The 100,981-nt window shown below is 49.3% G+C and overlaps 5 protein-coding genes, 3 long non-coding RNA genes and 5 other non-coding genes across 14 annotated transcripts in view; 9 read left to right on the top strand and 4 right to left on the bottom strand.

Annotated features, from left to right (window-relative positions):
* Positions 1-4,446: 4,446 nt before the first annotated feature.
* LOC125323021 (gallinacin-13-like) lies at positions 4,447-6,624 on the bottom strand. The gene is made up of 2 exons (XM_048297541.1): positions 6,483-6,624; positions 4,447-4,721 (listed from the first exon to the last, which is right to left on the bottom strand). The coding sequence occupies exons 1-2, from the start codon at positions 6,541-6,543 to the stop codon at positions 4,600-4,602; spliced, it is 183 nt and encodes a 60-aa protein (XP_048153498.1). The 5' UTR covers positions 6,544-6,624; the 3' UTR covers positions 4,447-4,599.
* Positions 6,625-15,881: 9,257 nt separating this feature from the next.
* Positions 15,882-18,191, bottom strand: LOC125323017 (gallinacin-11-like). The gene is made up of 3 exons (XM_048297537.1): positions 18,134-18,191; positions 17,082-17,210; positions 15,882-16,009 (listed from the first exon to the last, which is right to left on the bottom strand). Exons 1-3 carry the CDS (start codon positions 18,189-18,191, stop codon positions 15,882-15,884), a joined length of 315 nt encoding a protein of 104 aa, XP_048153494.1.
* A 3,728-nt stretch (positions 18,192-21,919) lies between these two features.
* TRNAW-CCA lies at positions 21,920-21,991 on the top strand. Its single transcript has one exon. It is a non-coding gene; the product is annotated as a tRNA-Trp (tRNA).
* Positions 21,992-22,890: 899 nt separating this feature from the next.
* Positions 22,891-22,963, top strand: TRNAR-ACG. The gene has a single exon. It is a non-coding gene; the product is annotated as a tRNA-Arg (tRNA).
* A 550-nt stretch (positions 22,964-23,513) lies between these two features.
* On the top strand, positions 23,514-23,586 carry TRNAR-ACG. The gene has a single exon. It is a non-coding gene; the product is annotated as a tRNA-Arg (tRNA).
* Positions 23,587-25,020: 1,434 nt separating this feature from the next.
* TRNAR-ACG lies at positions 25,021-25,093 on the bottom strand. Its single transcript has one exon. It is a non-coding gene; the product is annotated as a tRNA-Arg (tRNA).
* A 1,120-nt stretch (positions 25,094-26,213) lies between these two features.
* On the top strand, positions 26,214-26,285 carry TRNAW-CCA. The gene has a single exon. It is a non-coding gene; the product is annotated as a tRNA-Trp (tRNA).
* Positions 26,286-38,338: 12,053 nt separating this feature from the next.
* LOC125323020 (gallinacin-10-like) lies at positions 38,339-41,308 on the top strand. 2 transcript variants are annotated; one of them, XR_007202332.1, is made up of 3 exons: positions 38,461-38,482; positions 38,735-38,867; positions 40,930-41,308. XR_007202332.1 is itself a non-coding variant. In XM_048297540.1 (2 exons), the coding sequence occupies exons 1-2, from the start codon at positions 38,425-38,427 to the stop codon at positions 38,869-38,871; spliced, it is 195 nt and encodes a 64-aa protein (XP_048153497.1). In that variant the 5' UTR covers positions 38,339-38,424. The 2 variants fall into 2 exon arrangements, 1 of the variants encoding a protein (XP_048153497.1); XM_048297540.1 differs by lacking the exon at positions 40,930-41,308 and having other exon boundaries at positions 38,339-38,482; positions 38,735-38,871.
* An 11,096-nt stretch (positions 41,309-52,404) lies between these two features.
* LOC125323019 (gallinacin-9-like) lies at positions 52,405-55,936 on the top strand. The gene is made up of 3 exons (XM_048297539.1): positions 52,405-52,561; positions 54,931-55,060; positions 55,707-55,936. Exons 1-3 carry the CDS (start codon positions 52,504-52,506, stop codon positions 55,720-55,722), a joined length of 204 nt encoding a protein of 67 aa, XP_048153496.1. The 5' UTR covers positions 52,405-52,503; the 3' UTR covers positions 55,723-55,936.
* Positions 55,937-59,507: 3,571 nt separating this feature from the next.
* LOC125323033 lies at positions 59,508-63,830 on the bottom strand. Its single transcript, XR_007202340.1, has 3 exons — positions 63,719-63,830; positions 60,681-60,746; positions 59,508-59,539 (listed from the first exon to the last, which is right to left on the bottom strand). It is a non-coding gene; the product is annotated as an uncharacterized LOC125323033 (long non-coding RNA).
* Positions 63,831-70,303: 6,473 nt separating this feature from the next.
* Positions 70,304-73,411, top strand: LOC125323018 (gallinacin-2-like). Its single transcript, XM_048297538.1, has 4 exons — positions 70,304-70,391; positions 71,861-71,942; positions 72,230-72,350; positions 73,190-73,411. Exons 2-4 carry the CDS (start codon positions 71,885-71,887, stop codon positions 73,236-73,238), a joined length of 228 nt encoding a protein of 75 aa, XP_048153495.1. The 5' UTR covers positions 70,304-70,391; positions 71,861-71,884; the 3' UTR covers positions 73,239-73,411.
* A 20,192-nt stretch (positions 73,412-93,603) lies between these two features.
* Positions 93,604-96,198, top strand: LOC125323028. The gene is made up of 4 exons (XR_007202334.1): positions 93,604-93,692; positions 94,696-94,783; positions 95,369-95,477; positions 95,954-96,198. It is a non-coding gene; the product is annotated as an uncharacterized LOC125323028 (long non-coding RNA).
* A 2,215-nt stretch (positions 96,199-98,413) lies between these two features.
* The window catches only part of LOC125323027, a 2,585-nt gene continuing 17 nt past the window's right edge, over positions 98,414-100,981 (top strand). The window contains exons 1-4 of the long non-coding RNA XR_007202333.1: positions 98,414-98,502; positions 99,506-99,593; positions 100,177-100,285; positions 100,762-100,981. The exon at positions 100,762-100,981 is cut by the window's right edge and continues 17 nt beyond it. This is a non-coding gene — a long non-coding RNA (uncharacterized LOC125323027). The remainder of the gene's footprint in view (positions 98,503-99,505; positions 99,594-100,176; positions 100,286-100,761) is intronic.

The raw sequence follows: 100,981 nt of genomic DNA on the forward strand, positions 1-100,981 counted from the left end.
ACCTGGGTTGTGGGCCCAGAGCTTGAGAAAAGTGGCAACAGCAAAAACCCAGCGAGATGCAGCTCACAGTTCACAACCACAGATGCAGTGCTGGAGTCCCAGTAGCTCTGTTGTGGTCTGACACAGCTGAGATTTTTTCCACATTAATGTCTTTCCTGCTGGCTGGAGTTTCCCCCAGCCCTGGGAAGGATCTGACTGACACCAAGGAGGGGTCAGACCCCCTGAGGTCCTGCTAGCCCAGCCAACATCCTTGCAGAAGGTCTCCTCATTTGTACGTACACCCATATGAATTAAGAGATGCTTTTGCAGGAAGGGTGTTTTCGGATCTTACCCGAGGAATTTAGGACTGGCTCGACTGGGTCAGGAGGTCTTAGGTCTGACACAACTGCTTTGACAACACATTCCTCCAAAACCCTGTTTTTCCTCTCCTTCTTCCATAGGTGTGGGATCATGGATGGGTGGAGGATGGGCTGGGTGGGCGTTCATGCCCATGCACCTCCCCTCCTTCCCTCCTCCTCCTCCCCATCACCCTCCCCAGCCCCTTCCCTTCTTCTCAGCCATGATAAGCTCTCTGATGGAAAAAATGTTGTCACACATATCTCACTTCCAGTGTGTGGGAGTCACTGATAACGATGCGAAGATCTGGACAATAAAGATTCCTGACAGCTTTCGTGTCCATCCCAGGCACGGGGGGATAGTCCTGGAAGACAACCTGAGTGCTTGTGGAATCTGGGGAAGGATCCTGCAAGCTGTGGTCTGGGAAGGAGGCTGGAGAGGGAAAAGGGTGCATCCACCCTCCTCATTTGGGGTGCAAAGCCATTCCCCTGCACATTCCCCAAATTCCACACCGCCTTGGGGCGTCCCCAAACTGAGAGCCACAAACTGAGATTTTGGCTTCAGGTGGCTTTGCTGTCGAGCTGGGGAGCAGCCCAGCAGCTGCTCACCACAGTGTTTGTTTTGGAGCTTCCCCACCAGCCAGCGCTCCCTCTGTGGCGAGAGGGGCTGTGCTGCTCCAGCGCTGCCTTTCTTCCATGTGGAGCTGCTGAAAGAGCCTGGAGCAGCTTGCCAGAAGGGTGAAGTCATTTATTTATGCCTAGACGAAAAGTGTACTTCATTGCACAGCCTCTGAGGTGCTGGGGCTGAGCTAATGCCAGGCTTTCTTGCTGATGTGGGGAGCTGAGGTCAGCACGGGGCGGTGCCAGTGGCTGCGTTTCTTCCCAGTCCCCTTGTCGGGATGTACACACAGGGCATCAATTTCTTCATGGAAAAAAATGTGCCAGGGTTTGGTTGGCAGAGGCGCATTTGACACAAATCACACAATCATTTAGGTTGGAAAAGACTTCCAAGACCATTGAGTCCAACCTGTGACCGATCCCCACCTTGTCACCATGTCCAGACGTTCCTTGGACACCACCAGGGATGGAGACTCCAACACCTTCCTGGGCAGCTCCTTCCAATGCCTGAGCACCCTTTCCATGAAGAAATTCCTCCTGATGTCCAACCTGAACCTCACCTGGCACAGCTTGAGGCCACTCCCTCTGATTTTACAGCACTCCTAGTTTGTCAGTTTCTATTTTCTCACTCTAGTTACAACAGCTGGGATTAACTTTCACAGAAAACCTTATTTATTCCAAGCAAACGATAATCAATTTTATAAATTTTCCAGCTGGAAGGAGACCTACCAGTTGTTTAGATTTCTGTTCCAAACTTCAGGGGCTGCAGATGCTCTCCCCAAAATCTCCCTTTCCCTGTAGAGCACTGGTCCCCAAAGTGAGCATGATGTTCCATCAGAACGGGGGAAAAAATATTCTTTCTAACATTAAGAAAGAATACAAAATTAAATATGTTTTAAGATGGTTGCTGTAGGGAACTGTCTCTCTCCTTGGGCTCTCATGTCCCAAAAGACTTTTCCCTTCTGAGGCTGTGTTGTAGGAGATAGGAAGCCAGCTTTCCCTGGATTTAGCCAAAAATATTTCACACTTTTCTGATCACACCATGTTTCTGGGGGAGAGAAGAAAAGAGGGGGTGGTGTTAGCATTATCACTGTTTTATGGAGGACGAAGGTTTTCTGTCCCACCTTGGAAAAAAGTTGCCAAAACAAGAAAAGGACACACTGGTCCATCCCAAAACCATTTCTGTGGTAAATTTGTACCCAGCTCTGCTTGAGATCACTCCAAACCCTGAGCTTTGGGTATGGGACAGACGAATTTGTCTCCCTCCCTCTGCCTTGACTTTCTCCTTTGATGGCAAGGGGCGTCTTCTAACCTTTTTCAGGTGGATTTTCCAGGTTGTCTGCCTGGATCCGAGAGGTTAAACCCTCCCAGGAGCAGAGCTGGGTGACAGCATCACCCTTGACTTGTCTGGACTTTGGCACAGAGGCACTTTCCCCTTCTCCGGAGGCTGATAGCCGGCTCCATCCTGCTGGGAACGATTTCCCTGCGGCCAGCGAGCTCACACACACACAAACACATCCCTGTGCACACCCAGGCTCTCACAGGGTTCACATTCAGGGGCTCCCCACCTCCTTTCCCTCGCAGCTCCGGCATCCCGGCCCCGGGATGTCATCCTGCCCCTGATAAGGCGCAGAGGCGGCTGCCAGAGGAAGGCTCCCAGTTGCTCCCGGCGCCAGCCTGGGTAGAGGCAGACGTGCCTAACCCTTGCTCCTCTGAAGGGCCAAAAACAGATGACATCACCCCCTCATCATGTTCATCCTCCCCCCCAGAATCCCTATCAGCCCCATGGAGAGGCTGCGCTTGGAGGAGTGAGGAGGAAGAGGGAAGGCAAGGGGGAGGAGGCCGGGGAAAAGGAGGGAAGGCAAAGGCTGGAGCTGGAAGTTGGTTACTTTGGCAAAAAGACAAAGTTCTGCAAAACTTCACCGGCCAGACTTCAAAAAGGTGGAAAAACGGAAGGCTCAGTTCTGGCAGGTCCTGTTATCAAGGGGAGCCTTATCTCTCGATGGGGCTGATGGCTCATGTGAGCCGCAGTGGCTGCTAACCTCTGGCTGAGCTTTCCAAGGTCCCCAAGGAGCCAGACTGTCACTCAATGGAGAGGAGAAGCATCCAAGAGAGGGGACTGCCTGGAGGCATTGCCACTGTGTTTGCAGCCTGCAGAGCCACAGGAGCAGGGATGGGATATGCCAGCACGGAGCCCAGCAGTTCCTCGCTGCTTCAGTTCATGGTGGTAGGAGGAGTGAGGGGATCTTTCCCGGCTCACAGTCCAGAGATGGGTCAGATCTCCACTGGGTGTCAACTGGCACAGTTAGGTCACTGGATTTACTGGTTTCCTCCAGGGCAGGACTGGTCCCTCTGGGGTTGACAGCAGAGTGGGCTTAGGTTGAAGCCAGGTGTGTAGCTGGGGGTTTTAGGGTGGGAATTTTGCCCACCTCATTGCTTTCACATCCTAGATATCACACTTGGTGTTTTCCAGAGATGAATCTTCCAGCTTTCCTCTTGAGGAGCCTTTCATACCCTTCCAAGCCATCTCTCTACTCACAGCTCCAAGACATCTCTATTCCTACTCATCCTACACCACCTCCTTTCCACCTCACCACCTCTGAGGTGAGGACTTGCTGCTGGGGTCCTGCTCCAGAGCACACTGTGGTGGGCAGTTCCCCTTCCTTCAGTCAACAATAGTCCACAGCCCACAACATTTACACCTTGGTGAGGAGCTGCTGGAAGTGAGCTTAGCCTTGGCTCATTGCCATTCAATAAATCAGCATACACAGGAAAAGAGGCAGTGATACCCCTCGGGTGACGTTGGGATAGAGTCTGGGAGCCCTTGCATTTTGGAAGTAAGATTTCACCTGGGAATTGCTCCATGCAGGAGCAGGGCAGATGCAGAACCCACCACACTCTCTGTGAGAGTGGGTGAGTTTTTTGAATTGTTTTGCCCACAGGGATTTCTCAGCCACACCCACCTTTACCTCCTCACAGAGGTGGAACACAGAATCATGGAATGGTTTGGGTTGGAAGGGAGTTTTAAGGGTCATCTAGTCCAGCACCCCTACAATGAGCAGGGACATCTTCAACGAGATCAGGTTGGACAACCTGAGCCACCCACCCAGGTTGACCTTGTTGCTGTGGGAGAGGAAGAGGCATTTCTGGAGGGAAAATCATACCTCTGTCTTGGATCCATCCACTTGAAGAGGATGAATCCTGCCATGACCTCTTCTGAACAGAGCAAGAAATTGAGGCTGTTAAAGGCAGTGACTGAGACAGAGGCAGAGGAATGGGCTCGAAGAGAGGCTTCATAACTGCTTGGACCAGCCCAGCAGATCCCTCTCTTGCTGCCACTCTGGGAAGGACACCCCTTGCTCCTATACCACATCTCCCACCTTTGCTCAGATGTTTTGGATCCCCCAGTGCACCTCCAGCAGCACCAACCCCCAAGTGTCAGGCAGGGTGGTCCATGTGAGGGGGAAACACGGCTGCACTCCGGACCCAGCAGGACATAGAAAGCCAACAGGTTTATTGGTGACAGACAAACCGAGCTACAAGTGGAGGCACGGAGGTGTCCGAGGACAGGTCCTATGTACAGTTCTGGCTGCAGGGTCACTGGTCGCTGTGCTGGGACTGTCACACTGCCCTGGAGTGGCCACTGTCACCGGCAGCAGCGCAGGCGGCCATTGCTGCAGCTCCCTTCCCAGCGCTCCACGTGGAAGCAGAGCCTCCGGCAGTGGCCGCGGTTGCTTCTGCACTGCTGGCTGTCTGAAAGGCCTCTGGCTGCTGGGTAAAGAGGACAGGAGACCTGGTTAGGAGAGCTGGAACCTACTCAGAACCACAGAATCTACTGGGAACCCCTCTGGTGTTGGTGGCTGAGCAATGGGATGCTTTCAGTCTGCAGCAGGGAAATTCAGCTGGTTCCATGGTGAGGATCAGACGTGCTTGGGAGGAGCTTTTCCATCCAGCAAGCACTGGGAGTCTCCTAACGACTGGCCTGGGTGAGACAGGGAGGTTTGGGCTGGCTATGTTAGCTTAGATGAGTTAGGTGAGGTTGGACAGCATCAGAAGACAGAGAAGTGCCTTTTGGAACAGGTGTTTTATCTATTGGTTTGTTTGGAGGGTTTTTTGGATTCTTGGTGTTTTAGGATTTTAGTTTGCTTGGGTTTTTCAAATCTTTTGCTGTTTTGATAAAAAGGGATGTGCTGCTTCTCTCTAGACACAGCAGAAACATCAGTTTTGGGAGTTCTGGAGGGTCCACCACCAGTGGAGTGGGCAAACCCTTCTCTCTCCCCTCGTTATCCCCAGGAGTTCAGTTAAATAAATGAGAGCATACACAGGCTAAGCAAGTACATCTCCTCTTCTTGGTTATCAGATTTGCCTTCTGTGACTGTGATATCAACAAAATTCTGTCATAATGATCTTACACCTGAATGAAACATGAATTCCTGACCTGCGTATACAAGCAGCCAGTAAAAATACCAAGCCAAGGAATATTTTTCTATCAAACCAGAATCCCAGAAGAAAACAGACAGACAAAAAAAAGTAAATTATCTGCCTTTACCCCTGCTTTTTCCCCCTGAAAGATGGTTTTGATTTTATAGAATCAAAGAAACACAGAATGATTTGAATTGGAAGGGACATTAAAGATCATTTACTTCCAGCCTCCTGCCATGGGCAGAGGCACCTTCCTCTATCCCAGGTTGATCCAAGCCTCACCCAACCTTGCCTTGAACATTTCCAGGGATGGAGAGCCCCTAGCCTTTTTGGGCAGCCTGTGCCAGGGCCTCACCACCCTCACAGCCGAGAATTCCTTCCTAATCTCTAATTTACACCTACCCTGCTTCAGCTTAAGACCATTCCCCCTTGTCCTGTCCCTCCATGCCTTGTCCCAAGTCCCTCTCCAGCTCTCCTGGAGCCCCTTTAGGCACTGGAAGGGGCTCTGAGGTCTCCCTGGAGCTTTCTCTTCTCCAGGTGAACACCCCCAGCTCTCCCAGCCTGGCTCCAGAGCAGAGGAGCTCCAGCTCTTGAAGCATCTCTGTGGCCTCCTCTGGACTTGCTCCATCAGCTTCTGATGTTGGGGATCTCAAAGCTGGAAACAGCTCTTCAGGTGGGATCTCACCAGAGCAGATCAGAGGGCAAAAATCACCTCCCTCAACCTTCTGGTCACACTTGCATCTTCCTGCATTTGCCACATCTGTATTCCACTCATGTAGAATTTAGTGGGATTCTCCTTGTTTTGTGCAGGATAAGGCTTTTATCCTGGTCAGAAGCAAAGCTCAGGCTCCTGGCTTAGGCTCATCATTTCTGGGTGAGTTTTGAGGGCACAGAGAGGAGGGGATGCACAGCCTATGGACCTGGGACAGCTGCAGCCAGGAATTTCATGGAGACCATCTCAGGAGAAATTTTTTCCTTGGAAGCAAGAGTTAGGTCAGCCTTGACTTGAAGGCTCTGTCTTGTCCTCTTCTACCTCAGGTCAGTAACCTGCCTTTTCTCTCTCCACAGTCCTGCAGAAGCCAACCCCTGTGAGAATTTTGTCCTTACCCGGAATGCCCTGGAGGAGGAGAATGACAACGACTGCAAAGAGCAGCTGGAGAACCCGCATGGCTCGGCGTGGGTGGAGGTTCCACCCCGAGGAGGAGTGAAGGGCCCTAAAGAGAGGAAGAAGAGGGGAAATCCTGGATTTATAGTGGCCAGGGGGGTTGTGTAATTCTCCTGGAGTGGAGGGATCTTTGTCAATCTCAGGTGCATTTCAACACGACAGCAAACAGTAGCACTGGCTGTGCCTGCTCTCAGTCACACCGTGTTACAGACAAAAAGTGTAAAGGGGAAAACAAGGAAAAAAAAAAGAAGAAAAAAAAAAGAAGGAAAAAGACCAAAAAGGGGCGGAAAAATCAGGGTTTTATTGACAAACAGCGCTGAGCACTAGGGAGTCTGCTACTGCTTGCTGCTGGAGACAGGATGTTGGGACTGACCCAATCTGGCTCTGTGTTTGTAGGCTCGAGCATGTGATGTTAAAATCCAATCCAAGTATCAAAATGCTGGGTTTTGTTTTGTTTTGGTTTTTTTTCATTTCCAGCTCTCACTCTCTTTGTTTAGCACTGACACAGTCAAGCGTGAAAAAATCCAGAGTCTCCTCCTCAGCATTCTCCAACACACAAAGTTGGCTTGAAAATAATGGGATCCTTAAAAAAATCATGGGTCTGTGTCAATTTCCCAACTTCCAGGCTGCAGAGAGGATGTTTGCCAAGGTTTTATTTACAACTGTCCAGAAAAAAAGGGCAATTTAAGATTTTATCCATTTATGTACTTATTCAGTGGGAAAGCTGGGATACCTCCCTGCAGTATTCCATGGTGTTAGGAAAGCTTGTGGATTACAGCTCTCCCAGGGGTCCTGGCAGGCTCTCAGGTTTGTACCAGTTCTCCAGGTCAGTTCCAGGAAATCAGTAGAGATGAGACCTGCGTTTCAACTTGGGAAAACAACACAAAGCAAACAACGAGCAGAAATGTCCCCCAACCAACAACAAATGGAGGAAGAGGAAATAGAAACTTTATAAAGGCTTTTTTTACAGCAATGACGCAGTGGAGACCATCACCAAGTCTTCCCTTTTCCCTTCAGAAGTCACCTCGATGGCTTTTTCTTTGTGGGCTGGATGCCAGGGAGTGTTGGAAAATGCAAACCTCATGTCCTTCAGGCTGCTTGAACAGAGCAAGGATCACCTTCATCAAACAGTGAAGATAAAGGGGCCTTCACCAGTTGGACTTTGGAGCAAGGGACACTGAGCTCTTAACCAAGGTGTCCTGCAAACTGGCCACACACAGCCTGGGAAGGGGAATGGGTCTGGAAACCCACCTGGGGGAGGGCTGGATGCAAGGAGGTGTGTAGAGCCTCTGGAAGAGTGTTGGTGCTCTGCCAGTCTGGTGGCACTGCTTGGGTAGAAGGCCATAACCCACCCTGTACCTCTGAGGATTGGCATCTCCAGCATGAGAGATGGTGCAGCAGGATCTCGTGGAATTATGGAATCATTAAATTCTTTGGGTTGGAAGGAACCTCAAAGATCATCCTGTCACACCCCCTGCCACAGGCAGGGAGACCTACCACTATCCCAGGTTGCTCCAAGCTCTGTCCAACCTGGCCTTGGACACTTCCAGGGATCCAGGGGCAGCCACAGCTTCTCTGGGCAACCTGTGCCAAGGCTGGAAGCTCACAGGGAAGAGCTTCCAAGGCAAAGAATTTGGGCAGCATTTATCCAGCAGAAAGGAGATGGCTGTTCCTGAGCTTCAGCCCAAGCAGGGAGGAGTGTGTGGATGCTCCTCTGAGGGTCCTGCTCTGAGTGTGCGACCTGAAGTGTCTGAACATGTGTGTGCAGATGGCTTGGTGTGCTCCAGAGAGGATGGGGAGCACAGAGCCAGGGTACCACGTGGCCACAGTGTTCCCAACGATGGATGGCAAAATTCCAGGTGTTTGTCTCCAGCTCAGCTGCTCTCCCCTGGTGGGAGCAGCACCATTGCAGAGGGTGAGTTGTGCCTGGAGCTGTTTGGATGCTGCAGGCTCCACGGGGACCAGGATGCATCCCCACACCACCACAAGCCCCTGCTCTGCAGCTATGGTACACGGGTTGAGTCGCAGAACATGCCTTGGGAAAGAAAGCCAGGACTAGACAGTACCAACAAAAAGCAGATTTCCTCCAGAAATCAGGGGCAGGAAATCTCTGTCCCTTGGGCAACTGCTTGAACAACAGCTGGTCTTGCTCCCTTTGGCGTGGTCCCGCTGCCGTGTTGGCCTCAGCCTCTGATGAGCCTATTGGGGCTGGCCCAGCAGCCTCCCCCCCTCCCCTGCTTCCCAACCTGCCAGCAGATGTCTTTTTTCAGAGCTCACCATGCACAAAGGCTGATCTGTGCTCAGACACATGGCACAAGAATCGGCTCCTGGATGCTTGAGAGGTTTTGGGTCTGGGAGGAGTCAAATCAATCTATATCTGCTCTCTGGCCCCAAACAGGAGGGATGTTTCCACTGACTTCATTGCCTTCAGGCCAGGACCTGAGCAGCCCGATTTTTAAATGCATTCTGGGATAAGTTTTTGCCAGCAGGAGCAATTCCTTGGGTGAAGGAACCCTTTGGCCAGCTTGTGATGCCACCTCCTACTGCCAATCCCACAGATGGCTTTTTACCACACCAAGCAAGCACTGACAGAGCCCTGCAATTCAGCCTGTGAAGAAATGATCATGGGCTCAGCTCTGGGCTCAGCCCTAGCCCAGAAACCCCCCATGGCTCTCATTCCAGACCACTTTTTATGGCCTCCTCAGAATTCACTCCAACAAGTCCACGTCTGTCTTATGTTGAGGATCCCAGAGCTGGACACAGCAGGAAATGATGGTTTTGCCTCACAGAAAATGGTCAGAGCACACCTTGTGCAATTAAATTCTCCTTTCCAGTGCAGGGCCTCATCCAGATGTCAATTATGGATCATTCCTGGCATTGCCCACTCCCAAACTGTGCCAAGGAACAGCGTGGCAAAGGGTTCATTTTCTGACAGCACTTGTGAGTATCCACTGATTTCTGAGGCTCAGCTTCATGTGATTTGGTTTACTCATGTAGATACAGCCTCTGAATCCTGACCTATTTTATCTCCCCAGCATGCCCTGGAGCTGGGCTGTGGTTGATGTCTTAAAAGGCCACCTAAAAACAGAGGCTAGACAGGAGTAAGGGAATAAAGGTAGGTATTTATTTGAAAGGCCTGCAAAGGTACCCCTGGGGAGCCAGAGGCCACTGCCAAGATGGATCCCAAGATGGACAACAGGTCACGAGTTCTTCACACTTTTACAGGTTTGGTTCATTTGCATATCAGGGTTAATTCTCCAATTAAAGCTTCAGTTTAATGATGTAATTTCTCGTCGGCTTGCCACCCTCTCAAAGGGTTTTGGTTTATACTTTTTGGGCCTAGGACGGTCTGGGTGTCCTTGGAGAGCAGGCCCGGAGAGGCTTCGTAGAGACCTAGCATGAGAGAGCAGAAGTGAACAGGCTGCAAGAAACTTCAGAGTTACACACTGGGCAGTACAGGATTTGAAAAATATAAAAGTTAAAACCTAAGGCATCAGGGTGAGGGGATTTCTTTCACCCCACAGGAGGTGGAAGAGCTCCACGTGAGCAGGTGGAATGTTGGAATGTGACCCCTTTCTCCTGTGTGGGGGTGAAGGAAGATCCAGGCATCCAGATGGTTGCCTTGGTTTGCGTGGGATTGCCAGGGATGTCAGAGACAATCTGGATCTAAGGGGCTGCCCACGGCTGTGGCACCTCAGGTTCCCCAAGCAGGAGCCCATCCAACACCATCCTGCTCCTGATTGCGCATCTCCTCTCACAGTTATGTTTTTAGGGTAGAAGAGGAGGATTTGGCTCTCTCTGCTACACAAACACTGGCCTGTTGCCTGGGAACAGCAAACAAATCCCGACAAGGGAATTCATGCCATGCTTTGAGGGACTAAAACCCCCAGTTATCCAGGAGGCTTGTGCTGGTTGACGGAGCTGGCTTGAGGGTAGGGCTCTATGCTGGCTGTCTGTATGGCTGCAGAGATCCCAAATATACATCCCAAGAGGTCTGGATGATTTTTGCATCTCATTTAGGTGTAGATCTGCTAAGGTAATACTAAAAAAACCCTATTTTGTACCCTTCTGAGCTCTATCAGGTACAGACAGCTGGAGTTCAAAGCTCAGTCAAGCATTTCCCACAAAAATCCTTTCTCATTTGGCTTTCACCTGTGAGGACAAACCCTTAATGTCTTCTCTGGCCTGGTTTAAACTCTCCCCAGCCTGCATCTCTCAAGGGATGGGAGATTTCACTTTTTCATTAAGTCCCCCCTTATCCTCACTGTCCCTTCTACTCCTACATGCAGCCTGCAGGGAAAGGGTTGGATTCAGCTGAGCTTTGCTGACTGCAAGAGGGTCTGCACTCTGGGAAATGGTCCCAGCTGGGCAGGACTGGTGGTCATGGGGGGAAATCCTCTGGCAAAGGGTCACAGTGGAAATGGCTTTTACTGAGTGCCTCAAACAGTGGGTGTTTTTTGGCTTTTGGGTTTAAAGGGTTGGAGAATGGTGTTTGAGTGTGGTCTCATGAGAAGCTCTGTGCTGAGTGGATGAACAAGGATGGCCACTCAGGGGAGTTCAGCACTTCTCTGGCCATGGCAGGGGGTTGGAACTGGATGATCTTTAAGGTCCCCAAACCATTCTGTGATTCTATGATGATTTTATGGTTCCTCCTCCTCCCCAGGGTTACAGGATACTCCAACTAGGGATTAATTAATTTGAGCAGCATTCCTTATCATACTCTTACACCAAAGCAGCTCATGCTGCTGTTCCAGCAGCTTCCCATGAGCTGAGCTGGGTGCTTTGCCGCAGGTGAGCTCAGGAGTCAAGAAACCGCATCAAGAAACAGTTTTGTGAAGTCTGTAAGTGCCGTTCTCTACCATCCACCATGTCCTTGGTGCTTTCTCTCTCCTCCCTCTGAGTGAGACTGGAAGAGAATTCAGTTCATCTTATTAATCAGGCAGAAATGACGATGGATTTTTGTTTATTTTTTTGGTTGTTGTTGGGTTGTGCTTTGGGGATTTTTGGGGTTATTTCTACCCAGATCAGAAAACAAGGGACACACAGCTGTGGGACAGCAGGAACATGCCTGTTAGCATCAGGCTGCATGCACACTACTGCCAGAGGGACAATATTCCTTATAAACTGAGCATTTTCACCTTTCCTGATTGAAATCTGGCTGGCTAGCAGGTCCAAAACTGTCTGGGAGATGTGCAAGGTGAGCATTATGAACCCACTCTTCGCTTTCCTAGGAGACCAGGCTGTGACCACTATGGCTGAGCATCCCCAGATGAGGGGCACGAATAATGAACCCTGGGGGTGAATGTGAGAAACAAACTGTTTGATTTGGAGAGGTGCCTCGATTCAAACCCCTCCCCGTGCTGTCCTCGTGCCTCAGCGTGCGTCAGAGGGATGGGCTGGACATGGGCAGGAATTTGGCTCCGGTCCCTGTTTTAAGTATCAGTTCCCAAGCCAACAGCCAGCTCTGGCTAATCTGGCTCTCCTGAGGGTTCATCCAACTGCAGGGATCTCCAGGGGAGAGCTGGCATCTCCCTGTGTGTGCTGGAGTGCCAGTGATGACCCGAGGAGAGTAGCTGGGCTGCTCCTCAGTGAATGGAGATGCTTGGATGAATGAATTGTCAGCCCTCTGGCAGTGGGGCCTGACCCTGGTGAGGTCAGTGGGAATTTTCCCACTTGATTCATCAGAACAAGAATTTCATCTCCCAGCGAGGACTTTTCCCTGGCTCTGTCTGAGCAGCGCCTCAGCTGGTTGGCATAGCTCTCTCATTACATCATTGTTTCCTTGCTTCCACAGAAATGATTGACCCGGAGAGAAATATTTTACCTGGAAAGGGAGACCAGGAGCTGACAAAGGCAGGGGAGTGCCAAAATTTTATGTTGAAAAGACACAGAAGGGCTGAGAGTGAATTTGGACAGATAATTAATTTAGGCTGAGGGAACTCATAGGAAGAAAGCTGCTAGGGACAAAGAGACTGATTTCCTTGGGGCTGGGTGAGCAAAAGGGAAAGGAAGTGCACCAGGAACGGAGTCCCTGGATGGAGAGGGCAGCCTGTCAGGAGCAGTAGGACACAGCTTTCAGATCCCTTCCCCACCATGTCTAAAAATAAATAAACCTGGGGTCCTAGGAAAAAAAGTCCTTCCCTGTGAGTGTGGAGAGGACCTGGCACAGGGTGCCCAGAGAAGCTGGGGCTGCCCCTGGATCCCTGGAAATGCCCAACACCAGGTTGGACAGGGCTTGGAGCAATCTGGGGTAGTGGAAGGTGTCCCTACCATGGCAGGGGGTGGAACTGGATGATCTTTAAGGTCCCTTCAACCCAAACCATTCTTGGATTTCGTGATTGCCTTGAGAACCTGACACAACCTGGAAAGGAGGATGGTGGGGTGGATCTTGCCTGAGAAGCACAGACCACACTCACCTTTACATCAAACCTGGTGATTTTTTCACCAAAAGTGATGCCAAAAAGGCTTCCCCCATTGCAGCTCTTTTCTCTGGGAAGGGAAATAAAGGGACAGAGCCACCCTGGTGTTCTCAGGAGGTGAGGGCTCCTATGGTCAGTCCTGGTCAGTGGCATCCCACCACTGGCAGCATTGCTGACTCACAGGTGGGCGCTTGCTGCTGTGTTAAACCTCAGGTTTATTGCTCTTAGGGAAGGAGAAAGACAAGTTTTCACCTGTGAATGTCAGATAACAATCAGAGTCCCAAAGGGGTGACAAATAGTTTGGGTGTCCCCAGTTTCTTGTCACAGTGTTTCCTAAAAAGTCACAGAGGCTTCTGTGCAAAAGCAAATTGTTTAGGAGTTCATGAGTGAATCCACAGCCGTGTCCTCCTGGGGATGCAACAGTCACAGAAGCCACAAAATCTCCTTCCCAGCAGCTGCTCCTGTTGTGCCAGTGGAGCCTGCAGCTCTCCAAGTGCTGCAGCTGGCTCCTTTGGAAACCTTCAGCTCTCTGTGGTGGCAGGTGACAAATTTTTGCAGCAGAGAATGATGGGTTCAAAGCAGTACTGAGCCAGGTATTCACCAGAGACACAGGTTCCCACTCGGCACAAGCCTCCTCTGTGGTTACAGCTGTCTGGTCCATGAGCATCTCCTGGACAAGGAACCAGCAAATTCATGGATAAAATTAATGGGATTCCTTCTGGCACCATGTTTCCAGCCAGCTAAGCCACTGGGAGCACACAGGGAGCCTGGGCACCTCGAGCACACCCGGGGTCCCCATCCCACAGGAGAGGTTCAGACATCCATGTTAAAAATCCCAAGTTGCCAAGCCAACCTCCCTCAAGGAATGTTTGATCATGGAGCTGTTTTTTCAGGATGTTGGCAAAGACCGTGCATGGGAGGTCAGAGGGGTGGTCCTCCCCCTGCCAAGGAGGCAACTGCAGCCTGAGAAAAGGCAGGAACATTTTCCTAGAGCACAGGACATCTCCTTTAGGGCTTCTCCTAACTCAGTGATGCGCCCCATTTTCACAGCTTCCTCCCTGCTCATTATTTGTATTCCCCAAAGGATTAAATCACAAATTTTCTCAAAGTATCTCACCCATTCTCTCACCTAGAAAACACCTTTCCTCAGCACCTGCAATATCACACAGTGAAGAAAGGTTATCCCAGAAATCCTGTTCACCACCCCAGGCCTTCCTGGTCTTACCGTGCTGGGTCAGGGAGATGAATATGAAAACGAGCACGAGGATCCCCATTCCTTTGGCTCTGCTGGAAAATCTCAGGGCTGGGAGTGAGATTTTGCAGAAGTCTCTGCGTGCTGCTGGCATGCTGGATGGCATCCGGGAAGAGGGAAGGAGTAGGCAGGAGTTAATTATATTCCAGTCCCCGGAGCAACATTTGCTGCTGAGAAACCCTTACGTGTCGTTCTGACCCAGCGCTGCTGCTCCAAACAATGTTGACTTTTTTCATGTTCACTGGTTACTGGCTTCCCTCATTCCTCTCCTTGGCAGCTGGTGTTTTGGGCTGGTAGAGTTCCAGCTGGAAAAAAGAGGCTCAGAGGGATCCTCTGCCCTTCACCTGCAGCCAGCAAAATTCACAGGAAGTGACAGGTAGGAGGGAAGCAACCTGCAAGAGAAGACTCCCGAGGAGCTGCAGGGAGGAGGAGGGTGCAGGCTGGGAGTGATTCGTTTTTAATCTGAGCTCGTGTGAATATTTTCTCCAGCTGAAACCTGGGTGTGAGTTTTTTCCCAGCTTTGGCTTCTGAGGAATTTGGGAGGCTTCATTCCTGAGCGTGATGAGCACACAGCACTGGTGGAAGAGCTGTTAGTTCAGCAATGCACCCCGTGGTGGTAAATCTGTGGTGAACGTGCAGCTCTGGCTGTAAAATGTGATGTTCCAGCTGCCCTGCCTGGCCCTGCTGTTTGCTGTCCCTTCAGCTGTGGGAATAAAACTACTCTGGGAACACATCTTAAACTGCCAGGTGAAAGAGCAAGGTTAGAAGTTCCTTTCTCCCTGAAAAAAAAAGCCCCAAACAGAACAACATAACTAGAATCACTAAGTTAGAAAAGCCCTCTAAGGTAATTGCGTCCAACCATCCCCCAAGCCACCACTAAATCATGTCCCCAGGTGCCTCATCTATCTGTCTTTTTAATCCCTCAGAGATGGGAACTCCACCACTGCCCTGGGCACCCTGTTTTAATGCTTAACCACCCCTTCCATGGAGAAATTCCTCTGATGTCCAACCTGACCCTCCCCTGGCACAGCTTGAGGCCATTCCCTCTCATCCTGTCCCTGTTCCCTGGGAGCAGAGCCCGACCCCCCTGGCTGCCCCCTCTTGTCAGGGAGTTGTGCAGAACCAGAAGGTCCCCTCTGAGCCTCCTTTTCTCCAGGCTGAGCCCCTTTCCCAGCTCCCTTAGCAGCTCCCTGAAATGTTCAAGGAATGATTGTGTGTGGCACTCAGTGCTCTGGTCTGAGTGACAAGGTGGGGATTGGTCACAGGTTGGACTCGATGACTTTGGAGATCTTTTCCAACCTTAAAGATTCTGTGATTAATTGTCCTCAATCCTGCAAAGCATCCAAGCATAAAGTCAACGTGGTAAATAAGATTAGGCTGGTAAGGAGGATTAGGGGATGGGGTTTCCAAGGATGCAACAGCAAATTTTTGTGGTTTTTGCATGTAGGTGTAATAGAGACACATTCTGCCTCTTTCCATAAATAAATGACTGTTGTATCTGCTTATTTAGCATTTATTGACTTTTTAATATAAAGAAACACGTCACCTCTGGTTAATTACACACTTTGCATGTTGAGAACACCAGGCCCCTCTGAAACACTTGGAATAAAACTTGTTTGATTTCTTGACCATGCATTTCTCTGGTTTTCTGCAATCCCACGAGGTCTTTGTCACACTTCTGTGCAGCACTTCCATCCTCTGCGAGGGCAGAGTCCCTCTTGCTCTTGCAGACAATTGATTTCTGGGGGCACACAATGACCCCCCTCATCCTGGCAGATGTGGAAGTTGGATGTGGTGTCTGCAATTCAGAGGGTTTAAGTCAAACCAGAAAATCTGACACCGACATCCAAACCAGCTCGTGCACAAAAACTGTTGGGAAGTTGTGGTTACTGTGTCTCCAAAAGCGAAGATACAAAGATGGACTTTGGGGCTTATCACAGCACTTCTGTAAAATAAGGAATTTGTGACCCAGCAGCTTGGGAAGGAATTAATGGAAGGAGGGATATTGTACAGGTGTGAAGAAGATAAATGCAGAATGACTGCATTTCGAGTAGGTGGCACTGAATAAAATTGTGAGGGATGAGGTTTTAAAACAAAGGGAAGGAATTCCTAATCTGTGGGGAAAAAATCCAGTGAGGACTTTTAAGCACAAGGATGGCTAAATCTAAAAACCCTGAGCTGCAAATTCATGAAACAGGAGAATATGTAAGGAAACGTAATGATATGGTTGTGGTCACTTTCCACATACAGAGTAACTGTGAGGAAATATCCACTTCTGGTCACAGACAGATCCAGAACGCTGGATCAGAGGAACCTTAGGATTAGTGCAGTTGGCTCTAAAGTGATTAATCATTCATGATATATGTTAACTATTGAGGACCACCAAAAACAAGCAAGTCTGGGAAGATTTAGATAAACTAACAGGGAAGAGGGCAGCTGGCACCTATTACGCACAGCAGGGTGGGTGCTGCCAGCAGTCCCCCAACAGATGATTACAAGCAAATTTACCGAGATTTTTGTGGGCCAAAACTTTTATTTCCCCAGCTGGAGATAGAGCTTTGGGTTATTTTGGCCAGCCTCAAATGTTCCACACTGATGTCAGGTCCATCTTTGTACATGGAAAGAGATGGCCCAGACCCCACCCCTGGAAGTGTCCAAGGCCAGGTTGGACAGGGTTTGGAGCAACCTGGGATAGTGGAAGGTGTCCCTGCCCATGGCAGGTGGTTGGAACTGGAAGAGCTTTAAATTCCCTTCTGACCCAAACCGTTCCAGGATTCCATGATTTGGAGAGAAAGAGAACAAGCTTGTTTCTCCAAGTTTCACCATTTCCCCCCACATTTTGCCCGCCTGGGCGGGGTTCCCACACATACCAACGCAGCAGGTCCTCCGGCGCCTATAGCAAGTTCCAAAGGCAGCAAATGGCTCTGGGCAGGACTTCAGATGGAAGCAGTAGCCGTGGTATTCCAGACAACGCAAGGTGTCTCTGGGCAAGCCGAGACCTACAGGGAGAATGGGATTCCCAGTTGTGCTGCAGGATCAGTCCATTCTCATGGTCTTCCTCCTGCTGAAACCCCACAGACCCCAGTTAGGGATCTGACACAAATGCCCCCAAAACCCTAAAGTTTTGAGGAACTCATGGGGCGTCGGAGCACTGCAAGGAACGTTTTTGTACAACTGGAGTGAAACATAGAGGTTGATGGAATTTTCTGAACATATCCTGGCCATTCATGCTATAATGGGAAAGGACAGCCCAGTCTTGGATGCTTCTAAGTTCTGGGGCTGCAATGCTGCAGGGACATGCAAGGGACAGCATGGTCATCACATGCCCTGAAGATAAAATTATGACTTAAAAAAGCCCCCAAAAGCAGAATCTGGGTCAATTAACAGGAACAAGCAGTTTGCCCAGTTCCTTCTTTCTCTGGAAGCCTTTCTCCAAGGTGAGGATTTTCATTAAGGATGAAGAATAGGTAGGATAAAAACACAATCAGAAAATGAATCAATGCAGCAGAAGGGCTGAGGAAAGGGAACCAGAATATCCAGGGAGCTGAAGTCACTGGTGCAGTTCAACCTGAGCAACACCAGGAAACACCTCTGCTCTCTTTTACTGTACACAGAGGGGACAATTTTTAACCCTGGAGTTAGAAGAGGCAGATGATTTCCATGGTGCCACCATCCAGTAGGGCCAGAAAGTGGCATAAAGAGGCTTCAAAGAGTCACAAGGAGCCAACGCCTGGCAGAGGCTTCTGTGGGGAGGTTCTGGTGTGACACCTGCTCACCGTAGGTTAACTTTTTCCTTCTGCTTCTAGTCTGAGAAATAGGGAACTGCTCTAATGAAAGGAGCTGAGGGGAATGTTCTGCACCACCACATGAGTGAGCTCTACCTCCTACACAGGCAGACCCCAGCGTGGGTCTTGCCCCTTACCTGGAACGGCCTGGAGGAGGGCAAGCAGGAGAGCCATGAGGCAGGAGAAGAGCTTCATGGTGGAAGATCTCAGCTGCAGCGTGGAGACAGGGCCACAGTGCCAGAACCTTTGAGCAGGGGAGGAGGGAGCACTCTGGCATTTATAGGGCAGTGGGAATAGCTGTGGATGTCCAGGGAACCTTGGCAGGGGTGACAGGGGAAGGCAGCAGGTACAGCCTGACCGCTGCACACGGCTAAACCTGAACAATGCCTCGGGGGCACAAAAGCAAGGGGATAAATAGCTGTGCCTCCCTGCCTGACCACTGGGAAGGCTGCTGGGAGGGCCCCTTATCAATATGGATCCACCCAGAGAGTGCTGTTAACTTGAAATATCAATGTGGCTGGTAATGGATTGCCTGGAGGAAATTGGCCATCGTTTGGTGGGAGAGAAGGCAGCTGGAATATCATAGGATCATCATGGAATCATAGAATAGTTTGGGTTGGAAGGGACACTAGAGATCATCCTGTTCCACACCCTGACATGGGCAGGGACACCTCCCACTATCCCAGGGTACTCCAAGCCCTGTCCAACCTGGCCTTGGACACTTCCAGGGATTCAGGGGCAGCCACAGCTTCTGTGGGCAACAGAGGATGCATGATCCTCCTGTGATGCACCAGTTGTTCCCAAGAGAAAGAAATAAAGGACAATGATCATTCCATCCACAAACATACCAAAGAGTCGTATTTTGTTCTGTGAAAGTTCTGCAAAGAAAAAAAACCTCTGGTCTAGTGGAAGGTGTCCCTGTCCATGGCAGGGGGTTGGAACTGAGATGATTTTTCAGGTCCCTTCCATCCCAAACCCTTCACGATTCTATGATTCTTGAGGTGCAGATTATGGGTTTGCAGGTGTCACCAGCAGCACCTTCAGCTTTGCAGGTGCACAAAGAGCACAGGACAAGTGAAATCCATGAGTTTTCCTCAGGATTTGTCCGTACAGAGTTTGAACAATATCAACTGACATGCAAGTGGCAGCTGACAGCTCAGGTTCTCCCTCAGTCAGTTGCTTCAGTCTCTTTCTATACAAGATATTTATTGATGTTGTTCTGACCCAGCGGTTTTGATACGAGCAGTACAAACCTCCCCCTCAGTCATGGGCATTGTTTTCTGCCTCCCTGATTTCTTTGTTTGCTTTCCACTGCAAATTTGCAGGCGCCGTCCCGTCGTGAAGGAGAGGTGCTTGTGTCTCCATTTCCAGGTTCTTCAGGGACAGGGGTGAAACAAAGGCTGTAATAGGAACCCTTCGGTTGGCTCGGGTTCCCACGGAATCCAAGGGGATCCTAGCTGAGACATTCATCTCAGCTCTCAGAAAGGATCTGTCGTTGTAATTTGTCAGACCGGAGCAGAAACTCAGCTTTATCAATGATTTTTTTCTTTAAATTGCAAAAAATGGCTCTGTTCTGTAGTGATGAACTGGAAATGTTTGCCTTTTAAAATTTTATTTCCATGGGAAGTGAAGCACAAATTCAAAACCTCAGGTGTGTTAAAAACCTGGTGGAAGAGGAGTGATTGCCCAGTAATCTTACATTCAATATCCTTCTCCATCTTTTCCAGAATGTCCTCACTATCAGATCACAAGTGCTTATACAATCACAACCCCCTTCAAACTAGGATCAGAAATTATCCCAGAAGAAAAACAAAACAAAACAAAACAAAACAAAACAAAACAAAAAAACCCAAAAAACCCAAACCTTTGAAATTCAAGTTCCATCTCAGTCTGCCTTGACGCCTCTGCACTTTATTTACTCTCTTTTGTTCTCCTTTTCCAGGTTATTCTGGGTCAGAGACATGTTTTATATGGATCACAAAAGAAGTGCTTACACACAGTGGAAGTTCTGCTCCTTGTCTAAGGATCTCTTCTGAGGAGCTGCTGAGGGAGCTGGGAAAGGGGCTCAGCCTGGAGAAAAGGAGGCTCAGGGGGGACCTTGTGGCTCTGCACAACTCCCTGACAGGAGGGGGCAGCCAGGTGGGAGTTGGGATCTTCTCTCAAGTAACAAGTGACAGGACAAGAGGAATCACCTCAAAATGCACCAGGGGAGGTTTACATTGGATATTAGGAATTCCTTCATAGAAAGCTCTGTCCATCCCTGACAGAGCTGTCCAGGGCAGTGGTGAAGCCCCCATCCCTGAAGGGTTTTGCTGATCTGGCCTGGGACTCACATCCTTTTGAGGGAGAGAGTGCTTATGAATGGAACTCCTTCATAAGGGAAGACTTCTCTTTTGAAGTCTTCAGCCATGGGACAGCTCTGAAAATAATACCTGGGGCACTAAAATGGTGGGGAACATCTGCTTTTCCTGTGCACTTATCCAGATTTGCATTATGGCAATCTAAATCTGCAGGATTTGACTGCAGTTGGGGTGAAGTTGTCCTGGAACTGGCTGAAAATCTGTCCTTGTTTACATCACTGTAAGGAGCAAGTAACAGAGTGAGATGGATGAGGAGAGGTGCCACAGGGGGTGGTCAGCAGGGAAAAATGGGGGGGGGGGGGGAAGTCTAATAGCAATCATTGGGACTGAATAGACAAAAAATTTGAGCTGTGGAGGAAAAGAACCTGTATTTCCAAGAAGGAAACAAGCTGAATTTCCAGTCTGGCCTAGGGATGGAGGATCCTTCACTGAGCAAAATTCATCTCCAGCCTGATATACAGCTCGTGGAGCCTGTGAGCTGGCTCCAGGCTCCCTCTTGTGGGAAAAGGTGCTGGAGGAGGAAGGGACCTCAGGGTGCAGGATTTGCTCCAGTGGAAAGGTAAAAGCAAGAGGAAATGCCACTTTGCTCCATTCTCAGCACTGGCAATTCACAGAGTAAATGCGTGGTGATTATCAATATGTTTGGAGAGCGGGGATGGGATTTGGTTTCAGCCATCAAATTTTATGGAGGAATCGAATTTTTGGAGGGTGTCACTCACATTTGGGGTAAGTGTTTAACTAGAAAGCTAACTTTTTCCTAACTTCATATAATTTTGTAACATTTTTATAACTTTATGAAACTGCTCTGAAATTATACTAACACTGAGAGCTCTGCTCGGGCCAGGCTGTGGGCAGGATTAGGCTGAGCCAGGGAGGAGTTTCCTGGTGCTTTGTCCATTGCCCTACTGGCTGCAGCCACCACCTGTACTGTCCTTCTCCAGACACCCTGGTACCCAGCAGACTCTCTCCAGCATGCTGGGATGGAAATGAAGCTGGGAATGGAGTTGGAGAGGTGGGAGGAAGGCTTCACCTCCTTACTGACACTCTTATCCATGGCAGCCTTGCTCTAAGCACCCATGAGGAAAGGACTGGGCAGCCAGAGGTGGTGGTGGACCTTGCCTGCACTGGTGGGACATCCTGCCCTCCTTGGAGGAGGTCCAGCTGCCACTCCCAGGCAGCACAGGGTTGTGGCTGGGGCAGAACATCGGGAGCTGTGACTGGGCTGAGCCCATGGATGTTCTACTCTACCAAAACCTTTTCTGGGTCCACACCCAAAGCCCACCTCGGGCTCTCCTGTGTTCCCCCCTTGGCCACCATCTTCCCTCGGAGCATCCCTGAGCCCGGTTCCTGCCTTCACTGAGCCTCTACATCCCCTGATCCCACCCTGTACCTTCATCTCGCAGCCTGGGCTGGTCTCTGCAGCCAGGCCTTGGCCACCCTCCCCTCAGGTTGCTGCTCCATAGCCACAGCCTTGCTCCTGAGGGCACAGGGACACCCCGGGATGGTCCCCATGGAAAGGACATTCCCAGCAGCCAACCCAAGGCCCCTGGTCCCCTCCACCCTGACCTCGTGGCGCAAGGGCAGCGCGTCTGACTCCAGATCAGAAGGTTGTGTGTTCGAATCACACCGGGGTCAGTCTGGGGCACCTCTGGCACCCCTCTGCTTTTCTGGGGGGCTGTACTGTGGCAGAGGCAGGGCTCAGGGAGGCTCTGGGCAGATATAGGGGCATGGACTATGTGGGGAATATGATGCCCAGAGCTCTCCTCTGAGCTGGATGGAAGTTACAGCGTGTCTGTACCACAATTTACCTCAGGAAGGAGGTGAAGTCTTCCTCAAGAAAAGGCAGGAAACTTTTTAACTACAGGCTCAGTCACTCCTGGAGGACCTGGATGTGCTTGCCTGGCAGGATAACGTAGGGTGGTATGATCAGTCCAGGGGATTTCTGGAGGGGGATCAAGAATAATTACTCAATGTAGGATTATGGAAAAAGGGACAAGTTTCTGATAAACAACATGAGATTTTTTTTTCAAGAAGAATAAGAAAGACTGTCTAAAAAGCTCCAGCCTGGGCAATCACAGCTCAGAGGCCACATGAAGACTATGGAAACAATCCTTCTGAAAGCCATGCCCAGAGGGAGGAAGGATGTAAAAATGACTGGAAGGCCAAGGATTTACCAAGGCCAGACTGCCCTTGACCAAAAGAATAGATTTCTTTGAAGATGATTTCTTGGTAGTCAAGAGGACACTGAGGAACACAATTTCTCTTGACTTTGGTTTCACCTCTGACAGGGTCTCCCAGACGTGTCCCTGCAGCAGGACACACACACAGAGCAGCTGAGCTCGATCCAAAGGCAAAGCAAAGGGCCAGGACGAGGCACTGAGGGGGTTGGGGTCAGTGTTGGCAGCCCAGGTGACCCTCCACTGCTTGATGCCGAGCTGGCTGTGGTTTGGGGTCTCTGTGGTGGGTGCACAGGATGTTCCACAGAAGGAAGGACACGGGCAGCCCGACAGGGACAGGGCAATAGTGAGGGGACAGGGCCAGTGGCGCAATGGACAACGCGCCTGACTACGGATCAGGAGATTGCAGGTTCGACTCCTGCCTGGCTCAACACTTTTAGCCCAGGGAAATTCCTCCTGCTCCCTTCGTGAGTGCCTTCCTTCTCCTGCCCAGCATCCATCCTCCCTCAAGCTCCCAATGTCCTGTCCCAACACTCCAAAAGGGATGGAGCTGGGGCCCACACCAGAGCCAGGGGCACCACAGCAAATCCCACAGCAGAACACAGGTGCCTCCTGAACTGCTGTCCTGCAGCCAGGACAGAGCCAGCACTCCCAGCATGTCCTGGCACCTCGTGTGCTCTGGTCCCCAGCCCCCTCCAAGGCTCCCATTGGTCCTGCTGCCCTTTGTCAGTGCCCTGCCAAGTTCTGCATGTGACATCGATGGTCTCAGAGTAGGACACGGTCCCAGAGAAGCTTTGGAGTTTCCATCCTTGGAGTTTCGACTAACAAAACAACCTCATGCCAAAGACTGCTGTGCTCTGAGCAGGGATTACATCACCTGCTTCCTAAGGATCTCCTGAAATCTGTTTTTTTCTATACTTAATTAATTCTCTCACAAAGCTCATCCAGCGATGGGAACCCCCCAGAGCTCCAGGAAGGCCGGGCCAGTGGCGCAATGGACAACGCGCCTGACTACGGATCAGGAGATTGCAGGTTCGACTCCTGCCTGGCTCGCAATTTTCCTGCCCACAGCCTGGCTGTCATATTGGTGGTGACAGGGGACATCTTTCTCCATGGAACCCTGCCTCTGCGTGGTGTTTGTCCCTTCTTGGTGGGCTTCCTGCACAGCAAAACTTCCCCCGCATCAGAGGAGGCTCTGAGTGGACATACTGGCAAAAAACACTCCCCATGAGATGGTAAATCACTAAGAGAGGAGCCCAGAGAGGCTGTGGCCTCTACATCCTTGGAGATATCCAGAGTCTGAGCACACAGTCCTGACCTGCATGTCATAAATTGAGCCGAAATCTGGACTAGAGACCTCCATGTGTCTTTTCCAACATGTTATTTCATGTAAAATTCCAGTTTCCATGTTCTTTTGCTGCTTCATCCCACATTTGCGTGCTCATGGAGCTGTCACCACTGGTTTGCACCTTCACTGTGTCTGTGGCTTGGGCCAGGAAGGTCGAAGGTGTCCACATGCAGGGTAGCCCAGACCAATTGGCCATCAAGCAAGATCTTGCTACAACTCACCTGTCCGTCTCTCTGTCACCAGGCAGGAGCAAGTGGTGGACAAAACAGGTGGCCTTGGGCTGAGCTTTCCCCTCCACCAGGCACCACAGGTCCAGAGAGTTCTGTATTGGCTGGGAAATTTAACTACACATCCCACGAGGAAGGCAAGATGTGCCCTCCAACCCACCAGAGCAGCTGAGCTGAGCCTGGAGCTCAGTACAGACATCTCCTCTGCTGGGTGGTGGATCCAGTGGGACCACAGGTGAGGAGGGCAAGGCCGGCATGGGTGGGGCAGGTGGGGGGAGCAAGGTGAGATCCTGCCACTTCCCTTTAACCACCAACAAATCCAGGTGGTCCTGAAGTGGGGGCAGCAGGTGGGATCAGAGGCTGGGGCCAGTTGCTCAATGGACTATGAACACCCCTGACTATAGATCAGGGGGCCACAGGTTCAACTCCTGCCTGGATCACCCTAAAACTGCCTGGCTGTAGTGGAGGTGACAAGGGACAGTTGTCTTCCTGAGGTCCTTACCCTTCCAGGCTTTTTGTCCATCTCTCAAGCATCGGCATCACAGGAACATCATTTTGTGACACCAAAGCCGTGAGCAGGGCACTGATTCCAGAGCAGAACTTGGCAGGGCACTGACAAAGGGCAGCAGGACCAATGGGAGCCTTGGAGGGGGCTGGGGACCAGAGCACACGAGGTGCCAGGACATGCTGGGAGTGCTGGCTCTGTCCTGGCTGCAGGACAGCAGTTCAGGAGGCACCTGTGTTCTGCTGTGGGATTTGCTGTGGTGCCCCTGGCTCTGGTGTGGGCCCCAGCTCCATCCCTTTTGGAGTGTTGGGACAGGACATTGGGAGCTTGAGGGAGGATGGATGCTGGGCAGGAGAAGGAAGGCACTCACGAAGGGAGCAGGAGGAATTTCCCTGGGCTAAAAGTGTTGAGCCAGGCAGGAGTCGAACCTGCAATCTCCTGATCCGTAGTCAGGCGCGTTGTCCATTGCGCCACTGGCCCTGTCCCCTCACTATTGCCCTGTCCCTGTCGGGCTGCCCGTGTCCTTCCTTCTGTGGAACATCCTGTGCACCCACCACAGAGACCCCAAACCACAGCCAGCTCGGCATCAAGCAGTGGAGGGTCACCTGGGCTGCCAACACTGACCCCAACCCCCTCAGTGCCTCGTCCTGGCCCTTTGCTTTGCCTTTGGATCGAGCTCAGCTGCTCTGTGTGTGTGTCCTGCTGCAGGGACACGTCTGGGAGACCCTGTCAGAGGTGAAACCAAAGTCAAGAGAAATTGTGTTCCTCAGTGTCCATTTGGCCATAAAGGAAGAAATTGTATTGTCCTAGAGTGTTCTGCCCTTGGGAAGTCCATGGTCCCTGTCTCAAGTCATCATCACATTAGTCCTTCATTTCAGGAACATTCCTTTCATAGTCTTCCTGTGGGCTCTGAGGTGGGATGGACCAGACTCTTTTTTTTTAGTCTCTTTTTGAAAAAAAGTCTTTTCTTCTCATGTTGTTCCTCAGGAACCTCTCCCTATTTCCATCGTCTTACACTGATTCATTGTCCCTAATCACTCCAGAAGTCCCCTGGACTGACTGTGCCATCCCACACTGGCCTTCCAGGGATATATCACATGGACATAAGTCCAGGTCCCCCAGGAGTGACTGAGCCTGCAGTTGTGAAGCTTCTTCCACTTTTCAGAAAAAGTCTTCACTCCCTTCAGCTTCCTCACGAGGCAAAGTGCAGCAGGCACCCACCACACCTCCCTGCTTTGTCCTGCTCTTTGGTCGTGACCTCTGACCTGTCAATCATGGTCTTGACATCCGTGTATCTTCCAGGTCAATGGGGCCTCTGTCCCTAGGGAGGGGCTGGGCCACCACCTCTCCTGCCCCTCTGGAGACACCACATCCAGGAGCCTGTTTCCCCTGGGAGGGACTCTGCAGGGCTGCTCTGGCCAGTGGTACTTTTTGGCCTTCTTCCCCTCTGAAGTATCTCATTTAGAGCCCTCTTTGTTTAGCAAGGCAACAGGCAAATCCTGTTGGTGCCACTCCTCTGTCAGGTGAAACAAAATTCCCATTCCCTCAAAGAATGGCCCAAATTCCGGGATGACATTTGGGCAGAGGACCCCCCATCCCTGACCTCGTGGCGCAATGGCAGCGCGTCTGACTCCAGATCAGAAGGCTGTGTGTTCAAATCACACCGGGGTCAGGATGCCCCCTCTGGGGGATGTAAGATGGGCATCTCCTGGACATTTTCCTTTTGCCCTCCCACTCTGTAACTCTGCACCCCAAATCCCTGCTGAAGGGCAGTGGATGAGCCATGGCAGAGTGGTCTTTCCTTGATGGATGAGGGTTCAAAGTGTCTGGATAACCTCAGCCTGCTCTTATCCTATGTTTGCAAAGCTGACAGGATTAGTGGATACTCCAGATGTGGCTTCGTGTCTGGGTATCAATTCCTCTGATCCTAACCCTCATTTGGAAGTGCAAGGACCTGTTAGGGGGGATGTTGAGCTTTTGATGGGATACCCTTCCTTCTTGGACCAGGGTAAGAGAGCAGAGGAGACTGCTGTTCTGCTAAGTTCTGTATTTCTTTGTCTCATAGCTTTCTTGAAGGCAGAGTTCAAAGGGGGTTACATGATAAGGCCAAGCAGCAACAGCAAACAGCAGGCAGAAAACAGCTGCTTCTTCTAATTCTATATGTTCCATATATTTTTTCTTACAGAAGTGTGGATTATATTTGCTAATTGACCAATAAGATTAACACACCATTCTAGTTTTTCTTTTCTTAGCCTATCCTGGTCTAATTCTAACAGTCCTAAGCCTTACACAAGTGTTACACAGGTATTACACAGATTTGTGTGTACAGTTTCTATCAACTCTTATTGTTTATGTGAACACTATCTAAAAAATGGGAACAGTATAGTTCCATCTATATTTTGTCTAAAGTAAAGAAATTCTGTGAAAAGGCAACATTGCTGCAGCAAGAACTGTGTTTAAGGTCTCTGCTACAGCTGTTTAATGTTTAAGGCACTTAGCATATATTTCTACTAAAAGTTAAAAACACGTATTTCTATTTCACTTTAGTGTGACTTCATGTATCTCAGCCTATCCAAAGGTTTTAATTCAACCCTTGTGCTTTGGCTTCCCTCTGGGCCTCAGTCCAGAGAAACTTTCACTACAACAGGGGGATAAAATCCCTTTGTATGTTCTTCCTCAGGTTGAATAATCCCAATTTCTCTCCACCTCTCCTCGCATCCCCCATATCCAAATCCCCCACCACTTTGGTGGCTCTCACTGAACTTGCTTCACTAGGTCAGGGGGGTTTTTGGTGATTCTGTTGAAACACTTGGCTGTGGGGAGCCTAAACTGAGCCATCAGGACAAGCCATCAGGATATTTAATTCTCTGCTTCGTCTCTTCCTGATTCCCCATGGTGAGATGGACAGAGGGGATGGAGGGCTGGAAAAAAACAGGGCTTGAATCTGTAGGAATGACCTTATATGAGTAATAGTTCATAAAAAGTAGTTGAACTATTTATAGGGCTCTTTAAAGGTGAATTTTAAAATATATAAGCAGGAGACATCCTGAGATAAGACAATGGAAGGCAAAGGCCTAAGATCCCTTATCCCATAACTCCTGGAATGACAGCAAAGGGTTGAGTGGGATTTCCTCAAGATGTCGCTGCCTCACTGCTTTCAATGTCACAGAATCATCAAGGTTGGAAAAGACCTCAAAAATCATGAAGTCAAATGTCCTTGGCTTTGGCTCTGTCTCCATAATGTGATTTTCTGTCCTTTTGGCTTCTCAGAATGGAAAGAAACTCAGGTATTTAGTCTTGCAAATCTTCCACAGATGGCAAAGCCCCAATAATACAATTTTCAAGATGCTGTTGTTGGGACAACTGGCACTCTCTTGACAGGATATCTGGTAAGAAGGATGGTTCTGGTAGATTTCTCATCAGAAGTATTTTCACTGTAGGCAATGGGAACAGTTTTGCATTTCATAAAAAATGCTGAGTTTACAACTATTCTGACTTTTCAATGGGCTGAAGTCTTAAGACTTTTAAAAGCCTTTTTTTTTTTTTTAAAAGCAGGAGAGATTTGAGTCACAATCTGTAGAAGGTGTCCCTGCCCATGACAGGAGGGTTAGAATGAGAGGTTGTTCAAGGTCCCCTTCCTACCCAAACCATTTGATAATTCTGTGAAGAGCTGCCTGGTGATGAGATTTAATCAAAGGGACACTTCAACAGAGAGTAGAACTTGATGTCTCCTATTCAAGGAAAGCTGTCTTAAGTTACTTAATAACCAAGATTATTTCATAATCTTGAGACTCTCTAAATGTTTCCAGTTAAACCACTCTGTCTTGCATAAACAAGGAAATCTTTGAGGCCATATCAAATGGGGAAACATGAGGGAGAAAGGCCTAAAATATTCCTTATTGCTGTAAATCCCTGTAATAAATGCTCTTTCATATATAACTTTATTTTCCAATGAAAATCCAGCTGTCGGGGAATGGTGATCAGCCCTATCGAGGTCTGTGACACAAAGTATTTTACTCTGAATATTGACATAGAAGTAGCCTGACCAGAGGAAGATGTGAAACATGAAGCTGGGACTCCTTCACAGAGTGACAGATTGGGTCCAACTCTGGACTTTTTGTGTCTAGTGAAAATGTTTTTCTGTGGAAACTTGAACTGTGTTTTGTCAGGCAGCAAGGGTTTGGGGTTTTTTCTGTCTGTGTAAGCAACTGCGCCACTCTCATGTTACCAGGCTTCCTTCTAGAATGATCCCGTGACTGTTTTGGAAGCTGAAGTTTTGATTTCATTTCTCTCCACCCTGTTGGATCAAGTCTCAGTGTCTGAGTTGAGGACAAGTTTATGTCTCCCTGTTAGTGACCAAGGAAAGGTTATTTTTTATCTGCTGGACCTTCCTAAGGATAAAGACCACAGAAACACAGAATGGATAAGGTTGGAAGGCACCACTGGAGGTCATCTGGCCCAACCTCCCTGCTCAAGCAGGCTCATCTAGAAGGCATTCCACAGGATTGTGTCCAGACAGTTCTGGAATGTCTCCAGTGAGGGAGACATCACACCCTCTCTGGGCAACCTGCAGGTCCTCCTGTTTGTGGAGGGAGGCTCATTCCATGCCAATAAAAGGTCTTTAGCATCTTTATTCCCTCAGTACTTGAATCACTGATGAAGTGGCTGCTGGAGAAGTGATGGAGGAGTCTATTAACATTTGGACACCAGGAAGAATTTCTTCATGGAAAGGGTGGTCAGGCATTGGAAGGAGCTGCCCAGGGCAGTGGTGGAGTCCCCATCCCTGGAGGTGTCCATGGAATAACTGGACGTGGCACTCAGTGCTCTGGGCTGGTGACAAGTTGGGGATTGGTCACAGGTTGGGCTCAGTGGTCTGGGAGCTCTTTTCCAACCTAAATAATTCAGTGATTCTGTGATTCTAACAGACTTTGTGTCTCTCATTGTCTCTGGCCAAGCCTGCCCCTGTTGCTCTCATCCCTTTCCCTGCTTACATCTTCGGCTCGCTCCTGCCTTAATGCAGAGCAGGATGGGGGTGCCAGGGCTGTGATTGCCCATGGGGTGCCCCAGTCTTCCATATGGGGATGAATTTTTATAAATATCTTCAGCAACTCCAAAGAGTGAAATATCAATGTTTTTAATTTTATTTCAGGTACTTAAAAGCCACACCAACAGCAGGGAACTTCATAAGAGCAAGTGGGAAACAATCTGACAGAAGTACACTGGGGTAATAGATTTAAGGGAAAATAACCCAGGTTGTGACACTGGGTAGTTTCTTTCCCAATGTACATCTTGTTGACAGTGTGTGGTTGATATTTATCTTTCTCTGCAATCAGGAGGCAGAAGGGCTTTCAGCTTGTACACTGAAGTCTTTAAAATCAGGCTATAAACCAGTATGAGATGGATTATCAACCAAGAACCTTCAAGACAGAAATATTTCCTTGGATTTTTTTCAGGGCAAAACAACAATAAAAAGGGCTCAAAGCATTTCTTATCTCTATCTCTGTTGCAATCTCCAAGCCTGAAAATTGTCAAACTTCTTTGTGTCATCAGATTCCAGACCTTAATCCATAATTAATTTCTTGTAAACTCTTTTTGCTCTTTTTCAGCTGTTTTCCCAGGTGCAGACCCAGGATGTACTCCTGAGTGATTTTCAGGTTGTTGCCTTAGGAACTGGGTGAATACCAGAACAAATTCCAAAAAAACCTGGACAAAGCACTGGGACCACCCTTGTGAGCAGACACCAGCGCTGGCAGCGAGATGCAATCAAAAGTAGATTTTTTTAATGAGTAAATGTCTAAATGAATACAAGGCAGAGCTCATCAGTTTGTAGGTACCTGTCCTTCTAATTGCATTCCCTGCTCTATCATCATCCATTAGCTTTTCAAAGCCCCAGAAATGTGTTAGATACTTCTTACACCTTATGTTTGCACTGAAAAGTCATGGGAATTTTTCCCAAGAAAGAGAATGGCAAGACAAGGCTGGAGCAGATGGCCCTGCTCAGCACATCATTCCCCATCTCCCAAAGTTGATAGAGAAATAATACAGCTCTTAGTCTTTTGAGCATGGAAAATCGACCAAATTTCTTTGCTTTGCCGGAGCTTTTCCCTGGGATTTTGTCCCTTATATAAGACCAGGAGCTGTCTGCAAATGGGATTTGATCCAAGAGCCTCCTTCCTTCCTTCCTTCCTTCCTTCCTTCCTTCCTTCCTTCCTTCCTTCCTTCCTTCCTTCCTTCCTTCCTTCCTTCCTTCCTTCCTTCCTTCCTTCCTTCCGAATTCCTTCCGAATTCCTTCCGAATTCCTTCCTTCCTTCCTTCCTTCCTTCCTTCCTTCCTTCCTTCCTTCCTTCCTTCCTTCCTTCCTTCCTCCCTCCCTCCCTCCCTTCGTTTCTTCCATTTTCATGCTTTTGAGATCTTAAATAATATTTCTGTACTTAAAACTGTTCTTGCAACTAAATCACTGCACAAGACCTATATCCTTTACACAGGGGAAATGGCTGATTAAATACAGAACTGTTGTAATCTGAAAGGCCAATTAGTTTTTAGGGTAAAAACCAGAGATTTCACTTATTTGTGGTTCGATTGCGACAGCTTTGGTCCAAATAACGTACCAGCAGAACTGCTGAGTGTCCTGGGGCAGGAGGAATGAGTGGAGGGGAAGGAGGGAAGGAAAGGCTCTATCCACCCGCTCCTGTGAGAACATCCACAACAAAATGTCCTGGAGCAGCACCATCCCTGTGTTGGCAGTGAAAGGTGTAGGGACAGAGGTACAGGAGCTGGCTCTGTAATATCAGCTAAACTGGCCCAGTTTGGGCCCAGGCCAACTGGTACCAACCCACAGGGGCTGGCACAGGCTGGGAACCACCCCCTGTGTATTGTTTTAGTCCAGACACCTTGTTCTGGAGGATGAAGGAATTTAACAGCGTGGATGTGGCCAGCCACCTTTGATGCCTCAGAATCACAGAATGGTTTGGTCTGGAAAGGACTTTTGCACCCACAAGCCCAAACTCATTGCCCCTCTGGAGATCTGGAGATGGGGGTAAAGGGTGGGTTAAATTCTGTTTTATACCCCCAGCAAAGGTGTGGGAGTGAAAACTGTACAGATGACTCTTGAGAAATGCAGCCCTTAATGCTGCTAGGAAGACTTGGCCTTTCCAAAGGTCAGTTTCCTAGAAGTGTCTGGCTCATTACCCAGGAGGAATCCCATCCTTGAAGGAGGGGGGTGAGGTGCTGCTGTTCAGGACGTGGTTTCCCAGGAAAGTCATGCACAGGGGAGCAGGAGCTATTGGCCCTGTGTGGCTCTGTGAGACCTCTACGCAGAGGGGGCTTGGGGTCACTGAAAATCATCTTGAACATTTTGTAAACTTCAGCAGGGAAAGTCAGGTTGGTTCATGCCTTGTCAACATATCTGTGAAGAAGGGAGATCAAAAATTAACAACTCTTTGATTTCCCTGTTCTTCTGAGGGATTCTTCCATGCTGGACTGTGCAGGTGCTGCAATGTCAGTCCTGCTCCCAGCTGAGGTTGGAGCAATCCTCATCCCCCAGCATGGGGACCAGTGTGGTGGGGAAACAAAATCCATCGGTGGAGAGATGAAATAAAAGAGATGAAATGAAAGGAGAGAGGCAGAGAGCAGATTTACATGGGCTCCCAGAGGCTCATCTGATGGAACACACAATCCCCAGAATGGTTTGGGTTGGAAGGGACCTCAATCCAGTTCCAATCTGCTGCCATGGGCAGGGTCACCTTCCACTACCCCAGATTGCTCCAAGCCCTGTCCAGCCTGTCCTTGGACACTTCCAAGGATGGGGCAGCTACAACTTCTCTGGGCAACCTGTGCCAGGGCCTCACCACCCTCATGCTTATCTCAAGGAGACACTTAAAGGACATCAGATATCAAGGAAATGCTCAGAGTCCTGTCTCTATGACTCCTAAGAAATAACACAGTCATCTAAAAAGTGCTTTCCATCCACAAAGGGTGTAGGTTCAGGAAAAACTAATTGAAGGAAAAAAAGTTTCACGAAAAATAATTAATTGAAATTTAAACTAGAACGTGGGAAGCAAACAATTAGGTGATGTAGGAGCAAGTGAAGAGCCAGGCACTGCCACTTCTCTTCCCATCTCCAGCAGATGTGGCCCGTTGGGTGGGAGAAAGCAAATTCCACCCCCAGCTCCAGCTCCTGCATTATACAATGCCCTGATTGGCTCACTGGAAATTGGTGATGTGCTTGATGACATCATGGCTTGCACAACTGGGTTTCGTCTGTGATATTGACCTTGGAAGTTGTGGGCTGCTTTCCAGAGGGCTGGAAATGAGGTAACTGAGTAAATTGAATTATCTAATTAATCATTTTAAGTGACTCCTCCAGGTGGCTGGTTTTCTCTGTTCTTTAGACATGTCCAAGGCCAGGTTGGACAGGACTTGGAGCAACCTGGTTTAGTGGAAGGTGTCCCAGCTCATGGCAGGGGCTTGGAACTAGATATTCTTTTAGGTCCTTCCAACCCAAACCATCCTGTGATATATGGTATGATATGATATATATTTCAAGCCATCTTTTATAACTGAATGGACATAGTTCTTTGTTAGATTAGTGGTATATTTTCTTTTAGTGTTATCCCTTACTGTGTGTCATCTGTCCAGGTGGAGATCTGCAGTGGTTGACTCACAAGGCGGGATTTAGATGTCTGTAATCACTGTGATTTCTCCTGGGGACAACGGCACCCAAGCAGAGACAGGAATGGTGAGGAAACTTTGTGCAACTCCAAGCTTTAATCAGGACACTGACCTGTGTAGCAGACAGTTGTTTAAATCTCAAATAATTTATTATTGTTATTTAGCGTTTATAGCAGAAGAAAGATTGCTAGCAGGAGGACAGAGCAATTCAAGACAACTGAACTGTGAGGAGGGAGGGAGAGGGACACTTGATGAAGCATCTTATTAAAGGCTCATTTGCACCTGGTGCCAAACCAGACAAATATGAATAATTGTAAAATGATTTGTTGGAAATACAGTCTGGAAAGCTTCTGGACTCATAACAGTGCCTTTCTCTGGGTTCTGAGATGGCATCATTTGACCATACCCATATTGTGCAACTGTCTTGGCTCCCAGTCCAAGGTAACCACATTGGGCTGCCGGCTGGAATAGCTCCTAGCCAGGACTAATCATTGAAACAGCCCAGGAAATTTTGGCCATGGTCTAGCAGAGGCCAAAACTGCCAGGGCTGTTCTAATAGTTTGGATTCTAATATTATGGATGATCAGTTTTCGATGGTCACATCCTGGCACGGAGAGTTCAGCTGAATCACTGCTCACACTCTGCTACCTGAATTAGCTGCAGCTCAATAAACTGTAATGTGATCTTGGATGTAGCAGGCACAAGGGAGTTGTCTATTACAGATGAAAACAAGCACGGGAAAGTCAATGCCATGCTGACATGGTTGATTATAGATACAAATGCATAAGAATCCAATTCTTGTGGCTGCAGCATTAGCAGCTTCCTACCTAACAAGAAGCAATGGAGCTCCATGATTCTATTTTTGATGACGACGATGATGATGATGGTGCCAACGTCAACAGAACCTACCCAATACACCACAGGATTAGACATTTAAATGATGCTCGGAGGGAAGCATTTAGACCCTGCTCACTGTTTAATGAAGACACTTCTGGTGTTTTAGTTTGTCATCAAACTGTACAATAATTCTTAAAAATCAAGGCTTTTGTGTTATTCTGCAGGATACCATCCACACAGAAGTCTCAGTATTTTCCAGGAAAAGCAGCAGCATCAGAGCTGTGTGACAGATCAGGAAACTCCTTATCAGGACCCCTTATCACCCTCCCCTCCACAGAGGAATTCCGCTTTAGCTTAGAGGTGCAGAGGACAGCACATTCTCCCAGCTGGTGTTCAGTGCTGTCATTTAAATGTCTATTTAATGTTGACTCAGTGTCTGGGTTGCAACATGAGGGCACAAGCAGTTGAGATCACAGCAGCCAAGGGCAGGTAATAATTGACCAGCTTCCCAAACCTCAGCATGGTGCCATCCCTGAACCCTAAATGTACAGGGGCCTCCCCCTATGCCCCTTCAGTGACACCACGAATGTCTCACACACCAGGATTCATTAAATGCCCTGCTGTGCTTTCCCTCCTCTAAAAAGTTTAGGATATTTCTTTAGTAGAGGACCTTTGTAGCTGTCACCAAGCACAGTGAAGACTGCTGGAGAAACAGAGGTAAAACCTGCCCTGTGCACCCATTTAGCCCATGTGAGGTGGCACAAAGCATTCTAACGACGAGTGATACATGGGAATATCGTGTGCAACAGCAAAGTGTATCTATTAGAGGATGTCCACTGATAAATTTTCATTAATGAAGCAACCTTGGCCCTCGTTTTCCCATTTTCATTGTGCCCTCAGCAGGATGATGCCAAAGGGTAGAAACATGGAATCACAGAAGGGTTTGGGTTGGAAGGGACCTTAAAGACCATGCAGTTCCAACCCCCTGCCATGGGCAGGGACATTTTTCACTATCCCAGGTTGTTCCAAGCCTCATCCAACCAGATTTTGAACAGTTCCAGGGATGTTCCACCTTCCATTAAACCAGGTTGTTCCAGATGGAGCAACCTGGGATAGTGGAAGGTGTCCCTGTCCATGGCAGGGGGTGGAACTGGATGATCTTTCAGGTCCCTTCCAACCCAAATCATTCCATCATTCTGTGATTCTATAGTAATGACTTGTGCCATAATTAGGAAAACCAGGAGAATACTTGAATTATGTTTTAACATGCACTTGGTTTTAATGGAACATAAGCACATGCTTCCTAATTAACCATGTGCCTATGGGATTTTAAAGGCACATTTATAGTTCAAATGGTAAAATGAAGTTTTGCCGCTATCCAAATACATGTACCCTATTTTAAATAACCTTTCTCAAAAGCATAATTCTTAGCAAATTCACAGCTCTTAGACTTTTTTTTTATTAGCCATTAACTATTAAATTGCACTTAAAAGAACATTTTTGAGAACATACTGAGGCAAACCCCTCCTATATAACATCATATATGTGGTGCTTGCTATGAATTGTTATGGGGGTAGTTTGTTATCCAAGGAGGTAACAAGAGAAGAAAAACGCCTGCCTTGCAGAAGACTGAGAAATCAGAGTTAAATGCTGTTTGCAAAGGTTTACCCCACTCAGCATTTCAGATTTTCCTTGCAGTATCACCCTTGGAAAGGGGCTGCTGGGGCAAAATTCAAGAAAATTGAATTGCAAATTCCCCTCAGCTCCTGTTTGCTTAGAGAGCTTGATTTCTCTGGGATAGGTACTTGCAGCTCCTTGAATTCCCAGCTCATGTGTGGAGGTAAATGTTCAACAGAGATCTCCAGGACTCCATCCTGGCCCTGGGTACCGTGGGGTTCAATTCCATGCACACACTTCCATGTTCCAGCCCCAGGTCACTGCTGTGCTGCATGAATTGTTCCGCTCCTCGCCTGTTTTATACAAGTTTTGCCCGGTTTTAAGCAACCAGTTTGCACCTGTCTTTGTTTTTGTTAGAAGTCAAAGTAATGGAATTTTCCTCTTGCTCTGAGTGATATTTTTGGGCTGCCTGTGCTAGCAGGGCTCAAAGTGTTGGTCACTTTCACAGAATCATGGAATGATGGAATCCTTGGAGGGTTTGGGTTGGAGTGGACCTTGCAGGTCATCTCATTCTAACCCCCTGCCATGGGCAGGGACACCTTCCACTAGACCAGATTGTTCCAAACCCCATCCTTGATTGTTTCCAGGGGCATCCACCACCTCTCTGGGCAACCTGTGCCGGTGTTTTACCACCCTCATTGTAAAAATCTTCTTCCTTATTCCCCAGAGGGCTGTTTTCCTTCAGAAAGGAGGTTGTTCAGCAAAATAGGAGTGCTGTGGCAATCCACATCAATGAAATTGAAATAATTTAACTCGAATAATAGATCGACTCTGTTCCAAAGGAGGGAGAGAGTAAAGCCATGGAGGTGAGTGGAGCCTATTCAAATAACAAAATGCAATCACAATCTTCCCCAGTGCCACAGTCTGATTTTATTTGGGAAAAACACGACTCCTCCCTAACATGGATGTTTTACAGACAAGTGCTTCCACTGGCACAACATTCCCACACTGTTCAGTCTGTGTGAAAGACAGGTGAGGGAAATTCACATTTCAATGGGTCTTGAGAAAAACAAAAAGGTTTTATTTTCTGGGTTTATTCATGCTGGCGTTGCAGGTCAGGCACCTGCCTCTGTATCCCACTAAAGAGAAAAGAGAGGGGTGACAAATTAAATTTCTTCTCCATTAGAAATGGGTAAAACTGGAGAGCTGCTGGTAAAGGAAAAGACAATTTCCAAGACAAGGGTACAAAAAAAAAATAAAGAGGGACAAAAAAGAATCACTTGACATTTCTTGGTTAATTAGACTTCATGTGTGGAAGACGGAAATCAGTGTTTATCTTGCTGTTATTTGCTGCATAAACTCACCTTGTTGCCTTCCTCTGCGCTGCTCGAGCTGGCCCATTACTGTGCAAATTAAACATAAACCTCAGTAATGTTTTCATCCTTTGAATAATTCTTGGAACAAAAATGCCATTAACTCCGAGTTAAATATAATAAACGAGGTAATAAGGAAGCAAACCACTGAATCAGAATGTCAGAGGTAAGAACTGCAGGAACAGTGTTTAACCTGTTCATTAGCCCAGGATTTTGTTAAGAACCTTCCCTGCATTGATCCCCTACTCAGAAAATTTACAGCCACAGGGATCATGCCCTGAAGTGAAGCCCCAGAAGATGTTGCCCTTCGAGGCATTATGTCAGATGAGATTCTTGTGGAATCAGCCCATTCTCCCAACCTTTTGGGGCAATAAGAGCAGAAATGTTTGGTGTTCTGTCACAAACTTGTGCACGTATATGAAATAGTTTATTTCCTTTAAAAGGAAAGAGATACATTAGTGAGTGTTAGAACTCTTAACTGCTGAGGTTTTTAATATGAATAACAGGAACTGAGTGCAAAGAGGTCAGAATTTGTGCCTTAGGGCTGAAGGTGAAGCGGTGGGGAATGATGTGGGATGGAATGCCAGGCTGGATGGGCTTGGAGCAACCTGTTTTAGTGGCAGGTGTCCCTGCCTATGGCAGGGGTTGGAACAAGGTGATTTTAAGGTCCCTTCCAACCCAAACCATTGTATGATGTAAGTGAGAACTGAAGGAGGAGGAGAGCTTTGTGTCAGCTCCCTGCAGTTGGGTGAGGCTGTCCTGGGACCTGTTTAAAAAGTGACAAAGAACAGTTGCATCACCGCAAGTCTTTCCCAATGCTTTCCTCTGCCTTTGACATCATCCACCTGGTGACAGGGATGGGGTGATGGACGCAAAATGTTACGTGAACTGTCAGTGAGTGACAAATCCTGGGTCAAAGCTGGGCCCCCACTCCAATGGTCTCTGACTTCCAGGTGCCCCCTGACCCATCCTGGTGCCTGTGTTGGGAAAAGTCCGCAAAAGCCACGAAAATTGGTGCGGCTCAGTCGGGCTTGGCTGATGGTCAGATTATATAACGGAGACATGAAGTGGAAATTCACCCTTGGGGATTGCAACATGTTCACTGCCACCTGTGATAAGGGGGATCACCAGTCCCTTTCCAGAAAGTTCATGGCAGTTACTCATTGACAAAGCCCTCACTTGTCACACTTGCACAACCCCACAGGCCCTATAAATACGGGGTGTCTCTCCCAGCCCTGCCTCAAGCCAGCTCCAGCCACCATTGGTCTTTCAGGTGCTTTGCAGGACCTCACAGTCCACAAGCAACTGACAGCCATGAAGATCCTCTACCTGCTCTTCGCTGTCTTCCTCCTCCTCTTCCAGGCTACTTCAGGTGAGTAGCAAAAATCCTATAAAGAGCAAAAGGGTTTGTAAGCAGAAGTGTGTTCAAAGGGGTGAAAAAAGCATCCATCAGCTGAAAGGCAAAATCTGATGCTGTGAGGATGGTGCAGTGGATGGGACCAGGAGCATCTGTGCTCAGGATGCCACTCTTGCTAAAAGAAAGCCACACGTAATTTGTTGAGCATTCACCTCTTGTCATTTCAGGCTGAAAGCTGAGATTTTAACTCTTTCCCACTCCCCACAGGTTCCGCTGACCCTCTTTTTGCTGACACCGTCGAGTGCCGGAGCCAGGGAAAATTCTGCCGTGCTGGGGTGTGCCCACCCACCTTCGCTGCCACGGGGACGTGCCACGGGGGGCTGCTGAACTGCTGCTCCAAGTAAGTGACAAAACATTTGAGGGGTCTCTGAGGGAGTTTTTTTGTCCTGCTGTTTTATCCCCTGTTTCTTTGAATAATTGGCACAGCTCCAGGTGGGCTTGCAGGGCAAACCCTGGTGGGAAAATCCAGAGGGAGGAGAAATGTGTGTATAATGTTGATGTGTATTTAGGGAGCAAATTCATTTGAATGGAAGTTATGTATGGGAGAAAGGGTTCAGAAGGGTCCAAATTTCCAAGAATTCAGTATTTTTTCACTTTATTTTGAATTTTCATGGGAAAGGAAAGAAAGTTTTTTCAAAAAGTTATTAGGAAAATACTTCACAGTATTTACACCCATCAGGGGAAACATTTTATCCTCCATTTTTATTTTAAAATTTACCTAGAAAATGTACTTTTAAAGTGGGAAAAGTGTTCACAGAACTCTGCTTCTCAACTTCTCCCCATCTCTTTTTCCTCTCACCACTGCACAGCTCTTAGAAAGGTGAAGATGATTGCATTAGTCAGTGAGTGGAGACTTGGGTGTGCATTTCACTTTTGACCTTGGAAACCACTTTCTAGTAATGTCTGGAGTTTCCCTGCTAGCTAGATATTTTCTTTCCTTGAGGTTTTGAACATGCTTTTGGCTAACGCTCCTTAGCTTAGAATAAAACACATTCCCCAGGTACTTAATTCCTAGAATAATTTTCTTCCATTAATGGCCACGAGATGATCACTGCCAGCTGCAGTGACATTCACACCCCCCAAATTCAGTGCCAGATTAGGAGAGGTTCCATACTTTTGATGGAGAGGACTGGTGTGATGACATAACTCTTCCCAGCAATGATGTTTGTGCAAATCCTCAACCACTGATGTGACTGGACAGACCTCGGTTCGAAATAAAGGGAGAGCTCAGATCCGTGATGTCTGAATTTTCCAGAACTCCTTATTCTGTGATTCTGTTATAGAATTGCCAGGGTTTAAAGGTTCCCAGAAGCTGAAGAAAGTGTCATGAGATGGCTCTAGGAAGGAGGTTCTGTATATTTATTCAGCACATGGGCATCCTCAGTGGTTTCAGGAAACCCAAGTCATCCCAATCATAGGACATGTTTGTTGCCAGGATATTAAGATGCTAAGGAAGCATCCACTTAGGAATTCAGGAAAGTAAATGGAACAGAAGGAACCTGATATTAGATGATTTTACAAAGGAGTGATGTGATCCCTCAGTCTCTGTGACCACTCATCCTGCCTGGGAAGCAATTTCCACTGGTAGCAAATGGACTGCTAGGAACAGATGGAAAATCTCCAACATCAAATTTCTGTCAGAACATCTGCTAGACCTGACCAGAAGAAAACTGAGCCTGGGAAAGGATCAAGACCTCTTGGGGTTGGTTTCAGGTGTAATTTTCCTACAGAAATACTCTTTCTTGGAAGAATGTACCCTGATGGATGTTAATGTTCAGCATTAAAGCTCTTCTGTGTGGACTGTTGGATTTTCAGCTGAGCTGACCAATACAAGAGTAGAAGTTAAAACCAACAGGGTATTCTGAAGTACAATATATTTTTTTTTTCCCAGCTCAGGTTGCTTGAAAACAAATCTTTGAATTTAGATGTGAAGGGCTTGATTCAGCAGGATACATTGAGATGTTTAGTGGCATTTGAGGAGCCTTGGAGTATTTAAATCGTATCAATGTATCTGGCTGAGTTAGCTCTAAGGGAAAACATGGATTTCCAGAAAAGATAGATGCCTGAAGGCCAAGCAGATACTCCAGACAACTTCAGATGGCACTAGACTTGTGTGTTCAGTAACTACATCAAATCCCCAATCTTTATTTTGGGGGTAAACTGAATAACAATGTCATTACAAGTGGTCATATAACTCATTTGCCAGTGGCCACAGTTCTTGTGGGCCGGGTATCTGCAGACCTGGACATCTCACACACATGGGGATGTAGGTTTTTAAACCTGCAGGCTGAACCCACCCTGTAGGTTCATTTTGAAAGGTAATTAGCAGGTATTGAGGCTTTTAGAGAATGAGTTGAGGTGACACTGCAGCAAAATAACAAGACCCTTTTTTATCCTTGCAGGGTTTTGGCAAAGTAACAAGAAAAGGCTTTCCTGGATCAGAGCCTTTGTACCAGCAACATTTCCACTGCCATGAGGAGCTGATTTTCATGGATTCCTCCTCTACCTAAAGCCTCCTGCAAATGAGCATTAAAAGAAGCTTCCAGAGGGCATGTCCTGTTAGCACACTGCTTCTGGAGATCCAGGTTTTTCCTCGCTGAAGTCACTCCCTTTTTGCTTTTAATACACAAGCCACTTTGGCTCCTTGGCCGCCTGTTCCAGCCTACCTCACAGGGGTGTTTGGAGGTTCAATCACTTCAGGTTCATGCAGCTCCTGGAGGACGTGAAGCAATATATATATTATTTTATTCGCTCACGAAAATAAACATCTCCTTAAACCAATACCTGTGATCTTTGTTGTTACTCACAGTAATTTCCTCTCTGGTTTTGATGCAAGGCTCAGAGGGATGCAGTATTTTTTAAACAAGTGAGTCTGTGCAGTCTCACGTATTCCCAAGGGATTTGGGAAAGGGAATGGCTAAAACAGCACCCAGTTTTGATGGTGGTAATAAAGCATTTAGGATGATAGGAATGAAAGCTGCGTTGGAAGAACTATACAGGCAGCTCTTGATAGAGAATAATTGCATGACAATATGGCAATGAATAAACACCTGCAGTATTGCAGATTTTATATATATATATTATATATATATAAATATAATATTTTATATATATTATATAATATATATAATATATATAAAATATATCATATATATAATATATATAAAAATATATAAAAATAAATAAATATATATACACATTAAAAATATATACACACACATCTGAATTCATGAACACAGTGATGGGGTCTGAACTAACCCTCCCCAGAGACAAGATTTGGAGTGATGTACAGACTGTTTTTTAAATTATCAGACCTGCTTTCAATAGCAGTCACAAAATTCAACATTTAAAGAACACACTGTAGCAAGGACATCTCACTGCCTATAACCTGCTCATGTCCAGCTTACAGAGCAGACACTGATGATCTGCTCTACATCCCTCAAGTTCCTTCTGTCTGCTGGTTTTGGCTGGGATGGGTTTAATTTACTTCCCAGTATGGAAGGGTGGTTTGGATTTGTGCTTGGAACAGTGCTGGTAATTCAGGGATGTTTTTGCTATGGCTGAGCAGGGCTCAGTTGAGGCCTTTTCTGCGCCTCACCCCACCAGAGAGAGGGCTGGGGTTGCACAAGGAGTTGGGAGGGGACACAGCCAGGACAGCTGGCCCCAGGTGACCCAAGGGATATTCCAGACCACATGGCTCACGCTCAGCAATGAAATTTGCAGGAAGAGTGTGTTGGGGTGACTTGATGTTGTATTCCCTATCACTGCACTATGCCCAGAAATCAGTATATATGCCTTTCTATGCCTTTAAACTGAGCCTGAGAGGGGAGAGAGAAAAGTGTACTTTTTCAAAGCAGTTTGTTTTCATGTTCCGAGGACACGGAGATAAAACCTGTCTGCTTCTGCACAGCGAGGGTGGGGAAGCAGCCTGCTTGCTTTCCAGCCAGCTTTCGGCCAGTTTTTCAGCTCCTTTTCCTCCAGAGAGTTGGACTTTGTTTTTCCTGGGACTCAAATTTTTTTTTTCCTTCTTCTCTGCTGGACTGCTTCAACATCAGAGCACATCGGGAGGACTTTCCACCGAGTGCAGAGGGCCTGGCCCTGGGCCAAGCCCCAGCTCCGAGGAGACCAAAGGGAGGACTCGAACACTTTCCCAGGGTTTTCTCCACAGTGAGAGGTTTTATTATTTAGCATTATTATCATTTTCCCATGTGTTTGTTAAATAAATAGTTTTTATCTCTTTCACTTTCCTTCGAGGAAAAAGGTTTTCTTCCCAAACCTGGTGGGGGAGGGGTGGTTTGTGGCCTGCCTTCTCTCAGAGGATATATTTCTAAATTTGGCCAAACCAGCACAAAGAGGAAGGAATGAAGGTACATTTGGAGGGATGTTGCAGTGGGGATCCTGCAACACGCATATATCAAACCAGGAGTCCCGTGGAAAGGAAATATATATGGACAGACAGATTCTTGATAGCTGTTTCAGAGATGTTTATTTCTCCAGCCGCATGGCCGGAGCTCTGCCCAGGAACTGTTCCAGTCACGGGACCAAGGGTCCTTCTGCCCGCGCAGGGAACACAAACCAACCAATGGGAACGAGGCTGAGCAGGGGCAGGAAACCCCGTGTCTGTGCCCTCAGGGCCCCTCTCCCAGGGCTACACGGCAGGGGAGGGACCCCAACACCTCACCCGTTTTATTTTAATAAAAGGAGAATGAAAACAACTGGATAAACATAACAAGAACAGTTTCAAAACAAAACAAGCCACCCTCCTGAGTCTTTAAATGTCCAATCAGATTCTGTGGAACATCTTAGGGCTGACAGAAGGGAGACAGAACTCTGAGCATGCTTTGTGGGGAAACTGAGGCAGGAGAGGGTTTAACTTCTTCCCTCCCCCTTTTCATCCCCCACTCGGCATTGGAAAGGGATTTTTGGGGGAAACAATTGGCAAAAGCATGGTTTTGTGAGGGAAACCATGGATGAAAAAACGGATTGGGAATACACTGGGGGTAATAGGACATAGGGTAAAAGGGAAAGGTGGGATTAGGAAAGGGAAACTGTAGGGGGGGCTTACAATGGAGATACTGTCTAACATGACTACGATTTTTTGCATATATACTGCCTTTTACAGGAACACCATCAGGCCCAGTGACCTGCGATGCTTGTAACCCTTTTCTCCCTAGTACAATATTAAATTCCACCACCTCTCCATCTCCCAAGCTTGGGATGCATTTTTCAGGGTTATTCTTTTTAATAGCAGTTCTATGCACGAATATGTCTTGCTGGTTGTCACACCTTGTTATAAAACCATAATTTTGCTTAACATTATACCATTTTACTATCCCTAAGGTCTTAGTTGCTATGATCTTTTCCTTTTTCCGAGTGGCTGCTGTTTTCTGTCTCGCTGCGTCTTTGCTGTCTCTTTCGGTCGCTCCCGTGTTGGAATTCTCGGGGCTGCTGGTGCCTGCGCGCTCTTCCCGGGGTCGCGTTCGGGGCCGTGCGGGCCGGGCTGGGCCGCGCCGCTCAGTTCTCCGTGCGTCGCCTCCTCTGGTCGCAGCTTCGCTGCCGCTGCCGGGCGCTGCACCCACGTCTCGGCCGGGCCCCCGAGCGATGACTCCCCCGCGCCCCGCTCCAGCGCGCGTCTCGGCTGGGCACGGCTCCGTTCCATCGCCACCGCCGCCAGCCGCCGCCCGCGCGCCGCCCCTCTCGGCCGGGCATTCCCGGGGCTCGCTCCACCACGCGCTGCACGGGGCCATTCGGGCACCGCCGGGGTCCCGCCGCTCCCGCCGCTCCTTGCTCCGCCACCGACACTGCGGCTCGCGTGGCTCCGCCCGCACGCGGGAACTGCCTCGCTGCTGCTCGCAGAGCGCTCGGTGCACGTGGCCTGGGCCGCACGGTCCCTGCGCCAGGCTTCCCTTCACCAGGACACAGCTGACATTGCTCAACAGTCTCGGTAACTAAATAATATTCACGAAAATATTCTTCCATCGGCATATATTTTGACTCCAGTATTAACTGTGTCCAAACGGTTTTCCAAAAGCCCTTGGTAATAATTAAATCCCAAGAAACATAGAAAAAGTTCTTAAACAACCATGCCAGGAAGTGTTTCAGTTCTTTTTGAGCTTGAATCAAGCTAAAATTTACAAATCGTTGTTCAAGAATCATTTTAAGTTTAAGATAAATGTCCATATGCGGCTCTGAGAGCCAAGAGTCTTCCCACGGTTCCTCCATAGTTTAGATATGGAATAGCAAAGCAAAACCAAGAAGAGGAATCCAAAGTTTCCAGGGTTTACTCACACAAATCAGTCGCTTAGGGATCGGGGATCGTTCTGCTCACAAATCTCCACCATTTGTTGCAGTGGGGATCCTGCAACACGCATATATCAAACCAGGAGTCCCGTGGAAAGGAAATATATATGGACAGACAGATTCTTGATAGCTGTTTCAGAGATGTTTATTTCTCCAGCCGCATGGCCGGAGCTCTGCCCAGGAACTGTTCCAGTCACGGGACCAAGGGTCCTTCTGCCCGCGCAGGGAACACAAACCAACCAATGGGAACGAGGCTGAGCAGGGGCAGGGAAACCCCGTGTCTGTGCCCTCAGGGCCCCTCTCCCAGGGCTACACGGCAGGGGAGGGACCCCAACAGAGGGATGGGATTTTTCTTCCCAAGTCACCGTTACATGTGATGGAGTCCTGCTCTCCTGGGAATGGGTGAACACCTGTCTTCTCATGGGAAGTGGTGAATAAATTCCTTTATCTGCTTTGCTTGCAGAGGAGTTGTTCTATTAGTCTGTCTATCCCAAACCCCAGGTTTTCTCACTTTTTCACTCTTCTGATTCTCTCTCCAGGGGAGAAGTGAGCAAGGGCTGCCTGAACTGAGTTTCTGGCTGGGGTTAAACCTCAATATCCTGAAAAAACCCTCTGGTGTTAAATATGGATAAATTCAGCACAGACTCAGCCTCAGATTTCCCTCCTGCCCCAATGAAACACACCTCTGGTGTATAAATCACTGAGGTGTTATTCCAAACGGGATTGTCTCCATTTCTGTCTCTGGATGCTGGACCTTCTGTCCATCAAGGTCTGGCATTTCAGCCCAGCAGCCACCCTCACTCCAGGCTCATTCTTCCATTTGTGCCCAATTTCTAGGGAGCCCCTTGAGTGTCCATTTCACCTCTGCGCTCCTCATGACCCCGAGTGGAACCTGGGGTTGGCCTCATGCAGGACAGCTGATGCAGCTCTCCTCTGTTGATGGCCCTACAGGGATCTGCTTTTCCCATACCCATTTCCTGCCCTGTCTGCCTCCTGCAGTGACCACTGAGAATTCTTCCCAAGAATTTCCTCATTCTGTGTTTATTGAGAATTTTTCTCCTGGGACACCACTGGTGTTTGCCCTCAGATGGCTGGCAAGGCAGCAGCTGGAACCAAACTCTTTGACAGCATTCAAGCTATGGGAGAAAGGTGTTGTTTTGGTTGATATCCACCTTCAAAAGCTGATGCAGGAGCTCAGAAAAACTCATCCTTGATGACCTGAAGAACAGATAAGTTTTCAAAATGGTGATTGGAGCACGGGCTTTCCAAAAATCTGCTGTCAGTGGCTTATCCCCCTCCCTGCTCTGGTCCATGGCAAGGACACAGATGGTCCCATGACTGGCCTTGGACAGTCACTAAGACTGGATTTTCCACACTGAAAATCAGTTTTATGCATGAGCAGCCTTTACTGAGTGCTCTGTCAAGGAGAACGAACATCGTGTGCCCTCTGCCCACTGTCACCTCCACTGTGGCTGCAAACACTTGTGCCTCTCTCTGTCACTTGTTCCATGCCCTTAACTTTGGGACAGGGGACCTCATCACCACTTCTTGCTTCCACCTGTTTATTTACTCCTAGAACAGAGCAGATTGTCACTAAAATAATTCTCCCCTTCTGATCAGGCAGATTAGTTGCCCATCAGTTATAATTGAGAGCAGGGAATCTCCTTCATATCTGAAGGTATTTGGCTCCTTTCCTCATAGTCCAGAGTACAGACCACAGGTAGTGATTTCACAAGGTGTAAAAGCAGATTTCCCAAGTGCCCTGAAGGATCAGTGAGCCAAACTGATGAATTTACCCTTTCTGGGTGACAAAATGATTTTCCTACACAAGGACAGGTCCCATACAAAATCCACCACCCACTGGTTGGCTGCCAGGTCAAATATTAACTCCAACAGACACCTCAGGATCAACACCTTCCTGTCAGTCACAGCCTCAGTGATTTCTCTGTTCACTGGAGATTGTTTGGAGCATCTTTTCCTGGTCCTCAAGAAGAAGAGACAAGTGGAGCACTGTGTCCAACTTCCTTTCCCCACTGCCAGGCAGTCTTCAAGGGGGTTGTTATCACCCCAGGTACATTTATGTTTCCATGGAGAGAGCCTGGACCTGGGACAAGCATTGCTGCTGCTCTCCAGCTGGAGCTGGGGGAGGGAGTTGAGGAGGCTGGAGCTGTTCCCCCTTTCCTTTCCTCTCCCTGACGCTGTTTGGTTCCAAAGAGCATTGAACAATGTGTGACATCACAGGCCAATCCCAGCAAGGTTTGCTCAGCAGCCTCACTCCCCAAATTAAACATCCCTGCCCCTCGTGCTGCCTGGGACAGGCAGGAGGGAGGTTATGCAAGGAGTAGAAAAGCACTTTTTCCTTTTTCATGAATCCTGTTAGTTTTACAAGTAAGCTTCAGCCTCGATGGTTTCCTTACAGCTGGCCATGTTTTATGATCACAGACTGCACTTTTTTTCCTTCTTTTTGTCTTTCCAGAAGTGAAGCTGAGGGTGCAGGTGGATGGCCTCCTGTCTGAGGCCTTGGGCAGGTACTCAGAATGGTTTGGGTTGTGGGGTTGTGTGTTGGGTTGACCCTGAGTTGATGGACAGTCTTTAAGACCAATTACGCTTCTCACAATTTACATATTTAAACCGCACGGAAAAGGCGGGACTTCCCCTTTTGGTCGGAGCTCGCCTGCTGGAAGGTGGGGGGGCTCCGAGCCTCCCGGCCCCGCTGGGCCGGGCCGGGGCCACTGCCCCTTTCCCCCTTTCCTATCGCTGCGGCACGGACCCTGGGTCACTGAGGAGGACTGTCCCAGAGCCGCAGGCAGCTAAAACCAGCCATGGACTGCTCACAGCTAAAACCATCCAGCGCGGCTTCTGGGGACAGGCGGGTCCCTCTCCTCTCCATGCGGAGCCGGCGGAGCCAGCGGGAGCCGGCAGAGCCTCCTGTCTGCAGCCAGCACACTCCGTGCTGAACTGAAGAGGACACCACGCAGCCAGCAGCACAGAGGGAGCGAGGCTTTCCCCACCGTAAAGCCCGAACAAGAACACTCTTCAACATGGCGGCTTCAGAGTCAGAGAGAAAGAGAAGTGAGTCACGTGGGACGGAGCTGAGCATGGCGACGGGAGAAAAGAGGGCGGTGCCGCGATTCTGGCGCGCAGCTTAAAAGAAACCTTCTTGCATGCCGTGGTAAGAAACTGTAATACCACAAACTGTTTGTCTCTTTAATCCATTTGAAGAACATGGGGGGTGGGGGGGGTGGAGAATCAACGTGTGCCTATGAAGTTTGTGAAGAGTGCCTATGCCAGGCTATATAGAAGCAGTGAGAGGCTGTTAGAGACTTGTGGCGAAGGAAAGCCTCTGTGTGCAGGCCAAAATAACTCATCCTTAAAAAGATGAATAACCCCATGTGATGGCCCATGTTCTGTAGTGTGAAAGAACTGTGAAATTCTTCATGGGAGAGATGTTCTACACATAGCAGACTGTTTGTTTCCGGGCGGGTCTGCTATTGGTGGCAGTTTGGGAACCACGTGCAACTGAAGGAAAACCCTTTTTTCCTTAAGCATAAGAGAGAGACTTTTCAAGAACTGCAACACTGACTAACATCCCATGTTCTGTTATCCCTTGTGTGAGCTGGATAAAAGGAGAGAAGTGCTGGAAAGGGGGGGGGGGGGGGGAATTTACTTTAATTTTGTTTTGTTGTTTTCTCTTTACTTTTAATTCTGTTAGTAATAAAGCTCTTTCATTGTACTGCAACTGTTTAAGGTTTGTGGCCTGCTTTGCTTTTCTCCTAATTCTTATCTCACAGAAGGAAAATAAGTAAATAATGAATATTTTGAATCAAAACCACTACATTTAATTGGTGTTTCTGCCCGGTTTCAAACTCAACCCGCTACACTTATGGTGGAGAATGTGGGCAATTAATGAGCGCTGTGAGATGAAGATTAATTAGGAGAAAATAATAAGCAAAGCAAGTAGAAAGTTATAAAATTAAGTAGTATAATAGAAGAAATTTGCTTTGTAGTAGTGGTAAAAATTCTAGGGGTGGAGGTTTATGTAATTTGTTTTCTTTTAGCTCTGGTTTTGCTATTTTAAGTAACTTTTGGATATGTAAATTTTAAGAAGCGAGGGGTGGAACGTGTTGGGTTGACCCTGAGTTGATGGACAGTCTTTAAGACCAATTACGCTTCTCACAATTTACATATTTAAACCGCACGGAAAGGCGGGACTTCCCCTTTTGGTCGGAGCTCGCCTGCTGGAAGGTGGGGGGGCTCCGAGCCTCCCGGCCCCGCTGGGCCGGGCCGGGGCCACTGCCCCTTTCCCCCTTTCCCAACGCTGCGGCACAGACCCTGGGTCACTGAGGGGGACTGTCCCAGAGCCGCAGGCAGCTAAAACCAGCCATGGACTGCTCACAGCTAAAACCATCCAGCGCGGCTTCTGGGGACAGGCGGGTCCCTCTCCTCTCCATGCGGAGCCGGCGGAGCCAGCGGGAGCCGGCAGAGCCTCCTGTCTGCAGCCAGCACACTCCGTGCTGAACTGAAGAGGACACCACGCAGCCAGCAGCACAGAGGGAGCGAGGCTTTCCCCACCGTAAAGCCCGAACAAGAACACTCTTCAACATGGCGGCTTCAGAGTCAGAGAGAAAGAGAAGTGAGTCCCGTGGGACGGAGCTGAGCATGGCGACAGGAGAAAAGAGGGCGGTGCCGCGATTCTGGCGCGCAGCTTAAAAGAAACCTTCTTGCATGCCGTGGTAAGAAACTGTAATACCACAAACTGTTTGTCTCTTTAATCCATTTGAAGAACATGGGAGGGGGGGTGGAGAATCAACGTGTGCCTATGAAGTTTGTGAAGAGTGCCTATGCCAGGCTATATAGAAGTAGTAAGAGGCTGTTAGAGACTTGTGGCGAAGAAAAGCCTCTGTGTGCAGGCCAAAATAACTTATCCTTAAAAAGATGAATAACTCCATGTGATGGCCCATGTTCTGTAGTGTGAAAGAACTGTGAAATTCTTCATGGGAGAGATGTTCTACACACAGCAGACTGTTTGTTTCCGGGCGGGTCTGCTATTGGTGGCAGTATGGGAACCACGTGCAACTGAAGGAAAACCCTTTTTTCCTTAAGCATAAGAGAGAGACTTTTCAAGAACTGCAACACTGACTAACATCCCATGTTCTGTTATCCCTTGTGTGAGCTGGATAAAAGGAGAGAAGTGCTGGAAAGGGGGGGGGGGGGGGAATTTACTTTAATTTTGTTTTGTTGTTTTCTCTTTACTTTTAATTCTGTTAGTAATAAAGCTCTTTCATTGTACTGCAACTGTTTAAGGTTTGTGGCCTGCTTTGCTTTTCTCCTAATTCTTATCTCACAGAAGGAAAATAAGTAAATAATGAATATTTTGAATCAAAACCACTACATTTAATTGGTGTTTCTGCCCGGTTTCAAACTCAACCCGCTACAGGTTGTGTCCATGTCCTCGATCACAAATCGGGAATCAGGGACATGGTCAATGTTCCCTGCGACTCCCTTAAATAAAATTCCAGGCACACATGGACACAGAGTGATTTAATATAAATGACTGACTGCTTGAAACTCTTTCCTCCAGGAGGAAAACAGAGGAGAGATGAGAACAACAACCCATTTTGGAGCCTGTGCCTCTGTCTCAATAATGTGTGTGAAAATACAGGGCCTTTCCCCAAACCATCACTGCCCACCCCAGCTCTCACAGCTCCTGGCAGAGGTCTGAAGGTCCATTTCCCCACCAAGTTCCTCAAGGATGTGGGCTTCATGAGGTATGGGTGCGAATTCATTTGCTTTGCCATCTGTATCCTCTTACCCCTCCTCAACCTCCTCATCCGTCCACAAGAAGATTTTTCCTTTTTTCTAAAGTCCTAGTCCCGACATACTGAATTAATGTGTTTAAAAAAACCCAAACTGAAGCCCTTTCATGCCCTGCACCCAGCCTGCAGCAGGCAGTTCACCAGGCACAGACCTCTCTGCCCTCTGTGTGCAGTCAGAGCTCAGCCCCTGCTCTCGCTCTCCATCGCTTCAGTTTGCTGCTCTCGCTGAAGCAGTAAATAAATAACCACCCTCGTGACTTGGTCTCACTAATGATTTTTGACTTGTCCTGTTTGTCTGAGAAGAAAAGTGCCCTTGAGGTTCCCATATGTCTCAGGAGTGGCGTTTCTTGGAGACAAGCACAAGGGTTAAGAGACCTTTTCAGAGCTCTGGTGACACTTCCTCTGGCCCATCTTAGATACGGCTGGACCTTCACATGCATGAAAAAAAGATCAGATTTTATTTTCAGATATAAACATAGGTTACAAGGTGATAAGAGATATGAAGAATGTGATAAGAGATTGTCATAGGTTAGCAAAGCATATGATGTGGAGATGTCACACAGAAGTGAACTTGATATGCTGAATCTCTGAAATCAGAGAGATGTGAGTCTCTTCATAAACACATTCAGGAAGGTGACTGACAGCAAAGGAAAATGTCATTAAACCAAGATAATTTGGGGCAAGAATGAATAGTTTTAGACACTCCATGCAGACTAGACTTGGGAAGAAGGTTCAAACCATGATGTCATCGTTTTCAGGACAGATCTCAGGCATTGCTGGAGGGAATTAGGATCAGTCTCCTGTGATAGCGTGGCACAACACACAGCAGTGGTCCCTTCCAGTCCTTTCTGTTTAAAGACTTCTTCTGCTATGTTTGGTACAAATCCATGGCTAAAGTCACAAATAAAAGATACAGAGAACAACTGAGCTCTGAACCATGCTGGAAGAACTCCTGGGAGACTGGAGCAACCACCATGTCTGCTGGTTTTATAGCCAGGAGGGGGGGATTTCCACAACCCTTTCAGCCCTACTCTGCCTCCTTGTTTTGCAGCCCTAAAATCCCAAGCAAGGACTAAAGCTCTGATCCTTTCCTGCATTCGTCTTCATCATCACGGAATGGCTTGGGTTGGAAAGGACGTTAAAGATCATCCGGTTCCAAGCACCTGCCTGGGTAGGAATATTTTGCACTATCCCAGGTTGCTCCAAGCCCCGTCCAACCTGTCCTTGAGCACTTCCAGGGATGGGGCAGCCACAGCTTCTCTGGGCACCCTGTTTCATTGTCTCACTGCCCTCACAAGGAACACGTTTTTCCAAATACCTCATCTAAACCTGTTCTTTTGCAGCTTGAAGCCATTGCCCCTTGCCCTGTAACTCCCTGCTCTTGTCTCCAAGGAGGAGTTTTCTCCTTTGCTCACCCTGCCTGGTGGCTGTGGGGGAGGAAAGCCTGTCACAAAACCATGGCCAAGAGCCACGGGGCACCATCAGTTCTGCATGGTTTCCAGCCCTGCAGATCCCAGGAACCCACCTCCCTCCTGCTCCAATCCTGTGTCCTCCCCGGGCGCAGCCCACCAGCTGGCACAGGGTGGTTTGGCTGCTCAGGTCAGCCGGCAAGGCATGGTCATGGCTCAGGTCAGGCATCTTCTAACGTGGGAGGTTACGACATCTCCCTACATCACCAATCTCCATGGGAACAGGGCAATGAACTCTCTGTTCTCCAAGCAGCCACTCCTCCACCCACTTTGCTCTGTCCCAGGGCCTTTATAAGCAGAGGCACTGCCTGTGCTCGGTCTCGGACAGCTTCTGTTCACACTGGTGTTGTCTCCATCCCTGCGAAAGCTACCTTGCTGCTAGCTGCCAGTCATGAAAATCCTTTTCTTCCTCGTCGCTGTTCTCTGCTTCCTTTTCCAGGCTGCTCCAGGTAAGGCTGAAGAGAGATGAGATGGAGGCTGAAAGGGTGCAGATGCAGAAAAATTCATTAGATCCCAGTGCTGAGGGTCAGATTACCTCTGTGCTCCTGAAATTTCATATTAGAATTCCCCTTCCCTGGTCATAGTCCTAATTCTCAAGCTATTGAGTCAAGGTCCTTCAAAGTTGTACTGATGGTTTCTTTCTAGCATATGATGATAAGATGGGAAAATAAGGATGCTCCTGTATTGACCTTGGTGCCAGGGAAGGTTTTGGAGCAGCTCATCTCAAGTGCTTTCACGTGGCATGTACAGAACAGCCAGGGGATTAGGCACAGCCAGCATTGGTTCATGAAAAGCTGATCCTGCTTGACCAGCTTGATCTCCTCTATGACAAGGTGTCCCATTTAGTGGATTAGGTATCTAGCTGGATTTTGGTAAAGCTCTGACACTGTTTCTCACAGTGTTCTCCTGGAGAAACTGGCTGCTCCTGGCTTGGATGGGTGCACTGTTCTTTGGGTTAAAAACTGTCAGAATGGCCAGGCCCAGAGAGGGGTGTGGAATGGGGTTACATCCAGCTGGGACTGGTCACCAGTGGTGTTCCCCAGGGCTTGGTACTGGTGCTGGTCCTGTTTGATATCTTCCTGAATGATCCAGATGAGGGGATCGAGGGTAACCTCAGCAAAATTGCAGGTGACACCAAGTTGGGCAGCAGTGTTGATCTGCTGGAGGGCAGGAAGGCTCTGCAGAGGGGTCTGGAATGGCTGGATCCATGGGCTGAGGCCTCTTGTGTGAGGTTCAACAAGGCCAAGTGCCAGTCACACCAACCCCTGCAGCTCCACAGGCTGGGGAAGAGCACCTGGAAAGCTGGAAAAAGCCCTGGGGGTGCTGGTGACAGCGGCTGGGCATGAGCCAGGTGTGCCCAGGTGGGCAAGGGGCCAGTGGCACCTGGGCTGTGCCAGCTCTGGGGTCACCAAGCAGGACAAGAGCAGTGCCTGTCCCCTGTGCTGGCTCTGCTGGGGCACCTCCAGTGCTGGGAGCAGCTCTGGGACCCTCTTGACAAGAGAGACCTTGAGGGGCTGGAGCATGCCCAGGGAAGGGAATGGAACTGGGGAAGGGGCTGGAGCAGCAGGAGCAGCTGAGGGAGCTGGGAAAGGGGCTCAGCCTGGAGCAAAGGAGGCTCAGGGGGGACCTTGTGGCTCTGCACAAGTCCCTGACAGGAGGGGGCAGCCGGGGGGGTCGGGCTCTGCTCCCAGGGAACAGGGACAGGATGAGAGGAAATGGCCTCAAGTTGTACCTGGAGAGGTTTAGATTGGATATTAGGAATAATTTCTTCACTGGAAGGGTTGTCCAACCCTGGCACAGCTGCCCAGGGCAGTGGTAGAGTCCCCATCCCCGGAGGGATTTAAAAATAGCATGGATGTGGCACTTGGGGACATGGGTCAGTGGTGGCCTTGGCAGTGCTGGGGGATGGTTGGACTCGATGGTCTTGGAGGGCTTTTCCAACCTGAACAATTCCTTGAGGATTTTATTGAGTCAATTCTTGGAATAACACTAAAGATGTAACCCTGCAACATGAGAGCTTTCTCTTCTCACATTCTCACCCACACATCCTGACTGTGTATTCTAGATTAGGAGACCTCATCTATTTTTGGGAAAAATGTAATCCTGACTGTCAGTTTTTGCCTGAACTCCGTATTATCCACGTGCATTAAGTGGGTTTGGAGCACATGTATCACTCCAGGCTATTTGGGGATCTTTGGAGTAGCTGAAGTTGTCTCAGTTTGATTTGCAGTAGTCTCAGATTTGTACCTACTTTCCTAGGCCATCAAATGTCTGTCTGCTCAAAGAAGAAATGCAGAAACATTGAGACAAAGCCTGTACTACATGTTTTGGGATTGCTTTCTTGGGCTTTTCCTACTTCATGCATCAGAAAATGCATTCTTTATGTCAAAAACCCTGTGATCCCTGACACGTCTGCAGGGCTGGTACAATTCCAGTAGAGTCTCCAGGAAAGGGCCACCAGTTATCTTCCACCTCTTCACAGAGTATACATAAAGGCCCATGACTTTATGGTCTTTTCAATTTAGGAGGCAAAGGGGATCAAGATCTAAGGATGGCTTTAAAATCAGCTGAGTGACATCAAAAACATGTAATTCTTGAATAATATGTGATTAGAAGAAAGGACTCGAGAAGCACTGTGACAAAGTGGTTGACATGTGGTAGACCTGATTTAGAATAAAGCTGTGATGCCTTTCAAATTAGGGATAGAATCCAATTTGATGACGAAAAACTATGCAGAGTGCCAGGTAGATCTGATGACTCAACCCTCCAGTCCTCTGCCATGACAAACAAACATTAATTTTCCCTGGTTTTCTTGCAGCTTACAGCCAGGAAGCCTCTGACACCCTCGCATGCCGGCAGAGCCGGGGCTCCTGCTCCTTCGTGCCATGCTCTGCTCCTCTGGTTGAAATCGGGACCTGCCGTGGTGGGAAGCTAAGATGCTGCAAATGGTAAGAGGAATTCCTCCAGGGAAATGCTGCTGCACCAAGAGCAAAGAGAATTACTGGGCTTTTCATCCTTTTGGCATCAGAGCCCCTTTCCAGCCCCCTACAACCTCCAAAAATTACCTGCTAATTGCTGGGGTTTGTCAGTGGGGAAAAAAAGGCGGAGCCTTGTGGTGTTCAAATATTCCAGAGAAAAAGAAAGACTGTTTACAAGAGTGACAGGACAAGGGGCAGTGGCTTCAATCTGAGTAGATTTGGACTGGATGTTAGGAAGAAATTCTTCCCTGTGAGGGTGGTGAGGCCTGGCACAGGGTGCCCAGAGAAGCTGTGGCTGCTCCATCCCTGGAAGTGTCCAAGGCCAGGTTGGATGGGGCTTGGAGCAACGTGGGATAGTGGAAGGTGTCCCTGGTATTCTGGGCCATCAGCAGCCACACTTGAGTAGCTGTGGTGGGTGCTGAGAGGTGGCAGACACATCCTACATTTTATCTGGGTTGTCTTATGGCCAGAAACACAGGTCCAGCTCACAAGGGTCTCCAGTTGTCTTTACCCTCACGTCTCCTCCTCTTTACCCTGATGTCTCCAGCAGTCTGAGGTGTCAAAGTATAATTAATTAGTTTGTTGGATGAGCTAAGCACCTGACTTTTCTCTGCAGGACCCCCAGCTCCTAAATCTGACACCTCACTGACCACTCAGACAAGAGCTCTGGACATCTGAGATGTCTCCCATCTTTTGACATCGATGGATCCTGTTCTCAGTGCCCTGGGGAGACTTTCCCATGGGGGTGGAGGCCCTCAGGAGCACAAGAACATCTGAGGAGGAGTTCTTGTCCAATAAAGATATTTGCAGTTTCAATTCTAATAAAAGCAAGTTCTTGTAAAACCATGTTGCTGATACTTCCTCATGTATGTCAGGATGGTTTTTTTTGTTCTTACTGTCTATAAAAATCAGCCTGTAAATGAATTTTATTTAACTATATTAAGTCCATGTGTCATTAAGTCCTGTTAAACCATCCTGTGGTTCAGCGATTTGTGTGGCAATGTTTACATTAATTATTGGAAAAGCACTAGGGCCCATTCCAGCTGCCATTCCAGCCCAGGGCTGGGATTCAGGAGACAGGCTCAGTCCTCTGCTCCTCTCCAGGGCTGCATCTGCAAGCCCCACCTGAAATATTTGGAATACAGAGAAACCCCAGCATGGCAGAAGGCCAACTTCTTTATGGCTTGAAACTGCCTCAGCACATTCACGAGATTCTGCTCCTGCTGTCCCTGTTTAGTGTAGACCAGTACCATGTCCATGGAATTTTATTTCTCTGGATCCTAAACTGGCTAAACTGTTTTTCCCTGCACTGCTCAGTCTGGAGGCAGTGGTCTGTGCGTCCATCAGGCCGGATTCTCATCACCAAGACTCATCCCCTCCTTCCCTTCCCCAACCCTAACATCCCTAATGCAAAGGCCACAAGGATTTGAGATGAGGGGTAACTCAAAGTGTCCAAGTTCTCCGTGCCATGAGCTGCTGGATGGTCTCAGGACTTCCACAGGAGCTCAACATGACCAGTTTGTGCCAGCTTCCCACCAGCCTAATCACAGTGGGTTTGGAGAATCACAGAATCATGGAATGGTTTGGGTGGGAAGGGACCTTAAAGCTCATCCAGTTCCACCTCAGCCATGGGCAGGGACACCTTCCACTATCCCAGGTTTCTTCAAGCCCCATCCAGCTTGGCCTTGAAGCTATTCCTGACCAAATTAGTAGTGAATAGGACCAGGCCATATTCCTGTCACCCCATGGGTTTCTTTTCCTGCCCTTTTCTCGGATAAGTTTACCACAAGACACATCTCACACTGACTCCAAGTGAGACCCTCCAGCAAAAACACACAGCAAGACAATTCCTCACAGGGATAAGGAGGTCATACCTCACAGGAATAAGGATCAAACACAAGTCTCCCAGGACAAGTTTCCTGCAATTTATTGAGATGTGTAACCTGTGAAATGCAAACACTCGAGCTGAGCATTCAGTGTGCCCTGGGAACTTTGTTTTCCAGGGTTACTCATGTTATTGCTAACTCTAAAAGGAAAATAAAGTAGAGAATAGCTGTTCTGAGGGCCAAAGGAAGAACTTGTTCTGCATCTTCTCATGGGCACACACTCCTGCATGGTGGTGACCTCTCTTGGATAGGTGTTGGTTAACACAATATGATTCCAACAACAAAACTTTCTAAAAAATGAGAAATATTGGTCTTTTCTGGGTGGTTCAAGAACTGCTTTGGAGTTTCTTCAGGTCATTAAGGCTGTTTGTGGAGGGGTTTGCTCTCTTTCTGTTGTTCATGTTGTGGTGTGTGCCTGTACGTGTCAAATGCATGTTTTCCGCTTAGAATTCCAGATTTTCCAGTGGGATGATGCATCCCTTAAATTGCCAGAAGCTCTGCTTAGCCCATCTGAGATGTCAGTGGTCACTAATCATACTGCAAAAAAAAAAAAAAAGGGAAGAAACTTTCAGATTTTGTGCTTACAACCAGGAAAGGATTTAAATAAAATGCACAGAAGGGATTGAATGAGCACCAAGGGCTGATTCCTGGATCCAACTCTTCAATGCTTACCAGGATATTCACAGTCCTGCCACTGCTGAATCATAATAATAAATTGCTTTTCTATTTTACTTAATAAATTTTACTTTAATAAATTTTAAGTAAATAAAATAAATTAATTAATTTTACTTAATTTCTATTTTTACTTAGTGAATTGACCAATCTCTGTACCTGAAGCCTCCTACCCATCTTGGAATCTCTGATATAGAAAGGAATTTCTGCTGCTCATGTTTTGTTTTTAACATCTCTTGCTACCAATATTGAACAAAATTTAAGTAAGAGCCTCCAAAAATAAAAGTGTCTCCAGCACTTTACAGCAAAAAAAAATCCAGAAAATGAAATGTTAGAATCAGTGGAGGCTGAGTGTAAATATTCAGGGATATTTGTTGCTGCAGTTTCGTATTGGAATAAAGACATAGGGTGAATTTTAGGATTACAGTAAGGAAATTGAGGGGAAAAAGAATAAATTATTCATAGAATTATAGAATGGTTTTGGTTTGAAGGGACCTTAAAGACCACCTAGTTCCAACCTCCTGCCGTGGGCAGGGAGACCATTTACTAGACCAGGTTCATCAAATATTTTGGTTTGTCTGGAAGAGGAAATTTATGGAACTGGAGTAAAAAACCTGGAAGAAGAACATGACTTTCATACTCTTCTTCCAACTATGAGAGCAGGCAGCCTTTGTGAGGTGAAATATGGAGGTTTCCCATGAATCTGACCCAAAAATCCCAGGTCTCAGGACAGTGTGGACATCGAGATGTGTCCTTTGAAGCCAGTGATACTCATTATGAGCAGCTTGAACCAGCTAATGGGAACAGCAGCAAGAAGAGTTCATTTCTGGCTAATTAACAGTCTCTGCCAAAGAGGTTTCACTGTGATCTTTCCCACAAGGCACTTGAGCTGCATCATTAATGCTGCAGAGGGAAGCAGTGAGGAAATCCTCAGGAAATGCTGTATCTGAGTGTGCAGAGTCTCTGCTCTTTGCCTGCTTGTGCTGGAGGAGTTTTGCATCTGAAGGACAGACTGGATGTACAAAAATGAGTAATAAATGAGTAACAAACCCCAAGAAATCCCTGGAAATATTCAAGGCCAGGTTGGACAGGGCTTGGAGCAAATGGATCTTGTTGAAGGTGTCCATGATAATGGGGGTGGAACAGATGACCTTGAAAGGTCCCTTCCAACCCAAGCCCTTCTGTGGGTGTGTGACCCATCACATCCCTGACTCACCACGGTCCTACAGCAGGGAATTCCCTGCTGGCAGTGCCCGAAGGGTCTCGTGTGGGGTGGGGGGCAGCGGTCACTGGAACAGACTCCCCCAGCCTGTCTGCACTGCACCTCAGTGCTGGGGGCACGCAGGAAACCTGGGCAGAATTAAAAAAATCAACAACCCAGAATTGTGATTTTCCTTCCCAAAGAAGACTAAGAACAATCCAGGTCACAGCATGGCAGCAGTGTTGAAGTTTTCCTGCAGGCTGGACTCTTCCACACCATTCAATTCCCTTTCTTTCCAGACTGGGAGGGTTCAGTGCATCCAGTGGATCCAGTTGGAGTCTGTTCACTGCTAAATTGTGCCCGACACACTGGCAGGACTTTGGCCAGGGGCAAAAGGGACTAAACCCCTTTTAAATTTCTATTTCTGTTTCTATATTCCTATTTCTACTTCTCTTCCTATTCCTATTCCTATTCCCATTCCCATTCTCATTCCCATTCCCATTCCTATTCTTTCTGGTTTTATTTCTCTTCCTATTTCTACTTTTTTTCCATACTCACCATTTCCCTCTGCATTTCCTTAGATTTTATTTAGCTCTTACCTGAAGTGCCCTGGAGCATTAAGAGGAGAACAGCAAAGAAAAGGGAAAAGATCTTCATGGCCAAATTCAGTGCCACCAAATACAACAGATGCTAAGAAAAAAATCAGAAAGAAGTCACACATTTAACCTGCATTTGTCATCACCCAGCACAAACACTATTAATGACAAATAAGCTGCAATTTTAAAATAAAAATTGGCATTTATGTAACAGAGTAAAAGTTCCAGAGTGAATCTATAGAAATAACAGTTTTTAAGGAAAGATAAATTTGAAAGCACACTGCATAAGATAGAGAAAATGTATTTATGACTATAAAATTTAAAAGAATTTGATTATTTTTGCTGGTTTTTATCCCTCAACTGCAGTGACAGCATACACCAGCTCCAGTGAAGCCTCCTATATTTGAATCCAATTCATCTTGAATGCTAATTTTTTTTTTAAATATAAGAAATTTAATTAACTTCCTCAAAATTTTATCTAAGTTTTATAATATAAGCCATCTTTCCATAGGTTCCTTTCTTTACTTTTAAGCAACATAGCCACAAAATCATCATTATTTCCATTTAGAATTTTTATTTATTTATTATTTATTTTATTTTATTTGAGCAACTCTGCTTGGTCTGGCTGGGATGGAGTCAGCTTCCTTCCTGGCAGTCCATACAGTGTGGTACTTCATGCTCACAGCAAGTCACTTAATGACTAAAATGTCCATTTTATTTAATTATCATGTATTTTCTTTCAGATAGGTGTAAATAACTTAAACCTTTCCAATTTCTCTGAAAATAAACACTCAGAACCTTTAATTATTCAAATAATCGTCATTTTTGCAGCTTAGGAGCCAATAATAAGTCCTTGAAATGTCTGCAGAAAATCTAAGAAGCCATCTATCCCTCCTGGCAGCCCTGAATTGTCTCTCCACTATAATTTCTTGCTGCATATTCCAGCTACCTTTGGAAAATAATACAAACTAATTTAAAAATTGAGACTCACCATCATTGACTTCAATAATCAGCCAAATGCATTAATGAAATACCAAGCCCTGACCATTTCAGATGCTCATGAGGATTTAATTAAGCTGCAATATTATACATCTCGGATGATAAATTTCTTTTTAGAGAAGCAAAAAATATTGTTAAAAATTACGTGGTTTTCTCCTCTTTGGTTGAAACTGTTGTGGAAATTACACCTTCATCTTACTCAAAAGGACCTGAGGAGAGGGGTCAGCGTGTCCTACCTGGTTCTTCTCTGGGGTATCTTCACAGAGTGATGCCTCACCCCCAAACAACTGGCTTTATATATTCTGTGGATGACAGAGCTGCCACAGACCAGCTGGCCAAGGACATGGACTTGTCACACCAATTCCCAGCAGCCAAAATGTCACTTCCCAGCAGAGGATGGCGGACGGTGACCGCTCATGAACTCCCTCCCCTTTCCCTGGAACATGAGTTGGCTCTTCCCAAAAGCACCTCGCACCACCCTGGTGTGTGCCCAACACATCGATCCCTCGTGGGTGGTGGAAAACGGTGGCCTGGGACACACAGGCTGGGATCCAGGGGAGACCTAATGCTGCAGGGCTGTCTCTGGAGCCTGGAGATGCCTCCACAGCCCCATAGCAGCTGAATTAGGGAAGCCCAGATTTTGCAATGATTCTCCTGTGTGAAAGCCAGGTGAGACCCCTCTATGTTCATAGAACCCCAGAATGGTTTGGGTTGGAAGGGACCTTAAAGCTCATCCAGTCCCACCCCCTGTCATGGGCAGGGACACCTTCCACTAGCCCAGGGTGCTCCAAACCCTGTCCAGCCTGGCCTTGGATGCTTCCAGGGATCCAGGGGCAGCCACAGCTTCTCTGGGCACCCTGTGCCAGGGCCTCACCACCCTCACAGCCAACAATTCCTTCCCAATATCCCATCTAGCCCTGCCCTCTGGCAGTGGGAAGCCATTCCCTGCGTCCTGTCCCTCCATGCCTTGTCCCGAGTCCCTCTCCAGCTCTCCTGAAGCCCCTTTAGGCCCTGGAAGAGGCTCTGAGGTCTCCCTGGATCCTTCTCTTCTCCAGGTGAACAGCCCCAGCTCTCCCAGCCTGGCTCCAGAGCAGAAGGGCTCCAGCCCTTGGAGCAGTCCATGGCCTCCTCTGGACTCACTCCAGCAGCTCCATGTCCTTATGTGGGGGACCCCAGGTAGAATGTCATGAGAGCTGAGTGCCCTCCCTTGACCTGCTGGTCACTCTTTCATTCTTGTGAATTTACCACATCTGTGTTCTGCTTGTCCCACAGAAAATAATTAGGTTGGAATAATTAAGATTCCAGGGAAACACCCACTTCCACACGGCCACTTGCCAGATGGCCAAAGGAAAGAACCTCCATAAAAAGGTTTTGGTCAAATATGTGCCCCCAGAGCATTTGGACAGAGAAAGTGATGGCAGCACTGGTTTGACCTGAACCCTGAAAGCACCTGTGAGCCCAGACGTTGTGTTTTCATTGTCATACCACCAGGAAAAAACCCCAACATTCCTGTACTTCAAAGAGCATCCACCGACCTGGCTCTCTCCCAGAAGATGGCAATGAAGAGCTAAAGCTGAAACTCCCCTCCAGCAGCCTTCTTCAGTCAAGGGTACGGAAATTATTCTGACAGCGGGGTTTTATGGATTTTTTCCTTAATTCTAATGCTGTCTTTTGATTCCCAGCACTGGTATGAGAGTGAATGATGTTTTCTGACAGTCCAGACGCAAAACCCTCCCTGTTCTGCACTCTGCTGTGGACTCCTGTGACGGACAAGCAACCAGTCACTGCTCTCAAAATCATATGGATTTTGGACTCGAGGAAATGGAAAGAAGCTGAGCTGGGGGAGGTTTAAGTTGGATATGAGGAAAAGTTCTTCATCCAGAGGGCGGCTGGGCAATGAACAGGCTCCCCAGAAAAAGAGAGCTATTTAAAATCCCATTCCTGTATAATTTAATTGAAAGAATGTGTATATTTGCTTTATAATGAGGAGCTTTTGTTTCTATTATTTGGATTTTGATTTAGTTCTTTAAAAAAAAAAAAACACAAAAACTTAAATAATCAAGTGATGAAATGTAAACAGGCAGAAATAGACACTCTGAATAGTAAATGTATAAATGAGTTCTTAGAGGCACAGAGCTCTCAATTGAGATTTTGGGGTCACCACCTGAAAAGGAGCTTAAAATAGGATAAAATTACTGTTTCTTCCACTTTGTGCATGTGCCACCTGCCCAAAGTGGAACAAAACTGATCCAAGCTCACATATCAGGATTTAGATAAGATCTTTAACTGATTAATTTTATTTGTTCTTATGATTGATGGTAAACTTCCTTTAAATACCTTAAATACTATAACTTAACTCTTATTTTAATTCCTATATATTGTTATTGACTCTAAGTATTGTTTTGGCCACTCCTGATTACAAAAGTTATGCATTTATCTAACCTGTTTCTTGGCAGTTAAACACATGCACTTAAAAAATGAATATTGCAAATCAATTAATATTGTATCCTGAAAGCATTTGGACAGCTGAATGTCTTATTCAGTTCCCTTTTCCTGGGGTACTGTGTGGAGCCCCAAAAATCATGTTCTTCTTTTATATAGACAACATATGCAATCATATATATATTTATATATTTATATAAAAATATATTTATATAAAAATATATTTATATAAAATATATTATGCCTGTGCATATAATCTATAAATATTCCAAGAGAAACAAAGGCTGAACTATTTATTCCACCCTTTTATACTTTATCTTTGCTGAAGATCATGCAAATAGAGAAGAATAATCCAGATAGTGTAACCTGTGATTTGCTCAGGAATAGACAGGATATTAATTTAAGTAATTGTTTATTTAAATGTAGACACATTCTATTATGACATTTCTTACTCTTCTGTTTCTCTACAGCTCTCCTAGCAAATCCACACTAACATAGATATATTTATATATAAAATGTTAATATGGACATGTAGAAGGACTCTTCTAAATCCCAGTTGATTTTTTATCACTCAGCACACCAGAGACTTCCCAGTCCACTTTTCCCAGTGAACATCCAGGTCTCAGTTCCTTTGCCCACACTAACACAAGTGCTACCTGAGATGCCCCTGTGTCCCATCCCTTCTCCCTGGCTTGGTCTCCTCTCTCCTGACCCTTTTCCACCAGTCCCAGGAGGAGATCTCAGACAGCCCAGAGCACCCTAAATCACTCTAGGTGCTGGTGTGAAGGCCACTGGGTTAAACCCTGTGTGTCCATAGGTCACCTCAGCTTACCTGGGACAATGGGAATGTCCCCAGACACTTGAAGCAATGAGAATTCTTCACCTTCTCTCTGCCATCCTCTTCCTCCAGCGTCCTCTGTGGAAATGACAGGAAGGATGACAGACCTTTGGTACGATTGCCCAACATTTGTCCTCACAGCACCTCCACACCTGGCAAAAATTCGCATGAAATCCATGTGGGAACAGCCCTGCTGTCCATCCAGTGGCCTTGGACAGCCCTGTGGAAAACTGCCCAGACCTGACTTGGCCAAAACCTGCCTGGAAATCCCATCTGCTGTTGGGTGTTTTAAGCAGCAATGTGGAGTGAGCTGTCCCTGATCCCTCTGGGAATTGTACCTCTCCCACCACAGAGACCCCCCAGCTCAGGGAAGGCACAAGCAAGCAGAGGGTTTGCCAGCTGCTTCCAAAGCCCTGGAAATATGAGGATAAAAGTGCTGCTTGAAGAACCAGGGAGCAAAAATTCAGCTTTACACCTCTAGAGCAGCAGTAATATTTATCTGTGCTTCACTGCCTTCACATGATTTGTCCCATGTGGAGTTTATCCAGCTGGAAACAAACTCTAGATTTAGGTAACCTGAGGGTGGACATCGGAGCTGAGATTTCTTAAAATCCACATAGATTCCCACAGCCCATTCCTGTCCTCCTCCTTTCTCAGTTTTGGAATCCCTCCTAGGCATCAAGGTTTCTGGTTTTCTTGGCTCCTTGGTGCAGAAGATCTGTAAAGCACCACAGCAATCACCAGGGGAAGCTGATGACATTGCCAGTGATTTTTTCCTAGGGAAAGAGGGGAAATTTTTCCCTGTGAGGGTGGGGAGGCCCTGGCACAGGTTGCCCAGAGAAGCTGTGGCTGCCCCTGGATCCCTGGAAATGTTCAAGGCCAGGCTGGATGGAGCAACCTGGGATAGTGGAAGGTGTCCCCACCTTCTGCCCCATGGCAGGGGGTGGAACTGGATGATCTTTAAGGTCCCTTCCAGCCCAAGCCATTCCATGATTCTACAGCCAAGGAGCCCTCAGGATCAGAAGGAGCACTCATTGCACGTTTCCAGGAATTTTACATCACTCTGTGGTCTAACGTGTCTTACACAAACTTGGATGGTCTAAGACAGGTTGCACAAAGATCAGGGGCTCTGTGGTAAAAGCAGTCTCAAAGTGGACCTTCCTTTCTCGTTGGAAGAAAGAAAATACAGGCTGGAAAAGGCTTTTTTTTCATTGGCCCGTGACTGCATTGGCACATCCCCAACCCTTTATAGGCATGTTTGGCTCTGATGCACCCATGGGAGAACAGAAGGGGCAGTGATCCTCTGCCTCCTCCACAGGTAACTCTGCCTGGTTCTGGAGAGCCTCTCACCTCTCCATCTTCATAAACCTCTTTTCCTTTCATCAGTCTCAAATCTCTGCTTTGATTAACCCCTTCCTTTTCTTTAGTCCAGCAAGTGCCTCCTGTGTGTATGTGTTCTGTAGAACCAGAGTGGCTGCTTGCAGGGCTTCCAGGAGCACGCTGGGTTTGCTGACCTCCAAGAGGAACAGAGACCTGGAAGCCTTCCCCTGAGGCATCAGAGGGAAAAATGTCCGTTTTCCTCCAGAAACAGACACCCAGCCAGCATAGCAGCTGAGCTTTGCATTTTGGGCCTCGTCTTGCCTGAATGCAGTAACATTTTTAATGAGTTGCCATCTTAATTAATATTGAAAAAAGACAGATATCTTTTTTTAGACTTTCCTAAGGCTTACAAATGGCTCATTCTCTGAACTCTTTGTGTACTTCAATATGTGGAAGGGGGATAATTTGTGGGCCTATGCTGGTACCAGAGTAACCTGCCTGGTGCTGAAAAGGTCTGGGATATCTTTTTTTTCACTGCAGTAAAATCAAAATTAAAAGAAGAAACAAAAATGAAAACCAGCACCAAAACACCATACAATCCCAGAATAACTTAGATTTTGAGCTATTCCAGGAAATGCTAGTTTGAATCTGTGCTTAAAGCAGTGCTAATTAGGTCAGGTTTTTTAGAGATGCATTCCTCGAAATTACTAATATCTCCAAGGAGGAAGTTTTCACTGTGTGCTTTGTCCAAATCCACTGGACAAAGGTTTTGGCTTTGGTGTCTCCAGGCGCATTCTTTAAGTAGTTCCCCATCTCCTGTTCAGGAGGGAATCCTCTGTCCGGTGTTTTTCAACCTCGTGCTCTCTGCTCAGTGCAGGTAAGGACACATCCCAGCTGTGGCCATGAGGATCCTTCACATGCTCCTGGTTGTCCTCTTCGTGATGCTCCAAGGGGCTGCAGGTAAGGAGTGAGGGGAGTAAAGAAGAATGTATTCACTTTTTCTCACTTTCATGGTAAATGAGTCTTCTCTTTGTGCTGTGCAGGACAACACGTGTTTCCTGGGCTGGATGATTCTTGTGTGGCCCAAAACGGACGCTGCTTCCCAGGAATTTGCCGTCGCCCGTATTACTGGATTGGAAGTTGTAGCCATGGATTTTCCTGCTGCAAAAAGTGAGTAGAAATGCAGGGATCACTGTGGGAATGGCTCATACCCTCGTTATCTTTTCTCCAGAGCAGCATTTTAAAGGCACAGCTCCTGCCACCTGTCTCACTTCTCCAGTCCCAAACCTGCTGGCATAGAGGGGGAATTCACATCCCATGGCAGCCTCTGCTCTGAAGTCACGAGATAGGGGGAACACCTCTGCAGAAAACCTACAGATGGGTAGCCTGAAACTCTCTCCTCTTCACCATGCAGGGGGTGGTATAGCTGAAGAGTCCCTGGATTCTCCTTGGAAACCCTTCCTGATTCTACTGAACAGCTTCTGGGAATCACCCTGATCTCATCACTCCTGGTGGCACCAGTTCCTGCTGCAATGAAAAGCTGCCACAATCTTTCCTTGCAGTGAAGCAAACATCAGAAACATGAACCAGGCAACACTGTGGAAACTGTTTCTTTCCTCTCCTTCAATAAAATCAGTTATGGTGGCATTTCATATGGTTTAACCCCGGGTGATTCTTTTGTAGGGAAGGAGGGGAAAATTCTCCCAGTGAGACACAGGGTGTCCCGAGAAGCTGTGGCTGCCCCATCCCTGAAAGTGTCCAAGGCCAGGATGGATGAGCCTGGAGCAACCTGGGATAGTGGAAGGTGTCCCTGCTCTTGGTAGGGGGTTGAGATGATTTTTAAGGTCCCTTCCAACCCAAACCATTCTGCAGTTCTACAAATAAGGAGCCCTCAGGACCAAAAGGAGCAGGCATTGCAGTTTCGTAGTGGACCTTCCCTTCTCACTGGGAGAAATAAAATATGGGCTGGAATCTGTGCTTCTGTCTCTTTTTCCCTGCCCTCATGGCCCAGCAGTGTAGATAAAGCTGAGATGTCTCCAGATGTTTCCTTCAGAGGGCCTGGAGGCACCTGAGAAACTTCACTTATGGGTGGATCTTATGCAAGGGAAAACCAGGAACATTTTGAGTTATATCAGCAACACAAACCAGGAAAAAACCCATAAAAATAAAGGAAAGAGGAAGAGAGTAAAAAGCATATTTCCAAAAGTTATGGATGTTCAACAGAGTGATTTGGCAGTTACCTCCTCAGAAGCAGCTGCTAAACATTCACACAACAGTGCCCAGTGGAGTATGCTACCAAACCGAGATGGTGTGGACTCCTAATGACTTTCTGGGTGGGTTTGGAGAGGTCACAACATATTTTAAAAAACCCTCTGAAGAGCAAACTCTGGCTCTGTGAGAGACACAGCTGCCACTTGTGTCATTCTGCAGAATTAGTGCTCATGGCTCTTGCAAAACACCTCCTCCTGCAACATTTCTGGGTTTCTTCTACCCCTACTGTTACTTTTACATTTATTTCTAACAATCTTATTGCAAATGTCTGTTAAAAAATCCATAGAACAGTTTCTTTCCGTTATCCATAAAGGAAGAGCAGTGAAAATAGCTTGGACTTTGATATTTCCTTCTAGGATATCTGAAATTTGGTGAGATGACCCCTGCCATTTTTCTCTAGAGAATTTGATTTGGTTTACAGAGGTTCTCTGAATTTTAGAAACTGGCCTGTAGCCAGTAGCTGGTCTGTGCCAAGCAGATTTGATCACACACACATCACTGCCAGTCACAGCGTGGTTCTCAAATAAGAGAGTGGGCTCTGCCCTTGCACCCCAGTACCTTTAATTAGCTGTCAGGTCAAAAGATGGAGCCAGACTTGTTCATGAAGATGTTAGTCTCATCATTTACTCAAGATAACTGCATAATCATGAAAGCCTTGAGATTTATTAAATACATTTTGTGTACAGTTTGAAGCACTTCAATCAGGGGTAACACTACTGAAAGACTTCCCTAATATTGTCCATACTTTTTTTCAAGAGAAAACTACTAGGAGCAGAGTTTGAGATTCTCATTTTTGCTCCTAATTGCCTCATCTTCTGTGCTAGACACAAACTCCTAAGATGGAGAGAAGATCCTCCTTCCTCTCTGGAAGGTGATCTTGGTAATATTACTCGAACGCCTTAATTTAAAAAGAGTGAAAGACATTTCTCCTCCAGAAAATTTGCAGCCTCTTTGTGAAGACATTTCCCTTTATAATACATCCCACCTGCCTCAAGCACAGCAGCTCTTCAGCACTGTATTATTAAACAAAATGCTGACCCCATCATAATGTTTGGAAGTGTCTGATTGTCCCTTGCTCAGAAGAACAGGAGCTGCAAATGGGGATGGAAAGATTGCCCACCCTAAGAGCCACAACCCAAAGTCTCGCTGAGTTCTGTCAAAGGTGCTCCATCCCTCCTCTGCTTCCCCCTTCCTTCTGCCTTGTCCAGGCAGAGGTATTTTGATGGCAGTGATGGGACTGTGACCATGTAGAATTTATATTAAACGGTGCCAAGGATGCTCAGTGTTAAAGCCAAGCCCTTGATAGGACTTGCACACAGGATCTTACAGACAATAAAAATTAACGATGCACCTTCGTTTCCTTGAGGAATTGGGTTGGGTAACAGTAACAGTTGGCAAGTTAACCACAAACACTTGGCAAGAGGTGAAGCAACTGCAGCTTCTGCAATTTTATTCCCTCCATTTTTCAGTTTTATGGCCAGATGTTGGCAGACACACCAGAAATTCAATTATCATTTTTTTCTCTTGCAGAAACAGTTCACATGCAAAGTTATCTAGACAATAAAAAGCTGTGTCAGGGTATGCTTTTAAGGGAAATCATTTGTAGGCATGTTTTCACATGCATATAGATAATTTCTGTACACTTCTCTGTACCTGTACACTTGGACAGGGCTCTGAGATAGTTCTGGGCTGACCTGATCTAGTTGAAGAGGTCCCTGCTCATTGCAGAGGGCTTGGATTAATTCACCTTTCAGAAGTCCCTTGCAACTCAAACTACTCTATGGTTCTACTTAAGAACTTAATGTCAACGTATAGAAAAAATTACATCACCAATAAATCACTGATAAATCAGTCATCAATTAAAATATTTCAGTTTAATTTTATACTAAATGTGATGTAAGACATGGTGACATTTGCAGAGGTCCTGGTCAATTAGAAACACCAATCATTCAAATTAGTGAATGTATCACTAACCATTACGATGCACTTCATATGTCATGTTAAAATACTGCATAAACAATATTTGTTTGTTGACTGAAGGGAGATTTAAAGTAAAATAAGATCTGAAAAGTATTTAATATTTTAGAATCCTAGAAACATAGAATGGTTTGGATCCTAAGGGACCTTAAACACCATTTCATCCCAACCTCCCTGATGTAGACAGAGACACCTCCCACTATCCCAGGCTGCTCCAAGCCCTGTCCAACCCGGCCTTGGACACTTCCAAGGATCCAGGGGCAGCCCCAGCTTCTCTGGGCACCCTGTGCCAGGGTCTCACCACCCTCACAGCCAAGAATTTAATCTAAGGCATACTGTGGTTTTGGCATAATCAACTGAAGGTCCTCTGGAAGACAGAAGTACCAAAAATTAACCAGAGTTCTGGGAAAAAAGCTCAATCAGGAGCTTTGGAGCCTGAGGGTCCAAAGACATCCTCTGGCACTGTATTTGCCTAAATTTACATATTTTCCATCAACTGGAAGGGTGTCCAGGGACATAACCATTATGTACTCCCTTATTTCAGTACATTTTGTTTCACTCAGGCATCTTCAGTGGCCACTGGCCAGGAAGCCAATGGACATTTGTTTTAGTTCCATATGTCCATTTTGTGTTCTTACATTCTGCATTTACGGAAGAGAAAATTAAGTGGGATTGCAGGGAACACACAGATGCCATGAATTGCAAGGTTTTAAGTTGCTCCTAAGCAGGGACAGTTCGACCTATGTCCCAAGATGTTTGACACACACCATGGTGGGTTAACGTATCTTACACAAACTGGAGTGTCACAAGAGGTATTGCACGAATAACCTGGGATTTTCCAGAAAAAAGCTTCAACAGGTTCGGAAAGAAACCATATTTTATCATCAGGAAGCTGATTTCTGGTTGGATTAGATGCCACCAGAAAAAAAAAAGAGCAATTTTTGGATTGGTTCCACACATGGCTGAGAAGAGAAAGCACTTGTCAGTCTCTTTTGGGACTCACCTTATAAAAGAGGATCTCAGCCCCACAGCCAAAGGCCTCAGGAAGGAAGGGACCACGAGCAGGTCTTGTTTGGCTTCAGGGCTCTCCTGATACTTGGTAACTTCTCTGTTCTTTTCTTTCAATGCCAGCTTTTGTCTTTTTCCTCAAAAACCCAACCCCAAAACAAAACCCCCAAACTTCTGCATTATTAACTTTAATTTATATGCAACTAAAAATGGTAAACCTAAGATTTTGGAAAATTGGACATGTTGAATAATTAGTTCAAATATGTGCTAATACCTAGAATGCTTTAATAAAAATTCTCAAGGGAAAATAAAAATCTGGTTGGGTCAGGTTACTTTAGAAAGGTCTGTGCTCCAAAGAAATTGGTGACCTCTTAGTGGAAATCTACATACTGATTGATATATATATATATATATATTTCCATTAAATATATAGCTTGAATATATTTTAAATGGTTATATAATATTTGCAGTACGTAAGAGGTATAAAATTGTATATTTATATATTTTAATATAGTATATAACATATATATTTTTATATAGCATATTTTAATCTATGTCTTTACATTAAGACCCTTATTTCATTTTCAGAATTGTTAACTTTGTCTCCTTATTTCTCCTGATATTTTCAAATATATACAAACTTATGTAAACTTCTAATACTAATTTTGAAGCAGCTTTGGGTCATCCTCTATCAATTCTGTTTGCAGCAATAGGACATTTTAGCACAATCTCATTTCCCTTCCTTGCTTGAGAGAACATGATTTGTGATAGATCAGAACATTCCAAATGCCAGGATATATAACATTAACTACCACTTCCTTATCCATAAGAGCCCTTCTATCCTATAAAGCTAAGACTAACATTAGTTTAAACTCTTCCAATGAAGGTATCAGATGTTTGCTTTTCAAGTTTTCTTTTTAAATGGGAACAGATTTGGTTGCACATTTCAATTGTAGAACTGCTGCCTCTAAACCAAGACTGAAGATTTGAAGCAAATTGATTTCAGCTGTTATTTCTTGATAAATTTTAACATTGCAAAATGAACTCATTTCTTCCTGAAGTTTTTAATTTTGACTCTAACATCACCTCATTTTTCTTAATGTAGTTTATTTATGAGATAAAATCATTTAGTTAAAAATAAAGTTATAATTGCAACCCTGGAAGTGTCCAAGGCCAGGTGGGATGGGGCTTGAAGCAACTTGGTCTAGTGGAAGGTGTCCCTGCCCATGGCAGGAGGGTGGAAAGGGATGAACTTCAAGGTTCCTTCCAATCCAAACCATTCTGGTATTCAATGATTCTGTGCTGGCTAAGGACTATTTGCAAAATTTAAAAGAAATCTGAGTAACCAAACTAATAAAGTAACTTAATGGTCACACGTCCTGAAAACATCTTGCCCCACACAACAGTCATGATTTCCTATGGGTTTCACTGGTTATTTTTGAAAGCTTGAAGATAAAGTTCATATAAAAGTCATTTTTATTAACACAGTGTTTGTGTAGTTCAGAAGACTGCAGATGCCAGGGACTGTATTTCAAACATCTTTCTTGGTCGTTTTCCCAGGAGTGCCAGAGCCCATCCACAGCCATGAAGATCCTTTACCTGCTCTTTTCTCTCCTCTTCTTGGCGCTCCAGGTTTCTCCAGGTAAGATGGGAAAGAGATGATAGAAAATGACTTTGTGCACACCTGAAGTAAAATTCCTAGCACATTTTAACCACTTCTGTTTAAAATTGCTAGAAGCCAGTCAGGAACTAAACAATCAGCCCAGCGCTTGTGCTGGACCTTCTTTGTAACCTCACCTGCCACACGGCCTTTCAAAATAGCCAAGGTGGGATGTTGGTGACAAAGGCAGCTCAAGGAATGAGAAGCTTTGACTGCAATTTCCTATCCTGCAGAGCGAGGGAGAAGGAAATATTTTGTTCTTGTTGCAGGTTTGTCTTTGCCCCAGAGGGAAATGTTTTTCTGTAAAGGAGGGAGCTGCCACTTTGGAGGATGTCCCATCCATCTGGTTAAAGTTGGAAGTTGCTTTGGGTTCCGCTCCTGCTGCAAACCGTGAGTTTGGCATTCACCAAAGCTCATCTGCAGGATTAGCAGAGAAATATTAAATATTTTGCCTGTATCCTAAACCCCAAGGTGTTCCTTGAATACCTTTAAATTAGGTATAAGGAAAAAAAAGCTATTATGCCATGAGGACAGTCAAGTGTTTTGTGTTGGCTCAAGCGTTACACATTGTCCAAGAAGCATTTGGACAACACTCTCAGGCACAGGGTGAGGTTTTTGGGGTTTCCCTGTGCAGGGCCAGGAGTTGGGCTCAATGATCCTTGCGAGTCTCTTCCAACTCAGCTTATTCTATGATTCTTTGAACTCCAGTAAATTGAGCTCCACAGTGCTCTTTCACGATGATCTGCTCCAGCAAGAAGGATAAAATACCATCAGAGATGTCAGCCTTGTGCTGCCTCAGCTCTGTTTGACCCTCTACAGCTCCTGTGTCAAAGCAAAATATCCAGTTTTGGCATTTGTGAAACTGGGCTGCTGTGCTGAGTGGGTGACCAGAGGTCTCTGAGTGCCACCAAGTGTGTGCAAAAAGGGCGACAGTGTTGTAAAAATACATTATCATATGAAAAACAGCCTTCTATTTTCACTCAGGACTGAATGCATTCACCCCAGAATCTAGGGATATCAATTTAATTCCCTGCTTTTCCTGAAACAATAGGGAAACAGTCTCCTTACTCACAGGTATGGTTGCACAGAGCTGTCCCAGCATGACAGCACATGACATCAGCTATTTTGGGAAGAATTTGTGTCCAAGAGGAAAATGTACATGGGCTGAGAATAAGCAGGGAGGGAATATAAGCAGAAAGAAAATCTGAATTTTTTTTTCCTTTGTGCAGTCCATGGGACCTAAGAAATGTTGATGAACCATTCATTGAAGACCAATGAAAATTTCTTCTAAACCTACAAAGTTGCTTGGAATCTCCTTACTCCTAAACCCACTGGATCCTGCTGCAAAGCCTCACACCCCTTTCATTTCCAATGCAAAAGGCTTTATGATACAGAGTAAATTGAAATGTGTTCTGCATTGCTTTCCCTCCTAAATAAACTGTTGTTGCTTATTATTGCTCACTGAAACATGCACTGAAACTTGGGTCATGATCCTGCCTGGTGTTTGACACACAAACCCCAGAGGGCAATGATTTATGGAGCAAACTGCTCCTTAATTTGAGTTTTTCTGAGTCATACAGCTCTCCAAGTCTACACAAACCTTAACCTGCAGTGCCAAGGGATAGGCTGGCTGGAAGAACTCAGATTCCCTTTGTGGGAATGTGTGCAGATGCCAAAATTCCTTTTTTTTTACTGTGCAGAAATCTTCTTGGGAAAACACGAATGGTTAAACCCCCTCATTCCCCACCTGGAGGCCCAGGGCCCACTGTAACTCTCCTTGCCAGAGACCCTGCTGGGAGCTTTGCTGCTCCACACCCCATCCCACCACATGGCAGGGAGGGACTCCCTTGCCCTCATGAGCACTTGGGATGATCCCACGGGACACCTCAGGCAGACCTTTGGGGACCTTAGAGGAAAACAGATCTCCCAAAGAGGCTGTCCAGGTGCCCCTCAAGGTGGCATCACAAAGGGGTCCCATGGATCAGATGGGTAACCTGGGTAACTCTAAAGGGTGGGAGCTGGGTGTTTTCTCCTTTCCACCCACCTGGACACAACTCGAGGTTAGAATGGCTTCCCTCTGCTAAGCCTGAGCTCACCCTCTCTGGAAAAGGCTTCCACGGTGCTGATCCATGAACATGTGTGTTCATAACCAATGGCTCTGGTTGTACTGTTAGAGATTTCTCTTTCCAAGGAGGCCACCCTGGCCAATTCCATATTTCCAGCTGGGTATCAAGCACTTGGCAGAGATGCCAGGCTTCCGTTTATTGGCATTTGCTTCCATCCTGTTTCACTGGATAACTTCATCCACCTCTCACTTCCTATGAACATCCCTCCATCCTGCCACTTTCTTTCTCCAAAACACACCACATCATTAACAAATATTTCAGATTTGCCTCAGGGCAATGGCTTAGCAGCAAAACTCTGCCCAGTGATGGAGCTACAGAGCAGAAGGCTCAAAAGAGCTATTCATTTTGTGCCTCACTCAAAAAGCAGACTCATAAACACCAAAACATACACCACAGATACCGAGTTATCTTCTCCAGAAGACACATCTAGGGGTGTCTTCTGGAGAAGACAAGAGGCTGGGGAGACCTTGGACACCCTTCCAGTGCCTCAAGAAGGTCAAAAGGAGCTGGAGACAGACTTTGGACCAGGGCCTGGAGTGACAGGACAAGGGAGAATGGCTTCAAACTGATAGAGGACAGGGTTAGATTGGATATTAGGAAGAAATTCTCAGCTGTGAGGGTGGTGAAGCCCTGGCACAGGTTGCCCAGAGAAGCTGTGGCTGCCCCTGGATCCCTTCAAGTGTGAAAGGCCAGGTTGGACAGGGCTTGGAGCAACCTGGGATAGTGGGAGGTGTCCCTGCCCGTGGCAGAGGGTGGAAAGGGATGAATTTAAGGTCCCTTCCAACCCAAACCAGTCCAGGATGAGTCTATGAAGGAAGGATTCTGCTTCCCCCAGGCCTGGGCTGGTGCTGGTGGCTGCACCCAGCAGTTCCTGTGCCCATCCCAAAGATTCCCCAGCTGGCCCCACAGCCCGCTGCCGCTGTGCCGCGGGTGTCACAAGAGGTGTTGCATGGGGACAACGGTGACGATTGCAACAGCCCCAGGAGGCACCTCAGCCTCTGTCCCTGCAGCAGGGAGGGACCAGCGCCAGCCCCAGCAGCCCCACGCACATGGGGCACTCTCGGGTTGGCCCCGGGCACTTGTGCCAGCAGCAACTGGGGCCTGTCCCACCCACCAGCACTGCTATAAATCCAGCGTGGTTGGGGCACAGGGACACTCCCCCCATCGGGACTCCTCACACAAGTGATTCCAGGTTGCTTTGTTACAGACCCTTTCTGCCTTGGTGTGCTCTGACCGACACCTCCATCAGGTAGGTCACTAGGTGGTCACTTTCAGGCCCTCAAGACACTTCCCTGCCCTCCTGCTCCTTCCTGGCTCAGTGCTGCAAAGGGATGGGCAATGTGCTGGCTGGGAATCCTGAGAATGCTCTGGAATTAGGGATAAACACTCCCAAGTGAGCTGGGAAGACTTTCCTGACCTCAGGAAGGCAGAGGGGATTGTGCAGGGTGTTTGGGCAGCCAGCTTTGGGCTGGCTGGGGGATGGAGAGCACCGGATAAGACTTCATTTAGCTTGGCCTCTCCAGGAACAAGGATTCCCCTAAATCCTTGACCCTGGCTGGGCTCTCGATGTGTCCCCTCTGCAGCCCTGAGAAGACCCAGGACAGGCATCAGCCATGAGGATCCTCTACCTGCTCTTCCCCTTGTTCCTCCTGTTGGTCCACAGTGCTGCAGGTGAGAGGGACAGAGGGGAGATGGCTGAGGTGTGAGCCTCAGCCAGTGGGGTTTTCCAGGTCCTGGGAGGTGATCAGGTTTCTCAGGTATTTATAACATTTGGGAGGGATTTGCTGTGAGGAAGGTCTGGGCAGCTGAGGATCCAGCACAGCAACTCGTGCAGCTCATGCTGCTCTTTCCCTGGGTCTTTGCCCACGTGCACACGTTGCATTAGAAAAAATGAACTCTGACTGGAGAGTTTAAGATGTTGGGTTTGGTTCTCAGGTCATTGGAGACTTGGACTCAGAACCAGTACTGGTTCCTCTGGAACCAGACACATTTTTTACAGTTAAGCCATACTCACTTTGGCCTCTTTCACTTTGCAGGATCCTCCTTGGGTCCAACAAACAGGAAACAATGTCAGAAAGAAAAAGGGTACTGCTCACTCCTGAACTGCTCTTTCCCCTATGTCATCGCAGGAAAATGTTCCAGGTTTTACTTCTGCTGCAAAAGGTAAGTTTCGGAATTACAAAAGCTGCTGTCATGGCAGAAGGTGTTTAAGGGTCCATTAGCAGCAAATGGCTCAGTGCCCTTCATGTCCTAGGCAGAGCTGAGGGGAGGGAAGGAAAGGTGATTGGAAGTGCCCAAGAGGGGCTGCAGCAGCCCCAGGTCAGCCAGGGCCTCCCCACTCTCCTCCAGCCCCAGGGGAGTCATTCAGACTCTGCAGAGGACTTGCCCAAGCCACCAAAGAGTGAAACACTCCCTGTCCTTGGGCAGCACCGAGGACATGATCCAGGTTTTGCTGCATCTGCACACACTCAGAGCCAGGGCTGCCAGCACTGAGATAGCCCAGGTCCAACCTGTCTGCACCAAGGACTGCAGCTCACCTCCCCAAGCCTGAGTCTGCTGCAGCACACACTGGGCATTGCAGGGCAGGGGGAGAGGGTGGCAGGACAAGTTACAGCAGCTGATGGGCTGGTTTTGTTTCTTTCTACAGAATTTGGGGTTGAGACCCTGAAATTCCCAAGCAGGACATTCCCTCGCTTCTGGCTCCTGGACCCATCTCCTGATGTCCCCTCCCGTCCCTGCCTGTGCCGTGCCCAGCTGCGGTGACAGCAGCAGTGGCAGCTGCTCCTGCTGGGCGCTGCTGGGCTGGAGCCCTCTGCTGCCAGCGCCGGTGTCTCTGGGGCAGGGGCTGCTTTTCGCGGCTTGAATAAAGACTTTGAGCACGTTGGCATTGCAGGGCTGGGCCGTGTGTGCGTGTGCTGCTGCCGGAGGGGTGCTGTGCCTGCTGCCTCTGGGGGTGGCACTGGCTTGGTGGCAGCACAAGGCCCTGGCGATGGTGCTGGCGGTGAGCAGCGTGTGTGTCCCTGGGGATGCTGCTGCCTGGCCGTGCTTTGGGGATGCTGAGCCTGGCAGTGCCTGCTGGGCCAGGCTGTGTGGGGTGCCTGTGCTGGAGCTGCCCTGCACACGCTCCCTCTGGGGGAACAGGAACATTGTCCCGGTGTTTATAGGCCCAGATATCATTCTTTTCTCAGGACCCAACTCCCATGCCAGAAAGACACGGGCTAGGAACTGTGGAGATAGGGGCAAAACCTCATCCCTAAAATAGCCACATCTTGGTCACAAGGTCCCAGCTCCTGTCCCAGCTGCAAAACCTGCAGCAGGAACCATTCCTTAAAGGGATGGCAGTGAGGAACCTCAGGGAGCATGGCACAGCCACCAGGAGAACTCACATGTGACTCATGAGATTGATAGGGATAAAATAAATGCCTGAATCAAAAGCTTTGCTTTGTCTTCTCTCCTCTGCATTATGTCTGTATGGAACACTTGGTATCCACAGCACAGCTTCCCTGTAGCATCACTTAAATCCTCCCTGTGTCCGTGCTTTCAATTCATTATTATCTTACCTGCTGCTCCCTGCAGCATCAGGAGGAGAGCACAGAGGATGGGCTGGAGCCACCCGTAGCCCAAAAGTTCCTTTTCCTGATTCTCCCCCTGCACCAGAGAAAAGGAGGCCTTGGTTCCCTCTTCTGACACCTCTGAGAAGGATTCCCAAGCCAGGGCCTTGCATCATCCTGCCTTGTGTAAGGACCCTGCGGTGCTGCTGTTTGCTGGACACATCCAGGGACACAGACACGCAGGGACACAGCCACACAGACCCTGCTCACTGGAAACCAGCACCACCCTGCTGCTCTGGCACAGGGTGGAACTTTTTCTGAGTCCCTTCAAGAAACACTCCCAGTAAAACCCACCCTCACTAATGTGGGCAGGTGGTGCCTCTGCTTCTGCTCAGCATGCAGAGTCCATCTCCTGCATTTTTGGGGATTGTCACCTTGTCACTGTGCCTTCACATCTCAGGGCCGTGCAGGAGAAAAGGTTGAGATGCCAGGTTCCACCGCCAAATCCCCAGCAGCTCAGCCCCGCAGCCTGGGGGGACCAGATTGCTCTGCCAAACACCTGGAGAGGCAGCTGCCAAACTGGGCACAGGGCACAGCCCCTCCTGCCCAGCAAGCACTGTCACTTCTCCCAGTGGCATGGCTGGCATCAAACACACTGGATTCACAAGCAGGGACTGCATCATCTTGTATTTCTTCACCTTGGCTGGCATTTGCAGGGGATACTGGTTTTTTGGATCACCTGGGCTACAGAACTTACCATCTATCCTGCTGTTGCTCTCGCTTTACCTGAAGAGCCACGAGAGAAAACCCTGTTTATCCCCCTGACATGTCAGCTGCACAGACCTCTTGTCTAGTAAGATGTTCTTGCAGTGTCCAAAGTTCTTTTCCATATTCTGCGAGTTTTTGCCCATCCCACACCAATTGGTGATTCCATCAGAGGAGAAGAGACAAAGGATAGGAGGGAAAGAAATGGTTTCCCACTGAGAGAGTTTAAATAAGATATTGGGAAGAAATTCTTAATTCTGAGGTTGGGGAGGCCCTGGCACAGGTTGTTGCTGCCCCTGGATCCCTGGAAGTGTCCAAGTGTTTCTTGTCCAGGCTGAACGGAGCTTGGAGCAACCTGGGATAGTGGGAGGTGTCCCTGCCCATGGCAGGAGGGGGGGAAAGAGAGGATCTTTAAGATCCCTTCCAATCCAAAGCAGCCCAGGATGAGTCTATGAAGGAAGGATTCTGCTTCCCCCAGGCCTGGGCTGGTGCTGGTGGCTGCACCCAGCAGTTCCTGTGCCCATCCCAAAGATGCCCCAGCTGGCCCCACAGCCCGCTGCCGCTGTGCCGCGGGTGTCACAAGAGGTGTTGCATGGGGACAACGGTGACGATTGCAACAGCCCCAGGAGGCACCTCAGCCTCTGTCCCTGCAGCAGGGAGGGACCAGCACCAGCCCCAGCAGCCCCACGCACATGGGGCACTCTCGGTTGGCCCCGGGCACTTGTGCCAGCAGCAACTGGGGCCTGTCCCACCCACCAGCACTGCTATAAATCCAGCGTGGTTGGGGCAAAGCAGCATTCCCTGACCCCAGGGGCATCTGGACACAGCCATTCCTGTTGGGGTTGCTGCTGCCTGAGCACCCACATCTTTGCCAGGGAGGTGAGTGTGGGGTCTCTTTCTGGAATCCTGCCTGCTCAGCATCTCAGCTCAAAGCCCGGCACAGCAGAGTCTCCTAAAGGACAAACTGCTGGAAGTATCCAGGTGGAAAATTAGGCCCTCAGAGATTCCTGGGAAGGAGGGTGAAAGTCCTCACGTGAGTCTGAGAGTCCCAAACCTGTGGAAGGTTGACCTGAGTCTTCCTAAGCACAGGAGAGACTGGAACAGTGCCTTGATGCTGCAGGAGGGAGACGAGATCATTGTTGGGAGAATGGGGACTTTCCCGGGGCAAAATAGGGAGACACTTTTCCCACAGCAGCACTGAGATTTCCCATCATTTCAGGCTTTCAGCAATTCCAAAGGCTGATTTCTGCTTCCATTTCTGGGCACCAAGACACTTGCCTGGCCTCTGGCTGCTTGCAGGGTCGGTGCTGCCCAGGGCAGGGGCAGCAAGTGTGGGGCTGGGGAATGTCTTTGCTGGGAATCCTGGGAATGCTCTGGGGCTGGGGATGGGCACTGCCAGGCTGAGCTGGCAGGACTCTGCTGAGCCCAGGGAAGCAGCGGGGATTGGTCCAGGGCTTTTGGGACATGTGTTGGATTCATGAAGCCTGAGGGAGTAACAGTCCTTTAGCTCCATAACTTTCAATGGCAGCTTTTCCTCCGCAATTCCAAACTTCTCTGTCCATTGTTTTGTTTGAATTGGCAACCCTTGTCCCCATGTTAGAACTGCCATCAGTTCTCTGGGGAAGGGCTTTGGGAAGCCTTCAAGGCAGTTAAAGGAAAAGGATCAGCTGAGGCCGTCGATTTCCAAGAGACTGAGACATGAAACGCCCCCAAAGCTTGGTGTGCAGCACACACCTAAGAAAAGCTTTTAACTGAACAGCAGAGGAATCATCATCTGCTGTGGCTGGAAGCAGCCCCTCTGCAGTGTGGTGAACCACAGAGCCCAGGCTCCTGCCCCACCTGGGGTCCTGCATGTCCCCATTGCCTTGGTGTCCCCTCTGCAGCCCTGTGAAGAGCCGCGAGAGGCAGCAGCCATGAAGATCCTGTTCCTGCTCTTCCCCCTGATCCTCCTGCTGGTGCAGGGTGCTGCAGGTGAGAATGGAGGTGGGGAAATGGGGAAAGTGTGAGCCCCCAGCAGCAGGGAATTCAGTGTCCCTGGAAGAGACTGTGTTTGTGGGAGTGATGAGACGATAACAGGGCATTGTGGTCAAAGGTGTTTCTCCAGTGATCTTCCAACTGGATGCAGATTTGGGGTGGAGAAATCCCATGCAGACAGAATCCCACCTCCATCTGTGCATCATTAATGGGTTTGGTTTCAGGCTCCAAGCCTGCACCCAGCTGTTCCTGTTTGGGAGTCTCTGGATGATCTCTTGCCCTGCACAGGGATGGCAGAGAGCCCCAGGGCTGTTGGGATGGAGGGCGTTGCCTGGGGCACAAAGGTGTTCCTTCTCATCCAGTGGTTCATCCACTGAGTGTCCCAAAACCTCATCAGCCCAAGGGATGATCCCTGCAAGGGCTGCACAAGGACTTTCCATCAGAGGTCACACAAATCATGGCACAGCCAGGGCAGGGACATGGGATGTGAGGAGTCACTGCCTGCCAGCGGGACTGCAAGCACACCCTGCTCTGCCAGACTGTTGCTGTAATTGTTGAGTGTGCTTTTGTCCATGGAAACAGGAGGTTCAGCTGCATGCAGGCGCCGAGGGGGACACTGCACCTATGGGGGTTGCCCCTACCCTGGAAAACCTATTGGAAGTTGTTCATCTCTAAGGGTGTGCTGCAAAGGGTAAGGACCAGATTCCTGCTTGAAGAAAGATTTTCATCGTTTTTCCCTAGAGGGGTCTGTCACTGATTTCTTTCTAGCAAACACCTGATAAAATCTCTCCTGCTTTTATAATTAAACTAAGAGGCCCGAAAGAGAAGGAAAAAGCCCTTGGGGATTTGGAGCTGTCCTGAATGGGGCTGCAGCAGCCCCAGGACAACCAGGCCCTCCCAACTCACCCAAGACACTGAAGGGTGAAACATTTGCTGTCCTTGGGCAGCACTGAGGACATGATCCAAGTTTGCTGCATCTGCACACACTCAGAGCCAGGGCTGCCAGCACTGAGATAGCCCAGGTCCAACCTGTCTGCACCAAGGACTGCAGCTCACCTCCCCAAGCCTGAGTCTGCTGCAGCACACACTGGGCATTGCAGGGCAGGGGGAGAGGGTGGCAGGACAAGTTACAGTAGCTGATGGGCTGGTTTTGTTTCTTTCTACAGATTCTGGGGTTGAAATTCCCAAGCAGGACATTCCCTCGCTTCTGGCTCCTGGACCCATCTCCTGATGTCCCCTCCCGTCCCTGCCTGTGCCGTGCCCAGCTGCGGTGACAGCAGCAGTGGCAGCTGCTCCTGCTGGGCGCTGCTGGGCTGGAGCCCTCTGCTGCCAGCGCCGGTGTCTCTGGGGCAGGGGCTGCTTTTCGCGGCTTGAATAAAGACTTTGAGCACGTTGGCATTGCAGGGCTGGGCCGTGTGTGCGTGTGCTGCTGCCGGAGGGGTGCTGTGCCTGCTGCCTCTGGGGGTGGCACTGGCTTGGTGGCAGCACAAGGCCCTGGCGATGGTGCTGGCGGTGAGCAGCGTGTGTGTCCCTGGGGATGCTGCTGCCTGGCCGTGCTTTGGGGACGCTGAGCCTGGCAGTGCCTGCTGGGCCAGGCTGTGTGGGGTGCCTGTGCTGGAGCTGCCCTGCACACGCTCCCTCTGGGGGAACAGGAACATTGTCCCGGTGTTTATAGGCCCAGATATCATTCTTTTCTCAGGACCCAACTCCCATGCCAGAAAGACACGGGCTAGGAACTGTGGAGATAGGGGCAAAACCTCATCCCTAAAATAGCCACACCTTGGTCACAAGGTCCCAGCTCCTGTCCCAGCTGCAAAACCTGCAGCAGGAACCATTCCTTAAAGGGATGGCAGTGAGGAACCTCAGGGAGCATGGCACAGCCACCAGGAGAACTCACATGTGACTCATGAGATTGATAGGGATAAAATAAATGCCTGAATCAAAAGCTTTGCTTTGTCTTCTCTCCTCTGCATTATGTCTGTATGGAACACTTGGTATCCACAGCACAGCTTCCCTGTAGCATCACTTAAATCCTCCCTGTGTCCGTGCATTCAATTCATTATTATCTTACCTGCTGCTCCCTGCAGCATCAGGAGGAGAGCACAGAGGATGGGCTGGAGCCACCCGTAGCCCAAAAGTTCCTTTTCCTGATTCTCCCCCTGCACCAGAGAAAAGGAGGCCTTGGTTCCCTCTTCTGACACCTCTGAGAAGGATTCCCAAGCCAGGGCCTTGCATCATCCTGCCTTGTGTAAGGACCCTGCGGTGCTGCCGTTTGCTGGACACATCCAGGGACACAGACACGCAGGGACACAGCCACACAGACCCTGCTCACTGGAAACCAGCACCACCCTGCTGCTCTGGCACAGGGTGGAACTTTTTCTGAGTCCCTTCAAGAAACACTCCCAGTAAAACCCACCCTCACTAATGTGGGCAGGTGGTGCCTCTGCTTCTGCTCAGCATGCAGAGTCCATCTCCTGCATTTTTGGGGATTGTCACCTTGTCACTGTGCCTTCACATCTCAGGGCCGTGCAGGAGAAAAGGTTGAGATGCCAGGTTCCACCGCCAAATCCCCAGCAGCTCAGCCCCGCAGCCTGGGGGGACCAGATTGCTCTGCCAAACACCTGGAGAGGCAGCTGCCAAACTGGGCACAGGGCACAGCCCCTCCTGCCCAGCAAGCACTGTCACTTCTCCCAGTGGCATGGCTGGCATCAAACACACTGGATTCACAAGCAGGGACTGCATCATCTTGTATTTCTTCACCTTGGCTGGCATTTGCAGGGGATACTGGTTTTTTGGATCACCTGGGCTACAGAACTTACCATCTATCCTGCTGTTGCTCTCGCTTTACCTGAAGAGCCACGAGAGAAAACCCTGTTTATCCCCCTGACATGTCAGCTGCACAGACCTCTTGTCTAGTAAGATGTTCTTGCAGTGTCCAAAGTTCTTTTCCATATTCTGTGAGTTTTTGCCCATCCCACACCAATTGGTGATTCCATCAGAGGAGAAGAGACAAAGGATAGGAGGGAAAGAAATGGTTTCCCACTGAGAGAGTTTAAATAAGATATTGGGAAGAAATTCTTAATTCTGAGGTTGGGGAGGCCCTGGCACAGGTTGTTGCTGCCCCTGGATCCCTGGAAGTTTCCAAGTGTTTCTTGTCCAGGCTGAACGGAGCTTGGAGCAACCTGGGATAGTGGGAGGTGTCCCTGCCCATGGCAGGAGGGGGGGAAAGAGAGGATCTTTAAGATCCCTTCCAATCCAAAGCAGCCCAGGATGAGTCTATGAAGGAAGGATTCTGCTTCCCCCAGGCCTGGGCTGGTGCTGGTGGCTGCACCCAGCAGTTCCTGTGCCCATCCCAAAGATGCCCCAGCTGGCCCCACAGCCCGCTGCCGCTGTGCCGCGGGTGTCACAAGAGGTGTTGCATGGGGACAACGGTGACGATTGCAACAGCCCCAGGAGGCACCTCAGCCTCTGTCCCTGCAGCAGGGAGGGACCAGCGCCAGCCCCAGCAGCCCCACGCACATGGGGCACTCTCGGGTTGGCCCCGGGCACTTGTGCCAGCAGCAACTGGGGCCTGTCCCACCCACCAGCACTGCTATAAATCCAGCGTGGTTGGGGCAAAGCAGCATTCCCTGACCCCAGGGGCATCTGGACACAGCCATTCCTGTTGGGGTTGCTGCTGCCTGAGCACCCACATCTTTGCCAGGGAGGTGAGTGTGGGGTCTCTTTCTGGAATCCTGCCTGCTCAGCATCTCAGCTCAAAGCCCGGCACAGCAGAGTCTCCTGAAGGACAAACTGCTGGAAGTATCCAGGTGGAAAATTAGGCCCTCAGAGATTCCTGGGAAGGAGGGTGAAAGTCCTCACGTGAGTCTGAGAGTCCCAAACCTGTGGAAGGTTGACCTGAGTCTTCCTAAGCACAGGAGAGACTGGAACAGTGCCTTGATGCTGCAGGAGGGAGACGAGATCATTGTTGGGAGAATGGGGACTTTCCCGGGGCAAAATAGGGAGACACTTTTCCCACAGCAGCACTGAGATTTCCCATCATTTCAGGCTTTCAGCAATTCCAAAGGCTGATTTCTGCTTCCATTTCTGGGCACCAAGACACTTGCCTGGCCTCTGGCTGCTTGCAGGGTCGGTGCTGCCCAGGGCAGGGGCAGCAAGTGTGGGGCTGGGGAATGTCTTTGCTGGGAATCCTGGGAATGCTCTGGGGCTGGGGATGGGCACTGCCAGGCTGAGCTGGCAGGACTCTGCTGAGCCCAGGGAAGCAGCGGGGATTGGTCCAGGGCTTTTGGGACATGTGTTGGATTCATGAAGCCTGAGGGAGTAACAGTCCTTTAGCTCCATAACTTTCAATGGCAGCTTCTTCTCTGCAATTCCAAACTTCTCTGTCCATTGTTTTGTTTGAATTGGCAACCCTTGTCCCCATGTTAGAACTGCCATCAGTTCTCTGGGGAAGGGCTTTGGGAAGCCTTCAAGGCAGTTAAAGGAAAAGGATCAGCTGAGGCCGTCGATTTCCAAGAGACTGAGACATGAAACGCCCCCAAAGCTTGGTGTGCAGCACACACCTAAGAAAAGCTTTTAACTGAACAGCAGAGGAATCATCATCTGCTGTGGCTGGAAGCAGCCCCTCTGCAGTGTGGTGAACCACAGAGCCCAGGCTCCTGCCCCACCTGGGGTCCTGCATGTCCCCATTGCCTTGGTGTCCCCTCTGCAGCCCTGTGAAGAGCCGCGAGAGGCAGCAGCCATGAAGATCCTGTTCCTGCTCTTCCCCCTGATCCTCCTGCTGGTGCAGGGTGCTGCAGGTGAGAATGGAGGTGGGGAAATGGGGAAAGTGTGAGCCCCCAGCAGCAGGGAATTCAGTGTCCCTGGAAGAGACTGTTTGTGGGAGTGATGAGAAGATAACAGGGCATTGTGGTCAAAGGTGTTTCTCCAGTGATCTTCCAACTGGATGCAGATTTGGGGTGGAGAAATCCCATGCAGACAGAATCCCACCTCCATCTGTGTGTCACTAATGGGTTTGGTTTCAGGCTCCAAGCCTGCACCCAGCTGTTCCTGTTTGGGAGTCTCTGGATGATCTCTTGCCCTGCACAGGGATGGCAGAGAGCCCCAGGGCTGTTGGGATGGAGGGCGTTGCCTGGGGCACAAAGATGTTCCTTCTCATCCAGTGGTTCATCCACTGAGTGTCCCAAAACCTCATCAGCCCAAGGGATGATCCCTGCAAGGGCTGCACAAGGACTTTGCATCAGAGGTCACACAAATCATGGCACAGCCAGGGCAAGGACATGGGATGTGAGGAGTCGCTGCCTGCCAGCGGGACTGCAAGCACACCCTGCTCTGCCAGACTGTTGCTGTAATTGTTGAGTGTGCTTTTGTCCATGGAAACAGGAGGTTCAGCTGCATGCAGGCGCCGAGGGGGACACTGCACCTATGGGGGTTGCCCCTACCCTGGAAAACCTATTGGAAGTTGTTCATCTCTAAGGGTGTGCTGCAAAGGGTAAGGACCAGATTCCTGCTTGAAGAAAGATTTTCATCGTTTTTCCCTAGAGGGGTCTGTCACTGATTTCTTTCTAGCAAACACCTGATAAAATCTCTCCTGCTTTTATAATTAAACTAAGAGGCCCGAAAGAGAAGGAAAAAGCCCTTGGGGATTTGGAGCTGTCCTGAATGGGGCTGCAGCAGCCCCAGGACAACCAGGCCCTCCCAGCTCACCCAAGACACCGAAGGGTGAAACATTTGCTGTCCTTGGGCAGCACTGAGGACATGATCCAAGTTTGCTGCATCTGCACACACTCAGAGCCAGGGCTGCCAGCACTGAGATAGCCCAGGTCCAACCTGTCTGCACCAAGGACTGCAGCTCACCTCCCCAAGCCTGAGTCTGCTGCAGCACACACTGGGCATTGCAGGGCAGGGGGAGAGGGTGGCAGGACAAGTTACAGTAGCTGATGGGCTGGTTTTGTTTCTTTCTACAGATTCTGGGGTTGAAATTCCCAAGCAGGACATTCCCTCGCTTCTGGCTCCTGGACCCATCTCCTGATGTCCCCTCCCGTCCCTGCCTGTGCCGTGCCCAGCTGCGGTGACAGCAGCAGTGGCAGCTGCTCCTGCTGGGCGCTGCTGGGCTGGAGCCCTCTGCTGCCAGCGCCGGTGTCTCTGGGGCAGGGGCTGCTTTTCGCGGCTTGAATAAAGACTTTGAGCACGTTGGCATTGCAGGGCTGGGCCGTGTGTGCGTGTGCTGCTGCCGGAGGGGTGCTGTGCCTGCTGCCTCTGGGGGTGGCACTGGCTTGGTGGCAGCACAAGGCCCTGGCGATGGTGCTGGCGGTGAGCAGCGTGTGTGTCCCTGGGGATGCTGCTGCCTGGCCGTGCTTTGGGGATGCTGAGCCTGGCAGTGCCTGCTGGGCCAGGCTGTGTGGGGTGCCTGTGCTGGAGCTGCCCTGCACACGCTCCCTCTGGGGGAACAGGAACATTGTCCCGGTGTTTATAGGCCCAGATATCATTCTTTTCTCAGGACCCAACTCCCATGCCAGAAAGACACAGGCTAGGAACTGTGGAGATAGGGGCAAAACCTCATCCCTAAAATAGCCACACCTTGGTCACAAGGTCCCAGCTCCTGTCCCAGCTGCAAAACCTGCAGCAGGAACCATTCCTTAAAGGGATGGCAGTGAAGAACCTCAGGGAGCATGGCACAGCCACCAGGAGAACTCACATGTGACTCATGAGATTGATAGGGATAAAATAAACACCTGAACCAAAAGCTTTGCTTTGTCTTCTCTCCTCTGCATTATGTCTGTATGGAACACTCAGTAGTCACAGCACAGCTTCCCTGTAGCATCACTTAAATCCTCCCTGTGTCCGTGCTTTCAATTCATTATTATCTTACCTGCTGCTCCCTGCAGCATCAGGAGGAGAGCACAGAGGATGGGCTGGAGCCACCCGTAGCCCAAAAGTTCCTTTTCCTGATTCTCCCCCTGCACCAGAGAAAAGGAGGCCTTGGTTCTCTCTTCTGACACCTCTGAGAAGGATTCCCAAGCCAGGGCCTTGCGTCATCCTGCCTTGTGTAAGGACCCTGCGGTGCTGCCGTTTGCTGGACACATCCAGGGACACAGACACGCAGGGACACAGCCACACAGACCCTGCTCACTGGAAACCAGCACCACCCTGCTGCTCTGGCACAGGGTGGAACTTTTTTTGAGTCCCTTCAAGAAACACTCCCAGTAAAACCCACCCTCACTAATGTGGGCAGGTGGTGCCTCTGCTTCTGCTCAGCATGCAGAGTCCATCTCCTGCATTTTTGGGGATTGTCACCTTGTCACTGTGCCTTCACATCTCAGGGCTGTGCAGGAGGAAAGGTTGAGATGCCAGGTTCCACTGCCAAATCCCCAGCAGCTCAGCCCCGCAGCCTGGGGGGACCAGATTGCTCTGCCAAACACCTGGAGAGGCAGCTGCCAAACTGGGCACAGGGCACAGCCCCTCCTGCCCAGCAAGCACTGTCACTTCTCCCAGTGGCATGGCTGGCATCAAACACATTGGATTCACAAGCAGGGACTGCATCATCTTGTATTTCTTCACCTTGGCTGGCATTTGCAGGGGATACTGGTTTTTTGGATCACCTGGGCTACAGAACTTACCATCTATCCTGCTGTTGCTCTCACTTTACCTGAAGAGCCACGAGAGAAAACCTTGTTTATCCCCCTGACATGTCAGCTGCACAGACCTCTTGTCTAGTAAGATGTTCTTGCAGTGTCCAAAGTTCTTTTCCATATTCTGTGAGTTTTTGCCCATCCCACACCAACTGGTGATTCCATCAGAGGAGAAGAGACAAAGGATAGGAGTGAAGGAAATGGTTTCCCACTGAGAGAGTTTAAATAAGATATTGGGAAGAACTTCTTGATTCTGAGGCTGGGGTGGGCCTGGCACAGGTTGTTGCTGCCCCTGGATCCCTGGAAGTTTCCAAGTGTTTCTTGTCCAGGCTGAACAGAGCTTGGAGCAACCTGGGATAGTGGAAGGTGTCCCTGCCCATGGCAGGAGGGGGGGAAAGAGAGGATCTTTAAGATCCCTTCCAATCCAAAGCAGCCCAGGATGAGTCTATGAAGGAAGAATTCTGCTTCCCCCAGGCCTGGGCTGGTGCTGGTGGCTGCACCCAGCAGTTCCTGTGCCCATCCCAAAGATTCCCCAGCTGGCCCCACAGCCCGCTGCTGCTGTGCCGCGCGTGTCACAAGAGGTGTTGCATGGGGACAACGGTGACGATTGCAACAGCCCCAGGAGGCACCTCAGCCTCTGTCCCTGCAGCAGGGAGGGACCAGCGCCAGCCCCAGCAGCCCCACGCACATGGGGCACTCTCGGTTGGCCCCGGGCACTTGTGCCAGCAGCAACTGGGGCCTGTCCCACCCACCAGCACTGCTATAAATCCAGCGTGGTTGGGGCAAAGCAGCATTCCCTGACCCCAGGGGCATCTGGACACAGCCATTCCTGTTGGGGTTGCTGCTGCCTGAGCACCCACATCTTTGCCAGGGAGGTGAGTGTGGGGTCTCTTTCTGGAATCCTGCCTGCTCAGCATCTCAGCTCAAAGCCCGGCACAGCAGAGTCTCCTAAAGGACAAACTGCTGGAAGTATCCAGGTGGAAAATTAGGCCCTCAGAGATTCCTGGGAAGGAGGGTGAAAGTCCTCACGTGAGTCTGAGAGTCCCAAACCTGTGGAAGGTTGACATGAGTCTTCCTAAGCACAGGAGAGACTGGAACAGTGCCTTGATGCTGCAGGAGGGAGACGAGATCATTGTTGGGAGAATGGGGACTTTCCCTGGCAAAATAGGGAGACATTTTTCCCACAGCAGCACTGAGATTTCCCATCCTTTCAAGCTTTCAGCAATTCCAAAGGCTGATTTCTGCTTCCATTTCTGGGCACCAAGACACTTCCCTGGCCTCTGGCTGCTTGCAGGGTCGGTGCTGTTCAGGGCAGGGGCAGCAAGTGTGGGGCTGGGGAATGTCTTTGCCGGGAATCCTGGGAATGCTCTGGGGCTGGGGATGGGCACTGCCAGGCTGAGCTGGCAGGACTCTGCTGAGCCCAGGGAAGCAGCGGGGATTGGTCCAGGGCTTTTGGGACATGTGTTGGATTCATGAAGCCTGAGGGAGTAACAGTCCTTTAGCTCCATAACTTTCAATGGCAGCTTTTCCTCCGCAATTCCAAACTTCTCTGTCCATTGTTTTGTTTGAATTGGCAACCCTTGTCCCCATGTTAGAACTGCCATCAGTTCTCTGGGGAAGGGCTTTGGGAAGCCTTCAAGGCAGTTAAAGGAAAAGGATCAGCTGAGGCAATCGATTTCCAAGAGACTGAGACATGAAACGCCCCCAAAGCTTGGTGTGCAGCACACACCTAAGAAAAGCTTTTAACTGAACAGCAGAGGAATCATCATCTGCTGTGGCTGGAAGCAGCCCCTCTGCAGTGTGGTGAACCACAGAGCCCAGGCTCCTGCCCCACCTGGGGTCCTGCATGTCCCCATTGCCTTGGTGTCCCCTCTGCAGCCCTGTGAAGAGCCGCGAGAGGCAGCAGCCATGAAGATCCTGTTCCTGCTCTTCCCCCTGATCCTCCTGCTGGTGCAGGGTGCTGCAGGTGAGAATGGAGGTGGGGAAATGGGGAAAGTGTGAGCCCCCAGCAGCAGGGAATTCAGTGTCCCTGGAAGAGACTGTTTGTGGGAGTGATGAGACGATAACAGGGCATTGTGGTCAAAGGTGTTTCTCCAGTGATCTTCCAACTGGTCACAGATTTGGGGTGGAGAAATCCCATGCAGACAGAATCCCACCTCCATCTGTGCATCATTAATGGGTTTGGTTTCAGGCTCCAAGCCTGCACCCAGCTGTTCCTGTTTGGGAGTCTCTGGATGATCTCTTGCCCTGCACAGGGATGGCAGAGAGCCCCAGGGCTGTTGGGATGGAGGGCGTTGCCTGGGGCACAAAGGTGTTCCTTCTCATCCAGTGGTTCATCCACTGAGTGTCCCAAAACCTCATCAGCCCAAGGGATGATCCCTGCAAGGGCTGCACAAGGACTTTGCATCAGAGGTCACACAAATCATGGCACAGCCAGGGCAGGGACTTGGGATGTGAGGAGTCGCTGCCTGCCAGCGGGACTGCAAGCACACCCTGCTCTGCCAGACTGTTGCTGTAATTGCTCTGTGTGTGTCTTTCCCCATGGAAAAAGGGAATATGCTTAGATGCACGCTCCAACGGGGATACTGCAACTTTGGGCCTTGTCGCGACCCCTCAACAGCTATTGGAAGATGTTCACCAGTCAGTGAGTGCTGCAAAAGGTAAGGACCTGATCCCCGCCTGAAGAAAGATTTTCCTCCTTTTACCCGGAGGGGTCTGTCACTGATTTCTTTCTAGCAAACACCTGATAAAATCTCTCCTGCTTTTATAATTAGTCTAAGAGGCCCGAAAGAGAAGGGAAAAGCCCTTGGGGATTTGGAGCTGTCCTGAATGGGGCTGCAGCAGCCCCAGGACAACCAGGCCCTCCCAACTCACCCAAGACACCAAAGGGAGAAACATTTGCTGTCCTTGGGCAGCACCGAGGACATGATCCAGGTTTGCTGCATCTGCACACACTCGGAGCCAGGGCTGCCAGCACTGAGATAGCCCAGGTCCAACCTGTCTGCACCAAGGACTGCAGCTCACCTCCCCGAGCCTGAGTCTGCTGCAGCACACACTGGGCATTGCAGGGCAGCGGGAGAGGGTGGCAGGACAACTTACAGCAGCTGATGGACTTATTTTCCCTTTATTCTTGCAGAATCTGGGGTTGAGACCCTGAAATTCCCAAGCAGGACATTCCCTCGCTTCTGGCTCCTGGACCCATCTCCTGATGTCCCCTCCCGTCCCTGCCTGTGCCGTGCCCAGCTGCGGTGACAGCAGCAGTGGCAGCTGCTCCTGCTGGGCGCTGCTGGGCTGGAGCCCTCTGCTGCCAGCGCCGGTGTCTCTGGGGCAGGGGCTGCTTTTCGCGGCTTGAATAAAGACTTTGAGCACGTTGGCATTGCAGGGCTGGGCCGTGTGTGCGTGTGCTGCTGCCGGAGGGGTGCTGTGCCTGCTGCCTCTGGGGGTGGCACTGGCTTGGTGGCAGCACAAGGCCCTGGCGATGGTGCTGGCGGTGAGCAGCGTGTGTGTCCCTGGGGATGCTGCTGCCTGGCCGTGCTTTGGGGATGCTGAGCCTGGCAGTGCCTGCTGGGCCAGGCTGTGTGGGGTGCCTGTGCTGGAGCTGCCCTGCACACGCTCCCTCACGGGGAACAGGAACATTGTCCCGGCGTTTATAGGCCCAGATATCATTCTTTTCTCAGGACCCAACTCCCATGCCAGAAAGACACAGGCTAGGAACTGTGGAGATAGGGGCAAAACCTCATCCCTAAAATAGCCACACCTTGCTTACAAGGTCCCAGCTCCTGTCCCAGCTGCAAAACCTGCAGCAGGAACCATTCCTTAAAGGGATGGCAGTGAGGAACCTCAGGGAGCATGGCACAGCCACCAGGAGAACTCACATGTGACTCATGAGATTGATAGGGATAAAATAAACACCTGAACCAAAAGCTTTGCTTTGTCTTCTCTCCTCTGCATTATGTCTGTATGGAACACTTGGTATCCACAGCACAGCTTCCCTGTAGCATCACTTAAATCCTCCCTGTGTCCGTGCTTTCAATTCATTATTATCTTACCTGCTGCTCCCTGCAGCATCAGGAGGAGAGCACAGAGGATGGGCTGGAGCCACCCGTAGCCCAAAAGTTCCTTTTCCTGATTCTCCCCCTGCACCAGAGAAAAGGAGGCCTTGGTTCCCTCTTCTGACACCTCTGAGAAGGATTCCCAAGCCAGGGCCTTGCGTCATCCTGCCTTGTGTAAGGACCCTGCGGTGCTGCCGTTTGCTGGACACATCCAGGGACACAGACACGCAGGGACACAGCCACACAGACCCTGCTCACTGGAAACCAGCACCACCCTGCTGCTCTGGCACAGGGTGGAACTTTTCCTGAGTCCCTTCAAGAAACACTCCCAGTAAAACCCACCCTCACTAATGTGGGCAGGTGGTGCCTCTGCTTCTGCTCAGCATGCAGAGTCCATCTCCTGCATTTTTGGGGATTGTCACCTTGTCACTGTGCCTTCACATCTCAGGGCTGTGCAGGAGAAAAGGTTGAGATGCCAGGTTCCACTGCCAAATCCCCAGCAGCTCAGCCCCGCAGCCTGGGGGGACCAGATTGCTCTGCCAAACACCTGGAGAGGCAGCTGCCAAACTGGGCACAGGGCACAGCCCCTCCTGCCCAGCAAGCACTGTCACTTCTCCCAGTGGCATGGCTGGCATCAAACACACTGGATTCACAAGCAGGGACTGCATCATCTTGTATTTCTTCACCTTGGTTGGCATTTGCAGGGGATACTGGTTTTTTGGATCACCTGGGCTACAGAACTTACCATCTATCCTGCTGTTGCTCTCGCTTTACCTGAAGAGCCACGAGAGAAAACCCTGTTTATCCCCCTGACATGTCAGCTGCACAGACCTCTTGTCTAGTAAGATGTTCTTGCAGTGTCCAAAGTTCTTTTCCATATTCTGTGAGTTTTTGCCCATCCCACACCAATTGGTGATTCCATCAGAGGAGAAGAGACAAAGGATAGGAGTGAAGGAAATGGTTTCCCACTGAGAGAGTTTAAATAAGATATTGGGAAGAACTTCTTAATTCTGAGGTTGGGGAGGCCCTGGCACAGGTTGTTGCTGCCCCTGGATCCCTGGAAGTGTCCAAGTGTTTCTTGTCCAGGCTGAACGGAGCTTGGAGCAACCTGGGATAGTGGAAGGTGTCCCTGCCCATGGCAGGAGGGGGGGAAAGAGAGGATCTTTAAGATCCCTTCCAATCCAAAGCAGCCAAGGATGAGTCTATGGAGGAAGGATTCTGCTTCCCCCAGGCCTGGGCTGGTGCTGGTGGCTGCACCCAGCAGTTCCTGTGCCCATCCCAAAGATTCCCCAGCTGGCCCCACAGCCCGCTGCCGCTGTGCCGCGGGTGTCACAAGAGGTGTTGCATGGGGACAACGGTGACGATTGCAACAGCCCCAGGAGGCACCTCAGCCTCTGTCCCTGCAGCAGGGAGGGACCAGCGCCAGCCCCAGCAGCCCCACGCACATGGGGCACTCTCGGGTTGGCCCCGGGCACTTGTGCCAGCAGCAACTGGGGCCTGTCCCACCCACCAGCACTGCTATAAATCCAGCGTGGTTGGGACAAAGCAGCATTCCCTGACCCCAGGGGCATCTGGACACAGCCATTCCTGTTGGGGTTGCTGCTGCCTGAGCACCCACATCTTTGCCAGGGAGGTGAGTGTGGGGTCTCTTTCTGGAATCCTGCCTGCTCAGCATCTCAGCTCAAAGCCTGGCACAGCAGAGTCTCCTGAAGGACAAACTGCTGGAAGTATCCAGGTGGAAAATTTGGCCCTCAGAGATTCCTGGGAAAGAGGGTGAAAGTCCTCATGTGAGTCTGAGAGTCCCAAACCTGTGGAAGGTTGACCTGAGTCTTCCTAAGCACAGGAGAGACTGGAACAGTGCCTTGATGCTGCAGGAGGGAGACGAGATCATTGTTGGGAGAATGGGGACTTTCCCTGGCAAAATAGGGAGACACTTTTCCCACAGCAGCACTGAGATTTCCCATCCTTTCAGGCTTTCAGCAATTCCAAAGGCTGATTTCTGCTTCCATTTCTGGGCACCAAGACACTTGCCTGGCCTCTGGCTGCTTGCAGGGTCGGTGCTGCCCAGGGCAGGGGCAGCAAGTGTGGGGCTGGGGAATGTCTTTGCCGGGAATCCTGGGAATGCTCTGGGGCTGGGGATGGGCACTGCCAGGCTGAGCTGGCAGGACTCTGCTGAGCCCAGGGAAGCAGCGGGGATTGGTCCAGGGCTTTTGGGACATGTGTTGGATTCATGAAGCCTGAGGGAGTAACAGTCCTTTAGCTCCATAACTTTCAATGGCAGCTTTTCCTCCGCAATTCCAAACTTCTCTGTCCACTGTTTTGTTTGAATTGGCAACCCTTGTCCCCATGTTAGAACTGCCATCAGTTCTCTGGGGAAGGGCTTTGGGAAGCCTTCAAGGCAGTTAAAGGAAAAGGATCAGCTGAGGCCGTCGATTTCCAAGAGACTGAGACATGAAACGCCCCCAAAGCTTGGTGTGCAGCACACACCTAAGAAAAGCTTTTAACTGAACAGCAGAGGAATCATCATCTGCTGTGGCTGGAAGCAGCCCCTCTGCAGTGTGGTGAACCACAGAGCCCAGGCTCCTGCCCCACCTGGGGTCCTGCATGTCCCCATTGCCTTGGTGTCCCCTCTGCAGCCCTGTGAAGAGCCGCGAGAGGCAGCAGCCATGAAGATCCTGTTCCTGCTCTTCCCCCTGATCCTCCTGCTGGTGCAGGGTGCTGCAGGTGAGAATGGAGGTGGGGAAATGGGGAAAGTGTGAGCCCCCAGCAGCAGGGAATTCAGTGTCCCTGGAAGAGACTGTTTGTGGGAGTGATGAGACGATAACAGGGCATTGTGGTCAAAGGTGTTTCTCCAGTGATCTTCCAACTGGTCACAGATTTGGGGTGGAGAAATCCCATGCAGACAGAATCCCACCTCCATCTGTGCATCATTAATGGGTTTGGTTTCAGGCTCCAAGCCTGCACCCAGCTGTTCCTGTTTGGGAGTCTCTGGATGATCTCTTGCCCTGCACAGGGATGGCAGAGAGCCCCAGGGCTGTTGGGATGGAGGGCGTTGCCTGGGGCACAAAGGTGTTCCTTCTCATCCAGTGGTTCATCCACTGAGTGTCCCAAAACCTCATCAGCCCAAGGGATGATCCCTGCAAGGGCTGCACAAGGACTTTGCATCAGAGGTCACACAAATCATGGCACAGCCAGGGCAGGGACTTGGGATGTGAGGAGTCGCTGCCTGCCAGCGGGACTGCAAGCACACCCTGCTCTGCCAGACTGTTGCTGTAATTGCTCTGTGTGTGTCTTTCCCCATGGAAAAAGGGAATATGCTTAGATGCACGCTCCAACGGGGATACTGCAACTTTGGGCCTTGTCGCGACCCCTCAACAGCTATTGGAAGATGTTCACCAGTCAGTGAGTGCTGCAAAAGGTAAGGACCTGATCCCCGCCTGAAGAAAGATTTTCCTCCTTTTACCCGGAGGGGTCTGTCACTGATTTCTTTCTAGCAAACACCTGATAAAATCTCTCCTGCTTTTATAATTAGTCTAAGAGGCCCGAAAGAGAAGGGAAAAGCCCTTGGGGATTTGGAGCTGTCCTGAATGGGGCTGCAGCAGCCCCAGGACAACCAGGCCCTCCCAACTCACCCAAGACACCAAAGGGAGAAACATTTGCTGTCCTTGGGCAGCACCGAGGACATGATCCAGGTTTGCTGCATCTGCACACACTCGGAGCCAGGGCTGCCAGCACTGAGATAGCCCAGGTCCAACCTGTCTGCACCAAGGACTGCAGCTCACCTCCCCGAGCCTGAGTCTGCTGCAGCACACACTGGGCATTGCAGGGCAGCGGGAGAGGGTGGCAGGACAACTTACAGCAGCTGATGGACTTATTTTCCCTTTATTCTTGCAGAATCTGGGGTTGAGACCCTGAAATTCCCAAGCAGGACATTCCCTCGCTTCTGGCTCCTGGACCCATCTCCTGATGTCCCCTCCCGTCCCTGCCTGTGCCGTGCCCAGCTGCGGTGACAGCAGCAGTGGCAGCTGCTCCTGCTGGGCGCTGCTGGGCTGGAGCCCTCTGCTGCCAGCGCCGGTGTCTCTGGGGCAGGGGCTGCTTTTCGCGGCTTGAATAAAGACTTTGAGCACGTTGGCATTGCAGGGCTGGGCCGTGTGTGCGTGTGCTGCTGCCGGAGGGGTGCTGTGCCTGCTGCCTCTGGGGGTGGCACTGGCTTGGTGGCAGCACAAGGCCCTGGCGATGGTGCTGGCGGTGAGCAGCGTGTGTGTCCCTGGGGATGCTGCTGCCTGGCCGTGCTTTGGGGATGCTGAGCCTGGCAGTGCCTGCTGGGCCAGGCTGTGTGGGGTGCCTGTGCTGGAGCTGCCCTGCACACGCTCCCTCACGGGGAACAGGAACATTGTCCCGGCGTTTATAGGCCCAGATATCATTCTTTTCTCAGGACCCAACTCCCATGCCAGAAAGACACAGGCTAGGAACTGTGGAGATAGGGGCAAAACCTCATCCCTAAAATAGCCACACCTTGCTTACAAGGTCCCAGCTCCTGTCCCAGCTGCAAAACCTGCAGCAGGAACCATTCCTTAAAGGGATGGCAGTGAGGAACCTCAGGGAGCATGGCACAGCCACCAGGAGAACTCACATGTGACTCATGAGATTGATAGGGATAAAATAAACACCTGAACCAAAAGCTTTGCTTTGTCTTCTCTCCTCTGCATTATGTCTGTATGGAACACTTGGTATCCACAGCACAGCTTCCCTGTAGCATCACTTAAATCCTCCCTGTGTCCGTGCTTTCAATTCATTATTATCTTACCTGCTGCTCCCTGCAGCATCAGGAGGAGAGCACAGAGGATGGGCTGGAGCCACCCGTAGCCCAAAAGTTCCTTTTCCTGATTCTCCCCCTGCACCAGAGAAAAGGAGGCCTTGGTTCCCTCTTCTGACACCTCTGAGAAGGATTCCCAAGCCAGGGCCTTGCGTCATCCTGCCTTGTGTAAGGACCCTGCGGTGCTGCCGTTTGCTGGACACATCCAGGGACACAGACACGCAGGGACACAGCCACACAGACCCTGCTCACTGGAAACCAGCACCACCCTGCTGCTCTGGCACAGGGTGGAACTTTTCCTGAGTCCCTTCAAGAAACACTCCCAGTAAAACCCACCCTCACTAATGTGGGCAGGTGGTGCCTCTGCTTCTGCTCAGCATGCAGAGTCCATCTCCTGCATTTTTGGGGATTGTCACCTTGTCACTGTGCCTTCACATCTCAGGGCTGTGCAGGAGAAAAGGTTGAGATGCCAGGTTCCACTGCCAAATCCCCAGCAGCTCAGCCCCGCAGCCTGGGGGGACCAGATTGCTCTGCCAAACACCTGGAGAGGCAGCTGCCAAACTGGGCACAGGGCACAGCCCCTCCTGCCCAGCAAGCACTGTCACTTCTCCCAGTGGCATGGCTGGCATCAAACACACTGGATTCACAAGCAGGGACTGCATCATCTTGTATTTCTTCACCTTGGTTGGCATTTGCAGGGGATACTGGTTTTTTGGATCACCTGGGCTACAGAACTTACCATCTATCCTGCTGTTGCTCTCGCTTTACCTGAAGAGCCACGAGAGAAAACCCTGTTTATCCCCCTGACATGTCAGCTGCACAGACCTCTTGTCTAGTAAGATGTTCTTGCAGTGTCCAAAGTTCTTTTCCATATTCTGTGAGTTTTTGCCCATCCCACACCAATTGGTGATTCCATCAGAGGAGAAGAGACAAAGGATAGGAGTGAAGGAAATGGTTTCCCACTGAGAGAGTTTAAATAAGATATTGGGAAGAACTTCTTAATTCTGAGGTTGGGGAGGCCCTGGCACAGGTTGTTGCTGCCCCTGGATCCCTGGAAGTGTCCAAGTGTTTCTTGTCCAGGCTGAACGGAGCTTGGAGCAACCTGGGATAGTGGAAGGTGTCCCTGCCCATGGCAGGAGGGGGGGAAAGAGAGGATCTTTAAGATCCCTTCCAATCCAAAGCAGCCAAGGATGAGTCTATGGAGGAAGGATTCTGCTTCCCCCAGGCCTGGGCTGGTGCTGGTGGCTGCACCCAGCAGTTCCTGTGCCCATCCCAAAGATTCCCCAGCTGGCCCCACAGCCCGCTGCCGCTGTGCCGCGGGTGTCACAAGAGGTGTTGCATGGGGACAACGGTGACGATTGCAACAGCCCCAGGAGGCACCTCAGCCTCTGTCCCTGCAGCAGGGAGGGACCAGCGCCAGCCCCAGCAGCCCCACGCACATGGGGCACTCTCGGGTTGGCCCCGGGCACTTGTGCCAGCAGCAACTGGGGCCTGTCCCACCCACCAGCACTGCTATAAATCCAGCGTGGTTGGGACAAAGCAGCATTCCCTGACCCCAGGGGCATCTGGACACAGCCATTCCTGTTGGGGTTGCTGCTGCCTGAGCACCCACATCTTTGCCAGGGAGGTGAGTGTGGGGTCTCTTTCTGGAATCCTGCCTGCTCAGCATCTCAGCTCAAAGCCTGGCACAGCAGAGTCTCCTGAAGGACAAACTGCTGGAAGTATCCAGGTGGAAAATTTGGCCCTCAGAGATTCCTGGGAAAGAGGGTGAAAGTCCTCATGTGAGTCTGAGAGTCCCAAACCTGTGGAAGGTTGACCTGAGTCTTCCTAAGCACAGGAGAGACTGGAACAGTGCCTTGATGCTGCAGGAGGGAGACGAGATCATTGCTGGGAGAATGGGGACTTTCCCTGGCAAAATAGGGAGACACTTTTCCCACAGCAGCACTGAGATTTCCCATCCTTTCAGGCTTTCAGCAATTCCAAAGGCTGATTTCTGCTTCCATTTCTGGGCACCAAGACACTTGCCTGGCCTCTGGCTGCTTGCAGGGTCGGTGCTGCCCAGGGCAGGGGCAGCAAGTGTGGGGCTGGGGAATGTCTTTGCCGGGAATCCTGGGAATGCTCTGGGGCTGGGGATGGGCACTGCCAGGCTGAGCTGGCAGGACTCTGCTGAGCCCAGGGAAGCAGCGGGGATTGGTCCAGGGCTTTTGGGACATGTGTTGGATTCATGAAGCCTGAGGGAGTAACAGTCCTTTAGCTCCATAACTTTCAATGGCAGCTTTTCCTCCGCAATTCCAAACTTCTCTGTCCACTGTTTTGTTTGAATTGGCAACCCTTGTCCCCATGTTAGAACTGCCATCAGTTCTCTGGGGAAGGGCTTTGGGAAGCCTTCAAGGCAGTTAAAGGAAAAGGATCAGCTGAGGCCGTCGATTTCCAAGAGACTGAGACATGAAACGCCCCCAAAGCTTGGTGTGCAGCACACACCTAAGAAAAGCTTTTAACTGAACAGCAGAGGAATCATCATCTGCTGTGGCTGGAAGCAGCCCCTCTGCAGTGTGGTGAACCACAGAGCCCAGGCTCCTGCCCCACCTGGGGTCCTGCATGTCCCCATTGCCTTGGTGTCCCCTCTGCAGCCCTGTGAAGAGCCGCGAGAGGCAGCAGCCATGAAGATCCTGTTCCTGCTCTTCCCCCTGATCCTCCTGCTGGTGCAGGGTGCTGCAGGTGAGAATGGAGGCGAGGAAATGGGGAAAGTGTGAGCCCCCAGCAGCAGGGAATTCAGTGTCCCTGGAAGAGACTGTTTGTGGGAGTGATGAGACGATAACAGGGCATTGAGGTCAAAGGTGTTTCTCCAGTGATCTTCCAACTGGATGCAGATTTGGGGTGGAGAAATCCCATGCAGACAGAATCCCACCTCCATCTGTGTGTCACTAATGGGTTTGGTTTCAGGCTCCAAGCCTGCACCCAGCTGTTCCTGTTTGGGAGTCTCTGGATGATCTCTTGCCCTGCACAGGGATGGCAGAGAGCCCCAGGGCTGTTGGGATGGAGGGCGTTGCCTGGGGCACAAAGGTGTTCCTTCTCATCCAGTGGTTCATCCACTGAGTGTCCCAAAACCTCATCAGCCCAAGGGATGATCCCTGCAAGGGCTGCACAAGGACTTTGCATCAGAGGTCACACAAATCATGGCACAGCCAGGGCAGGGACTTGGGATGTGAGGAGTCGCTGCCTGCCAGCGGGACTGCAAGCACACCCTGCTCTGCCAGACTGTTGCTGTAATTGTTGAGTGTGCTTTTGTCCATGGAAACAGGAGGTTCAGCTGCATGCAGGCGCCGAGGGGGACACTGCACCTATGGGGGTTGCCCCTACCCTGGAAAACCTATTGGAAGTTGTTCATCTCTAAGGGTGTGCTGCAAAGGGTAAGGACCAGATTCCTGCTTGAAGAAAGATTTTCATCGTTTTTCCCTAGAGGGGTCTGTCACTGATTTCTTTCTAGCAAACACCTGATAAAATCTCTCCTGCTTTTATAATTAAACTAAGAGGCCCGAAAGAGAAGGAAAAAGCCCTTGGGGATTTGGAGCTGTCCTGAATGGGGCTGCAGCAGCCCCAGGACAACCAGGCCCTCCCAACTCACCCAAGACACCGAAGGGTGAAACATTTGCTGTCCTTGGGCAGCACCGAGGACATGATCCAGGTTTTGCTGCATCTGCACACACTCAGAGCCAGGGCTGCCAGCACTGAGATAGCCCAGGTCCAACCTGTCTGCACCAAGGACTGCAGCTCACCTCCCCAAGCCTGAGTCTGCTGCAGCACACACTGGGCGTTGCAGGGCAGCGGGAGAGGGTGGCAGGACAAGTTACAGCAGCTGATGGGCTGGTTTTGTTTCTTTCTACAGATTCTGGGGTTGAAATTCCCAAGCAGGACATTCCCTCGCTTCTGGCTCCTGGACCCATCTCCTGATGTCCCCTCCCGTCCCTGCCTGTGCCGTGCCCAGCTGCGGTGACAGCAGCAGTGGCAGCTGCTCCTGCTGGGCGCTGCTGGGCTGGAGCCCTCTGCTGCCAGCGCCGGTGTCTCTGGGGCAGGGGCTGCTTTTCGCGGCTTGAATAAAGACTTTG

The sequence above is a fragment of the Corvus hawaiiensis genome, chromosome 3 (genome assembly GCF_020740725.1).
Source record: "Corvus hawaiiensis isolate bCorHaw1 chromosome 3, bCorHaw1.pri.cur, whole genome shotgun sequence".
NCBI lineage: Eukaryota > Metazoa > Chordata > Aves > Passeriformes > Corvidae > Corvus > Corvus hawaiiensis.

What these genes read in the sequence shown, in the direction of transcription:
- LOC125323019 (XM_048297539.1), top strand. Translation starts at nt 52,504, where the DNA reads ATGAAAATCCTTTTCTTCCTCGTCGCTGTTCTCTGCTTCCTTTTCCAG. An exon ending in CCTTTTCCAGGCTGCTCCAG is followed by an intron (nt 52,562 to 54,930) that starts GTAAGGCTGAAG and finishes GTTTTCTTGCAG; the next exon opens with CTTACAGCCAGGAAGCCTCT.
- LOC125323021 (XM_048297541.1), bottom strand. Translation starts at nt 6,543, where the DNA reads ATGCGGGTTCTCCAGCTGCTCTTTGCAGTCGTTGTCATTCTCCTCCTC. An exon ending in CCTCCTCCAGGGCATTCCGG is followed by an intron (nt 4,722 to 6,482) that starts GTAAGGACAAAA and finishes TTTACCCAGCAG; the next exon opens with CCAGAGGCCTTTCAGACAGC.
- LOC125323018 (XM_048297538.1), top strand. Translation starts at nt 71,885, where the DNA reads ATGAAGATCCTTTACCTGCTCTTTTCTCTCCTCTTCTTGGCGCTCCAG. An exon ending in GGCGCTCCAGGTTTCTCCAG is followed by an intron (nt 71,943 to 72,229) that starts GTAAGATGGGAA and finishes TTCTTGTTGCAG; the next exon opens with GTTTGTCTTTGCCCCAGAGG. An exon ending in TTCCGCTCCTGCTGCAAACC is followed by an intron (nt 72,351 to 73,189) that starts GTGAGTTTGGCA and finishes TCCTTTGTGCAG; the next exon opens with TCCATGGGACCTAAGAAATG.
- LOC125323017 (XM_048297537.1), bottom strand. Translation starts at nt 18,191, where the DNA reads ATGAAGCTCTTCTCCTGCCTCATGGCTCTCCTGCTTGCCCTCCTCCAG. An exon ending in CCTCCTCCAGGCCGTTCCAG is followed by an intron (nt 17,211 to 18,133) that starts GTAAGGGGCAAG and finishes TTCTCCCTGTAG; the next exon opens with GTCTCGGCTTGCCCAGAGAC. An exon ending in CCGGAGGACCTGCTGCGTTG is followed by an intron (nt 16,010 to 17,081) that starts GTATGTGTGGGA and finishes TCTGAATTGCAG; the next exon opens with ACACCACATCCAACTTCCAC.
- LOC125323020 (XM_048297540.1), top strand. Translation starts at nt 38,425, where the DNA reads ATGAAGATCCTCTACCTGCTCTTCGCTGTCTTCCTCCTCCTCTTCCAG. An exon ending in CCTCTTCCAGGCTACTTCAG is followed by an intron (nt 38,483 to 38,734) that starts GTGAGTAGCAAA and finishes CACTCCCCACAG; the next exon opens with GTTCCGCTGACCCTCTTTTT.